Here is a 144,179-nt window from a genome sequence, read left to right as displayed (position 1 = left end):
ACTATGTATTTGTTAATGAAGTGGGACTTAATACTTGGAAAGACATGGCCATACTTCCCCGAGAAGAAAGTGATAATTTTCCGGTTTGTGTATTATTGAATACATGTGAGAAAGACAACCATATTGAATTGAATGGTCTAATCCTCTTCAATACCGGTGCAAATTGAATATGTTGGAACCCTGTAAACTTAAAGAAAGTAAGAGTGCCAGCCGAAAAAGGTATCCCTCGCTTTGCAAATAGATAGAATAATAAAAGTGTAACTAATGGTGAAGCAATGTTAATAGATTGCAGTAAAGTGATTAACTCAATCAAAGCAGTCACACCGAAAAATGGTAGCTTTAAGACCACTAGATAGCGTTGGAAAAGAAACCAAAATAGCAGCCGACAGTATGACCACACAGTACAACAACTGTGACAGGACATCTTACAGGTTTTGAATAATGGTGTTGGAGAAATGCAGAGTATGGACATCCTGAAATATATTAAAGCCCTTAAAACAAAGGATTGTGGATGACTGAGTAGGCAAAAAGCAAAGAACAAGTGTAAGTTATGGACGCGCCTATCACATCATGCCAGGATGAACAGTAACATAGGGTTCTGGTCCAACATCAAAGGGGCTCCAAAGATGAATCTACCCATCAATAGTGTCCCAGAAGTGAGCTGGGGAATCCATACTAAGAACTTGTTGGGGGCTATGACACCCAGCAATGAGAACCACCTGCATACCAATAAGAGCTGGGTCTCTAAATCTACGATCACCAACATCACCCAGAGGATAGTTAAATTACCCACATCCCGAGCTATTGGCCCTGATGGTACGTGTAACAGCCTATTGAAGTTATCTCGAAGTATCTGGCCCAATGCACTTTACCCCCTATTTGTAGCTATTGGGTCCCATGTTGAGTTAACTACTTCCTGGAAAAAGAGCACTATTCTCCATGTCTACAAAAAAGACTGTTGGAAAACCCCTTTCAATTACCGCATGTTGGCAATGTACGATATATACCTACGAAACTATTCACAGGAGTACTGTTAAATTAACTGAATCAGTGGATAACTGATAATGAGATCCTACCCCCTAATCATACTGGCTTTCGAGCCCAATCGAGCATAACTCAGAATATTCTATGCCTGATCACCGCCATCAAATATGCTTGGCATAGGCGACAACTGCCAGTTTATGGTGCATTTATTGACTTTAATGCAGCATTTGACACGGTCATGAGGAATAGACTATGGAACAAACTGGTCTCATGGAACATTTCTCATGGCCTGTTAAACATGATTAGGCTGCTATACACAGATACTAAGGTCAGAGTGAGATTGAATGGCGAGGACCCGGTGTCTGACTCTTTCCCAACAACGCGTGGAGTTAAATAGGGTTGTATTCTCACTGCCAACCTGCTTAATCTCTATCTTGCCAAGCTAGCATAGGCTTTAAAGCTCTTGGAAGCATGGCCAGTAAAAATTGGGTCACTCAACATGTTCTGGCTAGGGTATGTGGATGATCTTTTGCTCCTTGATTATATGCCAAAAGGGCTGCAACTTATGTTGACCGCCAAAGGAAAGTATGCCAGAGCAAATGGCCTCCGCATTAACATGGAAAAAACAATGATTCTGGCATTTAGAGGTAAAAACAAGAGCAAAAAGACAAAGTCACTATGGAAGCTTGATGGGAAATTAGTTGAATGTGTAGAGTGCTACAAATACTTGGGCGTATATATTGATAACAAGTTGAGTCGGTCATTTCAATGGACAGCGAATAAGGCTAACTGCATGAGAATCGCACATGCCCTCAGTCACTTCCATCAAAACCGTACTATTGTTCTACTCATCCAAAATAGTCGTATGTATGATCTATGGTGTGGAAGTGTGGGGTACAGGGACGTCATTTAGGGGTCGCCAGAGGTCGCAACTGCGACCTCTGAGGTCTCCCTTGTGACCTCTGTGTTCTCCCTTGCGACCTCTGTCTTAAAAAAAAAACGAAAATAATAAAACAATGTTTTTTTGTTTTTTTGTTTTTTTGGGGGTAATGCAAGCTACTGGCCTGTGGCCAGCACCATGTGGCTTTTTACTTCTGGAGTGAATGAGTACCAACACAGGTTGGGTGATATCCTGTGATGTCATCGGGGTCAAGGGTTGTGTGATGTCACTTCCGCTACCCCTGGCATTTTGGCGAAATGACGTCCCTGGTGGGGTACCAAATTGAGATCCAAGTTAAATACATTTGAGGCCAAAATCCTGCGTGTTTTATTCAGAATGCCTAAATATCTGTCTTTTGAATATATCCTGCTAGAGCTTTATCTCATGAAAATAACTGGAGTAATTCACCACAAACTTGTCATGGGCTTTGAGAAACTGCGACAGCTCAATAACAGAACATGGTATCATACAAAAATGTCACCCTCATTTGTGCGCCCCCACAGTCACTGCGACTTTGGAGGCGCACAAAATGAGGGTTACATTTACTGCGCCCAAGCAGAACAGGGGTTGCGGGGGTGTCCCCCGCTCTTCCTGGGTGCAGTAATGGGGGTCAGGGGTTGTGGGGTTGTCCCTCGCTTACCATTTCGGAAAGCGAGGGACACGTAAAAAAAAAGCACCATGCAGCGTCAGCTCCAACCCACGTTAGTGGGAAGAGCTGACACCGGAGGGATCACAGAGTGCCGGCGGCACATGCAGGAGTGTGCTGCCCTAAAGGTAAGTGGGGTGGGGGATTGGGAGGGGTAATGGAGGCCCGCGGAAGCGGGCACAGTGATCCATATGATCACTGCGCCGCGCCGTACCTGCCATTGGCATTTTCAGCATCGCAGTTGCGGGCGGTGCAGTGATCACATAGATCCACGGAACATTACTGATTGATGTAATGTCGGCATATTGAATGAGTATGAGAATTTTGGTACGCTTGTTCGCTTACACACAAAACATGACACCTGGTCCAAAACACTTGCTCACAATAGCATTGTTCACACACAGACTAAGCTAGAAAGATTGATTAAGAAAAAAATATATAACTTGAACCAAGAAAATGACCACATTAGCCTAGTAGCTAATGGTAATAGTGGTCCCTTTATCAAATACTTGATAGATCGAATAAGTATTGCGAAATACATTGAAGCATATCCCAACAGTGCCACTGAAAGAAACGACCTCTTGCTGAAATTCAATCACTCATAGGTATTTGAAATAGAGGGAGCAAAAGTGGACGTACCGCAAGCTGAACAATTATGTCACATATGTGGCAAGACCACAATAGAAATAGCAGAACACATCATGTGCGTCTGCAGCAACTTGAATGCCATAAGAGTAAAACACATACAAGCATATTCCAATGTGCTAGATTGTGAGAATATGTTCTCCTTATAGGCCCTGCTACCAGAAGCCAATGATGTTAATCTCATCTTTCACATGACATTTTATGAAATATGTATGTTGATTCTGTATGTTGATTCTGGAAGACATGGTGACCTATGCTTGAAACGTTGTAAAACGGTAAACATGGAACAATTCTGATTTGATATGTTTTAAGAGATTGTTTTTTTAACTGATGTCTTAATTGTGTAATATACAAAGTCAATGATGGCTGTATGTGTATTAAAATAAACAAAAATAAAAAAAAGAAACCATGCAAGACATGACTGTGCTCACAGAGTAGCATTCATTAAATGCCTTCTTTTAAAGGGAAAGGCCTTTTGAAGGTTTTCCTCAGAAGGGTCGTGCTGACATGTCCCCATCAATCTTGTCATTTTCTTCGCTGAGTTAGCCTTTGGTTCTCTCTCTAATACTTTTGCAATATTGTTGAATTTGTGTTTGGATGATAGATACATCCTTTATGTTTTGATTTATTTCTATTACAAATAGATGTATTCTCAATTTCAAAGTCTTTATTTAGAATATATAGTATTCTCTGTACATTCATCCTAATAGAAGTCAATTTAGCTCCGTTTTTTTCCATCTTGTAAGGTCAGGGCCTATGTGAGAAAGCATGAGGGTTAAAGGGCATTGATGAAGTCATTAGATTATCAATTCCCAGGTATTTCATAATTTCTCTTTTCCACCTACAGTACCTTTGAGTGAGTTCTGAATGTATCGCTTTTTGATCTCACCCGGGATAGCCCCCTCCCCTTTCATGATGTTTTCCAAAAAATTATCTGTTTCATGAGATCTCAGTTAGATCCAGTTTGATGAACCATTCTTGACGTTAGATCTGCTACAGAACAGGAGTAATAAGCTGTTTTTTGGTGCAGAGGCTAACGCGTAACTAGCCACCCCTCAATCAAAAAATTGACCGAAATGTATGTAATTTGTTATCTATTTGTTAGATCTGGTAAGATCAACCATTTTCAACATTAGATCTACTATAGAATAGGAGTTATAAGCAATTAATTAGTGAGAGGGCTAACCCGTAATAAGCTGGTCAACCCACCAATCTAAAATAGTACAAAAATGTATGTCATTTGTTAGATCTTCGTTAGATCTGGTATGATCAACCATTTTCAATGTTAGATCTGCTACAGAGCATGAATTATAAGCAAATATTTAGAGGGGGGGCTAACCAGTAGTGAGCTAGTTAGCACCCCCCAAAAAATTCTCAAAAATCGTTGTCATTGGTTACATATACATTAGATCTGGTATGATCAGGCATTTTTAATGTTAGATCCTCTACAGAACAGGAGTTATAAGCAATTATTTAGAGAGTGGGAACTAACCCGTAGCCAGCCTCCCCTCAATCAAACAATTGACCAAGATGTATGTCATTCAATAGATATTTGTTGGATCAAGTATGATCAACCATTTGTAATGTTAGATCTGCTACAGAACAGGAGTTTGAGGCAATTATTTAGAGAGTGGGGGCCTAACCCGCAGTAAGCTAGTCACGCCCCCTCAATCAAAAATAGTACAAAAATCTATGTCATTTGTTAGATCTTCGTTAGATATGGTATCATCAGCCATTTTCAACATCAGATCTGCTACAGAACAGGAGTTAATAGCAATTATTTAGAGGGAGGCTAACCTGTAGTGAGATAGTTATCACCCCCTCAACCAAAACATTCACAAAAATGGATGTCATTGGTTAGACATACGTTAGAACCAGTGATACCATTTTTTGTTAGATCACACACATGTGCTGAAATATTTGGCTGCCCCCTCATCACCATTTGGGGAAAAAAGTCATTAATTTCAATACATATTCTTTAGATCTGGTAAGATCAACAATTATCAACATTAGATCTGCTACAGAACAGGAGTTATAAGCAATTATAGAGAGGGGCGCAAACCTATAGTCAGCTACTCCCCCCCTCAATCAAAAATAGTACAAAAATGTATGTCATTTTTTAGATCTTTGTTAGATCCGGTATGATTAACCATTTTCAACGTCAGATCTGCTAAAAAGCAGGAGTTATAAACAATTATTTAGAGGCAGGGCTAACCCATAGTGAGCTAGTTAGCCCCCTCAACCAAAAAATACACACAAATCGATGTCTCTGGTTAGATCGACATTAGATCTTGGCTGCAAAGGGGGGCTCAACAAAATTTTGGGAAAAAAGTAATTCATTTCAATACATATTCATTAGATCTGCTAAGATCAACCATTTCTAACGTTAGATGCGCTACAGAACAGGAGTTATAAGCAATTATTTAGAGAGGGTGTGATGGGGCGGCCCACCACAAATAACCACACTGTTTCCTATGAAAAGTCCAAGGGTGATTTGAGCTAAGGCCGTCCTTTTCCTCTCTCGACTTCCCCGGTCGTGGAACCCACCACCCTGTCTCAGGCGTCGCTATTGGCCTGTTAGAAACAAACAGATCGGTAACCCCTCTCTGTCTTCTACTTGTCTACTCTTCAGCGGTTTGCCCTAATACGATGGCTACTTGACTCCCTAGGGAACTACTAACTTACCCTCTCCTATCATTGGTTAGTCTCTCTGGGAATATGGAATGGTGCCTTCTTTCTTCCTGCGTCACATACACTCCTTTCACAACCTCTCACTTCTGACCCTTCATTAACCTGACCTTATAAGCTACTATCATCGCATCACATCACTGTCCGTTCCAATCTCTCACTCCGCCTTTCCACCTCCATCCTCCGATCCTATTTCCTTTCTCACTTCTATTCTTTAACGCTTCTACTTCCAACTATCCTTCTACTTCTATTATTCCTTTTACCTCCTTCCTCTGACCCTACTTCCCCACCTCTTTCTATTCCCCTCATTATAATTACAAACAGATTACAGCGAGGTAGCTGCTCTGCCACTCACAAACACCCGACCCAGAATCAGGTTGTCTACAAATCATCATGCACCACATTTCCCACAAACATGGGTTGCACGACAGGGGAGAGAGGTTGACCACTTGTGTCCCCAACTGAGTTCTGATTCAAGCAGCTCTATGCACCGGAGCACAGGCCAGCTATCTCAGGCCAACGGAGGCATCACAGTGATGGGTTACCATCATAGTTTTGGGGGGACTGACTCTGAGGCGTACAGTCATAATCACACAGACGGCAGCTTTGCCCCATTGCCTCCTCAGCCATATTGGGTATGATAATGGGTTGAGGTTTTTTGGCCTACAATACCTCTAATTATTTGCCTCAGCAGATTAAACTGGGGTATCCGAGTGCTAGGTATCCTAAGTGAAACATCAGATGGAACCAAACACTAGATTTCTGATTGCTCATCTGACCCTATAACTATGTTTAACAAACAATGTGCATGTCAGGATTGCTATGTACCTCCACCACCTACCATCACCCTGCTTAGGCATGCTGCACCATGTCTCAAGTACTATCACGCATGCTCATGCAACACTTCCACAACAGAGATGACGAGAGTTGCTGGTGGCATGCACAGTGCAATGGGATCACACTTCAGCTAGAGTATGCTGGCCCTCACCTCCATAGTTCAACAGGCTTTGGTTTGGCACTCCAACCTTTACACATTGGTCTGTGTCAAAAGATTAGTTGGTTGGGTAACCAACATTACTGCAGAATGTTTCCACCCTTTGCTGCCACCCTTTGGGACACTCTTCACCAGAGTAGATAGTGTGATGAATCCCAGGGTATTGTCACTGCTTCCATGGAGAAGCCTGTCTCTATGAAGCCAGGGAGGTGTGGTCGCTACCCGTTAGTCCCCCTAGGGGTGGTACTCAGTGGGTGGATCTCATGGGGAGGGAAGCTCTCCATGGAAGCAATGGCGATCACCTTGAGGGAACGCAGTATTCCCTCCTTCATTTCTGTCCCCTCCTTCCTTTCAAACCACTCAGTACCCTATGATACCCCAGACCTCTATCTAGCTATGTAGAGGTGAGGAAAACAAGTCCCAAGAGACTACTGGGATGTAGAAGAGTGACTGAACTCTATAATGATCATCAGTTCAGTACTATGACGAGGTGGAACGTTGGAGCAATGAGGAATATTTATAGGAACCAGATTACGCAGTCTAGTTGCAGGAGGCTGCCTATTGGTTACCTGGTTTACAGATTAGAAGAAGGACTAAGCCATTCGTCGAGCCTGCCCAGAGGAACCAAGAGCGAAGTTTAAATGCGTCAGACAGATAGACACAGAAATATGCTTCAGACCTGGATGATGGTGGAGTGGAGCCACCATCTCTTAAGGTGCTGCCAAGAACGGGCAGACCACAAGAAAGTAGAAAATAACCAAGTAAAACTTGGGACACCTCCTGCAGGGAAGCTGCGCTGCATGTCTCGCTGGAAGCGAAGCAGAGATGCGGAAGACAGCGGCAGCAGAAACAGGAAGATCTGAAGGTTGTACAGAGGGTCGAAGGAGCCCGAGCAGGACGCCATGCGGCTGGAACCCGAAAACAAGGTATGGGTGCTGCCTGGGCCCATGAGAGGGGCTGGGAACCAAACGAGGGGAACCTAAGGACGGTTGGGGACCTGATATGAACTGAAGCTGATGATACATGGGTCGAGGACCCCAAGAGAAAAATAAGGACACAGTCATGTGCCGCATCAGTGGACACTTGGCGGGAAAGTAAACCAAATGTCCTTGAGGGTCACTACAAAAGGGTCTGGGACCCAAGTGAACCACAGAGGCAAACCCAAAACAAACGGGTCAGAGACCCAAAAGAAATACAAGGGCAATGAATAGCAGAAAGGAACTTTATAGAAAATCCTATGTGAAACAGTACCTGGCAGAAGGATACACCAGGTCTGTTCAGTTGGACATCGAATGAGAGTAAAGTAAGGGTAGAGAACCTACAAGAGGAACACACCATGGTCTGGGACTCATATGAGGTTGGGCAAGGCCCACAGGAGTAAGGCACATGGTTCAGTGAACCATACAAGAGGAAGAGACATTTTCAAGGGGCTGATGTCCAGAGCAAGTCAGGGAGAGCCTAAGAGAATGTAAAATGGCCTCGGACCCACACAGAAGAGAAAGGAAGAGTCAGGGAGAACCAGAGACAACCCAGAGGGATCTGGGGTGCATGTAAAGGAGTAAAAGAACTTGAAACAAGGGGTGAGGAGCCAATTCTAAAGGAAGAGACATTTGCTGGAATTCTGAATTTGATAGTTAAGTCTGGTAGGATAGTGTACCAGACTTGGCTCTATAGTTTTGAATTGAAGATAAGAACAAGGGGAAGAGACTCCTCCAGCAAGATGGCCACTGGGTAAACAAGGTCTGAATGTGATGAGCGATAATCTTTGAATAATGTAGCGGTATTGTTTTTCGGCAGGAATGGCCTCAGGGTGTGTATAAGAGTGTGGGGCACCACTGGTAACAAATTGGGGGCTCCTTCCGACTGCCTGCCCCAGATCGCCGAGCTGATGCTACTGGAACTGTTACTATGAGCGCGGATGCCGGGTGGCTTTCCGTGCTCTGGTGCTGAAGGTGCCAGAGGTTAGAACATCTACATGTGGCATGCAGCTTGCTGCTGGGAACCGCTTGGCACGGCAGCAGGACTGTGGAGGTGCTGACCCACTATGCCTGGGCAGGATGGGGACTGGAGCTGAACTGCAGCACTATGGGGGATGACTGGAGCCGCCTCTTGACTCTGCTCAGTGAGCCACGCCAGACACCTGGAGGTGGATAGGAGTGACCATGACTCCAAGGAGCGGACTTGAAAATAAAGCGATTGAACGAACTGTAAAACAAACTGCCAGTGAGTCGGGGAGGTCTCCTTAATTCTACCCCACTGACCGACTGACAATTTGATGTTGTACTGCAGCGGGCAGGCTGCCCGGGACATGAGAAGGGGGCCCACCTGACCCAGCCATCACCTGCATGCCTGCCAAGGATCAGCAAATGCAGCAGCACATTTTGCTGCTGGGAGGCCAAACGCTGGGTTGAGACCTGCATGTCGCAGCCAGTGGCTGGGGGATTTTAACTGGGTGCGCACAGAACTTAGTGGGGGAACCGAGCATTGCATCAAATTGTATCCCATCCAATGAGGCCAGCACTGGATGACCTGTGACCGCGGGAGAACGCACAACAACAGTGGAGAAGAGTGCGACTTGGGACTGATTGCTGGCCCTGGCAGAGGCTCCAAGGTGCCATGGAGGAGCAGTACTATGTCACATGTGGAGCAGAGTAAGAGTTTGCTGCAGCTAACCATATTATACAATTACTCTTCCTGCTCCCACCACTTTCCGAGTGCATCCCACAAAACAACCAGTGAGATTGGTGGAGTGGTGCTGCAGCGACGGCTGTGGAGCGTGAGCCACTGTATGTGCCCACCAGCCCCCAACATGCTCTGCACATGCTTCCTAGCAGGCAATCAAGAAGCTTGTGAAAACCTACTGCCTTCTGTGCCCAGATTTGCCCTGTGCCTAATTGTGACCATACTATGCACACCTGATATGCAGCCCCATGACTTCCACGGCAACAAATAGAGGCGCAGTAGATGGCATTTAAGGGCGGGGCACCAGCCACGGCAGCTACCGCCTACACCTCTGAGAATATAATTAGTGTGCTTAACTGGTCTGGACCCAGTGGATGCACCCATGGGGCCCATGCACTATGTACTTTCGGCAAATTACTCCGGCATAATCCTTGGAATCCGGTTGGTATATCGCAATATCTGATGCCAGGTATATTTACAGGCCAATTACCAATGTTCCTTTCTTGTTAAAAATTCTAGATAAAGCTGGATATCTGCAGATCCAGTCTTATCTTGAATCAAACAACAACCATGGGAAAAGGCAATCTGGATTCCGTCCACGCCATGGCACTGATTCTGCATTACTTGACCTAAAAAATCAGCTATTAGAAACATTGGACAAAGGTAAGCCTGCGCTGCTCCTTCTCCTAGATCTATCGGCCGCCTTCGATCTGGTCGACCACAAGATCCTCTGCAGACACCTCAGAGAGGCTGCCCACTTCTCCCATGAAGCCACATCATGGGTTACGTCCTTTCTGGATGGTAGAGTCATGAGAGTCTTCTCTGATGAGGCCTCAGCGACCCCATCTCTCATCCACTGCGGAGTCCCTCAAGGGTCATGCACCACCCCACCCTCTATAATACCTTCACCCTACCCCTCTTTACTGACCTAGACGAGCTAGGCATAGCATTCACGAACTATGCCGACGACACACAAATTCTCATCCCCCTCTCTGGTTCTTACAAGCAAGACCTAAACACCCTCAAGGAGACCTATGCCTTCATCCAGGCCTGGATGGCGGCTAATGGCCTATGTCTCAATGGGGAAAAAACAGAAATCCTACTGGTAGGCCCAAAGGAAATTCTGGACAAACTAGACAGACAATGCAGCAACTTTAGCATTGAGAACACCGCAATCACGGTCTCAGTTTCAGTGAAAACACTGGGTGTGTACCTTGACTCCACCCTCTCAATGAAGCGTCAAGTCAGTGCCATCTCATCGTCAGCGGCAATGGCCTGCTCCTAGGCACTTCATCCAAAAACCTCTATAAACTGCAAATCACACAATACAATGCTCTCAGTGCTGCTCTAAGCATTACAAGGACAGACCATATCTCGCAGGCCAGACGAGACACCCACTTGCTCCCAGTGAAAGATTGCATACTGTTTAAGACCCTTGCCATCACCCACAGATGCCTATCCCACTCAGCACCCCCCTACTTGTCAGAAAGAATTCACCGAACACCTGCAATCAGACTCAAACGGGCCCAATACTCACGCCAGCTTACAATCCTGTCCTTCAAAAGAGCTAAAGCTGGTGGGGCTAGCTTCTCGGTGTTAGCACCTAAAAACTGGAACGCACTACCATTCAAGCTCAGAAATGTAACCTCCTTCACCGCGTTCAGAAAAACCTTGAAAACAAAGCTCTTTAATTAGACTGTATGTGATGTAGTTCCCCTGTAACCATGGAACATAACTACTGTGTTATTGCAAGCAACCATGTAAATGTTTTGTATCATATTCCATCCTATGAATCTGTTTCCAAGTGAGCCCTCTGTAACAGCGCCATGATGCCTCAGGGCCGCTGCGTGCTTTATAAATTCAAATAAATAAATAATTTAAAAAAATATGGCATTTCAATCACATCCTTGGAGACATCATTACCTGCACACCAACACCCCAACTACACTATGCTGACAGCACACTATTAACAGGGTGCAGTGAAGGCAAGACGACACATATGCTGAGCGCACTGTCTCGGGGTGGACCGGCACATTGCACCACAGATCCTGTGTGTCACGAACCAGAGCTCTTCTCATCTACTGGCACTGTGGACGCAGGGGCATGCAACACACACTGATTCTGATAGCGCAGAAGACAGCAACCCGATCAACACTCCGCTTCGTAGACCAGCCATCCAAAATGGATATTCAGATGCAATTGCAAGCATTCCTGGGGGAAATTAATCTTATTGGCCAGCGGACACAGGCGACCAATGCTACAGTCCAGGATATCAAGAGGGAGATTCAGGACGTTAACACATGGATGAATGCCCAGGACGACAGAATTTGAGACACTGAACAACAGATTAGCACGCTTGAAGATAACTATGAAATGCAAATATGGATCTGGGCGGGCTTATCAGGGAGGTGCAACGTCTAGGGGCGAAGATGGAGGATCAGGACAACAGATCCAGGCGCAACAACCTTTGTCTGGTCGGCCTGCCAGAAAATGCTGAAGAGAGTGACCTGGAGAGATTTATCTATGGTCTTCTACAGGACAAATCATTTCTGGACAACCCAAAACTTGCATCATCGAGAGAGTTAACAGGGCCCCCATCCCCAAGTCTCCACCCGGTGAGCACCCATGTACCATCACGATGCACTTGTTGAACTTCCAGAATAAGCTGGTCATACGCAAGGCCTACCAGGAGGCTGGGACCATTCAAGTGGATAATAACACAATATGCATATTCAATGACTATTCCCTTGAAGTGTCCAAACGCAGGAAGGCCTTCGACCCGCTATTTGAGGCATTGAAAGGATAAAAACATAAACATTATCTCAAATTCATGTCAGTATGGTCCTTCCAATTGAACCGCCAATGGCACTCATTCGAAGACCCTGAGGAAGCATGGCACTACTGAAAATTGAGAGATGTGATCAACACAGAATATACCCCTGTGGTGGAGCAGCCGCCACACCCAGACAGGGCACATGCACATCCCTGCGCACAACGGTAAATACGATCTTGGGAAGGATGGAAGAGGCAGGCAGTGCGCTCCTAGGATTGGGTTGATGGCAAGAGGATCTAGTGGGATAATGCTAGTGGGCTGCTCGATAAAAGTATGTGCTCCTTCACTGTAATGCCAAGTGTCTCTTCGCTTGAACATGTTTTCCTTCTGTTGTCCTCCTGCTGAACACTTTGGCGTGGCAAATACAGTTGAAGCAATATCGCCCCTTGGCTGCTAGTGATGGACAATATCATACTAATCTGCATGCTGACATTTCTAAAACTGGTCCGCTGGGAAGGGCCGCTATGATGGGGCCCATCACCCAGGGGTAAATTCAGGTCCCTACTTGTCTATTGCAAGCATGCAGGGATACATGTGGCAGCAATGCAGGTCTCCCCTGACTGCTACCTTGCATTGGCTCTATTTTGCTTTCAGAGTTGTATTGGAATCATGTTCTTAGATTCAAATGTTTTACTGTTTGATTGGTTTTGGGGGGGATGTTCGGGTAATGGGAGGGAAGCTCTTGCCAAGATATGCCTACGCTATATGATATACGAGCTTGCACATTTCCCTTGGGTGGGGATTACACATGTTGGAATGGTGTGTCCACTACTGGGGCCTGAAATATGGTAAATTATCTAGGGGTTTTGGATGACCACACTCACATGTATTACCCTCAATGTACAGGGTCTAGGAGCCCCATCAAGCGGTGATGACTGCTAAACCTGCTGCACGATCTGCATGGGGACATCATATTCCTGCAAGAAACCTACTTGATATGATATGATAAGTTATGATATGATATGATATTACATTCATAACGCGCCGATACACAAGTTTTTCAAGGCGCAATGAAGCATGGGAGGGGAAACAGAGGGAGACAAAGACAACAATCCTACTAGGCCAGGTGACATTGAGATTGCGCAAGTGCAGGAGAGGGGCAAAGGGGAAAAGTGCGGAGGGAAAGGGGAGGGGATAGTGCAGTTCATAGGAGAACAGTAAGATAAATAAATAATAATAAATAAATAAATAAATAAAATAAATATTTCTAAATAGTGCGGCCAGCAGGTGGCAAGTGCAAGGATAAGTGCAGCCATCAGGTGTCAAGTGCTAGTCAGGGCTGTAGGGATACAGAACAGTCCCTGAGTGCAAGGGTTACCAGGGGGGCAGTGCAGGTCAGCAAATGGTGGGGAGGGCCCTGGTCCCGGGATCAGAGGGTAGCCAGGTAACTAGTCAGGAGATCAGCAGGGTAGATGAGGAGAGAAAGCAGAAGCAATGAGGAAGGTCTTGAGGTGCTTCCGGAACCGAAGGTGGTTCTCAAGTTTCAGGGGGGCCGGTAGGCTGTTCCAGAGGGAGGCCCCAGCAGAAGAAAGAGATCTATCACCAACTCGCTGCTTGGAGAAGCGACTGACCCTGAGGGAGTTCAAGGTGGATGAGAGAAGAGCTCGACAGGGAAGAGCGAGTTAAAGGTATTGAGGTCCCAGACCCCAGAAGGCCTTGTGAAAAATGCAGATGGTTTTGAACTTAATCCTCGCCGCCACTGGGAGCCAGTGCAGTGATTTCAGTCCTCGAGAGATACGATCCCTAGGCTTGAGGCGTCTTGTAGTCCTGTTTTGGATGAGATGCAGAGGGCAGAGAGTAGAGGCAGGCAGATTTAGAAAGAGGCTGTTGCAGTAGTCCAGCCAAGCGAGAACCAGAGCTCTGGAGACAGTGAGCTTCTGGGGGAAGGAGAGGAAAGGAAGAATACCTCTGAGCAAGGTGCAGCGGGTAGTGTGACTTCTTAGAGACGTCAGAGATGTGAGGAGAGAAGGAAAATGTGGAGTCGAAGATGACCCCATGGTTTTTAGCCTCACAAGTGAGAGCCGGAATAGGGCCAAGGGAGGCCGGCCAGAGAGTGACAGGAACGGAGGGAGCAGGTGTGCTGATTAGGAGAATCGCAGTCTTACTGGCATTAGGGCAGAGATAATTGGTAGCACACCACTTCTGGATAGTAGAAAGACAGTCAGTGATTAGAGAGAAGGAGAGAAAGTGGTGGAAGGCAGCCTGAAAGTGAGTTGGGTATCATCCGCATAGCACTGAAAGTTGGGACAGAGAGTGGCAATCAGGTGGGCAAGAAGTGCCAGGTATTGGTTGAACAGCCAGGGAGAGAGGTTAGACCCCTGGGGAACACCACAGGTAGAGATAGAGGTAGAGGAAAGGAAAGACCCAAGTTGGACCTGGGTGGGTCAGTCGGAGAGGAAGCAGATCCGCCAAGCCAGGGCCTGATCGGTGATACCCAGGTTATCACGAAGGCGGTTGAGCAGGATGGCATCCTTAACAAATATCCATATCTATATCAAGTAATCCTGGGAAGATGTGTTCAGTTGTTTAAATTGTCCACATCCTGGTTTCACCATTTAACCAAAGGGTGTGATCCTGGACAAATCATTTGATCACACTGTGTCTTAAATGTGGCTCTGTATGTGATTCACTTCATGTCTTATTTTAATATATCATACTATCATAACAAATAGCCTAATGACTATAGAGTTGCTCCATATTTAATAAATATGCAATTTAGGTACTTTACAGCACAAAGTTATTTGTCTCTTGACTTACTTATGGCAACTTATTCTAAAGTCACTGCCATGGTGTCTCCAAGTATCAAAGACTGATGATGCTCCTTGCAATGTCCTTTTCTGTGAAGTCGCTTCTGTTGGTGCAATCCATATGCAAATTAGGACGACTGCAAATACTTTGCCCCTTAGAGCTCTAATAGATGATATTCCTGCATCTGTAATGGTCCGGCAGTTTTTTTCTTTTTTGTTATGTTTATGTGTTAAAATGCCATCTGCCACTAATGTTACCAAAAAAGTTGATTGGGCGGTGCCGATAGCTATACTACATCCTCTTTCGCCTAGGGCTACGGGTAAGGCAGCTGCAGCTCACAGTAAGCACTGTTTGATCCAGACTCCAGGGCTCCCAATAGAGCACATTTGATGCGCGCTTAAGGCCACACCCTAAAGTCCTTCAGGAGCTTAAATGCGATTCGGTATGCAGTGTGTGCTGAAATCTCACTCACTACTAGCAGGTCAAGCGTTAGATCATACAATGTCTGCAAGACATGGGGGCTCTGGGACAGGTGATGGCAACTCAGGTGCTGGGATTTTTTGATGCTCATGAATCAGCAAAACTGTGCAAAGGTTGGGTGGGGGAGGTGGTCCAATCTCCCTCGAAGGGGAAGAGGGGTGTATCAATCCTGGTGCACAAAAGGGACCCTATTAAAATACTCACTACAGAAAATGACAAGGAGGGGTGATTTCTTAGTTTACACAATCTACTCCATAGTCAGCTTATCACCCTTATAAACATTTACGCCCCCCACGACGGACACACTAGTGTTTTTCGTCCATGTGCTGGGTACATGAGCACCATTAATGTCCCAGACTGACACTGGTGGGGGTGACTTGAACATCGCAATACAGCCCGAGATAGACCAACATAACCCCTCGCACTCAGGTAACGGACCTGCCCTGAAAAAAGAGCAGACACTTCGGACTCTGATGTCTGAACTTCAACTGGTGGACATGTGGAGACACCTACATACACACACTAAGGACTACACATTCTACTCTAACCACCACTGGAGTTACTCTAGGCTGGATTATTGGCTACTCCCTAACATTATGCTATACATGGTAGAATCTTGCTCAATCCTCCACATGACACTCTCTTATCATGTCCCGGTTCTTATGCGTTTTACCATCCCTGACACCCCGCCTGGAGTCTGAACATAATGGCGCTGCATTACCCTGATGTGGTAGAGTCACTGGTGCAAGACCTGGGCAGGTTTTGGCAGAATACCCTAGTAGAAGGATTCAATAGTTTCATGTGGTGGGACTCTTTAAGGCTTTTATTAGAGTGTAATTCATCTTGCGTTCGGCTTTTAAAGAGAAAACTTGAGCCGCGAGGGAATCTCAACTGATGGCACAGCTCACAATGGCCAAACACACGTACATAGCCAATAGGGTCACCCAGACACACAGCCCGAGCCATTAATGAATGATTCTATAGAGATCTCTATGCTGGCCCGCTGTATGGAGACACAGGACTAATCATAGTGTTCCTAAGCGACATTCATCTCCTAACACTCGCTCCTACTGACCTTGATCTCTTAAATGCTCCGTTGGAGGGTGAGGAGGTCATAAAGGCCATATGTGGACTAACCTCAAGTAAAGTCGCTGGACTGTATGGTGGAGTTTTTGATGGAGTGTTCTACAGGTGGTTCAGACAGAGAGTTGATGCCGTGCTTATTGGATTTGAAGAGGGCTCTGCTTTCATTGTTCACCTTGGCTATCGTGTTTTGGTAGTAGTTGGCCTTGGCAGTGTTGTTCATTCACCTCCGTGTAACACACAGTACCTTGAGCAGGGCAAGGTCAGATGCACTGCAAGTTTTTGCCAATTCTTTTCTTGTTTTTTGATGATTCGTTTGTTGTGGTCGAGTTATTTAGTGTACCAGGGTGTTGAATGTTTAGGCTTAAGGGTGAGCTATTTCACTCAGGCATGGAGGTTGATGTTGTTTGTGAGGGTGCTGTTGAGTTCTTGGAGAACCAAGTTGCAGTTCTGGTTTGTCAGAGGTACACCAGTTCCTGTGGGGTGGAGTTTGGTGAGGCCTTCTGTGGGAGCATACACTGGGAAGTTCTTGAAGGATTGGAAGGCTTGATTGCTTGGTTTCCAATGGATTTGCTTGAGAGGTGTGGTGTGACTAATCTCAAAATGGATTGCCTGGTGGTCCGACCAGTCGAGTGGAATAGGAGAACTGTGATGCAGGGTGGGCAGTACGGTGACGATGAGGTCAAGTCGCGTATTGAAATACTTGTGCATAGGCGCGTTATAAATGCCATATCCGATCATATCATCTTACCTTTCCTGTGAGTTGGTTCTTTCATGTGCTGTGTGAGGTTCAGTGTTTTGAGTAGACGTGGAGATCTTTGTTCATTGATTTGGTTGCTGAGTGGCCAGGGATGTTGAAGTCAATGAAGAAGATGTTGGCACATGTGAGAGACAAGGTGGTGACCAAGTCCATGAAGTCTTCGATGAAGGAGATGTTGGCCTTGGGTGGTCTATAGATGAGATGAAGAAGGAGAAGGAGAGTGGGAAGTGGCAGGATAGGTTTTCAAAAGAGCCAATGGTGGCATTGAATGATGGCGAGGCCTCCGCCGATCTTGTTTTGATGGTGTCGTAGAATTATGTAGCCACTGAAGGTGAGGACATAGAGCGTGTGGATGGAGATGGATGTCATCAGGTCTAAGTAATGAAGATGGCATCCAAGTCATGTGTGGTGATGAGGTTGGCGATGCCAGCAGCATGGTTGATTGCCGAGTGAACATTGGTGAACATCAATTTCCGTGTAATGGTGGTTGATGGAGTAGTGATGAGGTGTATGGTGACATGGGTAAGGTTGCTGCAATGCAGCGTCCATGATGTTGTTGGTGCGGGGTGTGGTTGCTGCTGAGTGGTGATGGTAGGAATGGGCAGTTGGGCGAGAGTACTAAAACATTTGTTTTAAATATAACACCAGCAACTTAATCCAGGACCTTCCAGCAGGAAGGTTAAAGTTCCTTCATGCCAATTACTTGCCAGTGGTTGTGGTGGTAATTTCTGGTACAGTGGCTGTTTGAGAATATTGTCTGGGTTGGGATTACTCAGACGTCTGTTTGGACCTGGTGTGAGAGTCTTGCCTGTTTCTATTTAATTTTGTGGATGTATTATTCGTTCATACCATTCATGCAACAAATTATATAATTGTACAAAAGATTTCTTTCAAGTTATCTTAAAAACTGAAGCATGTATTTGTTAGACATAGGCATACTTGTGTTGTCCAATGCATTTCGGTCGTGTAGACCATCTTCTTGGCACTGATGGGCTACTCTTAGATCTAAGCCTTAGACCTCTGTGATTCATTTGTGACCTGACATTTAAGGCATACATTTTGTCTGGTGATCTAGGTTTCCTAACATCCTAAATAAATAGCATGGTACATTAGTTGTACATACCTTGTGTACATGGGCATAATTTTAGGGGGGGCAGTGACCCCCCCAACTTTCATGGCACACCATTTTGTCCCCATTCGTTTGGCTGGGGAACCTTTTCTTCAGATGCCATGTCCCCCCAATATTTTCAGCAAAGTTACTCCACTGCTTGTGTAGAAAAGGAGTACTGCTGTTTCAGTTACCGCTTCCTGCTGTCCTATGGATTTATCTGGCAACAGAAAGGTGAGAAGTAAGTATTGGGGTTCAAATGGCCATTCTGCTTGGTTCGTCTGTGCTGAGTGAAACCCTATCTAGGTCTGCAGGTTTCTCTAACACTTACCTAGTTTCTGGGTACTTCCGCCGTCTCTTGAGAACAGGGTCCTTTTGGAGGAGTGGATCTCTGTCGCTGTCTGTCTTATTCTTGCTGATAGATTTTATCCATCAGCAGTGATTTTTGGAAACCAAGGCTGGAGCCTCATTACTCCATCTTTCCGGGTTGAGTGTGTAGTCGTGGGTACGAATTCCTCTTGGTCTGTGTGGACTAGTCACAGTAGGGTTGGGGGATCTCTGTATCCAAATAAGGGCACATTTTAAAAAATGGAGCTGGCGGTTGTGGGCACAATGATGTCATCACGTTGATGACGTAATTGTGTGCCGGCCTCTATTTTGTTTGTTTTCAAGCACGGATGCAATCCAAGCATGTTTTGTGTCTACTTTGCTTTTTAATGTTAAGCATTGTGTTTATTTTGTCCTGATTTTTCAAACACCATTCAGAATACATGGTGTTGAGGAATTTAATAAACCATTATATCATGGTTGCTCCACTTGTATTTCATTTTATATGTGGTGTCCTGATATGTTGCGGTATGGGCGGAAAAAAGTATTGCCTACAGTTGGATGGCGGGTATCTTTGATAACATTGGATATCCACTTACATACATTTTACATACATTTCTCATAGTGTATTCGAACAACATTGCATCACAGATACAGGTACTCCACTTGCATTTCTTTCTATATCTACTGTCCTGATATGGTTTGATATCAGGGGGTAAAACAATTCTTGTCTACAGTTGGAAGGCAGGCATCCTTGATAACAGTGGGAGACCAATTAGAAAAATGTTACATACATTTTGCAGTGTATTGGAACAACATTGCATGTACAGGCGACATATTATTTACAATGTAATCATTTTACTTTTTATATATTCTTGTGCAATTCTTGTATTAATGCACAATAGGGGTGGTTTTCCAGATAATAATGGGTGCTATGGATGAGGTCCACAGATGGTTAAATATTGGAATAAAGTATTAGATGGTTTTAGGCTTATTCTAGTACATGTAATGGTACCTGTCAACCAATTCATACTCTAGTGCATATGCTGGTAATTTAGGGGCACCACACCATGCTATCTGTCAACAGTTGCTCTTATTGGTGTGTTAATTACATTTAAAGAACACAAAATTGCATTCCTCCTTCATTCCTCCTCAATCTTTTTATCCAAAAGGTTTCCCTTTGGTCAAGTACAGTGGATACTGTACCCCCCATCTCTTTTCTCAATCGTTTCTAATATTTGGGATTTCATGTCGGATATCTGGTGCCTGGCTTCCAGGAAGTGTCTTGTCACTGGGGATCTCATGTTACCTGTCCTGATATTAGACCGGTGATGGTTCCATTGCACTTTGGCTTTCTTTGCTGTTTGTCCAATGTAATATTTCCCACATGGGCATTTAATACTGTAAACAATATTACTACTCTTGCATGTAGCATACAATTTCAAGAATATCTTCTTTCCTGTATTCGGGTGAAGAATAGTGTCACCTTTTTGTAACAAACTGCACAGCCAGGTGAATACAGCTGATATATAAGCAAACCTAAATGTGATACCATTACGAAATTGTCAAACACTTACAAATTGTGTTTGGTTATGTTTTGTAGTAATTGGTCCCTGAAGATGGTCTATATAATCAAAATGCTTAGGACAACACAAGAATGCCTATGTCTAAAAAATAAATGCTTCAAGTGCGCACTCGTGTGAGTCCTTTCATGTAGTGCTTTCGCCTAACTGCCTGCTCCTGTTTGTTATCCTTCATGCTGATCAGTTGTTGTCACCGTCGACCAGGATCATTACGTGTGCATTTCACACGAAGCTCTTTAACAAGAAGTACTTGCAAGTGAGTCTTTTTGGATTGGCCCTGGCAGGAATTAACTGAGTATGGCATCACAACGAAAAGTGCTGTTCAGTCCTAAGTGTGTAGCATACGAAGTTGCTTCACATAAAGTGGTACGTATAGGCCATTTCAAGGCCATGATGAAGTTTGTCTCCTATTGAATAGGATGGTCGATTTGTTTTGCCTATACGTGGGTACTACCATGCACAATAAGCAGTACGCTTTTTATGTGAACTAGAACACCCAAGATACAAGTATCAAAAACTTGATGAAAGATTTAAAGAGGACAGCCCCTGATGAATGTCCAACCTATGTGGTTTTAGGGACAGAAGCATGTCGGGCCAATGAGTGTGGGATACACAAATCGGATCAAGTGCAGTTTATTGTGCGGTCCCCAGTCACCAGTCTACGCGGCTAGGAGACACTGCCCATCACATACATGTGGAAGTGTTGTCTAAATATACACAGGCCAATACAAAAATAAAAGAAATGGAGCGACTATCTCAAAGATATCCATTCGGCAATTTAACCCGAAGAAAGGATCAAATGGAGGCCAATTGAAGTTAAGCCTCCAACGAATCCGCATGAAGACAAACACATATGTACTTTGCTAATGAATGTAGTGTATAACCCCTGAAGAATTTCCTATCTATAAGTGTGACAGTGTATAGGAATGAAACATGTCGGGTATGGTATGAATGTTGTATGAAAGAAGGAATGAGTGATATGTGCACAGGTAGTTAAAAACTGTATGGACTGGGGTGTGCTTCTCTAGTAAGAGAGGGTAGCAAACATCAGATCCTAATTGAAAAATCATCCTTTTGAATTGCTAAAGAATTTGAGGACTACAAATCATTGAAGATGTACAGTAGAATTGAGTACGATTGTGAAATGTCTATTTTTAGAATTGTGTGAAAAGATTTCTTAATATTGTAGATAAAAAACTTTTTTATGAAATACTTTATATAAAGAACAAATAAATTACTATTTTTGATACAAATCTGATTTGTATGTGAGAATTTAATGAGTGTGAATCACATACAAAAGGGCTAAACCTGAATGGTACTGGGGAAGCAACTGACCCGGTGAACAATTTATATTGTAACATATTCTGAAGAGGGCTGTTCATAAGAGGTCCAAAAATTATTTCCTCTAAGTCTCCTTTGAGTTTGTTATCAATTTTTAAGATAACTTGACAGAAATCTTTTGTATAAATTATATAACTTGTATGAATGGTATGAACGGATATACAAGAAATGAAATAGAAACAGGTTAGACTCTAACACCATGTCTTTCCAGACGTCTGAGTAATCCCAACCCAGACAATATCCTCAAACATATTATCCGCCCTGCAGTGCAAGTGGGGTCAATCTGGCCCACAGGACCAGAAAAATACATTTATTGCAGAAAGAGAACTTTAATTACAGTAAATAACAGAAATAATTATGCATGCCCACTCAGCAGCATCTCTTGTGCCTTTTTATGACATCACTGGGCAGGAAGCATGCCAATATCATACATCTGTAACGGGGATACTTGAGACAAAAACAGAAGTAATTCCACTGCTCTCTATAGTGGAGGAGTTGGGCACATTGCTCCAATTGCAAGCAGCTACAATTCTATACCATGCGTGTTCAAAGACACATGTATTACATCCTCATCACTAGAAAGATAATGCTAAGGCTACCCAATTCCTGTGGCTTATTTTGTCCTGTTTTGTAGTGGATCTAACATTGAAAATGGTTGATCATACCGGATCTAATGAACATCTAACAAGTGACATACATTTTGGTGAATTGTTTGGTTGAGTGGAGTCTGGCTAATGGTTAGCACCCACTCTAAATAACTGCTAATAATTCCTGTTCTGTAGTGGATCTAACGTTAAAAATGGTTGATCTAATGAATATGTATTGCAATTAATGACTTTTTTTTCCAAAGTTCTGTTGAGGTGGGGCCAGCCCCTTCTCCTTTGCAGCGAAATCTTTCAGCACATGTGTGTCATCTAACAAAAGAAATGCCTGGTCATACCGGTTCTAAAATATATCTAACCAATGACATCAATGTGTGTGTAGTTTTTGGTTGAGGGGGGCTAGCTAGATCACTACAGGTTAGCACCCCTCTAAATAATTCCTTATAACTCCCGTTCTGTAGCAGATCTAACATTAAAAATGGTTGATCATACCGGATCTAATTAAGATCTAACAAATTACATACATTTTTTTAACCATTTTCGATTGAGGTGGGAGTGACTAACTTACTACGGGTTAGCCCCCTTTATAAATATTTGTCTATAACTAGTGTTCTGTATCAGATCTGACATTGAAAATGGTTGATCATACCAGATCTAACGAATATCTAACAAATGATATACATGTTTAACCATTTTTGATTGAGGGGGGAGTGACTAACTTACTACGTGTTAGCCCCCTTTATAAATATTTGTCTATAACTAGTGTTCTGTATCAGATCTGACATTAAAAATGGTTGATCATACCAGATCTAACGAATATCTAACAAATGACTTACATGTTGGTCCATTTTTTGATTGAGGGGGGCTAACTACAGGTTAGCCGCTCACTAAAGCTTTGCTCATAACTCCCATTCTGTAGCAGATCTAATGTTAAAAATGGTTGATCAAATGGATCTAACAGAGATCTAATGAAACAAATCACTTTTTGTAAAAGTTCATGAAAAGGGGGTATTGGCTGAATTTCCAACTTCAGCCACAGAGAAGAACTGGTTGGCATTAGTTTATCCTTAATATTGATCATACACAGCCTTTCAAGAGGCTGTTTACCATTTCATTATTAGACAGCGATGTAGTAAATGGGTGCATCTGCTCCTTTGTGCCTTAGCCCTGGATACACAGAACTGGAGAACAAGACACTGTTTACTTCCAACCCATATTTAAACAAGGTATATTTGGATTCACAATATTATAAGCATACCTGTGCCTGCTTGACGCCTTACCCCACCAAGGTGATTTTGAGGTTCCAGCTAGGGACCAGATACAGCATTTTTACGAATCCATATGATGTATATATTTTTCATTGAAATAATAACAATATTTAGCTTATCCGTATGTTATGTCATTATAGGAACCTTCCGGTGCTGCTATTTTAATTGGAACAGCTAGACTAATTGAATCAGCATGTCAAAATGAGAGAAAACGTTTTCCCTCTCCAACTTAACTAAGGTATGTTAAAATGCTGTGGCACTCATTCAGATTGAGCTTTAGGATACACCAAATGATACTAGCTAATATATGGTCTTACTATCATTACCCTTTAGGTTATAGAATCAATCATAGGATAACATAATGGAGTTTACCATTTTCTTGACCTTTGAACATAGAGCCTATGGGGAGCCACCTTAGGAAGGCCCATGTGAGACAGCAGTCTGCGTTAATCAAATAGAGGGAGGTGACTCACAGTCTCTTTGGGCCCTGAGGAAGACAGTTTATGTTGTAAAATAAAGTTCCTATACTGTCAAAACTAACAATAGGGAAGATATTATTTATCTACTGTGAAAAGAAATCTAATAGTGTTGTGTTTCACTGTTATCACCTGCTAGTTGACCCCTGACCACTACTAATGGCCATACAGATCGCACATGTGCATGAGAAGGGGGAGGGGAAAGTGCAGTACATGGGAAAAGAATAAATAGGAATAAGTAAACCCTTTGGGAGCAATACAGAAGATTAAGACTACAGGTATGAGCAATAAATCCCCTTTGGTATCAGTCTGTACCACAAAGATTTAGTTGGTAGCTGTGGCTAAGCAGTTAGACTTATCTCAAGAGGGAGATGAGCAGTATTCAGGGTTTACACCATAGGACTGCAATACAGTGGTACAAGGAAACACTGACCAAAGCTTTGTATTAAAAAGAATATATATTTATTTTACAAACTTCTAGTTCAACACATAAATCTCAGTTATTAAAGCAAGTTAAAATCAGTCAAGAAAAGTATACACAACTCCCTAGTTAAATTGTAGACAAGTTTGAGCAAGAGTGAAAACTGAGCAAAACGGCACAGTGAAAACCAAACACAAATGGCACTCTAGACATTTCTCACAAGGGAGGGAAAGAACAAGTTATACAGGAATATACTCTTAGGCACCCTAGCAACACTTCCCAATACGTTTGTGAACAAGTTTAGACAAGGCAGTACCTTAGCATGTATAATACTTAGGTGAAAACCGAGCAAAAAGGCACTTCACGAGTTTAAAAAGTGGGAAGGAAAAGGTGGTTATAAGAGTTAGGTGCACCAACACATTTCTAGGAGAGAAGCAATCTAGAGAAGGCAGTTGTAACAAATTCAACCAGAGCCAATAGGCCTGTGCCAGAGTCAGTGGTACAGGGCAAAGAGCCCAGGAGCAAAATGTTCTTGTAGCTGCAGTCAAGTCTTTGTTAAACGATTCGAAAAGGTGGTTGGAGAAGGTGAAAGACAAGGTAGAGGATAGGGGTGGCCAACCCAACAGGTAGGTAAGGGATTTAAAGCACCTTTAGCGCTACCAAACGAAAAGGGAGGCCTGGCGGAACAAAGTACCTTAATATGAAGAAGATGCTCCTGCGGTGGCGGTTGTTCTGGCAGTGCCTGCAGTTCGGGGGATCCAGCAGAGGAAGAGGGACTCTCGTCATGGAGGAAGGTTTGAATTATTGCATTGCCCAGGGATGAAACCAGCCGCGGTGCTGCCAAACGAAATAAAAGGTATGCTCCTTTAAATCGCGTCCGGGTGGGCGGGTGCCTGGCTAACCGGTCTCTGAGTGCAGAGCACTGGCGATTCGACCAAGGCAGGTTCTGGAAGGCAATTGGCAAACTGGTTGGCCCCACCAGCTCAAGGGAAGAAGGCTCTTGCAGATGAAGATCTTCTCTCGTCGTGTGGAGAAAAGTGGTGAGACGCTGCAGCAGGGCTTCACCGGTGGTTCAGTTGGTGCAGATGTCTTTGGCTTCTCTCCTCTTCAGCTTCTTAGTTCCAGTGGCAACGTCTTGCTCTTCCAGTCCTCAGGACCCTGCTTTTATGCAAAAAGATCCCCATTCATACAGCCTAGCTGTCACTCACACAGAGGAGTGGTCATCCTGGCAGGATACCCTCCAGCCTATCAGGGCAGAGTGTGACATGGGTTGCTGAGGCAACCCTGTCCAGGGGTCCTACTCCCCCTCCCACACAATGGATCCACCCCAGACTCAGTGGCGCAGAAAGGAGGGCTTCTGGGCAGAAGCCCGCCAAAAGGACGAACAAAGGATTCCCGACCTGGGTTAGAATTTTAGAGAAAGACACGAGAAAGAATTTATATAAAAGTTCTGGCAAATAAAACCTACCTTAGTAAAGTTAATATAAAAATAAACCGGTAAATGTTAGAGGCTGTCAGTAAATGTGGTAGCCTCGAACAATGGGAAAATCCCATAGGGACATTTTTGCAGTCTAATATTTTTGGTAGTAACCACTGCCACCAGCCAGAAACCTTTGAGAGAGGAGCTGTACGGTACCCTCTTGAAAATGAACATAAGGGAAAACTATTAACCCTTACCAGCACCTCCATAGTAAGATGGGGTGTACTGGTTTTGTTCATGCAGATTGACTAGTAAAGTCATTTGGGACTTCACATGCCCTGGGAGACAGTAGTCAGTCCCAGGGTATGGAGTCTATGTTTGGGGGTCACTACGACACCCCTATGTTACTGCACGAGGGTGCTGTGTAACACATGTGTATAAAGATGGTTCCTATGCGGGTGAGATAAACCCCATAAACATTAAACACAAAAAAATAGCCTAGAACACAAATAGCAAACATGCCTAAGAGTGGGAAAAAGAGTCTAACGCTTAGCAGGAGAAAAAACAAACCCTTCAAATCTAGCAAAGCTGCTGCGGGGCTCTATAGGTAAGAGAAATTAGCCATAGAATGAGAATTCTCCCTAATAAAGTGCAAGGATAAGTGCAGACATCAGGTGGTAGTGGGACTGTTAGGGATACATAAAACAGTCCCCAAGTGCGGGGGTTGCCAGGAATGCAGTGCAGGGGTGCGACTGGTGGGGGAAGGGGACCTGGGCCCAATATCAGAGGGTGGCCAGATAACCAGTGCAGAATCAGTTACAGCCAGGAAGTCAGCAGGGGAGAGGAGGAGAAAAAGCAGAAGCAAAGAGAAAGGTTTTGAAGTGCTTCCGGAACCAGAGATGATTCTCCTCAAGTTTCAGGGAGTCAGGGAGGCTGTTCTAGAGGTAAGCCCCAGCCGAAGAAAGAGATCTACCACCAACTCGTTGCTTGGAGAAGCAACTGACCCTGAGGGAGGCGGATGAGGGAACAGCTCGAGAAGGAAGATATTTAGGATGTGGGAGTTGAAGGCATTGAAGCCCCAGGCTCCAGAAGGCCTTTTGGACAATGCAGAGGTTTTTAATATAATCCTCGCAGCCACTGGGAGCCAGTGCAGAGATTTCAGTCCTGAGAGATGCGATCCCTGGGCTTGAGGCAAGGACAAGTCTTGCAGTCCTGTTCTGGATGAGTGGCTGAGAGTGGATAATAGAAGCAGGCAGATTTAGAAAGAGGCTGTTGCAATAGTCCTGCCTAGAGAGAACCAGAGCTCTAAAGACAGTGAGCTTCTGGGGGAAGGAGAGGAAAGGAAGAATACCTCGGAGGAGGTGCAGCTGGTAGTTTGACTTCTTAGAGATGTCAGAGATGTGAGGAGTGAAGGAGAGTGTGGAGTCAAAGACGATGCCGATGTTTTTAGCCTCACAGGTGGGAGTAGGAAGAGGGCCTAGAGAGGCCAACCAATGAGTGACAGGAAAAGAGGGAGCGGCTGTGCCGATGAGGAGAATCTCAATCTTACTGGCATTAAGGCAGAGATCATTGGCGGCACACCACTCCTGGATGACAAACAGAGATGAGAGCGGGAGAAGAGGTGGCTGAAGGGAGCTTGAAAATGAGCTGAGTGTCATCCGCATAGCACTGGAAGTTGGGACAGAGCACAGCAATGCAGTGGGCAAGAAGTACCAGGTATTGGTTGAAAAGCCAGGGAGAGAGGTTAGACCCCTGGGGAACACCACAGGTAGAGGTAGAGATAGAGATAGAGGAGAGGAAGGACCCAAGTTGAAACTGAGAGTGTTGATCAGAGAGGAAAGAAGCCAGCCATGTCAGGGCCTCACCGGTGATACCCAGGTTATCACAAATACGGTTGAGCAGGATGGCATGGTTGACCATGTCAAAGGCAGAGGAGTGATAGTAAAATGAGGACACAGGGGGTGTTGGAATCAAGGTTGGAGAGCAGATATTCATGGATGTTCAGGAGAGCAGTTTCCATGCTTCTGGCAGCTCTGAAACCAGACTGATGATCATGGAGACAACCAACAGATTCACTGTGAAGATTGAGCTGGGAGATGGCCAGATTTTCCAGGAGTTTGCCCAGGAAGGGAGTGATGGACATTCGGCGGTAGTTACCCGGGCAGGATGTGTCGGCACAGAGTGCGGAACGGGGTTCTTCAGGGGGGAAGGGAAGACTTCAGTGGCAAAGGAGTGGTTGCAGAATTTGGCCAGAGGAGGAGCCTAGGAGTCTATGTGGTCCTTGATGGTTTTGGGGGAACAGGGATGGACCTGTTTTGATGAGACTTTCATAGATCAGACTTGTCTAGAAACCTCATCTGGCGAGAGAAGGGGAAACTCAGAGAAGGAGGGAGGAGAGGTGGCCGAAGAAGGGCCAGAGGAAGAGCAGGGAGTAGAGGGAGGAAGGGGAGAGGAGGAGAGAGAGGACAGGATGTCCTGTGTTTTAGAGATGAAGTGAGAAGCCAGTGCTGTGCAGAGGGCCTGGGAAGGGACAGAAGAGGTAGAGACTGCAGCAGGATTGGCCAACTCCTTGCAAATTTTAAAGAGTTCAGCTGAGTTGTCAGATGCTGCAGAGACACGGGCTTGGATGTGAGCTCTCTTCTTGGTGAGCACAGAGAGCTGGTATTGCCTTTGGAACAGGCGGCAGGCCAGTTTGTCAGAGGATGTACCGAAAGCACACAATTTCCGCTCAGCCACCCTGCAGTTCCGTTTGAGGGTGACGAGCTCTGAGTCGTACCAGGAGCTGCGCTTAGCTTCGGGCTTCAGGTGGATCTTCATGACAGGGGCAAGAACATCGAGAGTATCAAATATAGCAGAGTGGAGCACGGAAAGGGCTGTGTCAGGGTGTGAGTCAGCCAAAGGGGGGAGGTGAGAAAGTGGCGGTGAAAGCCTCAACTGACATACGCTTAATGGGACGGATGACCAAGAAGGTAGGTGGCAGTGATGGAGTTGGCTTGGCCTGAGGGGTAGAGAGAGTGAGATGGGAGGAAAGGAGAAAATGATCACTCCAGGAGAGAGGAGTGGTAAGAGGGATCGAAAGGGGGAGGTCTGCGGAGATCAGAACGTCCAGAGTGTGCCCTGCAGAGTGAGTCGGGTCAGAGGGGAGAATAGAGAGTGAGAGAGAGTCAAAAAGGTTGTAAAAGAGTACAGAGGAAGGATAGGAAGCATCCAGATGGATGTTGAAGTCTCCAAGAAAGAGGAGTTGAGTGGTTGAGACCAGGAGGGAAGAGGAGAGGTCCACCAACTCAGACAGGAAGGAGGAGATTTCACCTGGTGTCCAATAGATAGTAGCCACAGTAAGGGAATGACTAGGAGAGAGAGCCTGCAGACGAGGCATTTGAAAGAGGAGTTAGGCCTGCGTAGGAATGACAGAGGAAGGAATCCACTCGGGGAAGATCAGGGCTACACCCCCTCCAGAACGGTTGGACCTGGGCGCGGAGATGATCTTGTAGCCGTCAGGGAGGAGAGTGTCAAAGCTCGTGACAGAGCTGGCCGTGAAACATGTCTCAATGAGACTGAGGACATCGAGGTTGAGTTCCTCCAGTAGGTGGCAGATGTCGGAGGAGTGTTTGACAGCTGAGCAAGAGTTTAGACTGGCAATATGGAGATGGTTGCCATCCTTGAAAGACTTCCCGGGAGGGGAACAAATCAGAGGTTTGCCCTGCGGAGATGTAGAAGAAGCCTGAGGGTGGGCAGAAAGGGAATGAGGAGAGAGCAAGGTAGCCAAGGAGGAGACAGCAGGGTGAGATGAGGGAGCCATGGAGGGGGAGAGGGGACAGCAGGAGAAGAAAGGAAATTGATGAGGCACTGGAAGCATCTATCACATAGGAGAAGGTTGGCCTGAGGGCCTTGGACCAAGACGGTACCATTCAAGTAAACATTAATGTGCCCATATGTAGGGTCCATAGTTCAGGTGAGGGAACGACAAAGAGGATGTCGGTGAAAGTTTGCCTGGAGGAGGTGCTGGTATAGGTGTCAGGGATAGGGAAGCCTGGGTTGGAAACCAAGATGTCCTTTTTAAACTTCTTCCCACAAGATTTAGTGAGGAGAGCAGGATAGTCAATAGAGAAGCAGTTACAGAAGATAGTAGAGACAGAGAGCACCATAGAGTAGGTAGGGAGAGGATAGCAGAGGAAGGGAGAGAGAGGGGTATAACACTAAGGTAGGACACAGGGCAAGGTGCAAGCAAAGCAGAAAGAGAGCGGCGAAACAAGTTGACATTTGGATAGGACGACAGACACTCAGATTTGAAAGACTATCAAAATTCTATTTTAAAGACAGGAGAACACACCTAATTTGAGAATCCTATATAGAGGGGAAAAGGCCTAGGTTTCACAATGCAATTTTAAATATGTGCACAATGCAATTTTAAATACTTCTACAATGCAATTTTAAATACTTTCACAATGCAATTTTAAAGTAGGAGGTAGAACACAAATAACTTTGAGAGCCTGCTTGGTGGCCTGGGTTATGCAGGGAAGCATGCAGGTATAACCTGGTTGATGGCTGGAGACTGGCTTCCCCTGCGGACACCTGCAGACACAACCAGGAGCCACCTCTATCGGAGCCGCCATTTGCTGCCCTAGTAACGTCAGTAATGAAGAAGGGGGCTGACCAATCAGGGTGGTTGGCGGGCGGGCGGTTCGGGAGGGGAACAACAAAGGAAACACGGAAGGGGAGAAGAGAAGAAAGGGGGCAGGGGACACATGGAAAATGGCCAAGAAAAATCAAAGAGCCATTGAGGGTCTCACTGGCACAGCGAAGTAGCCTGCAGTCACCCGCTCAGCCAAACTAGAATGATGGATGTTGGATGTTATGCTTAATTACATCATGGCTGACTAAGCGGAATACACTTTTTGGCTTGTGTCTCTTTATATCCTGCCCCATTTCCTTGACCCATACCTTTACCTTTACCTCTGTCTGCTAGAATAGCAGAGCAGTGCTTTCACACATGACTTTAAGCCATTCCCCTACCATCACCTTGATAATGAGTCTTTTATGCGACTTTAAAGTAGTTAGTGGTTGATTGTGTGCCAAATATTATAGACCCATCGCCCAAGGATCTTGAAGTTGCTCCTATTGACAATCAACATCCTGATGCACATTTGGAGGTAGCACCTAGGCAGTTCCTGTGGCCATGGAAGGATGTTGTGGGATTATGGGCCAGTAAGACATGTCTATGTACATATAATGCAACATTAAAAATTGAACAATACTATACAACAGTGCTTCTTTTATTAATAGGTCTTTATTACTATCAAAAATGTAACACTAAACATTGGTAACCAGAGTCTGTGATTATGGCAAGCTGAGGTCCTGGATTTACTGCATCATTTTTGTCAAAGGACAAGATTAACATGGTCATGCCCAATGTCAGAATTATAATATGTGCTTGCACCCCTAGCCTATTTCTTGGGGATTCCTTTTGGGATTCCATAACTGTGCTCTACAAATTACAAACATGTATACAAAGAATGTCTATGTGGATCAGGGGAATGGGCGTAGTAGTTCTCTGTATTGTCTATACTGCGCACAGCTGAAAAAAATCACTGCCAATATCTGTCTCTCACTGCCACAGTACTCTTTTCTTTCTTTCTTTCTTTCTTTCTTTCTTTCTTTCTTTCTTTCTTTCTTTCTTTCTTTCTTTCTTTCTTTCTTTCTTTCGTTCTTTCTTTCTTTCTTTCTTTCTTTCTCTCTCACCGTTTCTTTTGTAAGTCCTGTTATATGTACTGCTACAGAATTTAATGTATGTGGTGATATTTCCAAATATTTCACAAACATTTTCCTTAATAGCTGTCCCCCAAAAAGTCAGTAATTTTCCATCTGCAGAAATTCAGAAACAGGACCTTGTCTCCACGATCCTGCTCTGAGGCATTGAAAATGGTACAGTACTTTCCAACTTTATCATGTTCTATTACTAACCACGCATGTATATCTCATTCCTCCTCTCCCTCTCTCTCTCTCTCTCTCTCTCTCTCTCTCTCTCTACATATATATATATATATATATGCAAATTACATGGCCGCGGTAGTTATGGTCAAGTTGCTAAACCCATAGGAAGAACACTTTTTGGGCGGCTTATAACTTCGCTGCGCGTGGACCAATCTTCACCAAACTTTGCAAAAAAAAAGTATATGGCCCACAATTATTTGCAAAGTTTGGTGAGTTTTGGTCCAGGGCGGGCAAAGTTATAGGAAGGCCCCAAAAATTCTATTTTTCCCATAGACTGAATGGAGAAAGAATTTCTGTTTCGCCTACAACCCTAACCGCTGGACTGATTTCCACCAAATGTGTGGCAGGAGCGGCGGCTTGGTCCCAAAAGCATGCTTTTGTAAATTTGGTGAAAATCCATCCAGTATTTTTTTTATGCGGCCAAAAAGTAGGTCTCAAAAAATGTGTGATATCTATGTCCGCTCCGCGGGCACACTTCCCTGTTCGGTCCGCTAACAGGTCACCGATTGGATAATCGGCTTGTGTCATGTCCGCGGACACAACGTTTTCTCTGATTGGCTTGGATGAGGTGTAAGGTGCATCACATTGTTTTAATGCACCCGCCATATTGGATCCGCGGACAGCACGGCATGGAAGTGAGCATAAATGCAATTTTTGGGAGTGTGTTGGTGTGTATGAGTGCTTGGAGAGGGTGGGTGAGTAAGAAATGGTTCAAATGTTGTGTTTGTTTAGGTGGGAGAAGGCTGTTATGTGTTTGCGGTGTCGGCGGTCACCACGGTTGTCCGTGGACATACTAAACACTGGGCGCACTACTGGCTATTTTAGTTTAGGTATGATGTTGGTTTTGGGTCATTGTAAGAGCATTAGGTGAAGAGGGTATGTATTGAAGAGTTTGTACATTGGTTGTAATTATTTTTTAGAATGTTAATTGAAGTGAATAGTTTGAGGTGGATGTATTATGTTTTAGGGTTGTGGTCATTTGGTAGGTGTTTGTTTCTATGGGTGTGTTATGCTGCCTTGGTTGTGGCCAGGGCCTAGAGTCTTGGGTGCATATCCGAATGTGGCCACAACCACCGCAGCATAACTCTACAATGCTACCAAACATTTTGATTGTGGTATGTGGGCTGCTTAGGGGATATGTTTTCAAAAATGTGAGTACTGATTGGCAGTAGTGTAATAGTGTTTATAGGATAGTGAGATGATGTGTGTTACTTTGTTTGTTGGATTGTGTTCAGATAGTTGGTATTGAAGACTCTAGGCATTTTGGGTTGTATTTATTGGTGAGGTGTTCGTTTGATTGGCTGTTATGTTGCAGTGTTTGTGGATTGAAATTATTATATACTTACTGTTTCCTTTGTTGAGGCTGTATGAAGAGTTTTGGTTAGGCCATGCAGTCATGATTGTAGTGTTTGGCAACAAGCACTGCAGCATAAGATACCCATGGAAGCAAAGATTTTGGATTGTGGTTTATGGTCAGGTGTTTGCTTGAATGGGTGTGTTATGCTGTGGTGTTTGTGAGTCCAATCATTATATACTTACTGTTTGACTTTTGTGGTTGTATGCAGTTTTTTCATGACATGGGTAGTTGGAGCAGACATTTTTTTCAATCATAATGAGTATTGCATTACATAGTATGTATTTTGTCGACCCTCATAGAAGTACTATAGTTCAAACCAGTGTACTGTGCAATTTGCTCAGTTCTTGTGTTTGTTGATTAAAACATTGGGTCTGTGGGAAAAAAAATCCATGCTGGATTAAAAAAAAAACTTTCTAAATTATGGTACAATATATTTCTTTCATTTATTTCAATAGGAGGAATTGAATAGGTGTATGGTTTTTGATTTGAAAGTGTTGGTTGTATTGTTGCAATTGGATAGCAGTTGGTGCATTCTATTTGTTTATTTCTTTTTCTATTTTAGTTGTATTAATCTATCAGTTGGCTTGTTGCAGATTTTTGGGGCAGTTAGATTACAACTGTTTATTTCTTGTTTCATTTTAGGGGTATTCAATTATCGGTTTGCTTGTTGCAGAATCTTGGGGCAGTTAGATACCTGTTGGCGTATTGTAACTGGTCATAGTTTTGAAGTTCAAGTTTTGTTTATGTTCATACACAGATTAGTTATAAAATTTGGTTTTAAGAATATTAAGTAAGCGTTTACAGGATTTGCTGGTAATCTCTGTTTTAGAGTAAAGGTAGTATCATTACATTCGAACCATCCACAATTCTTTTTTATATATGTAGTGTAGTGACCTGCATCGGTTGTGGCTCCTGCGTAGTAGATTATACCTATTGTTGTGAAGGTTTTCTTACCAAGTGATACCTGACCATGTGTGAATCCAGTCAGCTTGCAGTTGTTTTTGGTACCATCTGCATTATAACGTAAAAGCATTACTATTACGTATTTACTATGTGTCTGTGTCTGTATTTGTAAGGTGAAATGATTATCGGAATTGCAGGTAGTACATAATCTGCCATGGTTTGCATTTTGTACAAGTTGCTGAAATGGAATGGATTCACAGTTAGGTATGGATACATACATGAAGCGTTCATTAGGAACTTCTTCTTGTACTACATGCCTGCAAAGAGTGCATGTATGTTTCCACAAGTATGAAATCTGGAAGATTTTATTTATAGGTATGTTTTTGTTTTCTAGTACTTGTAGTAAGTACATTAGAAATTATTGTGGATCTTCTTGTGAGTTTATAGTCCAGCACAGTAGTCAAATTCCTGCCTTATTCCAGAAACACTGTAAGTGTTGTAAGGATTGTTGGTTGCATTTCTATAAAGGACTAACATTTGCAAACACAATTGGTCTGTACCGTGTAAGTAAATGTTGTCAATAACTGGTGGCAATTGGAATAAAATATTTATTGCTACATTTGCCTAGCAATTTACACCAGTTGTATTTGAGAATTTGAATGGACCTGACAGTTCTGTGTACAAGTCATTTGTTCGGAGTGTGCGTTGCTTCTTTGAAGAGGTAGTTGAGTTACTTTGAGCAGTAGATTCTTCTTTGGTTGTGGTCCTTGATGAAGTATTAGCTTTGTTTACTTTCTTTGGAGGAATTGCTTTGAGATCCTGCATCGTTTCAGTCTGAAGTGGTTTTCTTTAACAACGTTTTGCTTTTTGTGGAACAGGATAGGTTTTTAGATGGGGTTGTAGAGTGAACGCAGTCTATTGTATTTTAGAATGCAAGGAATATCAGCTTTTACCTTACTTGCATCAAAGTTGATTAGAAATAGTCTGTCAAGTGTATGTAAGCATGATAGTTCTACATAGCTCATGCCTTCTTTAAAGACTGTGCTACCAATATCTATCATTGCTTTATCTAGGGTAAGACCTTGTGATTTGTGAATGGTGACTGCGTATGCTACAGTAGGAGAAAATTGTTCTCTGCGCACATACATATCTCCGAAAAGAAGGAAGCGGGCTGTTACGCAACCTATCCTTTTAACTTCTGATAGTTTGTGAACGAGAATATTGACAAACTGAGTGTTGTTGTCATGTGGTTGAAGTGGGGAAATGGAAAAACAGGCTCCCATCTTCCCCCTCTCGCGCCTGGCCTAAAGGTTCACGGCCCAAGCACCCGCCACGAGAGGAGTTTGCCCATCTACCAGACGACCAGATACCCTGGTACAGGAACATACGGATGTGTCCATCTGCCTGCCCAGCAGCTCGCCCTGCCCATGCCGATGCCTGCGGCATGGATCAACTAGACTAAAACCTATATGTCGTTAGAGATGCCATGACGACCTAGCCAACGGATAGCACACCTGTGCCAATATACACACTGGACACTCCCGCACCAATCTACACGAAGAATATACTCAGTGCTATGACGTAGGCGACAGACATACTCACGGACGTGCATCTTTATTATTTTCCACTTAGGCTCTCAAAATGCAGAAACGCAAGACGCACCATGAACTCATCTAAAGAGCTTGCTTACGCTTCTTCTAAACCTAGGTGCCATAATGAGAATTATAACGAAGACACGATACTGGTCATAAGACAATATGAGACTATAACCTAAAGCGCCTGTGCACCAAACGGTTCCGCCTATACACCAGGCCTAAGTAGGCCGCAAGCAAGAGCTCCCGTGGACGTTAACAGAACAAGAGTCAGGTTGCTGATCCTGCAGAATGAGCCTGGCGAAAGCAGACAGCCAAGGTCGTAATGTTGCAAACCCACATTCCAAAAGCAGACCATCAAGGGCACGATGTTGCAACCTCGCACGCCGTGCACCAACATCAAAGTCGCACCTGCAAATTAAACCTGGAACACAGTGGAAAAACAATATTAATTGTGCAGAATTCTGCCTCAAACACGGTCCCACCTCACGTGACCAAGCCGAACCTGACAAGATGCCAAGCCCAGGAGGAAGGAGGCGTCTGGATCCCTCGTTACAAGACACAGGCAGATACACTTGAAAAGATCAATGGACATCTGCGACAGTGGGAGTAGTCGGCCGTCCAGCTCATGAATAAGTCTTCACATTGTCTGCATGTACCCATAGTGAAACATTGTTGCAAATTGCAGGTACACCGAGAGCTGGGAACAGCGATGGTCCCAGGCTGGGAAGCTCACGGGCGCACCAATCAGAACATGGGGCTCTTATCACTGACGCCATTAACATCAACCAATCATTAGGAGTCTTCATGTAACAATTCTCATGTATCTAATTGTAGGGACAACCCAGATATATCACCTGACTAATCCTTGTCCACTCATATTATTCTCTATACGTATGCTATACTAACCCTACCACTCGAGCAACCAATTAAGAGCGGCGATAGGTTTTTTTGTTAACTTTCTAAAGTGACGCAAGTAGCGCGTCATACTACAGTAAAAAGGGCCTGCGAGCCCCACGATTGTGTGTGTGTCAGGTCAGACGCGTATGATCCTTGACCCATCCCTGCCATTTGTGTTTAATAAACAGCAGAGTCACCTTGCTTCTTGTGTGTGTCTCATACTCTATCTCTTTTGGGATATATGGGAGGAGTTGGGGCCTACCTGCCCGGAGGTCTGCGGACGGCCCGGCCGACCCCGGCAGAATTTCCCCCCGACAAGTTGGAGGCACTGCTGAGATCGGCATTTTTATTTTTTACTTTTTCCAGGCACTCCGGTTGCGAGGAGGCCCGGCGGCGCGGCCCCCTCTGCCGTTGCCCCCTTCTGAGGACTACAGGACCATCGCGGAACTGCGAGAAGACCGGACAGCGCAATCCGGATATTGGCCCTCGGGAGCCGGTTGAGAAGTATCCCGCCCGCGGCTGGCGAGTGTCCAGACGTGGTCCAGACGAGGGGAGGTGACGAGCCGCTCGGAGGGGTGCGCGCAGTCGAGCGGCCCCGCATCAAGAGAACTTGGTGAGCATGCCACGCACAACAAACAATGTGAAATTGTGAGGGAGGGGGGAGGAATTAAATACGGGAGGCGGGAGGTGTTGCACAGGTGAACGGCGAAGGTTTGAGAATTTAGTGTTAGAAATAGAATGAATGGTAGTTGAACAAGCGCGAGAGCAGTTGGCTACGTAACGCGAGAGAAGGGAGCGGAGCACGAAAACATCACGTGCGGCCGCTCGTAGAAACTGATTGGCCTAGGTCGCGACTACGTGTAAGGGTGTGTGTGTGTGTGGTTTCCTACGATTTGGCATTTATTGATCAATGAGTAGATGAGGATCCCTATTGTTCGAGCAAGACACTCGATAGGTAGATGACGTTTCCCTGTAGGTGGTAGCTAGTTAGTTGCCCAATACGGAAGATAATTGGCTGGTTAAGCCCTCCTGTCGAGGGGCGTATCACACGCGAGGCGACGCAGTGTGCGCAGTCCGATTATATTGTTGATTTGATTACCTTGTTCCAGGAGTGACAGGAAGACAGCTGTGGGGTTAACGGGGGTAGATTGGAGGTGTATTTTGGATTTAAAGAATATATGAAGAACTTACCAGTAGCTCTAAGAGATCGGTGACGTCACCAGTAGGGTTTTCATAGGATATCGCAAGCACGAGGCATCTTCGTTTTGAGAGTGGTGGGGAAGAGAACTGTGGTAAGGGAGTGGAAACGGAGATAAACGGTAAGCGAGTTGATCGAGGAAAGGCGAAACGGGGAACGTGGCTGCGCACGGAGAACGCCGGCCACGGCAAGTGTAGAAGGGGGAGGAGCACGTGAAAACAGGACGACTGTATAAGAACGTAATAAGGGGTACGCAGCCGCAGGGGGCTACGTATGCCTCGGCTGAAGGGGGCCGTAAGGGTGTTGTATAAAGGAAGAAAGGCAGAGGAAAATCTACAAATGTAACATACTATATTTTTATAATTTTCCTTAGCGGACTATCGCAAGTCCCCAACCTTACGGGGCAAGGTAACGATATAAGGCTGTATATTGTAAACTACTAGTGGGATAAACTGATACCAGATTAGGGAAGGGTAGCAAGTGGAGTGCTACTATGTCATAGGGAACAGGATCGGGAGGGTGGGGGAACACCCTCACCACGCCACTACAATACATATGCACAACACTGCCACCCCATAGGGAGAAACTGATTAAGTATAGCATAGAATGGACCCAGGGGACGGATAACAAAATGTTAACACCGTGGCCGCCTAACGGTAGCTTCGATCCATATGCCCAACATTCACTATTAAATCATCTGCACAATACATATAAAGGGAAGAAGTTGGCAAACCACGTGGAGGTGTTTAACTTATGGAGGATGTTCCAGGGGTCCCGACCAGGACCAAATGGAATATTCAATATGGGGGGAAATACCAGAAGAAACACAGATTAAGGAGGAAGGAGAGGATGGGAAACAGGGGAATGAGGACCCAAAGAACACGGGAAACAGAGGTGAGGGAGGAGAAAAGAATAATAAAGCAGATGAAATAAAAAAGGAACCGAGCAATGATATACCCATAGCAACGGGAGTAAAAACAGAGGGAGGGGGGTTGTACCCTTTAAGAGAATTGGGAGAAATAGAAAGAGGACAGTTAAGGGCGGCTGAGGGATACTCGAACCCGGTATACAGCCCTCCACCATATGTGGCTCATAGGAAAATGCCAGCAGGGAGGGGAGGACTGGAGAAGACCAGACTGTGGAAATAGGAAATGATGAATGGGTAGCTGCACAGATATTATTAAAATTACGAGGTTCATTAACAGGAGAAGAGAAGGAGGTAGTAAAGAAAACAGACGAGGATAATGCCAGGGAGAGATAATTGAGGGGGGAAGAGCTGTTAAGACAAAAAGAAGAGATTTTGGAGGAACGATTAGCAAAATTAAGGGATGAACAGAATGAATTGATCAAGCAGCTTGAGAGAGAGGAGAGAGAGAGAGCGAGGAAACGGAAAGAAGGTAAGAACAAATTGGAAAAAATAAGGGAACGAACTGAGGAGCAAAGGAGAGAAGCTGACAGGGTAAAAGCAGCAGCAGAAAGGGTATCAAGAGTAGTACTGCGGGAAAAGAAAAGGGAAGAAGAAGAAAAAGAAAAAGAAATGGCAATATGGAGGAGGAGGTTACTATCAGAATCAACTAAGAAATACGAAGAAGGGAGGGTGATGGAGAGTATAGTAGAAAAAGAAAGGGCGAAATGGGAAAGGAAGAAAGAGGATGAAAGAATATTAGAACAGATGAGAAGTGAAGTGATGGAGGAATTGAAAAGGAAAAGGGAGGAAAATAGTAAGTAGATGGAGGAAAGGTATGAAGGAGAAAGAGGAGATAGGGGAAGGGAGAGTGGAGCATGGGGGGATGTATATGATGACACAGAAGTAGCAACAACATCAGCACAAAGGGGAGCGGTTGATAAAGGAGAAAGAGGAGAACTGGACCTAATAGATTTACAAACAGTAACGATCAAGGGGAAAAAGACCGAGTGGGGGATGCCGTTTATGACTAGCTCTTGTAGTGAGGAAGAGGGAGTGGAAAATGAAGGAAGAAACAGTGAAAGGGAAAGCTTAGATAAACTATACATCACCCGGACCAACATAGGCTCAGCATGGATCAGTAGGAGAAAGGATGAGATGGAGAGAAGTGAGGAGGGAAAGAAAGGAATAGAGGAAAGACAGGCACATGAGGCCGCAACATCCCCATCCCCATCACGCCCTCCCCTATCGCACCCTACATGCTCAACCACCTCACGTTCGTTACGCAAAATAAAACTAGCGCCCTTCACCGACAAACTGACACCCTATACATGGCGGCTTAGAGACCTCCCTAGTCGCAGGCAGGAAAGAGGTATACACATGCCCACATTAAATACAGAGAAAGATGGAAGAAGGGGAAAAGATGGAGAAGAAAGAGGTATGAGCAGGGGAAATACAAACGAAAGTGAAAATGTGGAAGAAAGGGAAGAGGAGGAAGGGTGTGAGGACTCAATATTATGGAACACAAAGGGTGAAACGAAACATAATTTAATGCCACTTTTGGAAAGAGGTGGGGTTAGACCACAGTATGTTCCTTGGAAGCATACTGATAAAGAAAATATAAAATGCAGGCTCCCATCATTAAGTGGAGGTGCGGGTAAATGGATATATGAAATGGAAAAACACACCACAGGACAGAAGCTGGCAGTAGGAGATGTAAAGGGCCTTTTAATATCAATATTAGGGGATAGAGCGGATGACATCTGGAAGAGAGCGGGATTTCATTGGGTAACAATAACAAATACATCGCACGATGGGGCACCGTTCGCAAACTGCAGACATGCACTATGGCAGGCACTGAGGGTACAGTACCCAGACACATCAGATATAGGAGCAATTACATCCCACAAGATGCATGAGAACAAAGATCCTGTTGATTATATCCAGGAAATCCAAGAGAAGTGGCGCATGGAAACTAGAGAACAATGGGATAAAACACCAGCAATATTTTACCATATACTGGTACAAGGGCTCCCAGAAGGAGTTCAGAAACAACTAAAGAAAGTAGTGGGAATGGAAGCAAAACCATGGCCCGAAATACAACTGACTATAGTGCATCATTGTAGGACATGGCAAGGAAAAATGAAACAAAAGGAAGATGACAGGAAAACGGAAGAGGCTAAATTAGTACAGAAAAAGCTTACTAAATACACAATGGAAGGGGCACTAATAACTACACCTACAACAATGACCCAAAGCCACACACAAGTAGTGGCTGCACAAGATTCCTCCCAAATACCACCTTCACAGACTACAACACAACAGGTGCCGCAACTCCAACCATACACGCCCAACATGGGAGGAGGATACACAATGCAAGGAGCTGGGTATTATAATTATAACAGGGGGAGAGGAGGAATTATGAGAGGGAGAGGGTACGGATATGGCACCCAACCGCAGGTGGGAGGACTTAGAAATTCCTACCCCATAGGGCAACCAGTATACCAGGACAACACAGGGAGCTTTCCATGGCAGAATAGGGAACCACCGGTGTGTTGGAGCTGTGGACTATTGGGGCACATGTCACGCACGTGTAGAGTTAGACCAGGAACACCATCATGGAGTGATCAGGGACAACCAAGGCCCGCACAGGTACAGCAGGGCATACCACAACAGCAAATGTTGCAACAAGGAATTGAACAACAACAACAATTAACACAACAACAGCCCCAAACACTGCCACAACAACAGGTAGCGATGACACAACAACCACAAATACCACAAACACAACTGGGTAGGGTGACGGTTTTGGGACACAACCCTTATACCGGAAATGGCCAGTCATTGTACCCCCAATAGGACAGCCCACAGACGGCCTTGGTGTGTCCCATCCTGTCAGTAACACCTAATAGTGCGGAGGAACCACGCATTGAGGTAACGATAGGTGACAAAAAATTATCATTCCTTGTTGACACCGGGGCGACCCGGTCTTGCATAAGGGAAAGTAAATTTAAGATGTCAGGCGAGACCATGAACACCCAAGGATTCTCTGGGGCTAGAGGGTTGGTTCCCTTTACTGATAACATTCCCTTATCTATTGGAGATTACGATCTGTCAGTTCCACTTTTATATTATAGTGCCTCACCAGTAAATATACTGGGGAGAGATATAATGAACAGGTTGAATATGACGATCTCCTTTACTGAGGACGGCATAATTTGCTCTACTCCGGGGATTAACATGCTCACGGCACGACAGGTCATGCAAGCATACTGTGGACAGACAGCGATTAGGGCGGAGCCCGTAGATGGTGAACTCTTCCAGTATGGAACGGACATGGCAATTGCATGGATGCCAGGGATAGAAGGGAAAATATGGAGAAGACCAGCAGCATATCTGTTCAGACCAGAAACACCTGTTAATGAACCAGAAGGGAAGGTGGTTTCAATGGATATTGAGAGCATTATTGCAACAGCTGATTATATTGCTGTACATGCCCAAGACAGAGAAGGAAGAGCATGGAGGGCAGTGATAGCATTAGCAGAAGGATGTAGGCTCACCCAGGTGTCAGATGAGGAGCTGTTTTCAGATGAAAAGGAGGAAGGTGAAATGGTGTTTATGATGAGTGTGGAAATATGGCTAAGAGTGGCCTACAAACAAGTAGCACAGAAAATTGCAATGGCACTTGAGGCACCCGCATGCACCCCTGTCCCTTTCTTTAAGGACGATATGTCAAAAGTACCCAAATCATTGTGGACTACTGGCCCCTATGACGTGGGCTGCATAAAAAGTATAGGGGGAGTAAAAATTAAATTGAAAAAAGGTGCAATACTCCCCAGAGTAAAACAGTACCCACTATCAAAAGAGGCAGATGAGGGCATATATGAAACCATAACGGCCCTTATAAATAATGGTATATTGGTCCCCTCAGAATCACCATGTAATACGGCTGTGTACCCAGTGCGCAAGGCTAAAGGAGGGTCTTGGCGCTTTATACAGGATCTCAGGCCCTTGAACAACATAGTAGAAGCGGAATATCCCGTAGCTGCAAACCCGGCCACAATCTTGTGTGGCATTCCAGCAGAAGCATCACGATTTACAGTGATCGACCTTAAAAATGCTTTTTTTCTCAATACCATTACACCCAGACTCACAAGATCTGACGAGCTTCACTTACAAAAACACTAAGTGGAAGCACACCAGATTGCCACAAGGGTATTGTGAATCACCTTCAAATTTCAATAGAGTGATACAGATGGATTTGGGTAACATTGAAGTAGAAAGCACGGTGTTGCAGTATGTGGATGACATAATAATTTGCAGTAAAAACGAAAAAACATGCAGAGAGGACTCCTTAAAGATGTTGACAATATTGGCTGACAAAGGTTACAAGGTAGACATGGAAAAGATACAGAACTGTCAAGAACAGGTACTTTACATTGGTCAGCTTATATCGCAACATGGAAGAAAGATCGCACCACAAAGAGCACAAGCTATTTCGACCACTCCAATGCCACAAACTGTAAGGGAACTGCAGCAGTTCCTGGGGCTCTGCAACTACTGTAGAGCTTGGGTATTTGATTACAGTTCATACATAGGACCTCTGCTTGAGGCGTTACGGGAAGCTAATAAAGGGGAGAAAAAACTGGGGTGGATGATGGAAATGAAAGAAGCTTTTGATGAATTAAAAGATGCAATATCAACTGCTCCGGTACTGGCATCCCCAGACTATGAGCGGCAATTTTTTATATTTTCACATTGCGACTCAGCAGTAATGAAAGCAGTGTTGGCTCAAAAAACAAGCATGGGCTACAAACCAGTAGCATTCTACAGTGGCCACTTAGATCCTGTAATGTTAGGCCACTTCCCCTGCGAACAAGGTCTCGCCGCAGCTGCTTTTGCGGTGGAAAAGGCATCAGCAATCACCATGGGGTGCCCGACTACGCTATTTGTGGAACATGCACTTTTTGCGATATTAAATAAACCTAAATCCACCCTAACCACGCAAAGAGCATCAGGTTATGAGATCATTCTATCCAGAGCCAAACTATCAATTGTTAGATGTAGCACGGTCAACCCTGCAAGGTTCCTAGCAGAAGTAATTGAGGAGGGAGATTATGCCCATGACTGTACACAAATAACTGAAATGTACTCATGTACTAAAAAAGTTGAGGAAAACGCACTAGAGGGGGGTGAGCTCTTATTTATTGATGGGTCATCAACTATCGATCAGAGGGATGGTGTGAGGAGAACTGGGGCTGCGGTGGTAAAAATGATGGAGGTACCGGTGTGTGTGGCAATGAAATGTGTACAATTACCACAGCATTACTCCGCTCAAGCAGCTGAACTGGTCGCACTGATCTTGGCGTTGAAGGAAAGCTTTGACAAACGGGTGACCATATATTCCGACAGCGCATATGTTACATCCACTGTCCACTCAGGGCTGTCGAAATGGAGAAGAAGAGGGTTTAGGAGAGCTGATGGCACTCCAGTGCAACATGCCCTCTTATTGGCTGAACTAATTGAAGTAATTAATGACCCCCAAGAATTAGCTTTAGTGAAATGCACCGCACACACCAATGGTGAGGACCACGTCTCGAAGGGAAACGCAGCAGCGGACGCACATGCGAAGTATGCTGCATACTTTGGTGAGATATGGAACCCCCCAGAGTCACAGAGAGGGAGGGGAATGGCTAAGGAGATGTTGATAAGAGAAGGGTACACCCATCTCCCAGCCACACAGATTATGGAGTTACAAGCGGCTGCACCAATGGCCGAAAAAGAAATATGGGTAAAAAGAGGATGTACAATGTCACCAACCGACACACTATGGCGCCAGGGTGGCACTGGAAAGGTTGTAATACCATTGGCACTTTTGAACACCGCCCTGAACCAACTACATCATCCAGCCCACACAGGCAAGGAAGTAATTGCAGCACGAATTAGGGAGGACTGGTTCTGCCCCGAGTTAAATTCGCATGTGTCAAATTTTATCAGTAATTGTCTCACATCTCAACAGTTTACGGCCGGCCACACTCTAAAGGTGATAAGAGGTACTATACCCCGGCCAGAGGGACCTTTCCGGCATCTCCATATTGACTATGTTGATATGATCAATATATGTCAAGGAAATAGGTATATGATTGTAGTAGTATGCCCATTTTCTAGGTGGATTGAGGCAGGGCCTTGTTCACACCCAGATGCATTTAGAGCAGCTAAATTCCTAGTGAGGGAGGTCTTCCCGAGGTGGGGAGTGTGCGAGGTGTTAAGGTCAGACAATGGCCCACATTTCGCAAACGAGATGTTTCAGCACATTACATCACTGCTGAACATTCAACATAAATTTGCATGTGCATACCACCCACAGGCCAACGGTGTATGTGAACGCCTGAATGGCCTATTAAAGGAGGCAATTGCAAAGATACAGCAAACAACAAAGAGGAGTTGGTTATATTGTCTTCCATTAGCCTTATTTGAGCTAAGGAATAGGCCAGGGTCCGACCACCACCTCACTCCCCATGAGGTGGTTACCGGACGTCAAATGCGCCTTCCCCTAAAGCCAACGTCAAGAGCATTTACCGACCACGAAAGCACTGCAAGTGTTCTTGGTGATGAAATGTACCAATATGTGTCTTCTTTGATTACTAGTGTAGTGTTTGTATCTCAACAGCTCGAGCGCACACGGGGCGGGTCTAAAAGAAGCCAACAAGAAGACGCGGATAAAGAACTGGAAAAGGAAGGACTGTGTAAAATTACTAAAGGTGACCACGTACTACTTCGCAACTTCAATAGGAAGTGGAACAGCCCACGCTTTACTGGTCCCCATCTGGTAGAGGAGGTATCAACAAGAGCAGTAAAGCTACAGGACAAGCGTGCTTGGAACCACCTACACGACGTAAAGATCTACAAACAACAGACCCGCCCCAGCGTCACCGACAGGTCCATTGAGAGAACAGCAACAACATCGACAACGGAGGTAGAAAGTTCTACAACAGCCAGCTGCCCAAGTATTCCCATACCTTGTCACTCCCCAGACTCCCCAGAGACAATAACTGAAGAAGAAAGGGGTGATCCCCATACAGCACACCCCATGATCACACGCTCAAAGAGTAAAAGCCACGCCCATCAGTTGAGCCCAAAAACCCCCTGCCCACCATCCACTGACCCCTGTCCCCATTACAGTAGTAACTGAACTGAAGGACTTTGCCTTACACAAATACACATGTAAACACGTGAATGCTCCCTTTTCTTTTCTCTCGCACATGCAGGAACCGCGTATTATTGTACTGCTAAGAAAGTAGATAACTAACAAATTCACTGCCCAGGAGTAGATGGTACCCTCAGACGATAATTACCCAGAAGAATTGTCACACCAATTTGTATATGAAATAAAAAGGCCAACGTACCTGAAAAGGAAAAGGGTACGTGTCTACTACACAGCGTTCCTTTTGGCCATAGAATACTCGATACCCCACCTCCACCCATACTTGCCTGCCCTAAGAGATAGATCGCTTAGATTAGCGTGGGAACAGCTCTTCGCCTGGGCACTGAATGATTATTTGATAGGGAGAGCTTAAAAAACAACAACTAACATTTAATAACCAGCATATTGAGAATTTTCAGGCGGGCAACTCTAACGTCGCAAGAATACGCTGCCGGACTGCAGCAAGGTAAGAGCAAAATGCCAGTGAAATTAGCATATGTAATAAAAGTGATAGGGATTTTGATAATCACCGGGTTCGTAGCTGCCTCTGTATGGCAGTACAGCTGTGCTATCAATATTATTGCTGTACCCAAACCTAACACACCCCCATCCTCAGCTGCAACAGGTGTTACGTCAGGTGATATTAGTAAAATTACGCACAAGTAAAATAGAGTTCAACGCAGCACATACTCAGATAATAAAGGTATTGACAATTATATACAAGATTCAGCACACGTCTCAAACAACATATGGTATCAACACGTGACCCGCATTGGTAAGCAGACAACAGAAGACAGCTGCTACGTTTGCTCATTAATACCATACGCCATGAGCGCTTCTCGAACATTTGTTGCCACAGAAATAGACGAAAAAACAGCACGATGCATAATATACTTGGCACTGTTCCAAACGAAAGGAAGATTTCAAGGGACAGTGGTGCATATGACGTGGAAAACACGAGACTCATACCCATACGAAAACAACTTCCTCAAAACTTATTTGAGTTACCACAAGAGCAGTTTACATGCTGAAGCATTCAGATACATAACAAGTGGTCCTGCAAAAGGTGAAACAAAGAAAGTAACACTGCAGTATTTATCATGTGATTGGTACGCCACTGAAGTTCCTGGTAAACTAGGATGCTGGGAGAGGCCACTGATGACGATAACGGGGAAAGTGTATTTGGACAACAAATGGGAGATAGGAGTGGTTGGCAGCAACATGGTAAAAAAAGAAACTATTTCAACTATCGATGCACACAACCACAGATGTTGGACGACTTGGATCAAATACGTGCCTATGCTCACATGGATAGAAACGGATGAAGACCCGATAACAATACTGCCGCTGACTGCGCCTACAGTATGCTACCAACATAAAGGAGAGGTGGACGTAGGATACAACACCAATTGTGGAAGCGTGATGGAGTTACCTGAGGGGGGAGCAGGAACAGCAGTGATAATGGACCATTACTGGGCCTGTGGAGAAAAGGCATATCACACACTGCCCCCTCTGTGGAATGGTGTATGCACGATGGTGCACGTCAATGTACCATCACTAGTGGCACCCGAGAAGCATGTGAATGTGGCGAACTTTCCCAAAATGGATGAAGGGGACAAGAGAAATAAGAGATCTGCACCACCTCAGGAGGAGCCAGGGAACAGAACCAACGGCAATGATACTGTCCTAAATAGACGGAAAAGACAAGGAGAACCTCTGACAGGAAATTACCTATGGGGAAGGTCAGAAACGGCACTCACTTCAATCCCGCCAGAACACAGACTATTCAGCAGAGCAGCAATGTTCTTCTCCTCAATAATCCATCCGGGACTACAGGCTTACGCAAACGCAAAATGGCTCCAGATAACTAGATGGGAACTTATGATGACCATCAATTCATCAGTAAACGGATTCAACGCGATAAAAGAGGAGCTGCGAGCAATAAGGATGGTAGCACTGCAGAACAGATATGTATTGGACCTCCTCACTGCCATGGAAGGAGGAGTTTGCGCAAAGATAGGACAATCATGCTGCACATTCATTCCTGCCAACGATGCTGACAACGGTACACTGACAGAAGCAGTTTCACAATTGGCCCAGTTGCACTCCAAAATGGTGGATGAAAGTAAAGGTGTGAAAAAGGATGAGAGCTGGTTTTCGCTATTATGGTCATGGATGCCATCTTGGCTGTCAGATGGACTGAAAATTATAGTTGGTTGTATTATTTTGGCTGGAGCTACACTGATAATAATATGATTTTGGAAAGCCCGGAAGGCACGCACCACTGACGAGTTGCTTGAAATGGTCGGTATGCACCCACTGATGCCAGCAGATGACGGCCAACACACAGGCATAATCATACAAGAGAGAGAGAAATTGCGCAACCAGATCATCACCAACCACCTGGACCCACCATCGGTGAAGGTCGAGAACCCAAGAAACCCCAGGAGTTACATAGGGAAATGGGTATACTGTACTCCTGGAGGAACCTGTGAATATATGTATTGGTCATTTGAAGATCATGTTAACCATTATGGACATTTAGGAGGAATAACTAAAATATGGAGAGTAAGAGGAGATAACGAAAAGGATATGTTTGTGGTCGACAAGTCGACCAGAGGGGGGACTGGAAAAACAGGCTCCCATCTTCCCCCTCTCGTGCCTGGCCTAAAGGTTCACGGCCCAAGCACCCGCCACGAGAGGAGTTTGCCCATCTACCAGACGACCAGATACCCTGGTACAGGAACATACGGATGTGTCCATCTGCCTGCCCAGCAGCTCGCCCTGCCCATGCCGATGCCTGCGGCATGGATCAACTAGACTAAAACCTATACGTCGTTAGAGATGCCATGACGACCTAGCCAACGGATAGCACACCTGTGCCAATATACACACTGGACACTCCCGCACCAATCTACACGAAGAATATACTCAGTGCTATGACGTAGGCGACAGACATACTCACGGACGTGCATCTTTATTATTTTCCACTTAGGCTCTCAAAATGCAGAAACGCAAGACGCACCATGAACTCATCTAAAGAGCTTGCTTACGCTTCTTCTAAACCTAGGTGCCATAATGAGAATTATAACGAAGACACGATACTGGTCATAAGACAATATGAGACTATAACCTAAAGCGCCTGTGCACCAAACGGTTCCGCCTATACACCAGGCCTAAGTAGGCCGCAAGCAAGAGCTCCCGTGGACGTTAACAGAACAAGAGTCATGTTGCTGATCCTGCAGAATGAGCCTGGCGAAAGCAGACAGCCAAGGTCGTAATGTTGCAAACCCACATTCCAAAAGCAGACCATCAAGGGCACGATGTTGCAACCTCGCACGCCGTGCACCAACATCAAAGTCGCACCTGCAAATTAAACCAGGAACACAGTGGAAAAACAATATTAATTGTGCAGAATTCTGCCTCAAACACGGTCCCACCTCACGTGACCAAGCCGAACCTGACAAGATGCCAAGCCCAGGAGGAAGGAGGCGTCTAGATCCCTCGTTACAAGACACAGGCAGATACACTTGAAAAGATCAATGGACATCTGCGACAGTGGGAGTAGTCGGCCGTCCAGCTCATGAATAAGTCTTCACATTGTCTGCATGTACCCATAGTGAAACATGGTTGCAAATTGCAGGTACACCGAGAGCTGGAACAGCGATGGTCCCAGGCTGGGAAGCTCACAGGCGCACCAATCAGAACATGGGGCTCTTATCACTGACGCCATTAACATCAACCAATCATTAGGAGTCTTCATGTAACAATTCTCATGTATCTAATTGTAGGGACAACCCAGATATATCACCTGACTAACCCTTGTCCACTCATATTATTCTCTATACGTATGCTATACTAACCCTACAACTCGAGCAACCAATTAAGAGCGGCGATAGGTTTTTTTGTTAACTTTCTAAAGTGACGCAAGTAGCGCGTCATACTACAGTAAAAAGGGCCTGCGAGCCCCACGATTGTGTGTGTGTCAGGTCAGACGCGTATGATCCTTGACCCATCCCTGCCGTTTGTGTTTAATAAACAGCAGAGTCACCTTGCTTCTTGTGTGTGCTCATACTCTATCTCTTTTGGGATATACGGGAGGAGTTGGGGCCTCCCTGCCCGGAGGTCTGCGGACAGTCCGGCCGACCCCGACAGAATTTCCCCCCGACATGGTTATGTTTGCAAGCCAACAACTGTACCAAGTGCTCCATTAACTAGTCCTTGCTCCACATCAAGGTTATGTTTAAGCATTACTCTACAGTTTAAAGATACATTTAATATTTTCTCCAAACCAACTTTCTTAGAGATAGAGTTTTCCAAGGTATTTAGTCTTGTTGTGGCTTGTTGACACATGGGTAGCGTCATACCATGTACGTCCAGTTTGTCTGTGGAGCAAATTTCAATAATTGGTTGCATTTCTTTTTTCAGCATTGTTTCATTGAATTGCGCACAGCTTGTATGAGTTGTCATCAAGGACATACAGTTTACATTTTTGTGCGCTAATTGTTCCATGACATCAGTAGCACATGAGTTATGGCCATAGAGTGTATGGATGTGGTTTTTAATATACATTGTGCTTCTTGAGATAGTACACCAACTCTAATACTTTTTAAAATGTTGGCCTATGTGAAGTCTGCAGATTGACACATATTTTCAGTTAATTCTCTGTATTGGAAATGTTGACAAAGGTTGACATTTCCTATGCTGCCAAGAGTTGTACGGCACAGTTTGTGCCCTAAGGTTTTAAAAATAGGTTCACCTTTCACTGATGTTAATTGAAGAAGATCTCTGAAAACAATAATGTGTTTTCCTCCAAAGAGCTCTTCGTAGTCTTTTTTGAGGACCACTTGTAGTCTGAGGTGAATCAAAGCCAACATTAGGTTGGAGACCATGCTCACCTCATCTATTAGCAACATTTTCATTTGTTTGAAAACTATGCGTAGTTCCATTGCAGCTTCTGTAGAAAGTTTGTAATAGTCTAATTTGTTTTGGTGTTCTACTGGAAGGAGTAGTAATCGGAGTAAAGGGACACCACCTATGTTGTAGGCAGCTAAACCTGTGGGGGCAGTTACAACAGCTGACAGTTTGTTGTTTGTCAATTGTTGGAGGAACTTGCTAATGATTTTGATTAAGAATGTTTTGCCTGAACCAGCTTGACCACTCACGTATAGCAGTATAGGTTTGTAGTCTTGGCAGTTTTTATTTTCATGTTGCACACCAAGTTCAATTTGTTTTGTTACTTCTTGGAAAATGATACGCTGCTCATTATTTAGTTGTGATTACAGTAAAGCAAAGTCTTCTGTAGTTTGCTCATACCGACACATGGTATTTTCTACTTCTTTCATGGCTAATTCTGCCTCATTTGCTAATAGTGGCTGTCCAAGTGGTTCTTGGCTTCCTGTTACAGAAGGTTAACTACTGTCAGGAGTGTCCACATCTAGTGGGCCTGGAGTTCTTCTTCGTGTTGCTGTTCATTGTGCAACATTGTTTGGTACTGTGTAAAGTTTGCATCTGTTATAGTGCTTTCATTTATTTTGAAAGCGTCTTCATAGGAGTCATAGGTATCTAGTAACTCTTCTTCTTTTTTCCATGGTTTAAAAAGTTGTAGAAGGGACATGTAATACAGTTCTTTATGTTGAGGCGTTTTTAATGTTAATTTGATATGATTAATTGAGCTGCGTTTGGTAATTTTCACTAAGCTGGCTTCACAATTTGCTACTCTGTATCTACCTTTCTAATAATCTGGTTTAATAATATTTTTGTATGTGAAGTTTTGGGCTACATGGTATAGACACATGGTTTCCAAAGTGGTACTCCTGTTTGGGTAGTATGTGTCCAGTAAATTGTTTTTCAAAATGTCTTGGCTGTTGGGATCATTTTTGGCTATTGTTTCTATGTCCTCATATGATTTGAGAACTCTTTGATTTAGCAGGACCAAGGCATAGCCATACTATATTTTCAGATTTTCCATACAAGGCATTACCGGTTAAACGGTCTGCAGCTTCATAGCAGCCACATTCTCTGTGAGATAGCATTTTTATGCCTGAGCTATACCATTTCTGTGATAGTGTTTTGTCAGATGATATGTCATCCAAGAAGTCCTGAAGCTCTGTTTTCTCTGCTTTGTTTAAGTAGGCTGTGACATATTGTGCAATTGCAGTGGAATTGTCTGCAATGTACTGCACATCTATGTTTGCATTCCATAAGAGGGCAATGATTGCATTGTAATCATTGATGTATTTTGATTCTTCTGTTCTTTTTTATGTGATATGTGTTCTTAGATGATTTACCTTTGACACTTTCAGGCCGATTCATGGAATAAATAGCGCGGCGCAAGTGGGCAAAAACGTGCGAATCGCAGTGGAATTGCGAAAATCGCAGTGCAATTGCGAAAATCACACGAAAAGCAGCGCACATCGATTCATGGAAGGGCGTTCGCGAAAAAACCATCTGATGTGCGCTAAAAAAGTGCGCGGCGCACGTTGGCGCACAGGCCATCTAAAGGCGTGCGCCAGGTCACAGCGAAAATCGCACAGGCCACAGCGAAAATCGCACATAGCGCGGCACACGCTACAAAAGTAGGCGGAACACGGGGTGTAACACTCGGAATGGGGAACACCTTGCCAAAATGTGGGCGTCACGGGGGAAGTACAGGGTGCAAGTGCGCGGAACGCCCACACGCTCGCCTACAACACGTATTCATGGAATAAAATAGGGCAAACCAGCGCACAGGCACAAACACGACCGCCACAAGAAAGCAGGCGGTAGCGTCCCTGCGCCTGTAAAAAATGTGCGCCAAAAGGTGCGCCAACAAATAGCACCTATATACAGCTATGATGAATGTCCAATACTGTGGCCCTCCAGGACAAATGACGTGCAAAGAGGTACCCACAAACACGGACACCCGCTGACTGAAAAATAACATGTGCATGTATTTCGGGGTGCGCGGGAAGTTTCACACGCGAATTGGCCGGGTACGTGGATTCCATGGGTGCACGGGAAGATCCACGCGATTTGACTGGGTACGTGGATTACAGGGGTGCGCGGGAAGTTCCACATGCGATTTGGCCGGGTACGTGGATTTCAGGGGTGCGCGTGAAGTCCAACATGCGATTTGGCTGTGTACGTGGATTTCAGGGGTGCGCGGGAAGTTCCACATGCGATTTGGCCGGGTACGTGTATTTCAGGGGTGCGCGGGAAGTTAAACACGCGCTTTGGCTGGGTACGTGGATTTCAGGGGTGCGCGCGAAGTTCACACGCGATTTGGCTGGGTACGTGGATTTCAGGGGTGCGCGTGAAGTTCACACGCGATTTGGCCGGGTACGTGGATTTCAGGGGTGCGCGGGAAGTTCCACACGCGATTTGGCTGGTTATGTGGATTACAGGGGTGCGCGGGAAGTTCCACATTCGATTTGGCCGGGTACGTGGATTTCAGGGGTGCGCATGAAGTCCAACATGCGATCTGGCTGTGTACGTGGATTTCAGGGGTGCGCGGGAAGTTCCACACGCGATTTGGCTGGCTACGTGTATTTCGGTGTTGCAGGGGAATGCTACACGTGATATGGCCATGTGGGTCCCCCCAGTGTTCCCTCTACACCCTCCACGGCCCCTGCAGGCAGCCCACACCACAGGGTACTACCCTGCACCCCTGCTCATGTCCCACAGGCAACCCATCCACCATGGCCATGCCCACCAGCCAACCCACATGTCACCTTGCACCACTGATCACCAACAGATGTCTCCCACCACCTCCACACCCCAGCCACCAGGGGCAACCTCCACCAGGCCCCCACTCATGTCCCCTATTACCCCCACCCCCCCGCAGTGCAGGGGTACCCTCCACCAGGCACCCACTCATGTCTCCCACCACCCCCACCCCCCAGCAGTGCAGGGGCAGCCTCCACCAGGCCCCCACTCATTTCCCCCTGCACCCCCACCCCCCAGCCACCAGGGGCAGCCTCCACCAGGCCCCCACTCATGTCTCCCACCACCCCCGCCCCCAGTAGTGCAGGGGCAGCCTCCACCAGGCCCCCACTCATGTCTCCCACCACCCCCCCCAGCAGTGTAGGGGCAGCCTCCAACAGGCCCCCACTCATGTCTCCCACCACCCCCACCCCCAGCAGTGCAGGGGCAGCCTCCACCAGGCCCCCACCCATGTCTACCACCACCCCCACCCCCCAGCCACCAGGTGCAGCCTCCACCAGGCCCCCACTCACGTCTCCCACCACCCCCACCCCCCAGCAATGCAGGGGCAGCCTCCACCAGGCCCCCACCCATGTCTACCATCACCCCCACCCCCCAGCCACCAGGGGCAGCCTCCACCAGGCCCCCACTCATGTCTCCCACCCCCCACACCCCAGCAGTGCAGGGGCAGCCTCCACCAGGCCCCCACTCATGTCCCCCTGCACCCCCAGCCACCAGGGGCAGCCTCCACCAGGCCCCCACTCATGTCCCCCTGCACCCCCACCCCCCACCCACCAGGGGCAGCCTCCACCAGGCCCCCACCCATGTCTACCACCACCCCACCCCCCAGCAGTGCAGGGGCAGCCTCCACCAGGCCCCCACCCATGTCTACCACCACCCCCACCCCCAGCCACCAGGGGCAGCCTCCACCAGGCCCCCACTCATGTCTCCCACCACCCCCACCCCCTAGCAGTGCAGGGGCAGCCTCCACCAGGCCCCCACCCATGTCTACTACCACCCCCACCCCCCAGCCACCAGGGGCAGCCTCCACCAGGCCCCCACTCATGTCTCCCACCACCCCCCAGCAGTGCAGGGGCAGCCTCCAACAGGCCCCCACCCATGTCTACCACCACCCCCACCCGCCAGCAGTGCAGGGGCAGCCTCCAACAGGCCCCCACTCATGTCCCCTATTACCCCCACCCCCAGCAGTGCAGGGGCAGCCTCCACCAGGCCCCCACTCATGTCTCCCACCACCCCACCCCCCAGCAGTGCAGGGGCAGCCTCCACCAGGCCCCCACTCATGTCCCCCTGCACCCCCACCCCCCAGCCACCAGGGGCAGCCTCCACCAGGCCCCCACTCATGTCCCCCTGCACCCCCACCCCCCAGCCACCAGGGGCAGCCTCCACCAGGCCCCCACCCATGTCTACCACCACCCCCACCCCCCAGCAGTGCAGGGGCAGCCTCCACCAGGCCCCCACCCATGTCTACCACCACCCCCACCCCCCAGCCACCAGGGGCAGCCTCCACTAGGCCCCCACCCATGTCTACCACCACCCCCACCCCCCAGCAGTGCAGGGGCAGCCTCCACCAGGTCCCCACTCATGTCTCCCACCACCCACACCCCCCAGCAGTGCAGGGGCAGCCTCCAACAGGCCCCCACTCATGTCTCCCACCACCCCCACCCCCCAGCAGTGCAGGGGCAGCCTCCACCAGGCCCCCACCCATGTCTACCACCACCCCCACCCCCAGCCACCAGGGGCAGCCTCCACCAGGCCCCCACTCATGTCTCCCACCACCCCCACCCCCCAGCAGTGCAGGGGCAGCCTCCACCAGGCCCCACCCATGTCTACCACCACCCCCACCCCCCAGCCACCAGGGGCAGCTTCCACCAGGCCCCCACTCATGTCTCCCACCACCCCCATCCCCCAGCAGTGCAGGGGCAGCCTCCACCAGGCCCCCAGTCATGTCCCCCTGCACCCCCACCCCCCAGCCACCAGGGGCAGCCTCCACCAGGCCCCCACTCATGTCTCCCACCACCCCCACCCCCCAGCAGTGCAGGGGCAGCCTCCACCAGGCCCCCACCCATGTCTACCATCACCCCCACCCCTCAGCCACCAGGGGCAGCCTCCACCAGGCCCCCACTCATGCCTCCCACCCCCCACCCCCCAGCAGTGCAGGGGCAGCCTCCACCAGGCCCCCACTCATGTCCCCCTGCACCCCCAGCCACCAGGGGCAGCCTCCACCAGGCCCCCATTCATGTCCACCTGCACCCCCACCCCCACCCACCAGGGGCAGCCTCCACCAGGCCCCCACTCATGTCTCCCACCACCCCCACCCCCCAGCAGTGCAGGGGCAGCCTCCACCAGGCCCCCACCCATGTCTACCACCACCCCCACCCCCAGCCACCAGGGGCAGCCTCCACCAGGCCCCCACTCATGTCTCCCACCACCCCCACCCCCCAGCAGTGCAGGGGCAGCCTCCACCAGGCCCCCACCCATGTCTACTACCACCCCCACCCCCCAGCCACCAGGGGCAGCCTCCACCAGGCCCCCACTCATGTCTCCCACCACCCCCACCCCCCAGCAGTGCTGGGGCAGCCTCCAACAGGCCCCCACCCATGTCTACCACCACCCCCACCCGCCAGCAGTGCAGGGGCAGCCTCCAACAGGCCCCCACTCATGTCCCCTATTACCCCCACCCCCCAGCAGTGCAGGGGCAGCCTCCACCAGGCCCCCACTCATGTCCCCCTGCACCCCCACCCCCCAGCCACCAGGAGCAGCCTCCACCAGGCCCCCACTCATGTCCCCCTGCACCCCCACCCCCCAGCCACCAGGGGCAGCCTCCACCAGCCCCCCACCCATGTCTACCACCACCCCCACCCCCCAGCAGTGCAGGGGCAGCCTCCACCAGGCCCCCACCCATGTCTACCACCACCCCCACCCCCCAGCAGTGCAGGGGCAGCCTCCACCAGGTCCCCACTCATGTCTCCCACCACCCCCACCACCCAGCAGTGCAGGGGCAGCCTCCAACAGGCCCCCACTCATGTCTCCCACCAACCCCACCCCCCAGCAGTGCAGGGGCAGCCTCCACCAGGCCCCCACCCATGTCTACCACCACCTTACCCCCAGCCACCAGGGGCAGCCTCCACCAGGCCCCCACTCATGTCTCCCACCACCCCCACCCCCCAGCAGTGCAGGGGCAGCCTCCACCAGGCCCCACCCATGTCTACCACCACCCCCACCCCCCAGCCACCAGGGGCAGCCTCCACCAGGCCCCCACTCATGTCTCCCACCACCCCCATCCCCCAGCAGTGCAGGGGCAGCCTCCACCAGGCCCCCACTCATGTCCCCCTGCACCCCCACCCCCCAGCCACCAGGGGCAGCCTCCACCAGGCCCCCACTCATGTCTCCCACCACCCCCACCCCCCAGCAGTGCAGGGGCAGACTCCACCAGGCCCCCACCCATGTCTACCACCACCCCCACCCCCCCAGCCACCAGGGGCAGCCTCCACCAGGCCCCCACTCATGTCTCCCACCACCCCCACCCCCCAGCAGTGCAGGGGCAGCCTCCAACAAGCCCCCACCCATGTCTACCACCACCCCCACCCCCCAGCAGTCCAGGGGCAGCCTCCAACAGGCCCCCACACATGTCCCCTATTACCCCCACCCCCCAGCAGTGCAGGGGCAGCCTCCACCAGGCCCCCACTCATGTCTCCCACCACCCCCACCCCCCAATAGTGCAGGGGCAGCCTCCACCAGGCCCCCACTCATGTCCCCCTGCACCCCCACCCCCCAGCCACCAGGGGCAGCCTCCACCAGGCCCCCACCCATGTCTACCACCACCCCCACACCCCAGCAGTGAAGGCGCAGCCTCCACCAGGCCCCCACCCATGTCTACCACCACCCCCACCCCCCAGCAGTCCAGGGGCAGCCTCCAACAGGCCCCCACACATGTCCCCTATTACCCCCACCCCCCAGCATTGCAGGGGCAGCCTCCACCAGGCCCCCACTCATGTCTCCCACCACCCCCACCCCCCAATAGTGCAGGGGCAGCCTCCACCAGGCCCCCACTCATGTCCCCCTGCACCCCCACCCCCCAGCCACCAGGGGCAGCCTCCACCAGGCCCCCACCCATGTCTACCACCACCCCCACACCCCAGCAGTGAAGGGGCAGCCTCCACCAGGCCCCCACCCATGTCTACCACCACCCCCATCCCCCAGCCACCAGGGGCAGCTTCCACCAGGCCCGCACTCATGTCTCCCACCACCCCCACCCCCCAGCAGTGCAGGGGCAGCCTCCACCAGGCCCCCACTCATATCTCCCACCACCCCCACCCCCCAGCAGTGCAGGGGCAGCCTCCAACAGGCCCCCACTCATGTATCCCACCACCCCCACCCCCCAGCAGTGCAGGGGCAGCCTCCACCAGGCCTCCACCCATGTCTACCACCACCCCCACCCCCCAGCCACCAGGGTCAGCCTCCACCAGGCCCCCACTCATGTCTCCCACCACCCCCACCCCCCAGCAGTGCAGGGGCAGCCTCCACCAGGCCCCACCCATGTCTACCACGACCCCACCCCCCAGCCACCAAGGGCAGCCTCCACCAGGCCCCCAAACATGTCTACCACCACCCCACCCCCAGCCACCAGGGGCAGCCTCCACCAGGCCCCCACTCATGTCTCCCACCACCCCCACCCCCCATCAGTGCAGGGGCAGCCTCCAACAGGCCCCCACGCATGTCTCCCACCACCCCCACCCCCCAGCAGTGCAGGGGCAGCCTCCACCAGGCCCCCACTCATGTCCCCCTGCACCCCCGCCCCCCAGCCACCAGGGGCAGCGTCCACCAGGCCCCCACTCATGTCCCCCTGCACCCCCACCCCCCAGCCACCAGGGGCAGCCTCCACCCATGTCTACCACCACCCCCACCCCCCAGCCACCAGGGGCAGCCTCCACCAGGCCCCCACTCATGCCTCCCACCCCCCCCACCCCCCAGCAGTGCAGGGGCAGCCTCCAACAGGCCCCCACTCATGTCTCCCACCACCCCCATCCCCCAGCAGTGCAGGGGCAGCCTCCACCAGGCCCCCACTTATGTCCCCCTGCACCCCCACCCCCAGCCACCAGGGGCAGCCTCCACCAGGCCCCCACTCATGTCCCCCTGCACCCCCACACCCCAGCAGTTCAGGGGCAGCCTCCACCAGGCCCCCACTCATGTCTCCCACCACCCCCACACCCCAGCAGTGCAGGGGCAGCCTCCACCAGGCCCCCACCCATGTCTACCACCACCCCCACACCCCAGCCACCAGGGGCAGCCTCCACCAGGCCCCCACTCATGTCCCCCTGCACCCCCATCCCCCAGCCACCAGGGGCAGCCTCCACCAGGCCCCCACCCATGTCTACCACCACCCCCACCCCCCAGCCACCAGGGGCAGCCTCCACCAGGCCCCCACTCATGTCTCCCACCACCCCCACCCCCCAGCAGTGCAGGGGCAGCCTCCAACAGGCCCCCACTCATGTCTCCCACCACCCCCACCCCCCAGCAGTGCAGGGGCAGCCTCCACCAGGCCCCCACCCATGTCCCCCTGCGCCCCCACCCCCCAGCCACCAGGGGCAGCCTCCACCAGGCCCCCACTCATTTTCCCCTGCACCCCCACCCCCAGCAGTGCAGGGGCAGCCTCCACCAGGCCCCCACCCATGTCTACCACCACCCCCACCCCCCAGCAGTGCAGGGGCAGCCTCCACCAGGCCTCCACTCATGTCCCCTATTACCCCCACCCCCCAGCAGTGCAGGGGCAGCCTCCAACAGGCCCCCACTCATGTCCCCTATTACCCCCACCCCCCAGCAGTGCAGGGGCAGCCTCCACCAGGCCCCCGCTCATGTCTGCCACCACCCCCACCCCCCAGCAGTGCAGGGACAGCCTCCACCAGGCCCCCACCCATGTCTACCACCACCCCACCCCCCAGCCACCAGGGGCAGCCTCCACCAGGCCCCCACCCATGTCTCCCACCACCCCCACCCCCCAGCAGTGCAGGGGCAGCCTCCACCAGGCCCCCACCCATGTCTAACACCACCCCCACCCCCCAGCAACCAGGGGCAGCCTCCACCAGGCCCCCACTCATGTCTCCCACCACCCCCACCCCCCAGCAGTGCAGGGGCAGCCTCCACCAGGCCCCCACCCATGTCTACCACCACCCCCACCCCTCAGCCACCAGGGGCAGCCTCCACCAGGCCCCCACTCATGTTTCCCACCACCCCCACCCCCAGCAGTGCAGGGGCAGCCTCCAACAGGCCCCCACTCATGTCTCCCACCACCCCCACCCCCCAGCAGTGCAGGGGCAGCCTCCACCAGGCCCCCACTCATGTCCCCCTGCACCCCCACCCCCCAGCCACCAGGGGCAGCCTCCACCAGGCCCCCACTCATGTCCCCCTGCACCCCCACCTCCCAGCCACCAGGGGCAGCCTCCACCAGGCCTCCACCCATGTCTACCACCACCTCCACCCCCCAGCCAACAGGGGCAGCCTCCACCAGGCCCCCACTCATGTCTCCCACCACCCCTACCCCCCAGCAGTGCAACGGCAGCCTCCAACAGGCCCCCACTCATGTCTCCCACCACCCCCACCCCCCAGCAGTGCACGGGCAGCCTCCACCAGGCCCCCACTCATGTCCCCCTGCACCCCCACCCCCCAGCCACCAGGGGCAGCCTCCACCAGGCCCCCACTCATGTCCCCCTTCACCCCCACCCCCCAGCAGTCCAGGGGCAGCCTCCACCAGGCCCCCACTCATGTCCCCCTGCACCCCCACCCCCCAGCCACCAGGGGCAGCCTCCACCAGGCCCCCACTCATGTCCCCCTTCACCCCCACCCCCCAGCAGTCCAAGGGCAGCCTCCACCAGGCCCCCACCCATGTCTACCACCACCCCCACCCCCCAGCAGTGCAGGGGCAGCCTCCACCAGGCCCCCACTCATGTCCCCTATTACCCCCACCCCCCAGCAGTGCAGGGGCAGCCTCCACCAGGCCCCCACTCATGTCCCCCTGCACCCCCACCCCCCAGCCACCAGGGGCAGCCTCCACCAGGCCCCCACTCATGTCCCCCTGCACCCCCACCTCCCAGACACCCGGGGCAGCCTCCACCAGGCCCCTACTCATGTCCCCTATTACCCCCCCCAGCAGTGCAGGGGCAGCCTCCAACAGGCCCCCACTCATGTCTCCCACCACCCCCACCCCCCAGCAGTGCAGGGGCAGCCTCCAGCAGGCCCCCACTCATGTCTCCCACCACCCCCACCCCCCAGCCGTGCAATTTGCCTGGGTATGTGTACTTCGTGGAGCGCGTGAAGTTCCACACGCGATTGTACGTGTACTTCGGGGTGCGCGTGAACTTCCACACGCGATTTGCCTGGGTACGTGTATTACTGTGGGTGCGCGTGAACTTCCACACGCGATTTGCCTGGGTACGTGTATTACTGTGGGTGCGCGTGAACTTCCACACGCGATTTGCCTGGGTACGTGTATTACTGTGGGTGCGCGTGAACTTCCACACGCGATTGGGCCTGTGAGAGTGGGTCACTTGTATTCCAGGGATGGGCGGGAATATTTACCCGCGACTGTGCCTGTGAGAGCATGCTACGTGTATTCCTGGTGTGGGCGGGAAGATTCACACGTTCGCCTATGACGTGCCGAAAAAGTGTCCAATCCTGACACACGTACGCCAGCATGAAGCAGGCGTACGTCGACCCGCGCAGCATAAAAGTGCGCGAAATCCACAAACAAGCTCATACGCCAGGATGAATATACCATTCCTAGCAGCAGTGGCCGTGGGTTACCAAAGGAGGAGGAGGAGGATAGTGAGGGCCCGAATTTTCACTCCCAGAAACAGCCTTTTTGGGATACCTGATGACCAGGTGTATGGAAGGTACAGCTTTCCCCCACACATGATACTTGACCTGGTCAGTGAGTGGGAGGATGACCTCACATCACCCACCCTGTGCTCCCAAGCACTCAGCCCCCTGGAGAAGGTCCTCAATGTACTGCACTTCTTGGCCACAGGATCATTTCAGCGGACAAGTGCCATAGTGGGTGGGGTGTCACAGGCCACGCAGTCACGCTGCCTACACCAGATCTTGAACATCATCACTGCACGCCCATCAGTCCGTAGGCACATATACCTGCCCAGGACACCTGCAGAAAGGCAGGCTGCCACCCTCGATTTCTACGGTGTGGCACAATTTCCAAAAGTGCTAGGTGCCATTGACTGCACCCATGTGGCACTACATCCCCCCAGGGCATTTGAGCACATCTATAGGAACCGCAAGCACTGGCATTCCATCAACGTGCAGGTAGTATGTAATGCTAAGGGAATCATCACCTCAGTATATGCAAACTATCCAGGGTCCACCCACGACAGCTTAATTTACCGAATGTCTACCCTAAGCCGGGACCTCGAAGCTGGGCGTCATGGTGATACATGGCTGCTTGGTGAGTATGAATGCCACTGCACATGCATGCATGTCAGATGCAGAGTAATGTCACTACCCCACTAATGATACCCATCACCTCCTCACCAGGGGACAGTGCCTACCCTCTGAGCACCCACATGATGACGCCAATTCGGAACCCCATCACGCCTCCAGAGGTAAGATACAACACACCCCTTATAGTAACCCGGGGCATAGTGGAGCGCATATTCGGAGTGCTCAAGTCACGCTTTTGCTCCCTTGACCGGTCTGGCGGGCAGCTGTTATATGCGCCCCCAGTAGTGTGCAGGATCATAGTGGCAGCATGTGTCCTGCACAATGTTGCAACATGCCGGGGCCTGGCCGTGGACATGGTGGGGCCCCCACATCCCCAACCACATGCACGCCCGCTGCGCATGGGAGGGGAGAGGGCACGGGGTGAGGCAGCCCGTACGCAGCTGGTGGCTAATTACTTCACATAGAAATCACACCCCAGTGGAGTGCACACAGGCCTGGCACATACCATCTGATTAGCAATGATGACTCGGCCTGACAATTAAGACGAACAAAGGGACTGTCAACTGTCAGAACCATAGCAGCCTGAGATTGTTCATGTGGAAGTGTCACAATGTGTGCATCCCTACCTACACAAACACCACCAATGCAGTGTTATGAAAATACACTTCCATGTTGCATGAATTAATACCCACTTGCAAAATACTACATGAAAACAGTGCCATGTCACCCACCCCCTCCACGGCACGGCCACACAACACACCATGGCATGTCATGCAATGTGAGAGGAAAGAAATGAATCCCCACAACATGCCCCAAGTGTCAGCAGCTACAGTGTCCCTAATGGAAACCTGTCCACACATGAAATGCTCACAGTAATGCAGGACCTACAGCCCACATTACCAAATACTTACCAATAAAACCAATCACCTACACAACTTCCAACCCACCTTAAACATGACATTACAGACTTAAAAATTAGCTAGCCTCACCACCTGATGATGACAGCCCTCCGAACACTTGCAAGTATACAGTGTTGGCGCCACGCAAGAGTGTAGGTGCACTGCTTACAACATGGACTCCAGTTCCAAGGTGGACCACATTGTGAAGAAATGAGGAATGGACCTGCAAATATGGAGGATGAGATGGATCCATGTACGTCAATGTCACTTGGTCACACCGTTTGCAAGCCCATGGAAACGGGAAGCAGGAGGGGTGTGTGTGACAAAAACCCAAGCATCTGAACCAAATCCATGACAAGCCTGCATGTGCCCAGCCACAATGCAGCGTATGCCCACGGGAGCCACACAAGGCAACACACTGTCCCCAAAAAAAAGAAAAATGGCCATTAATGGGCCCGGGGGGGTTGGGGAGGCCACCCAGGAGGTCCGAGGACAGGGTGCACACCTAAACCCACATGTGTGTATCTTGCGAAAAAAAACACCTCCATGGGCTCATGGCCCACACGGCTACCCTATTGTGGGAGTATCACTGCTGTCGCTATTCTCACCCTGTGCAGCTGCATCCGGAGGTGGTGGCACTATGGGAGGCAGCCCAAGCAAGGCCCTAGTCTGTTCCATCATGGCTGCAAGCATGCAGGTGTGGTAGGTCTCGTTGTGGAGAATGAGTGTGCAGAGGTTCCCATGCAACAACTCACGGGATGCCCGGACCTCCGCCCTAGTTGCCTGCATCTCAGCTGAGAGCGTACGGGTGAGACGCTCCAGCTGCTGTTCTGTCCTTCGGTCTGTTGAAGCCTCAAGCTCAACAAGAGTCGTCCTGAGGTGAAGGAGTTCCAGCCTCAGGGCTTCCCTGTGGCCCTGGGACTCTATGGAGATGGCTTCCTGCAGAGTCGCCAGTGCCGCCCGCCTGTCCCTGTTGGATGCCAAAATGTCCTCCCTGTGTGATGGATGGATGGAGTCGGTTGCCTGCTGTAGTCGCTCCATCAGCCTCTCAGGGGGGACAATGGAAGTGGCCACCCTATCCATGGCCTGAGCCATCATCTCTGATGATGCTGCCTGTTGGGTTGCCATACCGTAAATGGATTGCTCCCATGCGGTATTGCCAGGTGGCACACGTGCACCACGTCGGCGGGCACCACACCTGTCTGGGGCAAGGCGAACTGCGCCTTGCTGTGCCGGCACTGCCTGAGGCTGCAGGACTGCATTCCCCCTCTGATCTGCTGGCCCAGGAACAGGATCAGATGTCGCAGAGTGTGACCCTGCATCCGTAACCACCAAAAGTGTACCTGCCAACACTGACATCCCCATTGAGGGTTCTAACCCTGGTGCAGGTGGGTCGGACAGAACAGAATCCCTCCCAGGAACACTCACCTGCGACGGCACGTAGGTCTCATCATCAGAATCAACACCTGAGTACAGTTGGGGGAGGTGCAGCCAGAGACACCGATTGAGAGCACGACCTGCAGCAGTTGTGGGTTCTCACCCACCACTACACCACGTCCCTCACTGGTGGTCGGTCGGCCCTCAGACCCCCCCTGGGTCTGCACCATCTCCACAACCCCAGCAGTATCAGGTGCGTCTTCCCCTGCAAAGACATAAAAGAAAACACATGGAAACAGGCATTAGCACCATGGCACACAATGAGGGCTCAGAGGCTACAGAAACAGTACTTGATTGACACATGTCCCACATGACTAAAACACTCCCATGCATGCACCGTCACTGCGTGTGATGGGGAGGCAGATGCAACACATTGATGACACCAAGATGGAAGATGAACACATTTGCTGCATGCTGCCTAGCAGTGCCATCACACATTGGCCAGTGATTGGCAGGTCAAATACACATGCCATCACACAGATGGCATGTACCATAGCCATGAAGTGAAGAGGGAGAGGAGGCCACCAATTGTTCATTCAGTCCAGTTTGTTCATATGATTGATCATTTCCATTGTAATGGTTCTAATGTTTAACATGCAACTGCCAGTCAAAAATGGTCCTATAGCACAGGGACATGTCCAAACTAATCATGTCCACGAAACTGAGCCAGTCCACTGTACCATAGCCATGTCAGACATGTGACAATAGGACTGAGAAATCCCGAGTAAAAGTGGTGGTATGCAAACAATCTGCCTGAATAAGCAGAGGTAAATAAACAACAGTGTAGTGGCAAGATGACACTCCAAGGGCAACTGGCGTGCTGGATGTCTAATGTTGGCCGAAGGGATGCTGCTATACTCAAATGCTGGTGCAAAGAATGTTTTGGAAGAGGCACATGGTTGAGCCGAACCACTCAGGCACACACACCCTCCCCTGGCACCCAAACAGAAGCCCTCCCACACACAACATGCACATGGATGACACACACATGCATGTGCACTCACCGGACAATGCCTCTTATTCTGCCACTACTCCCACGCCTTGGATCTGTTCCTCCGTGACGTAGGTCCCAGCAACCTGCTCATGTGGAGTGAGTTCTATGTCATCTGCTGGAGACCCACCTCCAGTCACTAGAGTTGCGGCATGACTTGAGGCCAGCTTATTCTTTGCCCTGTGGTTCAGGTCATTCCAGCGCTTGTAGCAATCATTAGCTGTGCGCCTCACGATTCCAAGGGCACTTATGATGTCCGCAATGGTCTGCCAGTGTGCCTGACGTTGTGCAGGTGTGGTCTTGGATCCTGCAACAATCACCATTTCGCGGTCATGTGCGGACACATACTCTACAAGTGCATTCTGTTCGGCCTCATTGAAGCTGGGCTTCCTTGACGGGCCGGACTGTGTAGCCGTGTCTGGGGCATCAGCCTCTACTGGGTGAGCACTCTTCCTCTTCCGCCTGGAAGGTGGTGGGGATCCGGAGTGTCCTGCACCGCTCTGGAAACTAGGGGCAGGAGCGTGGGATTGCACACTCAGCATGGGAGTTGGTGCAGGCATTATCTCAAGTGTGATGGTGTCAGGGGGAATGTCAGCTTGATGGACTTGGACCGACACTGTCCTGGCTGGGTGTGTGAGAGGTGGGGTGGATGGAGCCGCAGCTGCCCCTGCAGCCTCCCCAGCCTGCCTACGCGGGGCAGCAGATGACCTACCTGCCCCTGATCCACGTGGCCTGATGACACCAACGTTCACCGGCGCACGTGGCCTAGACCTGCTGACCTGGAAGTCAGCCATGGAGTCACCCTGTGCCAGGTCTGGTTCCACAGTGGGCTGGTCCAACAAGGGCTGAGCATGGATGGTGTCAGCCACGGTAACCTCAATCTAGGGGGAGGGGGGAGCATGGGTGTCCCTGACTTCTCCTCCATGCAATGGGGGGCTAGGGGCACCCTGCAAGTCACGGCCACGTCCCCTACCGGATCCACCACGGCCACCACTTGGGGCTCGGCCGACTTTGCCACCCTTACGGCTTGTTCGCCTCCCAGCCATGGCACTGATGTTATTGTGCGTATGGGAGTTGATGTGAACTATTGTCCTGGGCAATTGGGGGTCAAAGGGCTTGAGTACCAGATGGTAATCGTACCCTAGTGCTCTAGCAAGGCTGTATGTCACCCCTGGGGAAAGATGACGGGTCACGCAATGCACAGGCAGCCCAAAAAAGGGAAGTAAGGTGCACGCAACCCCTCCTAGACCACGTGCGTGGAAAAAAAAACCTGCACTACGATGTGGCACCCAGGAACACAAGAATGAACGTATGCGTGCCACACGCAGCCTAGAATGATCTCTGAAGGGGTACGCGACACACGGGGCAAGCACAGATGTTAGATACGTGCGCGACTCACCGTCTGCCAGGAACAAAAGCGTGAAAAATATGCGTGTGTGCGTGTTGGCAAAACCCCCGCCAAAAGAAGAATTGTACGCTGTCTGAGGAGACAGGACAACAGTAGTAGGGGAGCTGTTTGAGGAAACAGGCGCAGGGAAAAGAGGAAAAGAGAAAAAACTGTCAGAGGTAACAGGGAGTACGAACTGGAAACGCTGTGAAGTAAATCGCGTGTGAACCGACAAGAAGTACAGATTTCACCCACTCGCTCTCCACGAAAAGCACGTACAAGGAAATGGCGTCCTACACGTACCTTTTATACACACGTCACAGACGCGCATACGCGATGAGGCCATTTCCACCAATTACGCGCTTTGACACTCGGACGTGTATCTCTTCATTTTTACACGCGCCATTCTCTACGGCCATGCGCGTGACGTCACAGCTGTGCATGGTGGCCTTTGGGCCAATGAAATGAAACTGCACGTCCGAGTGTCATCGCGTGTAATCGGAGGGAAGTGAGCGTACACGCGATTGGCCTGGGTACGTGTATTTCTGGGGTGCGCAGGAAGTTCCACACGCGATTGGTGGAAATCCACGTGTGCTCTGTCATCACGTGTAATGAGGGAAACACCCGCGCGCCTCACGTCACAGACGCGCTCACGCGCTAAGGGCCTTTGGTCCAATGAAATCGCATATGCGTGCTGACGTGCATACGCGCTAAGGGCCTTTCCTCGATTTACACGCAGATGTGCAGGATTTTCACGTGCCAAATCACTCCGTATCAAGCTGGCCACGCATAAGCTAAGCAAACGGAAGACCACGCTCCTGCCCAAAAGGCTGAATTACTGCCCCCCAGAGCCCTGAGCAGCCTCCCACGAGCCATCTGCTGCTGCCTGCCTATGTGCCTGCCTGCTGCCACCGTGCCCTGCCATTTGGTGCCTGCACATCAGCCATCTGCAGGGGTCCATTTGCTGTGTCCACCCCTGCTGGAACAGAGTACTCCCGACTGGGATACCATCGCTTTACAGCCCAGCCCCAGGACCCAGTTGCCCACCCACTCCTGGCTCTGGGGTTGCCATGTCGGGCACTGCTAAATCTGGCACCACTGGCAACCCCCGGCCAGAGAGGCAGAAGGGCACCAGCTTCAGTGCCACCGAAGTTGGTGTCCTGGTGGAGCAAGTCCTGGGGCAGTATGATGCCCTCTTCGGAAGTAAGCGCGCCAACAAGGAAGGACGGACTCGGATCTGGACCGACATCTTGACTGCCATCAACGCGGAGGGGGTGGCAGTCCGTGACTACCAACATGTCAAGAAGCGCTGGGATGACTGCAGGTCCAGGACACTCTTGAAGGCCCGGCGCCTCGTGGAGGGGGGCCGGGGCCGCATGAGTACCATCCAGATGAGGGTCCTGGAACGCGTAGGCCCAGCGCTCCACGGCCAGATCCTTGAGAGGCAGACCCATCTGGAGTTGAGCGGTAAGTGGCCAAGCATTGCTGTGTGAGACAGGGCATTTCACAGTGTGCTGGTTGTCTGATACCTGCCTGTATGTGTGACATAGCCCATGTATGCATGTGTGTGTGCAGGGACGTCATGCATGTGAGACCAGTAATGTGTGAACCACACGGTTGGTGCATGTGTTCAAATGGAACATGGGTTGCCCTATGCGGAATGGCCATATGAAAGCATGCCAGTCTCGGTTCCTGGACATGGGTGAGGGATGGGTGCTGATGCCATGTACATATATGCTGTCCATGTCTGTGTGTCTGACCAGCGTGTCTGTGACTTGTGAATGCCTGGGATGCATGACACATGTCTGTGGCAATGTTCCGGTTCACTGATGCAGCCTAGTCATCCTTGTATCCACTGTGTCTGTGGTGTACGAGGCCAGATGGATGAAACTAGGGTGAAGTGTGTGCATGTGATAGGCATGGCACATGATGCATGTGAGTTCAAAAACAACAGTGTATGTTTAAAGAATAACTTGGACATGTATGCTAATGTCCATAGCATGCGCCATGCCTGTTACCGCATGTGTTTTACCTGCACTGAGCCATGTGTTGTGGAGGGACATGATGGAAGTGATCTTTGACAGTGCCACTCATCTGCTATTGCTTCCTGTCTAGGGGACCATTGTACAGTACCCTGATGCTTGTGTTCTATGTCTCCCTCTACACAGCGCCACCTGAAGAAGAGGGTGGAGACGGCTCTGTGGAGCAAAGCGGCGGGGATCCCCCCACGGCTGCAGCGGAAGAGGTGGGTGAGCCCCCACAGGGGCTTGCAATGGCGGAAGACGGGGTGGAGCCATACAGGTTGGTAGTTTCCACAGAGGAGAAGGAGGCCGCTACTGAGGCGCACATGGGGCCTGGTGGGGGCATCCCTGCTGGTGCAAGTGTTGCAGTCCAGGGGCAGGAGGCAGCACAGGTCGCCGTGGAGGGGCCTGTGCATGTCACTGTCCCTGACACTGTGACTGCACCACCATGCACCAGCAGGGATGCCCCATCCCAGGCCCGTCCGCAGGTAGGGGGGATGTCCATGTCATCTGACTCCCCTCCACCTGCGTACGAGGGGACCCCTGGCCGTATGGAGAAGGTCCTGATTGGTGTCGCGTTGCGCACAGGTGCAATTCGTGATGAGGTGCGTGCTTCCCGGGAGGAGCATGCACGTCATCACGGAGAGCACCGTGCCGACGTGGCCCAGTTGAGATCGGCCATGGTCGGGGGTTTCCTACATGTGTCGGCCAATCGGGCGACCCTCTCCTCCTCTGTGGAGACTATGCACCAGTCGTTCTCCATGCCGTCTTCCGGCCCAGATGCCACCGGGGCCCCCTGTGGACCTGCCCCGACCAATGCAGCCGGCTCGGTGGGGATCCCATCCCTGCCACAGTCGGGAGTCGGAGGTCCAGCAGGGGTGGACACACCAGCAACTGGACCCCAGCAGATGGAGGATGTGACGGCATCATCGGGCAGGGATCGTGCACGATGGGGTCGGTGGATACCATCAGCCTGGATGCTGTCATGCTGGCACAGGCAGTTGCGTCGGAGGCAGCGGCAGGCTTGACGTGGGAGGCATCATGGCTCGGGGCCATCAACATCAGGGGTGCAGGCATCGGCCGGAGGGCAGGAGAACCCTGGAATGGGAGTGGCTTCGGTGTGGGAGCGGTTGGGCCAGCGGATAGGTGCGGAGCGGCAGCGGGCATAGGAGGAACGGCTCACAATGGTCAGGGTGGAGAACTCCATGCGGAGGGCGCTGAGGCGGGCTGAGTGCCTCGAGGGTCTTCGCAGGGAGTTGGAGCTGGACACTGCTTTATCCCTGCGAGACCTAGGGGCCAGGGAACATGCCCGCCTCCAAGCCATTGAACAGGAGTTTGATGATGCACTGGCCCATGACAACATCCAGTGAGCCGTTGGACTAGTCCGCTGCCCATGTAAATAGTTATGTAGTTAGTGTTAGGTTTCCTTTGTTTTTGCTTTTTCTTTGGACCTTTTGGACAATGGGCCACATTTTTGTATATAGTTATTTTTTATTAGGTAGTGTTGTTAGATAGGTTTCATTTCTTTTGTTGGGATCATGGACCCTGGCTTGTTCACCTGTACATAGTTATCTGTATCTTTCGTTTCTTTTTACCATTTACCCATGGAGCAATGGCTTTCTATTATAATTTCACATTGGATTTTCTTTTCTGGACTGTGACTTTGGACACCATTCCTTTGGATTCTGATTTTTTTTTTTTATTTTAATAATTTTTTATTATTCAAGATACAGATATTGTTACATGTGTTAGCACATTACAGACTTTGAGTAGATCTGGTAAACATCAAGAATGAACAGAGATAACAATTTTAAACCAAAGAGGATATAACCATATTGAAGATATAGAAAATTTGATGCATTAAATTGTACAAGTAAGGATTAGAAATTGTTGATAGTGCTGATTAAACCTGGATTAATATAATACATCTCTGCAATGAGTAACTGATATGGAAATATGAGTGGAGAGATGGGGAGACAAAACAGGGAAACAGACAGCCAACATACCAGATAGAGAAGGGAGCGAGGTTGAAGGGGGGGAAGATGGGTATAACAGATTATTGCATATAACTGATTCTTCTATTACACTGATAATTAAAAACAAGCATTTTTATATAAATACAATCATTCAATTAGTAAAGTAAGCATGGGAGTGTTTCTTCAGGAGCCATGAGCGGTTGCATTGAAACAGTTGAGATAACATGTGAAATAGTGCCATTTAGCGTTGTATTTAGTGATTGTATTAAGATTTTTAGCCATGCACATTTCCAATTTGTGAGTTTGACATAAAGCATTCCACCATGCTCTGGTAGAGAGTGATTGAAAGTCTTTCCAGTTTGCTGTAATACATTTTAAAGCAATGCATATGAGTAGGTCATATAATCTAGTAGAGTCCGGTGGAATATGTGTTGTAATGGCTACGCTTCCTAAGAATATGCTTAAAGGGGAAAACGGAACATTTATAGAGAAGATGCGCTGAATACATTTCCAAATGTCGAACCAAAATTTGACAATATATGAACATTCAAAGAACATATGCATATAAGTGGCAGGAGACAGGCCACACGACCAACATTTAGCGTCATGGTTCGGGTTAGTCTTCGCTAATTTAGCCGGAGTAATGAAAGCTCTATGTATAAAGAAATAGTAGTGTTGTGTAATGTTAGCTGAGACCGATACATGTTTGATTTTAGAAAACAGGCGGAGCCATATATGGTCCTCAAACTTATATCCCATTTGTGACGAATAGGACAAATATTAAATGTTGAGGTTAGCATATTATATATTTTTGAGGCTTTGACCTCACCTGTCATGGTTAGCAGTAGTAGTCTTAAGGCGTCTGGAGAAAGAATCTCATAGGAGAAATGATCTAGTGCATCAAGGCAGGATGGCAGGCAGGAGTTGATTAACTTATTGTAAAACTGAAAGTCAGTGTTGGGTATGGTGAATAAGGTAGAGAGGTGTTGGAAGGAGAGAATTGAAGGACCGTCTATAATGTGTTGGATGAATCTAATTCCCTTTCCAATCCATGCTTTGCGATTGAGGATCTTTTTATTGATGACAATATTCTTATTATGCCATAGTAAAGGGGATAGATATTTATTGGAGTTTTTGGTATGGGGGAAGAGAAAGGATTGTAGAGCTGAAACGGATGCTTTAATAGGTTCCGAAGTGTTCTTAGAAGAGTACTTAAAAATGTATATATGGTCAGTAATATCCAGTGGGTGAACTATATGTTTCTCTACAAAAATTCCTACCAGCTATTCTACATCTGCCCGTGGACACAAAACTCAACATACAACGTGCTCACAGAATAGGTCAACCCTCAGTTTCCTCCACATCTCGTCAGCTGCCTAGAACACTGATACTCTACCTATTGGAATATTCGCAATTACAACTCATTGTTTCAACAGCAAGGGAACGTAAATCTCTTATCTGGCATGGTAGCAAGATATATATTTCGCAGGATGTGGCCAGAAGCACAGCTCAGAGAAGAAAGGTTTTTCTATCCTTCCGCCCAGCTCTAAAACAACTAAATATCCGATATGGCCTATACCATCCATGCTCCTTTAAGATAACACATGAAGGTCGCACAGCTATATTTGATGATCCAGCTGATTTGAGATCTTTCATACAATCCCTAAATTGTGATGGCATGGACACCTCCAATCCGCCGAGTACCTCAACATCAACTACTACCTGAGGTCTTGTTTTCAATTCTTTATAAATGTGTTTGATTATACTGTATGTTTATACTAGCAATTACCTAATGCAGTTATAACCCAATTATTCTAACAATATGGGGTGGGTACCGTTCAGGTGTCCCTCTACTACTGTTGGTCGCTCTTTTCCTTTTTGGCGACCCAGTTGGCGTTACCTATCCCCGATATCTCTTTTCTCCTGAATCCTCATCCTATGTCCTGTTTGATCTCTATATCCATTTGTATTTCATTGTCTGAATTATCCCAAAATATGATCAGACCCCTTTCTCCCCTTCCTGACCCTCAATGTTCCATCCCTTTGTATCACTGCCTGGGTATATATGTTTTTAACAACATTACTAAAGATCTGGTTCTACTATCGTATCACAGCCATAGGTTGCTTGTTTATCATTATATATCTGATTAAATGACCTTCAAGTGTATAACCTGGAATATCAAAGGATGTAAAAATCCTATTAAAAGATGCAAAGTAATATCTCATTTAAACAAATTTAAACCAACGGTAGCATGCTTACAAGAAACTCACCTATCTAACAAAGAATCTATGAAACTCAAATCTGTTTGGGTTAAAGAGGTTATTTCCAGTCCGGCAATTTCCAAGAAAAATGGAGTGGCTATACTAATTAGTAAAAAACAACCCTACAAAATCCTTGATCAAGATGCAGATACAAATGGTAGATGGGTCTGGGTAAAACTTTTAATTGACTCTACACAAGTATCTATTCTTAACATCTATGGTCCCACTCTACCAGATCCCCCCTTCTGGACTGCAATCAAACAAATGATACTCAAAAATAACTTCATCAATCTAATAATGTGCGGAGATGTCAATCAGGTCCTTGATCCTTTTTTAGACCGTAAATCCAGCTGCATGTTCATTCCAAATAAATCTCATAAATCTTTCACTAAATGCCTAGCGGAAACAGGATTAATTGACACCTGGAGACTATCCCACCCCACACAACTAGACTATACCTTCCATTCACCCCCACATAACACACTATCACGATTGGATTATATTTTTGCAACCAAAACCCTATCAGGATCCATTATTGACTCTAAAATCGCTAATATTATCATTTCAGATCACGCACCGGTTATCACTTCCTTCAGCCTTGCTGAGACGAACAAAACCGCTACTAGATGGAAACTCAATAACTTCCTTCTAAATGATCCACAGTTTAATCAATCAGTTCAAGCCTTCATTCAACAATACTTTGCCAACAATCTTGATGATGATACCTCGGTTGTCAATAATTGGGATGCATTCAAAGCCGCCATGAGAGGTCACATAATGGCCCTCTCCGGTAGGAACAAAAAACTTAGGAAAAAACATCTAGATGACCTTTACTCGAAACGCACCCTTGCAGAACAAATCTATTATGCAGACACTAACTCAACAAACTTACGACAAGTAATAAAACTACGTTTTGAAATTAACAAAGAAATAACAGATCTTGCAGCAGGAACCATACTCAAATATAAAACAAAGATATACCAAACCTCAAACAAAGCGGGCAAAATGCTGGCTTCTTATTTAAAAACTAAAAAAGAAAGAGTTCAAATATCACATATCAAAGACACTCAAGGTATATCTCATCACCGTCCTGACACAATACTTGAATGCTTCAGAAAATTTTATGCTGATTTATACACTCCAGAAAGTTCCATTCCAAAAAATGAAATTGATTCCTTTCTTAAAAACATCAGTCGTACTTCGTACCCTAGATCAGACCTTTCTTACCTTGATAGGGATATTTCCTCCTCAGAGATCACTAAAGCCATCCACAGCCTGGGCAAAGGCAAGGCACCCGGCCCAGAGGGATTATCAACTGAATTCTACATCCATTTATCCCAAATATTAACACCTAAACTCAAAACACTTTTTTCATACTTTATATCGCAAAAATCCACCTCGGGATCATTTTTAGAAGCTCTACTTATCATTTTCCCTAAACCTGACAAAGACCCTTCCCTCCCCAGTAACTATCGACCCATTTCTCTTATCAACATAGAAAGCAAAATATTTGCTAAAATACTTGCTAATAGAATTGAATCTTCCCTCCCAAACTTGATTAAAGCAGATCAAACAGGTTATGTAAAAGGGCGAAATATTTCCTCAAATGCTAGACTCCTACTGAATGCCATTAGCCTAGTAGCCAAGGACAAAGAAAACGGACAAGGATATGCTGCCATCGCTTTGGACGCAGAAAAAGCTTTCGACCGTGTAGATTGGAATTTCATGTTCCAATCCCTACGCTGGCACGGATTTGGTGAAAAATTTATCTCACTGGTAAAACTTCTATATTCAGCCCCCAAATCCGCTATATATTTAAATGGACAAACCTCTTCATTCTTCACCTTACTCAGAGGCACAAGGCAAGGTTGCCCCTTCTCACCATTATTATATATTCTCTCACTCGAACCGTTGCTGGAATCAATAAGATTAAACAAAAATATCCCAGGGATTCAAGTAGGCACCTCAACAACCAAAATTGCTGCTTATGCCGACGATATTCTTATCCTAATCAAAAACACTAAATTCCATATACCTAACCTCTTAGACACTCTATCTCAATTTGGTCATGTATCAGGATATAAATTTAACAGACAAAAATCAGAAATTATGCCATTAAATCCCTATTGCCTTAAACATGACATTGAATCTTTTGGCCTCAAATGGTGTAGTGGATCCATCAAATATTTAGGACTTCGTTTTGCCCCTACAATTCAAGAAACCATCAAACTCAATACTAAAACACTATTGGACACCCTGAAAGACCTTACATCCAAATGGTCCCCTCTTTACCTCTCCTGGTGGGGGCGGTTGGATACTATCAAAATGATGCTGTCCCCTATTGTACTTTAATATCTTCAGCTTCTTTCCGTTCCATTACCCCTTTCCTTTTTCAAATCTATATATTCCATACTACTAAATTTTCTTTGGGGAATAGGAAAAAGCAGAAGAATAGCGCTAACTAAACTCAAAGCACCTTATGAAAAGGGTGGTGTTAAATTCCCTGACTTTAAGCTATACCACTCTGCATTTCTCATAAAACAATCTCGCCAATGGTTCACAGACCCCGAATCTGCAGATATCCCTATATGGTGTACAATAGAGAAACATATAGTTCACCCACTGGATTCTGATTTTTGGTTTAGCATTTTTTCATGGACATGCTTCTTTTTACTTTTTTTAAATTCCCATTTCTGTTAGTTTATTTTTGATTCAATTCTTGTTTTCTTTAATACATATTTTTAGATCAAACTTCATTGTGTAGTATCATCTCATTGGTTTCATGCATATCATGATACGGGTTTGGAGATTCACTGACATCCATTGGGTGTATGTGGGGGACATCTGTTCGTTTCCAAACTTGCAATTGCAGTTCTATCATGTTATTTCCATTTCTGAGTGGGTGGATGCAATACTCGGGTGGGTGTTTTGCATTTGGAGGCTGACCATGGGGACCGGGGATCTAGATTGTGATGACATGTGGGCTGGGGTACATGAGTTGGACATGAGTGGGGGCCTGCTGGCAGGTGCCCCACGGTGCTGGGGGGTGGGGGTGCAGGGGAACATGAGTTGGACATGAGTGGGGGCCTGCTGGCAGGTGCCCCACGGTGCTGGGGGGTGGGGGTGCAGGGGAACATGAGTTGGACATGAGAGGGGGCCTGGTGGCAGGTGCCCCACGGTGCTGGGGGGTGGGGGTGGAGGGGAACATGAGTTGGACATGACTGGGGGCCTGCTGGCAGGTGCCCCACGGTGCTGGGGGGTGGGGGTGCAGGGGAACATTAGTTGGACATGAGTGGGGTCCTGCTGGCAGGTGCCCGACGGTGCTGGGGGGTGGGGGTGCATGGGAACATGAGTTGGACATGAGTGGGGGCCTGCTGGCAGGTGCCCCACGGTGCTGGGGGGTGGGAGTCCAAGGGAACATGAGTTGGACATGAGTGGGGGCCTGCTGGCAGGTGCCCCACGGTGCTGGGGGGTGGGGGTGCAGGGGAACATGAGTTGGACATGGGTGCGGGCCTGGTCGAGGCTGCCCCTGCACTGCTGGGGGGTGGGGGTGGTGGTAGACATGGGTGGGGGCCTGGTGGAGGCTGCCCCTGCACTGCTGGGGGGTGGGGGTGGTGGTAGACATGAGTGGGGGCCTGGTGGAATCTGCCCCTGGTGGCTGGGGGGTGGGGGTGGTGGTAGACATGGGTGGGGGCCTGGTGGAGGCTGCCCCTGCACTGCTGGGGGGTGGGGGTGGTGGGAGACATGAGTGGGGGCCTGATGGTATCTGCCCCTGGTGGCTGGGGGGTGGGGGTGGTGGGAGACATGAGTGGGGGCCTGGTGGAGGCTGCCCCTGGTGGCTGGGGGGTGGTGGTAGACATGAGTGGGGGCCTGGTGGAATCTGCCCCTGGTGGCTGGGGGGTGGGGGTGGTGGTAGACATGGGTGGGGGCCTGGTGGAGGCTGCCCCTGCACTGCTGGGGGGTGGGGGTAATAGGAGACATGAGTGGGGGCCTGGTGGAGGCTGCCCCTGCACTGCTGGGGGGTGGGGGCGGTGGGAGACATGAGTTGGGACCTGGTGGAGGCTGCCCCTGGTGGCTGGGGGGTGGGGGTGGTGGTAGACATGAGTGGGGGCCTGGTGGAATCTGCCCATGGTGGCTGGGGGGTGGGGGTGGTGGTAGACATGGGTGCGGGCCTGGTCGAGGCTGCCCCTGCACTGCTGGGGGGTGGGGGTGGTGGTAGACATGGGTGCGGGCCTGGTCGAGGCTGCCCCTGCACTGCTGGGGGGTGGGGGTGGTGGTAGACATGGGTGGGGGCCTGGTGGAGGCTGCCCCTGCACTGCTGGGGGGTGGGGGTGGTGGTAGACATGAGTGGGGGCCTGGTGGAATCTGCCCCTGGTGGCTGGGGGTGGGGGTGGTGGTAGACATGGGTGGGGGCCTGGTGGAGGCTGCCCCTGCACTGCTGGGGGGTGGGGGTGGTGGGAGACATGAGTGGGGGCCTGATGGTATCTGCCCCTGGTGGCTGGGGGGTGGGGGTGGTGGGAGACATGAGTGGGGGCCTGGTGGAGGCTGCCCCTGGTGGCTGGGGGGTGGGGGTGGTGGTAGACATGAGTGGGGGCCTGGTGGAATCTGCCCCTGGTGGCTGGGGGGTGGGGGTGGTGGTAGACATGGGTGGGGGCCTGGTGGAGGCTGCCCCTGCACTGCTGGGGGTTGGGGGTAATAGGAGACATGTGTGGGGGCCTGGTGGAGGCTGCCCCTGCACTGCTGGGGGGTGGGGGTGGTGGGAGACATGAGTTGGGACCTGGTGGAGGCTGCCCCTGGTGGCTGGGGGGTGGGGGTGGTGGTAGACATGGGTGGGGGCCTGGTGGAGGCTGCCCCTGCACTGCTGAGGGGTGGGGGTAATAGGGGACATGAGTGGGGGCCTTTTGGAGGCTGCCCCTGCACTGCTGGTGGGTGGGGGTAATAGGGGACATGAGTGGGTGCCTGTTGGAGGCTGCCCCTGCACTGCTGGGGGGTGGGGGTAAGGGGACATGAGTGGGGGCCTGTTGGAGGCTGCCCCTGCACTGCTGGTGGGTGGGGGTAATAGGGGACATGAGTGGGGGCCTGTTGGAGGCTGCTCTGCACTGCTGGGGGGTGGGAGACATGAGTGGGGGCCTGATGGAGGCTTCCCCTGGTGGCTGGGGGGTGGGGGTGGTGGTAGACATGGGTGGGGGCCTGGTGGAGGCTGCCCCTGCACTGCTGGGCGGCGGGGGTGGTGGAAGACATGAGTGGGGGCCTGGTGGAGGCTGCCCCTGGTGGCTGGGGGGTTGGGGTGGTGATAGACATGGGTGGGGGCCTGGTGGAGGCTGCCCCTGCACTGCTGGGGGGTGGGGGTGGTGGGAGACATGAGTGGGGGCCTGATGGTATCTGCCCCTGGTGGCTGGGGGGTGGGGGTGGTGGGAGACATGAGTGGGGGCCTGGTGGAGGCTGCCCCTGGTGGCTGGGGGTGGTGGTAGACATGAGTGGGGGCCTGGTGGAATCTGCCCCTGGTGGCTGGGGGGTGGGGGCGGTGGTAGACATGGGTGGGGGCCTGGTGGAGGCTGCCCCTGCACTGCTGGGGGGTGGGGGTAATAGGGGACATGAGTGGGGGCCTGTTGGAGGCTGCCCCTGCACTGCTGGGGGATGGGGGTAATGGGGGACATGAGTGGGGGCCTGTTGGAGGCTGCCCCTGCACTGCTGGTGGGTGGGGGTAATAGGGGACATGAGTGGGGGCCTGTTGGAGGCTGCCCCTGCACTGCTGGGGGTTGGGGGTGGTGGGAGACATGTGTGGGGGTCTGGTGGAGGCTGCCCCTGGTGGCTGGGGGTGGGGGTGGTGGTAGACATGAGTGGGGGCCTGGTGGAGGCTGCCCCTGGTGGCTGGGGGGTGGGGGTGGTGGGAGACATGAGTGGGGGCCTGTTGGAGGCTGCCCCTGCACTGCTGGGGGGTGGGGGTGGTGGGAGACATGAGTGGGGGCCTGGTGGAGGCTGCCCCTGCACTGCTGGGTGGTGGGGGGGTGGGGGTGGTGGGAGACATGAGTGGGGGCCTGGTGGAGGCTGCCCCTGGTGGCTGGGGGGTGGGGCGATGGTAGACATGAGTGGGGGCCTGGTGGAGGCTGCCCCTGGTGGCTGAGGGGTGGGGGTGGTGGGAGACATGAGTGGGGGCCTGTTTGAGGCAGCCCCTGCACTGCTGGGGGGTGCGGTGGTGGGAGACATGAGTGGGGGCCTGGTGGAGGCTGCCCCTGCACTGCTGGGGGGTGGGGGTGGTGGGAGACATGAGTGGGGGTCTGTTGGAGGCTGCCCCTGCACTGCTGGGGGGTGGGGGTAATAGGGGACATGAGTGGGGGCCTGGTGGAGGCTGCCCCTGCACTGCTGGGGGCTGGGGGTAATAGGGGACATGAGTGGGGGCCTTTTGGAGGCTGCCCCTGCACTGCTGGTGGGTGGGGGTAGTAGGGGACATGAGTGGGGGCCTGTTGGAGGCTGCCCCTGCACTGCTGGGGGGTGGGGGTAATAGGGGACATGAGTGGGGGCCTGTTGGAGGCTGCCCCTGCACTGCTGGTGGGTGGGGGTAATAGGGGACATGAGTGGGGGCCTGGTGGAGGCTGCCCCTGGTGGCTGGGGGTTGGGGGTGGTGGTAGACATGAGTGGGGGCCTGGTGGAGGTTGCCCCTGGTGGCTGGGGGGTGGGGGTGGTGGTAGACATGGGTGGGGGCCTGGTGGAGGCTGCCCCTGCACTGCTGGGGGGTGGGGGTGGTGGGAGACATTAGTGGGGGCCTGGTGGAGGTTGCCCCTGATGGCTGGGGGGTGGGGGTGGTGGTAGACAAGGGTGGGGGCCTGGTGGAGGCTGCTCCTGCACTGCTGGGGGGTGGGGGTGGTGGGAGACATGAGTGGGGGCCTGATGGTATCTGCTCCTGGTGGCTGGGGGGTGGGGGTGGTGGGAGACATGAGTGGGGGCCTGGTGGAGGCTGCCCCTGGTGGCTGGGGGGTGGGGGTGGTGGTAGAAATGAGTGGGGGCCTGGTGGAATCTGCCCCTGGTGGCTGGGGGGTGGGGGTGGTGGTAGACATGGGTGGGGGCCTGGTGGAGGCTGCCCCTGCACTGCTGGGGGGTGGGGGTAATAGGGGACATGAGTGGGGGCCTGTTGGAGGCTCCCCCTGCACTGCTGGGGGTGGGAGTAATAGGGGACATGAGTGGGGGCCTGTTGGAGGCTGCCCCTGCACTGCTGGTGGGTGGGGGTAATAGGGGTCATGAGTGGGGGCCTGTTGGAGGCTGCCCCTGCACTGCTGGGGGGTGGGGGTGGTGGGAGACATAAGTGGGGGCCTGGTGGAGGCTGCCCCTGGTGGCTGGGGTGTGGGGGTGGTCGTAGACATGAGTGGGGGCCTGGTGGAGGCTGCCCCTGGTGGCTGGGGGGTGGGGGTGGTGGGAGACATGAGTGGGGGCCTGTTGGAGGCTGCCCCTGCACTGCTGGGTGGTGGGCGTGGTGGGAGACATGAGTGGGGGCCTGGTGGAGGCTGCCCCTGGTGGCTGGGGGGTGGGGGTGGTGGTGGACATAGGTGGGGGCCTGGTGGAGGCTGCCCCTGCACTGCTGGGGGGTGGGGGTGGTGGGAGACATGAGTGGGGGCCTGATGGTATCTGCCCCTGGTGGCTGGGGGGTGGGGGTGGTGGGAGACATGAGTAGGGGCCTGGTGGAGGCTGCCCCTGGTGGCTGGGGGGTGGGGGTGGTGGTAGACATGAGTGGGGCCTGGTGGAATCTGCCCCTGGTGGCTGGGGGGTGGGGGTGGTGGTAGACATGGGTGGGGGCCTGGTGGAGGCTGCCCCTGCACTGCTGGGGGGTGGGGGTAATAGGGGACATGAGTGGGGGCCTGGTGGAGGCTGCCCCTGCACTGCTGGGGGTGGGGGTGGTGGGAGACATGAGTGGGGGCCTGGTGGAGGCTGCCCCTGGTGGCTGGGGCGTGGGGGTGGTGGTAGACATGGGTGGGGGCCTGGCGGAGGCTGCCCCTGACTGCTGGGGGGTGGCGGTAATAGGGGACATGAGTGGGGGCCTGTTGGAGGCTGCCCCTGCACTGCTGGTGGGTGGGGGTAATAGGGGACATGAGTGGGGGCCTGTTGGAGGCTGCCCCTGCACTGCTGGTGGGTGGGGGTAGTAGGGGACATGAGTGGGGGCCTGTTGGAGGCTGCCCCTGCACTGCTGGTGGGTGGGGGTAGTAGGGGACATGAGTGGGGGCCTGTTGGAGGCTGCCCCTGCACTGCTGGGGGGTGGGGGTAATAGGGGACATGAGTGGGGGCCTGTTGGAGGCTGCCCCTGCACTGCTGGTGGGTGAGGGTAATAGGGGACATGAGTGGGGGCCTGGTGGAGGCTGCCCCTGGTGGCTGGGGGTTGGGGGTGGTGGTAGACATGAGTGGGGGCCAGGTGGAGGTTGCCCCTGGAGGCTGGGGGGTGGGGGTGGTGGTTGACATGGGTGGGGGCCTGGTGGAGGCTGCCCCTGCACTGCTGGGGGGTGGGGGTGGTGGGAGACATTAGTGGGGGCCTGGTGGAGGCTGCCCCTGGTGGCTGGGGGGTGGGGGTGGTGGTAGACAAGGGTGGGGGCCTGGTGGAGGCTGCTCCTGCACTGCTGGGGGGTGGTGGGAGACATGAGTGGGGGCCTGATGGTATCTGCTCCTGGTGGCTGGGGGGTGGGGGTGGTGGGAGACATGAGTGGGGGCCTGGTGGAGGCTGCCCCTGGTGGCTGGGGGGTGGGGGTGGTGGTAGACATGAGTGGGGGCCTGGTGGAATCTGCCCCTGGTGGCTGGGGGGTGGGGGTGGTGGTAGACATGGGTGGGGGCCTGGTGGAGGCTGCCCCTGCACTGCTGGGGGGTGGGGGTAATAGGGGACATGAGTGGGGGCCTGTTGGAGGCTCCCCCTGCACTGCTGGGGGTGGGAGTAATAGGGGACATGAGTGGGGGCCTGTTGGAGGCTGCCCCTGCACTGCTGGTGGGTGGGGGTAATAGGGGACATGAGTGGGGGCCTGTTGGAGGCTGCCCCTGCACTGCTGGGGGATGGGGGTGGTGGGAGACATAAGTGGGGGCCTGGTGGAGGCTGCCCCTGGTGGCTGGGGTGTGGGGGTGGTGGTAGACATGAGTGGGGGCCTGGTGGAGGCTGCCCCTGGTGGCTGGGGGGTGGGGTTGGTGGGAGACATGAGTGGGGGCCTGTTGGAGGCTGCCCCTGCACTGCTGGGTGGTGGGCGTGGTGGGAGACATGAGTGGGGGCCTGGTGGAGGCTGCCCCTGGTGGCTGGGGGTGGTGGTGGACATAGGTGGGGGCCTGGTGGAGGCTGCCCCTGCACTGCTGGGGGGTGGGGGTGGTGGGAGACATGAGTGGGGGCCCGATGGTATCTGCCCCTGGTGGCTGGGGGGTGGGGGTGGTGGGAGACATGAGTAGGGGCCTGGTGGAGGCTGCCCCTGGTGGCTGGGGGGTGGGGGTGGTGGTAGACATGAGTGGGGGCCTGGTGGAATCTGCCCCTGGTGGCTGGGGGGTGGGGGTGGTGGTAGACATGGGTGGGGGCCTGGTGGAGGCTGCCCCTGCACTGCTGGGGGGTGGGGGTAATAAGGGACATGAGTGGGGGCCTGGTGGAGGCTGCCCCTGCACTGCTGGGGGTGGGGGTGGTGGGAGACATGGATGGGGGCCTGGTGGAGGCTGCCCCTGGTTGCTGGGGCGTGGGGGTGGTGGTAGACATGGGTGGGGGCCTGGCGGAGGCTGCCCCTGCACTGCTGGGGGGTGGCGGTAATAGGGGACATGAGTGGGGGCCTTTTGGAGGCTGCCCCTGCACTGCTGGTGGGTGGGAGTAATAGGGGACATGAGTGGGGGCCTGTTGGAGGCTGCCCCTGCACTGCTGGGGGGTGGGGGTAATAGGGGACAGGAGTGGGGGCCTGTTGGAGGCTGCCCCTGCACTGCTGGTGGGTGGGGGTAATAGGGGACATGAGTGGGGGCCTGTTGGAGGCTGCTCTGCACTGCTGGGGGGTGGGGGTGGTGGGAGACATGAGTGGGGGCCTGGTGGAGGCTTCCCCTGGTGGCTGGGGGGTGGGGTGGTGGTAGACATGAGTGGGGGCCTGGTGGAGGCTGCCCCTGGTGGCTGGGGGGTGGGGTGGTGGGAGACATGGGTGGGGGCCTGGTGGAGGCTGCCCCTGCACTGCTGGGGGGCGGGGGTGTTGGAAGACATGAGTGGGGGCCTGGTGGAGGCTGCCCCTGGTGGCTGGGGGGTGGGGGTGGTGGTAGACATGGGTGGGGGCCTGGTGGAGGCTGCCCCTGCACTGCTGGGTGGTGGGGGTGGTGGGAGACATGAGTGGGGGCCTGGTGGAATCTGCCCCTGGTGGCTGGGGGGTCGGGGTGGTTTTAGACATGGGTGGGGGCCTGGTGGAGGCTGCCCCTGCACTGCTGGGGGCTGGGGGTGGTGGGAGACATGAGTGGGGGCCTGGTGGAGGCTGCCCCTGCACTGCTGGGGGGTGGGGGTGGTGGGAGACATGAGTGGGGGCCTGGTGGAGGCTGCCCCTGGTGGCTGGGGGGTGGGGGCGATGGTAGACATGAGTGGGGGCCTGGTGGAGGCTGCCCCTGGTGGCTGGGGGGTGGGGGTGGTGGGAGACATGAGTGGGGGCCTGTTGGAGGCTGTCCCTGCACTGCTGGGGGGTGGGGGTGGTGGGAGACATGAGTGGGGGCCTGGTGGAGGCTGCCCCTGCACTGCTGGGGGGTGGGGGTGGTGGGAGACATGAGTGGGGGTCTGTTGGAGGCTGCCCCTGCACTGCTGGGGGGTGGGGGTAATAGGGGACATGAGTGGGGGCCTGGTGGAGGCTGCCCCTGCACTGCTGGTGGGTGGGGGTAATAGGGGACATGAGTGGGGGCCTGTTGGAGGCTGCCCCTGCACTGCTGGGGGGTGGGGGTAATAGGGGACACGAGTGTGGGCCTGTTGGAGGCTGCCCCTGCACTGCTGGGGGGTGGGGGTGGTGGGAGACATGAGTGGGGGCCTGTTGGAGGCTGCCCCTGGTGGCTGGGGGGTGGGGGTGGTGGTAGACATGAGTGGGGGCCTGGTGGAGGCTGCCCCTGGTGGCTGGGGGTGGGGGTGGTGGTAGACAAGGGTGGGGGCCTGGTGGAGGCTGCCCCTGCACTGCTGGGGGGTGGGGGTGGTGGGAGACATGAGCGGGGGCCTGGTGGAGGCTGCCCCTGGTGGCTGGGGGGTGGGGGTGGTGGTAGACAAGGGTGGGGGCCTGGTGGAGGCTGCCCCTGCACTGCTGGGGGGTGGGAGTGGTGGGAGACATGAGTGGGGGCCTGATGGTATCTGCCCCTGGTGTCTGGGGGGTGGGGGTGGTGGGAGACATGAGTGGGATCCTGGTGGAGGCTGCCCCTGGTGGCTGGAGGGTGGGGGTCGTGGTAAACATGAGTGGGGGCCTGGTGGAATCTGCCCCTGGTGGCTGGGGGGTGGGGGTGGTGGTAGACATGGGTGGGGGCCTGGTGGAGGTTGCCCCTGCACTGCTGGGGGGTGGGGGTAATAGGGGACACGAGTGTGGGCCTGTTGGAGGCTGCCCCTGCACTGCTGGTGGGTGGGGGTAATAGGGGACATGAGTGGGGGCCTGTTGGAGGCTGCCCCTGCACTGCTGGGTGGTGGGGGTGGTGGGAGACATGAGTGGGGGCCTGGTGGAATCTGCCCCTGGTGGCTGGGGGGTCGGGGTGGTTTTAGACATGGGTGGGGGCCTGGTGGAGGCTGCCCCTGCACTGCTGGGGGGTGGGGGTAATAGGGGACATGAGTGGAGGCCTGTTGGAGGCTGCCCCTGCACTGCTGGGGGGTGGGGGTAATAGGGGACATGAGTGGGGGCCTGTTGGAGGCTGCCCCTGCACTGCTGGTGGGTGGGGGTAATAGGGGACATGAGTGGGGGCCTGTTGGAGGCTGCCCCTGCACTGCTGGGGGGTGGGGGTGGTGGGAGACATGAGTGGGGGCCTGGTGGAGGCTGCCCCTGGTGGCTGGGGGGGGGTGGTGGTAGACATGAGTGGGGGCCTGGTGGAGGCTGCCCCTGGTGGCTGGGGGGTGGGGGTGGTGGGAGACATGAGTGGGAGCCTGTTGGAGGCTGCCCCTGCACTGCTGGGGGGTGGGGGTGGTGGGAGACCTGAGTGGGGGCCTGGTGGAGGCTGCCCCTGCACTGCTGGGGGGTGGGGGTGGTGGGAGACATGAGTGGGGGCCTGGTGGAGGCTGCCCCTGGTGGCTGGGGGGTGGGGGCGATGGTAGACATGAGTGGGGGCCTGGTGGAGGCTGCCCCTGGTGGCTGGGGGGTGGGGGTGGTGGGAGACATGAGTGGGGGCCTGTTGGAGGCTGCCCCTGCACTGCTGGGGGGTGGGGGTGGTGGGAGACATGAGTGGGGGCCTGGTGGAGGCTGCCCCTGCACTGCTGGGGGGTGGGGGTGGTGGGAGACATGAGTGGGGGTCTGTTGGAGGCTGCCCCTGCACTGCTGGGGGGTGGGGGTAATAGGGGACATGAGTGGGGGCCTGGTGGAGGCTGCCCCTGCACTGCTGGTGGGTGGGGGTAATAGGGGACATGAGTGGGGGCCTGTTGGAGGCTGCCCCTGCACTGCTGGGGGGTGGGGGTAATAGGGGACACGAGTGTGGGCCTGTTGGAGGCTGCCCCTGCACTGCTGGGGGGTGGGGGTGGTGGGAGACATGAGTGGGGGCCTGTTGGAGGCTGCCCCTGGTGGCTGGGGGGTGGGGGTGGTGGTAGACATGAGTGGGGGCCTGGTGGAGGCTGCCCCTGGTGGCTGGGGGTGGGGGTGGTGGTAGACAAGGGTGGGGGCCTGGTGGAGGCTGCCCCTGCACTGCTGGGGGGTGGGGGTGGTGGGAGACATGAGCGGGGGCCTGGTGGAGGCTGCCCCTGGTGGCTGGGGGGTGGGGGTGGTGGTAGACAAGGGTGGGGGCCTGGTGGAGGCTGCCCCTGCACTGCTGGGGGGTGGGAGTGGTGGGAGACATGAGTGGGGGCCTGATGGTATCTGCCCCTGGTGTCTGGGGGGTGGGGGTGGTGGGAGACATGAGTGGGATCCTGGTGGAGGCTGCCCCTGGTGGCTGGAGGGTGGGGGTGGTGGTAAACATGAGTGGGGGCCTGGTGGAATCTGCCCCTGGTGGCTGGGGGGTGGGGGTGGTGGTAGACATGGGTGGGGGCCTGGTGGAGGCTGCCCCTGCACTGCTGGGGGGTGGGGGTAATAGGGGACACGAGTGTGGGTCTGTTGGAGGCTGCCCCTGCACTGCTGGTGGGTGGGGGTAATAGGGGACATGAGTGGGGGCCTGTTGGAGGCTGCCCCTGCACTGCTGGGTGGTGGGGGTGGTGGGAGACATGAGTGGGGGCCTGGTGGAATCTGCCCCTGGTGGCTGGGGGGTCGGGGTGGTTTTAGACATGGGTGGGGGCCTGGTGGAGGCTGCCCCTGCACTGCTGGGGGGTGGGGGTAATAGGGGACATGAGTGGAGGCCTGTTGGAGGCTGCCCCTGCACTGCTGGGGGGTGGGGGTAATAGGTGACATGAGTGGGGGCCTGTTGGAGGCTGCCCCTGCACTGCTGGTGGGTGGGGGTAATAGGGGACATGAGTGGGGGCCTGTTGGAGGCTGCCCCTGCACTGCTGGGGGGTGGGGGTGGTGGGAGACATGAGTGGGGGCCTGGTGGAGGCTGCCCCTGGTGGCTGGGGGGGGGTGGTGGTAGACATGAGTGGGGGCCTGGTGGAGGCTGCCCCTGGTGGCTGGGGGGTGGGGGTGGTGGGAGACATGAGTGGGAGCCTGTTGGAGGCTGCCCCTGCACTGCTGGGGGGTGGGGGTGGTGGGAGACCTGAGTGGGGGCCTGGTGGAGGCTGCCCCTGCACTGCTGGGGGGTGGGGGTGGTGGGAGACATGAGTGGGGGCCTGGTGGAGGCTGCCCCTGGTGGCTGGGGGGTGGGGGCGATGGTAGACATGAGTGGGGGCCTGGTGGAGGCTGCCCCTGGTGGCTGGGGGGTGGGGGTGGTGGGAGACATGAGTGGGGGCCTGTTGGAGGCTGCCCCTGCACTGCTGGGGGGTGGGGGTGGTGGGAGACATGAGTGGGGGCCTGGTGGAGGCTGCCCCTGCACTGCTGGGGGGTGGGGGTGGTGGGAGACATGAGTGGGGGTCTGTTGGAGGCTGCCCCTGCACTGCTGGGGGGTGGGGGTAATAGGGGACATGAGTGGGGGCCTGGTGGAGGCTTCCCCTGCACTGCTGGGGGGTGGGGGTAACAGGGGACATGAGTGGGGGCCTGTTGGAGGCTGCCCCTGCACTGCTGGTGGGTGGGGGTAATAGGGGACATGAGTGGGGGCCTGTTGGAGGCTGCCCCTGCACTGCTGGGGGGTGGGGGTAATAGGGGACACGAGTGTGGGCCTGTTGGAGGCTGCCCCTGCACTGCTGGGGGGTGGGGGTGGTGGGAGACATGAGTGGGGGCCTGTTGGAGGCTGCCCCTGGTGGCTGGGGGGTGGGGGTGGTGGTAGACATGAGTGGGGGCCTGGTGGAGGCTGCCCCTGGTGGCTGGGGGTGGGGGTGGTGGTAGACAAGTGTGGGGGCCTGGTGGAGGCTGCCCCTGCACTGCTGGGGGGTGGGGGTGGTGGGAGACATGAGCGGGGGCCTGGTGGAGGCTGCCCCTGGTGGCTGGGGGGTGGGGGTGGTGGTAGACAAGGGTGGGGGCCTGGTGGAGGCTGCCCCTGCACTGCTTGGGGGTGGGAGTGGTGGGAGACATGAGTGGGGGCCTGATGGTATCTGCCCCTGGTGTCTGGGGGGTGGGGGTGGTGGGAGACATGAGTGGGATCCTGGTGGAGGCTGCCCCTGGTGGCTGGAGGGTGGGGGTGGTGGTAAACATGAGTGGGGGCCTGGTGGATTCTGCCCCTGGTGGCTGGGGGGTGGGGGTGGTGGTAGACATGGGTGGGGGCCTGGTGGAGGCTGCCCCTGCACTGCTGGGGGGTGGGGGTAATAGGGGACACGAGTGTGGGCCTGTTGGAGGCTGCCCCTGCACTGCTGGTGGGTGGGGGTAATAGGGGACATGAGTGGGGGCCTGTTGGAGGCTGCCCCTGCACTGCTGGGGGGTGGGGGTTGTGGGAGACATAAGTGGGGGCCTGGTGGAGGCTGCCCCTGGTGGATGGGGTGTGGGGGTGGTGGTAGACATGAGTGGGGGCCTGGTGGAGGCTGCCCCTGGTGGCTGGGGGGTGGGGGTGGTGGGAGACATGAGTGGGGGGCCTGTTGGAGGCTGCCCCTGCACTGCTGGGGGGTGGGGGTGGTGGGAGACATGAGTGGGGGCCTGGTGGAGGCTGCCCCTGCACTGCTGGGGGGTGGGGGTGGTGGGAGACATGAGTGGGGGCCTGTTGGAGGCTGCCCCTGCACTGCTGGGGGGGTGGGGGTAATAGGGGACATGAGTGGGGGCCTGGTGGAGGCTGCCCCTGCACTGCTGGGGGGTGGGGGTAATAGGGGACATGAGTGGGGGCCTGTTGGAGCCTGCCCCTGCACTGCTGGTGGGTGGGGGTAATATGGACATGAGTGGGGGCCTGTTGGAGGCTGCCCCTGCACTGCTGGGGGGTGGGGGTGGCGGGAGACATGAGTGGGGGCCTGGTGGAGGCTGCCCCTGCACTGCTGGGGGGTGGGGGTAATAGGGGACATGAGTGGGGGCCTGTTGGAGGCTGCCCCTGCACTGCTGGTGGGTGGGGGTAATAGGGGACATGAGTGGGGGCCTGTTGGAGGCTGCCCCTGCACTGCTGGGGGGTGGGGGTAATAGGGGACACGAGTGTGGGCCTGTTGGAGGCCGCCCCTGCACTGCTGGGGGGTGAGGGTGGTGGGAGACATGAGTGGGGGCCTGTTGGAGGCTGCCCCTGGTGGCTGGGGGGTGGGGGTGGTGGTAGACATGAGTGGGGGCCTGGTGGAGGCTGCCCCTGGTGGCTGGGGGGTGGGGGTGGTGGTAGACAAGGGTGGGGGCCTGGTGGAGGCTGCCCCTGCACTGCTGGGGGGGTGGGGGTGGTGGGAGACATGAGCGGGGGCCTGTTGGAGGCTGCCCCTGGTGGCTGGGGGGTGGGGGTGGTGGTAGACAAGGGTGGGGGCCTGGTGGAGGCTGCGCCTGCACTGCTGGGGGGTGGGGGTGGTGGGAGACATGAGTGGGGGCCTGATGGTATCTGCCCCTGGTGTCTGGGGGGTGGGGGTGGTGGGAGACATGAGTGGGATCCTGGTGGAGGCTGCCCCTGGTGGCTGGGGGGTGGGGGTGGTGGTAAACATGAGTGGGGGCTTGGTGGAATCTGCCCCTGGTGGCTGGGGGGTGGGGGTGGTGGTAGACATGGGTGGGGGCCTGGTGGAGGCTGCCCCTGCACTGCTGGTGGGTGGGGGTAATAGGGGACATGAGTGGGGGCCTGTTGGAGGCTGCCCCTGCACTGCTGGGGGGTGGGGGTTGTGGGAGACATAAGTGGGGGCCTGGTGGAGGCTGCCCCTGGTGGATGGGGTGTGGGGGTGGTGGTAGACATGAGTGGGGGCCTGGTGGAGGCTGCCCCTGGTGGCTGGGGGGTGGGGGTGGTAGGAGACATGAGTGGGGGCCTGTTGGAGGCTGCCCCTGCACTGCTGGGGGGTGGGGGTGGTGGGAGACATGAGTGGGGGCCTGGTGGAGGCTGCCCCTGCACTGCTGGGGGGTGGGGGTGGTGGGAGACATGAGTGGGGGCCTGTTGGAGCCTGCCCCTGCACTGCTGGGGGGTGGGGGTAATAGGGGACATGAGTGGGGGCCTGGTGGAGGCTGCCCCTGCACTGCTGGGGGGTGGGGGTAATAGGGGACATGAGTGGGGGCCTGTTGGAGCCTGCCCCTGCACTGCTGGTGGGTGGGGGTAATAGGGGACATGAGTGGGGGCCTGTTGGAGGCTGCCCCTGCACTGCTGGGGGGTGGGGGTGGCGGGAGACATGAGTGGGGCCCTGGTGGAGGCTGCCCCTCGTGGCTGTTGGGTGTGGGTGGTGGTAGACATGAGTGGGGGCCTGTTGGAGGCTGCCCCTGGTGGCTGGGGGGTGCGGGTGGTGGGAGACATGAGTGGGGGCCTGGTGGAATCTGCCCCTGGTGGCTGGGGGGTGGGGGTGGTGGTAGACATGAGTGGGGGCCTGGTGGAATCTGCCCCTGGTGGCTGGGGGGTGGGGGTGGTGGTAGACATGGGTGGGGGCCTGGTGGAGGCTGACCCTGCACTGCTGGGGTGTGGGGGTAATAGGGGACATGAGTGGGGGCCTGGTGGAGGCTGCCTCTGCACTGCTGGGGGGTGGGGGTGGTGGGAGACATGAGTGGGGGCCTGTTGGAGGCTGCCCCTGCACACTGCTGGGGGGTGGGGGTGGTGGGAGACATGAGTGGGGGCCTGGTGGAGGCTGCCCCTGGTGGCTGGGGGGTGGGGGTGGTGGTGGACATGGGTGGGGGCCTGGTGGTGGCTGCCCCTGCACTGCTGGGGGGTGGGGTGGTGGGAGACATGCATTGTTGATCAGTAGTGCAAGGTGACATTTGGGTTGGCTGGGGGGCATGCCCATCGTGGATGGGCTGCGTGCGGGATATGAGCAGGGGTGCAGGGTAGTCCCCCGTGGTGTGGGCTGCCTGCAGGGGGAGTGGAGGTTGTAGAGCGAACACCTGGGAGGACCCACACGGCCAGTTCACGTGTAGTACTCCCCAGAACCCCTGAAATACACGTACCCTGCTGAAATCGCGTGTGGAACTTCCCGCGCACCCCTGAAATACACGTACCCTGCTCGCACGGGGACAATCGCGTGTGGAACTTCCCACGCACCCCTGAAATACACGTACCCTGCTCGCACGGGGCCAATCGCGTGTGGAACTTCCCTCGCTCCCCTGAAATACACGTACCCTGCTGTAATCGCGTTTGGAACTTACCGCGCACCCCTGGAATACACGTACCCGGCTCGCTTGGGGCCAATCGCGTGTGGAACTTCCCGCGCACCCATGAAATACACATGCCCTGCTGAAATCGCGTGTGGAACTTCCCGCACACCCCTGGAATACACGTACCCTGCTCGCACGGGGCCAATCGCGTGTGGAACTTCCCGCGCACCCCTGAAATACACATACCCTGCTGGAATCGCGTGTGATACTTCCCACGAACCCCTGTTATACACGTTCCCCGCTTGGCGTTTGCTGTTTGCCAGCCCTGTGAACTGGTCCAGGGTTAGCGCAGCCCTTTGCGATTATTTGGGGATTTTGAAGGCTTTTCCTTGCGCGAGGGCGTTCTTGGGGGCGTAACTGGCGCTGCTGCAGGGTCGCTGCGCCACGCTGCGCCACGACTGGTTTTGGATGCGAAAATCCATGAATTCGCTGTGCGTGGAAATCGATTTTTGCGCACGCGGCTGACGCAGACATTCGCACGGGCATGCTGTGCGCCAGTCTCGTGCGCCACTTTTATGCGATTTTCTATGAATTACCCTGTATGTCTAACTGAAGACATGTTTGTTTACTTGACCTGTTGTTGAAACTGGTCTAGGGAAACCAAAGCAACATTTGTTGTAGTATTTCTCTTAGTTTTTATATTTGCAACAACAATATTTCCCACATGTGTGCATGAAGGTCATTCTGTGTTGTTTGTGAAGGTATTTCACAAGAGACATATTTTTGGATTAACTGCAAAACAGTGGCATCACTGCCCTGACCAAATTTAGGAGCATCTTTAATCTGCAAAAGCATTTGGATGTGTGATGCTCCTCTGGCTTGGTATTCTTTTCTGCAAAATTAGTGTTGCCCTTCTCTGAGGGGAGGAAGAGTTTTATTACAAATGAAGTGTAGCATAGCAATGAAGCGATGATGGAAATATCTTGATACATTTACAGGATATAGAGAGCAGAGTTCTCCTGGTGTTTTTATATATCTATGTTTGATTTGTTTTTGTTTGCTATGGGTAGGAAATCATGTAAATCTTCATATGCATATTCTGCACAACTTTATGTCACAAACCAAGTGGGTGTGCCAAGGTGCCTTATCATGCAGCGTACAACTCTGTGATGTCAGAACCAGTATTCTTTTGTACCACGCATGTTTGCTAAAAGATTTGTTATGCTTGACTGTAAAATCTCATCTTTTTTTGTACTTTTTGTAGTAATTCCATAGCTGACATATTTTGAAAATGGGTACCTGATTTCAATTTGTGTGCAACTCCATAGCATAGAGTTGCTAGTTTGCTTTCAAAGAGAAGGTGGAATATGTATTCCACATTTTGTCTGAATCTGGGGTCTTCAGAATACATGCGTAAAGAGCGGTATTCTGATGCTGTTATTTGTGTGGGTCTATCCTCGTACCTTCCTCCTTTTCCAGTAGGAAAGAGTAGAGGAAAGGCACGTGCTTCTATACATTTTTCCTATATGCTAATTGGAGATCCTTTGGCTTGTCACATTTGGTACGTTTCCAGTTCATCATCTATGGTGTCTTTAGAGTGTAATGGATGAATTATATAATGGTCTAAAATATTGTTTTCTGTAGCAGGATTTCGAAGTTGAAATTGACCACTTTATGATGACTCTTGAATTATTTCACGTGGTTTCCCTAAGGTTTTCTTCAATATTAATTTCTCTGTAGTATTCATTGTTGTCTTTTAGATATTGTAGGGCTTGTCTAACTTTATGTAAGTCCACCAGTTGTTGCCAAATTTTTTTGTCATTTTTAGGTGTGACATTTACTAAGATAATTAAAGATTGATCTATTGGACGTTGCACTTCCAGAGTGTGCACATTTTCTTTGAGATCTAATGGCAAATAAACTAAATATCTTTCACTTATTCAGAAGGAGGTAGTTTTGCTGTTTTTGGTTGAAAGCGTATTATTGCTGGAAATGGGTGCACTGTTTGAATTATGATGCTCTCATATAAGTTGAGTTGCTGTAGGGGTTTTGGTAATGGGAATAATTCCAAATTATTTGTGATAGCACGTGAAGGTGTTTGGTTGTTGTCAAGTTTTGCAGTGCAGTAACTGCAAAGTATTAAGGGGTCAGTAATTTCGTATTTCTTTTCTGCTATAAGATAGAGAGCTAATTGGAACCATTTGGAATCTTCATTGTCTTCTATTTTGTGTGTTATGTCTACAGTTTTTGTGCTATTTTTATAAAAAGTCCTGCAGCAAAACACAAACACAAATGGTTTGGTACTTCAGCAGATGTACTTTTAAACTTTAGTATTTCTTTTTTGTATGTGTTTAATAGAAGGCTGCCATCTGCAGAGCTGTTGCTAGTCTGTTGTAAACCTATTGCATTTTGTAAGTGGCTTTCAGTTCCAAGATATTTTCTCTGGATATGCTCTATTTCTTCGAGTGGTTGTTTGGCTGTATCATGTAGAAGATTGTTATTTAAATTGGCTAGTGCTAAAGCAGGACTTTTGGCATAGTACAGTTTATGAACCAGATTTCTTATAGTTGAATGATGTGTTGATATCATTTTGACATGATGGAAGGTGCTTTTGCAAATAGGTCCGGAAAGCAGGCTCAGACATGTCCTTGTAGTCCTGTGTATTTGCACACTGGACAGGCATCCATATTTTGTAGCAGTTTCATTTTGAATGTGTCTTTGCTTTTTACATACTGATTGAGGAACTGGTGTAAAGATTTGAAAGATTTTTTGGCAATGTTACACATTGATTTGCACAGCCATTTGTAGACTGGACGTATTGGTTCAGTGGAATGGACAGTTGATACTGAGTTATCTGGGGATATTTTTTTGAGCAGCGTTTCTTGTTCCATAATGGTGTTATTAAGTTTTTCATACCCTCGTCCACTGCTATGTACGGCAATTGGGTTTATTTGCTTTTGTTTTTATGCGTCTTCTTTGAAATATGGTTCTGTGCTCATGGTGTGACTCCATTCACCTCCACAGATGTTTGTGAAATATCTTTGTTGATATTCTGTTCATTGAAAAGGCTTTTATTAGTTTAGTACTTATTTTTGTTAGTGGTTTCATTCTGTTTAAAACTAAAACAAATAATTTTCTTTTGAGATGGATTGCACTTTCTATGAGAGCTTGTAGGATTACTTATCTATGATATGTTTTAAGAGTTGTGCATGATTTCTGTCCTGTTTTTATAAGGTTCTGAAGGACTCTGTTGCAGAACATTTTTTGTAAAACATTTTTTTTCGGTATGCTTACTTACCGCTACATCAAAATGTATAGGTGCAGTGCTAGCATTAGTGGTAGCTGCAGTCTTGTTAATCGCTTTCTGTTTCGTTTTACATTTTGAAAGAGGAGGCAAAGTTTCTGTAGTGGAAGTTTGTTTTGTTTCTCTTAATGACTGTATTAGCTGTTTTGTTTGAACTTTTTGTACAAATTCTGCTAGAGGTGGATGCTTATTTTGGAGAGTTTTAGTTTTATTTCATTTACTTTTGCGTTGCTTTCTAGGGAGTCGGTTTTTTGGTAGGCATTCTTTGGTGTCTGTTGGAGAAAAAAGAAAGTGTGAGTTGGGATCTTGCGCAGTGTATGTGTGCTTTGTGCATGCGTGTCTGAGTATGATGGTAAGGATGTATGTAGAGGTGTGTGATTGTGCAATGGGCTGCTATATCAGGTTGGGAAGGGTATTCTTGTATTTGTGTGTAACTATACTAGTGCTCAGATTACAATACAAAGTGTGCAGCTGGTGAGGGCAAGCACTTATACTGAATCTAATGTTGCAGGGTTAATACAATTGTTTGTTCTAGAATACTAGAATTCTACAGTGTTTGAGTAACAGTTTGAACATTATGGCAGTATTGCACTTACTTTTTTGGATGGAAAGAGTAGGTTTCTTCTGAGTTCTCATTCGTACTTCAGACGCTGCTGCTTTTCAGGAGAGTGGCTTTCACTGCAATTGTGAAAGAAAGAAGTTAGTAAATATATGTGTTAATAGCACTGTTCTTAATATAGATATGGATTTCTTTGTTTTTGCAGTAGTAGTGCTCTCTGATAACTGTGCATAGCATGTACATGCACTTTCCTTTGCCTATGTGCATTCTGTATATTTTATTTAGAATCTGTTAGTTGAATGTGCTCTAGAAATGAGTACAATAGTAAGCGCACAGAGCACACTTGGCTTCTTAAGGCAGTGTTATTGGATGTTAGGAGATAGAAGAAATAATATTATGCTTTGTTTGCTATTTTTACAGGGTAAATGGCAGGAACTGTACGGCAAAGTATGCAATGTCTGTATTTGTGAAGGTGTGGGAAATAAAGCAGAAGCATTTGATGGGGCCAGCAGCGTATTGCTCAGTAGGTGATTACCAAAGTACCGGGTGATTCTGTGGTGCTTGGAGATGGGAGAGTCTGAAATAAAGTAAGGGATGCAAGGAAGGATCTGGTGCTTGTGTTGCAGACTGAAGGGAAGGGGGAGGTGTTGTAGGTATTGCTTTACAACACTGTACATAGTTGTAGTTGATGTGATAGACATTACTGCACCTGTGCATAGTTGAATGCTGTTGTAAATTCTAGAACGGTATGGGCAACCATCTCGAATGAGAGAGTTGTCTAGATTGGAAGAACAGTTGTAGAGGCAGTGGTGTTGTTTCAGCTGGAAGCCTTTCAAATGATATTGGCTATCTGTGTGCATAAATAAATATGTATATACTCATCCTGGGTGTGTGTCATTTTATAACACACTCGAACACCGTTTTCCATAATTATACTGTTATTTCTCCCATCTTTTAACAGGAAAGGACACTTTGTTAGATATCTGTGTGTGTTGTGTCTGATTACTATTATAGTCATTTGTAAAGGAAGTTGAAATGATAGAATGTATGTTAAATATGCAGAATGTATAGAAAGGAAATTGTATGTACATCTTATGCACTATAATGCATTAAAAGCTATTATGGTTGAAATGTGGATAAATAGGTGGCAGTGCTTACACAAATGATAGAATGAATGAAGAAAATAACAGTGTGCACATTGCAGTTAATTATATGGGTAAATAAAAATTTGGAGAGCAGACAATTTTTCAAGTGACACTCGATCATAGCAGAAATGACAGTAAGCTTGTTTTACAAGTTACACGGGGTTAGTGGCAGTTACTCTGTTTATATGCATTTATACAAGAGATGTACATGTACCATACATGCCAACCCTCCTGATTTCAGCGGGAGACTCCTGATTTTTGCGTGAAAAATATTGTTATTTTTCACATTCTTCCGCCGAAAATACATCTTTGCCCAATGCATTCTTATGGCACAAATGTTGTCTCCCGATTTTTCGGAGGAAATTTCACTCTCAGGTGGGTCAGAATGTTGGCATGTATGATGTACTGTGCAGAAAATATTGATACCTGTAGTTTGTGTTCATGCATGTGGATGTGCATGAATCTGCAAGTAGAAATGTTGGAGAGTTTACTAGTAGTTGCTGTAGGTGCTTTGCAGTTACAGCCCAATTGTACTCAGAGTGATGAACAGTGCATCTAAAGTACTGCATTGTGATGCTGGATTTAGATGTAGAGTTCTTGGATGTGATTGGTGGATGGTTGTGTGACTGCTTAAAACTCGCCAATGAGGGAATGGTGCAGAGAGTGAAGTGGAAAGGGTAGAAGGGCTGCTCCAGTGTTACTTATGCGCTCCGCGGACAGCGCGGCTGTTCACAGACAGGGCATGCCACATCCGGGGCTTCCAAGCATGAAAAGGGAGTGTATTTTGAGGATTAGCCAATCAGGTGTTGAGGTTCTTCTTCATATTGAGAGAGGCTGTGTATAGTGAAGATGGCGGAGGTGGAGAAAGTCAGGGTGTTGGTCCTCGAGATATTTTTGTGAATAGTTTGGAGCAGTATGCAAAATGTAGGAATGTGGGAAACAATTTGTATGTAAAAGGAGTGGAGGTGGTTTGAAGCACTGTGCCTGGTTTCAATTTGCAAGCATTGGTAGATGTGTGTCAAGATAGGGCTAGGGTTAACATCCACATGTGGTTGTCTTGCACTGTGGTGCTTTGCATTTGGGTTATGTCAGTGTCCCTACTTTATTGGAAGATCTGCAAAACTTGGTTCAGGCAGTAATGAAACTACTTCCAAATGCCAAGATATGGGACAATAATTCTGTTTTTTGTCCTGAGCAAAATGTTGGTAGGTGCTTAATCAACAGAGGCAGGTTTGCTTTTATGACTAGAGCTGGCATGTTATTTTGCAACAATGAGAACATTGACCCTGGTAATGTTGATTACTTTAAAGAAGATGGCATTTCTTTATCTTTAATGGGAAATGCCATGCTGTTTTGGAACATAAGGGTTGCTTTAGAGAAGCTAATGTGAAGATTTTTGGAGGAGCATAAGGAAAAAAAAACCCAAAAAATACAAAATAAAAGGCGTTTCTGAAGAATCTGCAAAAAAAATACAAAATAGGCTCTTTTCAGAGCCAACCTCAAAGGGGAAATGGGGCAAACTATTTAAATTTTAATTCCCCATGTTCATATTTTACAATTTGTCCGCGGACACCACGGTTGATTGCAGGCAGCGTGTATTACATACATGATTTTTGAGGTTGAGAGGGAAGCAAATGAGACTTAGCAGAGCAAGGGATTGGTCAATAGGCTTTACTGGGTGTGATGAGTGAGCAGAGAGTTTGTCAGAAAGTATTTTTCCTGAGAGGAGAGCAGATAGCTATGGTTGTGTGTTTCAGAAAGCAAACTGTCTCAATTTTGGGAGATTTGTGGATAAATTGCTTGGAGGTGCATGCAGATCGCTGCAGAGTTGCTGTAAATCTTGGATTCCTTCATGTGGAAGTGCACAGGCATGGAGTGCATGGAATGAAGTGGCTGGAGTTCGTACCTCTTTGTGCTACTTTGGTGACACAGTGTCATCCAGACATTATTATTATTCATTGTCGAGGGAACATTTTCGAACATGTGTCTGGAATCTCTTTGCAATTTGCAATGAAAGAAGGACTTGGGAAAGTCATGGACATGTATCCAAACTCCAGAGTAATTTTTTCCCGTATTGCGCAGAGACAAATGTGGCTGCGTTCTTCTTCATTTGGTCCACAAATGAAGAACGCAAGGCGCAATGTTAACAGGGCTCTCTGTGCCTTTATGAGAGATGTTGGTATGTCCTCTTTTCACAATGAAAACATTATGTTTCGTAGTACGTACATTTTACGCAGAGATGGAGTACATCTTACTTATGCTGACAATCGGATTTTTCTGCAAAATATACAAAATGCATTGCAACCTTTTTGGAATTACAGCAATCGATTTTGCAGTAGGTGTTGTCCATTTGAAGTTTTTGAAACACAAAAAAATACCACAAAAAGGCTCTTTTCAGAGCCACCACTTCCTCCCAGAGAAAAGTGCAATGGTTCTGACAGGGCAGCACCCCAAAAATTGTAGAGGTCAGCGGACTGTCCGCAGACTTCTAAAAATGCATAGGGCCCTGCAGCATTTAATTGACAATTCTATTTTTGAACTATGAAAGGTGGCTCTGAGGAGAGCCTTTTCTTTTTTTTGGTTTTTGTTGTTTTATATATTTGTTTGTTTTTTTAAACACGACACACAAGGAAAGGAAGGGAAAGGAGGGTAAGGAAGGGACACCAACCACAGGGATAAAAAAGGACAGGTGGAGAGAGGAATATGTAGGGTAGTCCTTATTCAGGTAGGTAGCAGTGCTTCTCATGCTCCTTGACCACAGTCTCGAAAGCACTTCGAAGGTTCTCCCCCCGCAGAGTACTGCATTGCAGTACATGCACAATACAGTGACCATCGAAAGGTAAGGATCAACAGCATCATGAATGGTCTGTGTGGCAGTTGGATGGATGCGCTACCCCACAGGAGTGTCTCTTGTGGTGACAGGAGCGGAAACAGAGGATGCTGCAGGGGACCTCAACCTGCTACCTTTATCACAAGGTACAACCTTACGAATAGCCCCATCATGGAATGATTTTAGGTGTCACTTCATTAAGGTAGTACCATAGCTATACAAACCCGATTTCCCATGACTCAGCACCATCTTGCACTGATTACGGGTCACCTTGCTTGCACATGCTTTTGGTACTCCATCATAACCTCCACACCCAAGATTCACGGTGAGAACTAGTACTAGGGACTTCCACTACCTCATCCTCTTCATCACTCTCCTCTGTATCCTCATGCCTCTTCCCCTCTGCAGGCCCTTGTGGAGGTGTTGGTGGTAGAGGGTTTGGGGGTTTTGCTGAGACAGCAGTAGCACCAGCAGCAGCCATGGATGCCATCAGGACAGCTGTTTCAAAGAGCAAGAGCAATCCAAATCAACAAGGAGCAGTCTCTGTCCTGGAAGCCCAAAAACAGAATAAGGAGCAGCTCTGGGATGTGGCCTTTTAGAGGGGTGCTGGGGCACACTTCACAGACATCTGCGCTGTCCTCAAACACTTCCAACACCAAGAAAGGGCTCTAAAAGTTCCAAGAAGTATGCTGATCGCCAGGGACATGGTCTGGGACATTTGCAAGGGTGAACTTTCCCAGGAAAATACCTTGGGTTGCTAAAAAAAAACAGTTTTTGGTGTCCAGGGTCCCGGACAGTGTTGTGGACACATTGGCGAATGGGACGGTTGTCCGTAGGACACCAAATGTGTGGGGTCAGGTCTACGCAGTTGTGCGGGTGCTCTTCGGACAGTGTTCCAGTCCACGAAGTAATTAAAAGTGCGACACACGTGCGGCAGACAGTTGCGGACAGGCACAATGTTCGTAGGGGCCAAGGTTGTGATACAGATGCACGCGGGTGTTCTACGGACAGTATTCAGGTCCTCGAACAAAATAAATGTGCATCACAACTTTGCGGACGGGCTATGTGTACTACGGACATATTCATTCTGGTTGCGGACAATGCAAACAGGGGAATGTTCTTAGGACACTTTCATTTGCATAGTTACAAACATGCGGATGTCTTTAGTGTTCCCATTTTGACTGCGGACAGTTCAAACAGGTATAGTGTCCTTAGGACACCCCCATTTTGGTTAATTAAAGACAGGCGGACATCTTGTGTGTCCTAAGGACACCTCCATTTTAATTGCGAACAGTCCGAAAAGGTAAAGTGTCCTTAGGAAACCCGTATTGTTGTTAATTATGGACATCCCAGACACCCGCGATGTCCGCGGACACCCAAACTGCCTTTTTTTAAAAAAATAAGACACAGAAGAACATAGTAACAATACACCTAATATTTTATTATTGTATAAAAGTATAAAAATTATGAAAGAGAGGGGGAAGCAGAAACTGATACAAATACAGGGGAGTTAGGGGTTTGGACATTATTGGGGTCATTGCGACCTTGGAGGTAACCATGCCGCAATTTGTGGCATGGCTACCTCCATTCTGGGTACCGCGTCCGGGTTCGCTGAATGGGTAAGTACTGGGCCATTCCAACCTTGGTGGGCCCGGTATTTCCCCATTCAGGGAACCCAGACCCGGTCCATCCCCATTCCCATTTGAGCCCCCATAGGGCTCAATGGGAATGGAGAGCATGCTAACAACGTGCCCGTTAATAACGTGCCCGTTGTTAGCATGCTGGCTGCTCGCGGGTCCTACGAGCAAACCTCGCAATGCGGTGGTAGGGGGTTAACTGGGCCGGCTCCTATAATGGCCCCATTAACCACCTACCACCAGGGTTGGAATTACCCCCAATAGATGATAGGGATTGAAACTCATCATAACGTTTATCTTGCTGGGGAGTTTTTGGGGATGGTTGGCTGGGACATAAAGAAGGGCTACAGGTACATGTGGGACAGTGATATTTAATTTCTTCTTGCATGTGGTCCTCCACAAAGTTTTTTAAAAGAATGATATTTGACATGAATAGATCAATTTTCCACACTGCAGATGATTCACTCATTTCATCCAGAGGTAAATTTTCTTCTAGCCATTCCAAAGTACTAGACATTTCTGTGTAAAAAAAAAATTACTACAGAATAGAGTAATAAAGAAAGTTTATAAATATATAAAATAAATGTGGTGTACTCACTAGTTTCTTGCTAAGTTTTGCTGTTACTGCTGCGTAGGTGTGCTGTTGATTTTTGCTGTACAGTTTCTGTGAGGTAATTCTGTTGGAGGCATATTTATTTTATTTTCGTATATTCCATTATGTTGCATATGCTATGTAATTGGATGGTTGATGCCTTACATATACAGTTTCCACTTCTTATTTATTATTGAATTTAATGTGTTTATGTGCTGCTTTATGAACATATTCAGTGTTTTTATTGCATGATAGAACAATGTAAGATACCCTCTGAGTTTTTGGATAGTGTTGATGTTGACTGAGCCCGTCCGCGAATATGCACATGGTCCGCGGACATCAGAACCACTCGCGCAGGTAGGGAGTTCAGTATGTTCTATGTTATATGTATATAAACTAAGGGAATCCTAGTAAACATTTATCCAATTTATATTACCTATATCTATATTCATATTCTATACTAAAAACCTATAAAATTCAATAAAACACTTTGTTAAAGGGACGTTATGGTTAAGTTGCGCTAATAAAAACCAATGAAATTCAGTGAAAAAAATGTTGTTAAAGGGAGGTTATGATTCCAAGTAAAACCAAAAAACCTGTGGAATTCGCCAGTTATGGTAAGCTAAGCAACCATAACTCGCGCCACCACCGTGCTCTGCTAAGACTAACACCCAGGACATCAAAGATGACCTCACAAATGTCATTGATGACATCACTGATGACATCACATTTGCATTTACTTTTCATGAAAAGCCTGTACAAGGGATTCTTATTATAATGTTGACAAAAATGTTTCAAGGATCATTGGAATAAATATCAAGAGCTACGTAGTGCATTAAGAAATGCATTGATATAAATAGAATTCTATTATGAAGTTATTTCCAGTAAACTAAGTTACCCATGTAGAACCATAGGTATTGTGTGCAGCATAGATGATGGAGGTGAAATATTCATAATCTTGCCATGTTGAATAGTGAAATGAAAACTGCTTTCTTATTAGAGTTTTGCGTACTGTGAAACATGTAATAAGTAGCTAATAAAACCCACTTACTACATAATTGCATTATTACAGACAAAACACAAAGAGACAAGAACACATACAAATATGGGTATATACAGGGAAAGTGAAGTAAGCAAAAAAGCAGCAGTATTACCAGAAAGTGTTCATAACCTAACTCATTATCTTCATGCACAGAAATGATTGCTCTGTTTCAAAGCTGATACTTCACCTATGTATATGTATCACATGATGTTACTGGACCCTAAGGAAAGTAGTGTGAGTACAATGTATACAAATATGAACATATACAGGGAAAGTACAGAAATAAAAAAACAGCAGAACTATCAGAAAGTGTTGATAACCTTACTGATTATCTTCATGCAAAGAAAGTCTTTCAAGCCTGTGTCTTCCCCTATGTATATTTTTCATATGATGTGACTGGACTCTAAGGGAATTACTGTAAGAATTTATTTGAAGTATAAGTCTACATATATAGTACCTTTTGAATTTTTAGTTCCTGAAGAAAACCATGTGGCCTAGATATGTCAGTAAAGGAAAATAGAGGGTGCCAGACATGTGATGAAATCAGTGATGTCATCAATGACATTTGTGATGCCATCTTTGATGTCCTGTATGTTAGTCTTAGCAGTGCACGGTGGTGATACGGTGGTGGTAAGGTAAGCAACCATAACTCACGCCACCGCCGTGCACTGCTAATACTAACACCCAGGACAATAAAGATGACATCACAAATGTCATTGATGACATCACTGATGACATCACATATTAAATACATTTTAATAAACAGTCCCTACAAGGAGTTATTTTTATAAGGTTGATAACAAGATGTTAGGGGTGATTGAGAGAATGTTTTTTCCCATTTAAACCTAGAGCTTTGGCCATGCCGCATGCCCCAATAGGTAAATGAGTGTATGCATTGCCAAGGGCTAGGCCCATTGTCCATGCACCAAACTTATGTCAGCATTTTTTGTGCTTACATTTGGACACTTTGGAAAAATAAAACACAAAACAGTTTTGCAAAAGCATGATTTCAGGTCCTTTCTGATGCTCCTCGCATGGGTTGTAATTCTGTACAGCACTTCAGGCTGTAGCCGCAACCAAAATAGTTTTCGCCATTCAAACCTAGGGCTTCGACCATGCTGCATGCCCCAATAATCAAATCGGAGTACATGATTATCACATAATTGCAGGTTGGTCTAGTGCTTTAAACGGATTACCCTGCTGCTAGTGATGGGGTTCTTTTGTGAAGGTGCCCTTGCTTCTTCAAGTGTTAAATTTTGAATAGGAGAGTGAGCCCTGTTCAATTTAGCACTGGGTTATTCAATAAGTAACTATTGTCATAATAAAGCAGTCTTGAAAACCATTGTTGGTGCTATATTTATTCTTAGAAGTAAGCTGATGCGTGTTTCAACTCTCTACAGTCTTTCTCAATGCATGTGGATTGTGGGCCATATGGTCTCAAATAAATGCAGTTCATGATTTGAAGGGGTGGCCTGGTCACCATGTGGGCACCTGTTTCTGCGTCCTCACTAATTATCTGCTGATTAGCATTGTCTCAGAGTGTATGCAGCAGTAGTCACAGCGATCTGTTGATGCAATCCTGTGCAGCACTTCGAGCTGTAGCCAGAGGCAGAATTTTAGCCACAGGCAAAAATATGTTTTCCATTCAAACCGATCCCGATTTTGAAAAACGTTACCACATAGCCAGTCCCTGGTGGCCATACCCACTTTAATCACATTGCCAGTCCCTTGTGGTCAAGCCACTAGCCAGACTGTCCGAGTCATTTCTGTTGGCCATGACTCGGACAATCTGACCACTGCTGATGTCCACAGTCCACGACTTGTAAATTCCAGCTACACCTCTGTCACCAAAATTATATCACTATTTTTTTAACCTACTTTATGACTTTCAAAAAATAAAACACTGAAACATTTGCAAAACCATGCTTTTAGGTCCTTGCCAATGGTCCTCGCATGACTTTGCTGCAAATCTGTCCATGTTTTTGTTTTTTTGAAAAGTGTCAAAATGTATGTACTTACAATAGTCATATAACTTAGCTCCCACTTGACAAAAACCATTCAGACTTTGCACAAACATTCAAGGTCGGGTCTATAATCATTCTTAATCTTTTGTACACATTCATCAAATGGCAACAAAGTTATAATCCATCTAAAATTGTTAACCCGCCTCTAATTTTGACACCTATTCACAATATCCCACCAAACTTTACAAAAACATTCAATTCTGGGTCTTAAAGCGTTTTGCAAACAGTTGTGCAGATTTGTGAAACAGCACCACATTGATAAGCCTTTCAACTATTTCAGGACCCCGACTCTAATTGTATTTCCTCTTGGCAAAACAGCACCAAACGTTGTAGAACCATTTAATGTCAGATCTCGAATGATATCACAACATTTCATGCAGTTTCATTCAGTGCCGCCAAAGTTATAAACCATCCAAAAACTGCTTTTCACCAACCCTGTCATGCAATAATATGCATGGATGTCCCCCAAACATCAGAGATGTTCACAAACATTACAGGACTGTCCCGAACTGTTGGAAAACCACCAGTTTTTTGGCTTTATTCGGGCATATCCCATCCCATCCTCATCACCCCTCACCTCCCCAGAGATTTTTTCGTTAGTTTGACATGTGCAATTTGTGATTTTCAATATGTTTTTACTGCCTTGTCTGCAAATCCGACATGGCGACCATTTCAAAATATCTGACGCAGCTCACGTTTTACACCATCCAATCAGCGGGCCCGTCTGATGTCCACAGACATCACGTCGCCACCTGATTGGTCCAGAGGGTTGTTCGCAGAGTGAATAGGGAAGTGGGTCCACGGACAGAACCCAATTATCACTATTTTTTTACCTCCTTTTTGTCCTGCCACAAATTTGGTGAGAACCCACCCAGCGGTTTGGGCTGTAGGTGTGAGCAACTTTTTTTTTACATTGCCCCCCTTGGAAAACCTCACCAAATTTCACAGAATCAAACCGCCCATATAGTATTTTTGCAAAGTTTAGTAAAGATTTGTCCGGGGGGGGGAATTATAAGCCGTCCATAAAATGCTCTTCCTATGGGTTAAGCAACTTAACCATAAGTACATGGCTGCTACTGCAGGCTGTGTAATATATTATTCAAGGAAACTTTAGTTGCTGGGGCAGTAAGGTGAGAACTTAATGCAAAAAAAACCCTGAAAATGTAGCTTAAGCCACCTTAACTTTGCGCCCCCTATTGCGCAGCCTATCACCACAATGATGACATCACAGATTACATCACTGAGGACATCACTGGTGACACTAATTACATTGTATATAACTAATCACATCAATAATGGCATTAGACATAACATAATTCATAAATTATCTCATAAAAACTATGATCTCCTTAATAACAATTTAAGCCATTGACTTGGCCATTTCGAAGGCTGTAGTCACTGGCCATTATCAAAGACCATAGCTAGTGGTCAGTTAGTGTTGCAAAATACCTATGTGCATGGTTAAAAGCCATGCGTAGTAGCCCATCACTGTTTTAAAATATGCAGTGGACAATGTTAAAAGCTGCAGACAGAAGCCATGGCTAAAGACCATAGCTAGTGCCCATTAGTATGTTAGAATATACAGTCAGAAAAGCCAAAGGCCATATCCATTGGCTACTATTGTGTTGAAGACCAGGCCTAGTGGCTGGTTAGTGTATATAATATACAATGGGCATGGCCGAAAGACATAGCCAGTGGATGTTAGTGTTTTATAATACACATAGGGTACGTCCAAAGGGCATCGCTTCTGGCATGTTCGTTTTTTTAAATATTAAGTGTGCTGTTGATTTTTGCTGTACAGTTTCTGTGAGGTAATTCTGTTGGAGGCATATTTATTTTATTTTCGTATATTCCATTATGTTGCATATGCTATGTAATTGGATGGTTGATGCCTTACATATACAGTTTCCACTTCTTATTTATTATTGAATTTAATGTGTTTATGTGCTGCTTTATGAACATATTCAGTGTTTTTATTGCATGATAGAACAATGTAAGATACCCTCTGAGTTTTTGGATAGTGTTGATGTTGACTGAGCCCGTCCGCGAATATGCACATGGTCCGCGGACATCAGAACCACTCGCGCAGGTAGGGAGTTCAGTATGTTCTATGTTATATGTATATAAACTAAGGGAATCCTAGTAAACATTTATCCAATTTATATTACCTATATCTATATTAATATTCTATACTAAAAACCTATAAAATTCAATAAAACACTTTGTTAAAGGGACGTTATGGTTAAGTTGCGCTAATAAAAACCAATGAAATTCAGTGAAAAAAATGTTGTTAAAGGGAGGTTATGATTCCAAGTAAAACCAAAAAACCTGTGGAATTCGCCAGTTATGGTAAGCTAAGCAACCATAACTCGCGCCACCACCGTGCTCTGCTAAGACTAACACCCAGGACATCAAAGATGACCTCACAAATGTCATTGATGACATCACTGATGACATCACATTTGCATTTACTTTTCATGAAAAGCCTGTACAAGGGATTCTTATTATAATGTTGACAAAAATGTTTCAAGGATCATTGGAATAAATATCAAGAGCTACGTAGTGCATTAAGAAATGCATTGATATAAATAGAATTCTATTATGAAGTTATTTCCAGTAAACTAAGTTACCCATGTAGAACCATAGGTATTGTGTGCAGCATAGATGATGGAGGTGAAATATTCATAATCTTGCCATGTTGAATAGTGAAATGAAAACTGCTTTCTTATTAGAGTTTTGCGTACTGTGAAACATGTAATAAGTAGCTAATAAAACCCACTTACTACATAATTGCATTATTACAGACAAAACACAAAGAGACAAGAACACATACAAATATGGGTATATACAGGGAAAGTGAAGTAAGCAAAAAAGCAGCAGTATTACCAGAAAGTGTTCATAACCTAACTCATTATCTTCATGCACAGAAATGATTGCTCTGTTTCAAAGCTGATACTTCACCTATGTATATGTATCACATGATGTTACTGGACCCTAAGGAAAGTAGTGTGAGTACAATGTATACAAATATGAACATATACAGGGAAAGTACAGAAATAAAAAAACAGCAGAACTATCAGAAAGTGTTGATAACCTTACTGATTATCTTCATGCAAAGAAAGTCTTTCAAGCCTGTGTCTTCCCCTATGTATATTTTTCATATGATGTGACTGGACTCTAAGGGAATTACTGTAAGAATTTATTTGAAGTATAAGTCTACATATATAGTACCTTTTGAATTTTTAGTTCCTGAAGAAAACCATGTGGCCTAGATATGTCAGTAAAGGAAAATAGAGGGTGCCAGACATGTGATGAAATCAGTGATGTCATCAATGACATTTGTGATGCCATCTTTGATGTCCTGTATGTTAGTCTTAGCAGTGCACGGTGGTGATACGGTGGTGGTAAGGTAAGCAACCATAACTCACGCCACCGCCGTGCACTGCTAATACTAACACCCAGGACAATAAAGATGACATCACAAATGTCATTGATGACATCACTGATGACATCACATATTAAATACATTTTAATAAACAGTCCCTACAAGGAGTTATTTTTATAAGGTTGATAACAAGATGTTAGGGGTGATTGAGAGAATGTTTTTTCCCATTTAAACCTAGAGCTTTGGCCATGCCGCATGCCCCAATAGGTAAATGAGTGTATGCATTGCCAAGGGCTAGGCCCATTGTCCATGCACCAAACTTATGTCAGCATTTTTTGTGCTTACATTTGGACACTTTGGAAAAATAAAACACAAAACAGTTTTGCAAAAGCATGATTTCAGGTCCTTTCTGATGCTCCTCGCATGGGTTGTAATTCTGTACAGCACTTCAGGCTGTAGCCGCAACCAAAATAGTTTTCGCCATTCAAACCTAGGGCTTCGACCATGCTGCATGCCCCAATAATCAAATCGGAGTACATGATTATCACATAATTGCAGGTTGGTCTAGTGCTTTAAACGGATTACCCTGCTGCTAGTGATGGGGTTCTTTTGTGAAGGTGCCCTTGCTTCTTCAAGTGTTAAATTTTGAATAGGAGAGTGAGCCCTGTTCAATTTAGCACTGGGTTATTCAATAAGTAACTAATGTCATAATAAAGCAGTCTTGAAAACCATTGTTGGTGCTATATTTATTCTTAGAAGTAAGCTGATGCGTGTTTCAACTCTCTACAGTCTTTCTCAATGCATGTGGATTGTGGGCCATATGGTCTCAAATAAATGCAGTTCATGATTTGAAGGGGTGGCCTGGTCACCATGTGGGCACCTGTTTCTGCGTCCTCACTAATTATCTGCTGATTAGCATTGTCTCAGAGTGTATGCAGCAGTAGTCACAGCGATCTGTTGATGCAATCCTGTGCAGCACTTCGAGCTGTAGCCAGAGGCAGAATTTTAGCCACAGGCAAAAATATGTTTTCCATTCAAACCGATCCCGATTTTGAAAAACGTTACCACATAGCCAGTCCCTGGTGGCCATACCCACTTTAATCACATTGCCAGTCCCTTGTGGTCAAGCCACTAGCCAGACTGTCCGAGTCATTTCTGTTGGCCATGACTCGGACAATCTGACCACTGCTGATGTCCACAGTCCATGACTTGTAAATTCCAGCTACACCTCTGTCACCAAAATTATATCACTATTTTTTTAACCTACTTTATGACTTTCAAAAAATAAAACACTGAAACATTTGCAAAACCATGCTTTTAGGTCCTTGCCAATGGTCCTCGCATGACTTTGCTGCAAATCTGTCCATGTTTTTGTTTTTTTGAAAAGTGTCAAAATGTATGTACTTACAATAGTCATATAACTTAGCTCCCACTTGACAAAAACCATTCAGACTTTGCACAAACATTCAAGGTCGGGTCTATAATCATTCTTAATCTTTTGTACACATTCATCAAATGGCAACAAAGTTATAATCCATCTAAAATTGTTAACCCGCCTCTAATTTTGACACCTATTCACAATATCCCACCAAACTTTACAAAAACATTCAATTCTGGGTCTTAAAGCGTTTTGCAAACAGTTGTGCAGATTTGTGAAACAGCACCACATTGATAAGCCTTTCAACTATTTCAGGACCCCGACTCTAATTGTATTTCCTCTTGGCAAAACAGCACCAAACGTTGTAGAACCATTTAATGTCAGATCTCGAATGATATCACAACATTTCATGCAGTTTCATTCAGTGCCGCCAAAGTTATAAACCATCCAAAAACTGCTTTTCACCAACCCTGTCATGCAATAATATGCATGGATGTCCCCCAAACATCAGAGATGTTCACAAACATTACAGGACTGTCCCGAACTGTTGGAAAACCACCAGTTTTTTGGCTTTATTCGGGCATATCCCATCCCATCCTCATCACCCCTCACCTCCCCAGAGATTTTTTCGTTAGTTTGACATGTGCAATTTGTGATTTTCAATATGTTTTTACTGCCTTGTCTGCAAATCCGACATGGCGACCATTTCAAAATATCTGACGCAGCTCACGTTTTACACCATCCAATCAGCGGGCCCGTCTGATGTCCACAGACATCACGTCGCCACCTGATTGGTCCAGAGGGTTGTTCGCAGAGTGAATAGGGAAGTGGGTCCACGGACAGAACCCAATTATCACTATTTTTTTACCTCCTTTTTGTCCTGCCACAAATTTGGTGAGAACCCACCCAGCGGTTTGGGCTGTAGGTGTGAGCAACTTTTTTTTTACATTGCCCCCCTTGGAAAACCTCACCAAATTTCACAGAATCAAACCGCGCATATAGTATTTTTGCAAAGTTTAGTAAAGATTTGTCCGGGGGGGGAAATTATAAGCCGTCCATAAAATGCTCTTCCTATGGGTTAAGCAACTTAACCATAAGTACATGGCTGCTACTGCAGGCTGTGTAATATATTATTCAAGGAAACTTTAGTTGCTGGGGCAGTAAGGTGAGAACTTAATGCAAAAAAAACCCTGAAAATGTAGCTTAAGCCACCTTAACTTTGTGCCCCCTATTGCGCAGCCTATCACCACAATGATGACATCACAGATTACATCACTGAGGACATCACTGGTGACACTAATTACATTGTATATAACTAATCACATCAATAATGGCATTAGACATAACATAATTCATAAATTATCTCATAAAAACTATGATCTCCTTAATAACAATTTAAGCCATTGACTTGGCCATTTCGAAGGCTGTAGTCACTGGCCATTATCAAAGACCATAGCTAGTGGTCAGTTAGTGTTGCAAAATACCTATGTGCATGGTTAAAAGCCATGCGTAGTAGCCCATCACTGTTTTAAAATATGCAGTGGACAATGTTAAAAGCTGCAGACAGAAGCCATGGCTAAAGACCATAGCTAGTGCCCATTAGTATGTTAGAATATACAGTCAGAAAAGCCAAAGGCCATATCCATTGGCTACTATTGTGTTGAAGACCAGGCCTAGTGGCTGGTTAGTGTATATAATATACAATGGGCATGGCCGAAAGACATAGCCAGTGGATGTTAGTGTTTTATAATACACATAGGGTACGTCCAAAGGGCATCGCTTCTGGCATGTTCGTTTTTTTAAATATTAAGTGAACAACAACAAAAGATGTACAAACTGTTCATGGTCAAAGGCCATTTCTAGTAGCCCATTTATAAGTTAGAATATATAGTGGGCACAGCAAAGGCTGTGGCCACTGGCCAGTATTGGGCTAAAGGCCATGGCTTGTAGCTGGTTAGTGTATATAATAAACAGTGGACAAAACCTGAGGCTGTGGCCACTGGTGAAGGCCAAAGTCTATGGTTAGTGGCCTGTTAGTATTTCAAAATATACACTGCACATGGTTAAAGGCCATGGCCAGTTTCCAGGATTAAATGCCATGATTAGTGTCCATTGATGTGTTCAAATATATTTGGCCATGCAAACTGACTATGGCTGAAGCACATGCTAAATGCTGGTTACTGTTGTGATGTAATTATCAATGTCATCAGTGATATCATCTGTGATGTCATCATTGTCATTATAGGCTGCACAATAGAGGACACAAAGTTAAGGTAGCTTTAGATGAATTTTCAGTTTTTTTGTGCGTTAAGTTACATATTAAGTTTTGCGTTAAGTTTTTTGCGTTAAGTGTTTTTGTTCACTGGCGATATGCTAGTGAAAAAAAACAAGTGGCCCAGATATGTGATTTCATCAGTGATGTCATGAATGACATTTGTGATGTCATCTTTGATGTCCTTGGTGTTAGTCCTAGCAGTGCACGGTGGTGGCGCGAGTGATTAGCTTACCATAACTGCAGAATTTCTGAGGTTTTTCGGTTTTACTTGTAACCATAACGTCCCTTTAACAAAGTTTGTCCACTGAATTTGATAGGTTTTAATTAGTGCAACTTAACCATAACGTCCCTTAAACAAAGTTCTTTCACTGAATTTCATAGGTTTTTACTAGAGCAACTTAACCATAACGTCCCTTTAACAAAGTTTTTTCACTGAATTTCATTAATTTTTATTAGGATACCCTTAATTCTTTTACATGTCCCATACATCATACTGACCCGCCTGCCTCCACCATGGCAGCCACCCAGTCCACGGACTGTGGGACTGTCCGCTGACCCCGGACAACATTCACACTGCCCAAAAGCACAGGGGTTACCTTACATTCTTATATCCTGCATCGAACAACCACATGTACTTTAAACTACAACAGATATATGTAGCACATTCACAAAAGAAGCAACTCCAAGCTACGCAGAAGAAAACCTTACAGAATGTACTAAGTACGCTATATTTCTTTCTGTAACTTTACAATTTATTATGTGTATGTGACTTGTAAAAAATAGCAGTATTGTTATATTTGAACAGAAATGGCAAGCACCCTGGAGTGTTTAGAAGAACATTTCCCCCGTGATGACATGAGGAAGGAAACAACTGTAATGATACAGAATACACATTTTAAACCAGAAAAATTGATGTAAATTGTTTGGCATGTCACTAAAATATGGATTTCGTTTTAACAGTACATAGTGTAAATTAAGAAAGTGGACCAGAATTACAATTCAATGAAGCAGAAGATGGCCATCCACAACCCCTGTCTGCAAAAATTGATGAATTGAACAACAATTGTGTACCTTTAATGACATTTGTAAAAAATCATGTTAAAGAAAATATTCGATGCCACTGCACCACTTGTACCTGTGCCCATTCACCCTGTCCCAACCAATCATCCTCAACAATTTCCCTCCATCAAATATACTACAATGGAACGTCATTCCCCCCCATGAACAGTCTGCAGAAAACCCCAATCCCCCATATATGTTACCCATTCTGCTACCCCATCCCTTTCCGAATTGATTGCATTTGTTTGTCTTAATAAGGTTGTGACACACTTTTAAATATGTGCACCTAATCCCATTGTGCCCCTCAACACAGCGCCTGTCCGCTCACATGTGACACACTTTTTAACTAGTGTGTGGGCTCCACCCCTATCCTGCAGACACCTGGACTTATGCAACCCCAATCCCATTGTGCTCCCGAACGCGTGCCTGTCCGAAGATGTCCACAATGTCGTGACTCACTTTTTAATAGTTCGGGGGGCCCACCCCTTTCCTGCGGATACCTGGACTCATGCGCACCTGATCTCGCTGTGCCCATGAAAATCGAGCCTGTCCGCAGGTGTCTGCAAGGTTGTGATGCACTTTTAAATAGTTTCGGGGCCCCACCACTGGCCTGCAGACACCTGTATGCATGCGTGCCTGATCTCTTCGTGCCCCTGAATACCGTGCCTGTCCTGTCCACCCACCCGTGTTGCACTTTTAATTAGTTCGGGGGCTCCACCCCTGTCCTACAGACACCAACATGCATGTGCACACCGTATCCCGCGCAATAGGTGTCCGAAGGATGGGCGTCCTCTCCACAGTCATCCGGGGACGTCATCATGTGACCGCACCCGCACTGAGCATGGGAAGTATCCGCGGACACTGTCCATACCCCCGGACAGTTAAAAAGTACATTTTTGGCCAATCCAGGGTGTTTTGTAACTTTTTTAGCCCCGCCTGTGGATCTAACTGTCCGCGGACAGCACCCCAAAAGGGGCACACCCACTGCTGCTCCTCATTGTGTTTCTGGCTGTCCAGTAATGAGCACCTGCTGCTGATTTGTGAGACTTGGCATATGTACTTTGTACTTGGACAATGGCATCTATGGCTGCTGAAGCTGCCCCACCACCTCCACTACCACCTGGAGGGCCTGGAGAGGGGAACAGGCATGGAGTTGCAGAGGTGTCTCAAGAGGACGAAGAGGATGAGGTAGTGGAAATCCCTGTGACCATCTCCCAGCGTGAATCTTGGTTTTTTACCACCGTTGGGGCGGTACCTAAGGCGCGTGTGGACAAGGTTCGGACACTGAGTGCAAAGTTGTACTCAGTCACGGAAAACCCAGTCTGTATAGCTATGGGACCACCACCATGTCGGCAACACCTAAGGTCCAATCACAAGGGAGCAGTTCGAAGGGTCTTACATTTTGAAGGGGTGAGCAGGTTGAAGTCCACTGTCACATCCTCATCATCCGCTCCTGCCAATACAAGAGACATTCCTGTGGGGCAGAGGATCCCTGCGGGAGCCTCGCAGGCCAAACATGATGCAGTCGACCCTTACCTTTCGAGGGTGACAGTGCTCTGTATGCACTGTGACACACTGGTCTGTGGGGGGAACAGTTTCAAAGTGTTTTCAAGGCTGTGGTCTGGGAGCACCAGAAAAACGATCCCAATCTGATTAATACTCTCCAATGGCCCCTTTGTCCATGTGGTTGGCGCCACATCCCTTTCCCTTCCCTCCCTTGTGTCTCCTTTGTAAAAAAGTCCAAAAAATTATAAAACACAAAAAATCAAAAAACAAATGTCTCTTTTCAGAGCCACCTTTCACAGTTCAGAAATAGAAGTACCAAAAAAGGTGCAGGCCCCTACGCAGCCTGCGAAGTTCGTGTACAGCACGGTAGTCCGTGGACATCTACAAATGTACATGGTGGCAACATCTAAACCATTGCACTCTTTTGTGTGAGAAAGTGGTGGCTCTGAAAAGAGCCTTTATATTTGTATTTTTAGTTTTTTGATAGTTTTCTTCAAGTTTTAAAGATAACGAAACAACATTGTACTGAACTCAACTTGTCTGTGCAACTTGCACAGCAATAGGCATTTGGTTTTCACTATCCTTTCATGCATTTTTTGTTCCACCTACTGGAACATGCTTCATATACTTAAACAATGTGCTTTAAAGCATTTTGAATATTGTGCAGAAAAATATGATTGCCAGCACCAGTAAGATGTATTCCATCTCTGCAAAAAATATCGGTGCTATGAAATTTAATATTTTCATTATCGAAAGACAACATGGCAACATTTCTCAAAAATCCAAAAATAGCCTTGGTGACTTTGCGTTTCGCTTTCTCCATTTGCGGCCCAAATGCACAGGTGCGCAGCCACATCTGTCTGGACAATGCGAGAAAACATTTGTTGTGAGTTCAGGCACATGTCCATCATTTTCCCAGATGTCTCCTTCATTGCAAACTGCAGTGAAATTCCAGTTACATGCCCTAATCTGTTCCCTCCACAATGAACAATGATAATGTCTAGATGTTGGAGCGTGACCAAATTGACACAAAATGGGAGCAAGTCTACTCACTTCATGCCGCGCACTCCATACCACTTCACATCAACATGATGAAATCCAAGATGTTCAGACATTCTACAATGCTCTGCATACACCTGCAACCAATGGATCCACAAGTCCCTCAACATCCACACACTCTGCCTCCTGAACGACATAGCCATAGCCATAGCCATCTGCACAACTCTCAGCAAACAGACCTTCTGCCACACTCTCTCCTTGCACACCACACCCAGGAAGCCTTATTGGACAATCCCCTGGGCTCCACAGTCCCATTTCCATGCCTGGCATCCTGGTTGCTCCGGATGTGGCACACGGTGTCTGTGGATAGATCACCCAGTTCAAGAGGGTGGGGAGACAAATTAAACCCGAGGTAAGGTATTTACTCTTTAGTGGTGGCTCTGCAAAAAAGCTTTTTTTAATGGCCTTGTAAACAAACACCTTTTTTATCATGTTTTTTTTTGCTTTTATCTTGTTTTATTCCTTACAGGCTTACAAGAACCTCTTCAAGGCATTTCTTGCATTATAAAGAAAAATTGCATTTCCAATATTTAACAAGGAAACGGCAACGGCAGCAAAAAAATTCACCCCCTGCAAGTTGATGTTGTCATTCTCAAAAGATAACTTCCCAAAACTGCTCACAAAAGAAGATATGCCTTTGTTGAAAAGACAACTACTGCCTCTTGTTGAGGACAGAAGACATTGGGTCAATTCCATACTGCTCTATGTGGTATGTGAGGGAATATCACCTTCGAACATGGAAAGAGCTGCATTAGTGCCTTTAGCAATTGCTTCATTTCACTCATCAAAGTTACTGCACTAATGTACCCCAAATGCAGTCCTCCACAGTACACCACAAGGACATCAGTGCAAGCACACCATTCAAATTTCAACCAGGCACACCACACCACAAAACCTACACTCCCTCCAATTCAAGTTTGGCAGAAATGCCACTTATCTCTGCATACCTCTGCAGATTAGTCATGAAGCAATCTCCCACCATCCACACACTGAGTCTCTCCATCTCTCCAACCACAGCCATCTTCACTACACACAGCAATACAAAAAAAATAGTATGCCCTCTTCCTACAAAGCACAACGAGAACACCTGATTGGCTAAGCCCACAGTCCCCTTTCCTTACCAGGCATCCTGAAAAGACCTGGATGTGGCATGCCCTGTCAACGGACTACCGCAGTGTCCACAGACCCCGTAACACACGACATCCCTTCTTCCCTTCCTACTTCACACTTTGCAGTACTTTCTCATTGGCTACTGTTAAGCAGTCACACACCCATCCATCAATCACATCAAAGAACTCTATATCTAACTCGGTCATCTCATTTCAACACTTCAGATGTACTGTTGAACACTCAGAGTACAGGTATCCAGTCATTGCCAAGCACCTGCATCAACAACTACTGTAAAACTCTCCAAGATTTCTACTTCCAGATTCATCCACATCTGCATCTATCAACACAAAGTACAGGTATGCATATATTTTTTAAATTACATTTCCAACTCTTACAAATGCATTTCAACAGGGTTCCTACCACTTACCCTGCATGAACCTATTCAATAATCATACTGTTGTTTGTCCCACCTCCTGACATCACATGGCACTCACTTACAATGCTGTGTAGTTGCAAACTTTTCCTTTAATGAAGATTTTAGAGACGTCAGAGATGTGAGGAGAGAAGAAGTGGCAGAAGGGAGCCTGAAAATGCATTGAGTGTCATCCGCATAACACTGAAAGTTGGGGCAAGGCGGTGGGCAAGAAGTTCCTAGTATTGGTTGAACAGCCAGGGAGAGAGGTTAGACTCCTGGGCAACACCACAGGTAGAGATAGAGATAGAGGAGGGGAAGGTCCCAAGTTGGACCTGGGAGGGTCAGTGGGAGAGGAAAGAGGTCAGTCAAGCCAGGGTCTGATCAGTGATACCCATGTTATCACAGAAATGGTTGAGCAGGATGGCATGGTTGACCGTGTCAAAGGCAGAAGATATATCAAGTAAAATGAGGAATTAGTGGGTGTTGGAGTCAAGGTTGGAGAGCAGGTCTTCACAGATGTTCAGGAGAGCAGTTTCTGTGCTTCTGGCAGCTCCGAAGCCAGACTGATGGTCATGGAGACAACCAACAGACAGGGACGTCATTTGGGGGTCGCCAGAGGTCGCAAGTGCGACCCCTGAGGTCTCCCCTGCGACCTCCGAGGTCTCCCTTGAGACCTGTGTGGTCTCCCATGCAACCACTAAAAAACAAAAAACAAAAAAACATTTTTTTTGTTTCCAATGCAAGTTCCTGGGCTGTGGCCAGCACCATGTCGCTCTTTAATTCTGGAGTGGCTAGCTTTCTTGTTCAGGCCCCTTAAAAAGAAGAAAAATAAGAAAATGAGGGCCACAAGTCTAACACTTTCAGCACTGAACCTAAATAAGAAAGGATAGGAATGGCAAAAAATGTGTCTTTCTGGAATTCTATACAATAATTGCTAGACTCAATAAAGGTTCATTTCAGGCACACTTCAGTCACTGATTTAGTCTGTTCTCAAACGCCTCAACTCAGCCTTTCATCCTTCTGAGGTCGATAAATGGGTACCAACATAGGTTGGGTGATAGTGGGTGTATATGTCTTCTATGTAAAGCGCTTAAGCGTAAGTGCTATACAATAACACATCATTATCATTTGGTCATGGACGTCTGCTTGCAATCACAGTAATTTGGTAATATGGGCCTATATACACTGATCTTAACGATACATATGGCGATCCATTCAGGTATGAAATGTACATCACAGTGATATAGTGATATCTTAACCATATTTTTCCTAGTGTACAATGCTATGTGATGCCACTTCCTGTTTTGTCAACGGGTGAAAGGTTGTGTTCCATCACTTGCCGCGATATCACTTTGGGGTGGGGTCAAATGACATCACTTCCTGTGATGTCATCAGGGGGTCAAGGGTCGTGTGATGTCACTTCCGCTGCCCCTGCCATTTTGTTGAAATGACGTCCATGCCAACAGATTCAGTGTGAAGATTAAGCTGGGATATGACCAGCTTTTCCAGGAGTTTGCCCAGGAAAGGAGTGATGGAGATTGGGCGTAAGTTAGTCGGGTAGGATGGGTTGGCAGAGGTTTTTTTAAGAAGAGAGTGCACAAGGGAGTGCTTCAGGGTGGGAGGGAAGACCCCAGTGGCAAAGGAGTGGTTGCAGAAGTCAGCCAGAGGAGGTGCCAAGGTATCAATTTGGTTTTGATAGTTTTGGAGGAACAGGGGTGAACCTGTTTTGACAAGACTTTCATAGATCGGACTTGTCTAGAAACCTCGTCTGGGGAGAACAGGGGAAAGGAAGAGAAGGAGGGAGGAGAGGTGGCCGAGGATGGGCTAGAGTAAGAGCAGGGAGTAGAGGGGGCAGGGGGAGAGGAAGAGAGACAGGATATCCTGAGTTTTAGAGATGAAATGAGAAGCTAGGGCCGTGCAGAGGGATGTTAAAGTCTCCAAGAAGCAAGAGTTGAGTGGTCGAGACCCGGAGGCAAGAGGAGAGTTCTGCCCACTCAGAGAGGAAGGAGGAGATCAGACCAGATGGCCGATAGATGGTAGCCACAGAAAGGGAATGGCTAGGAGAGAGAGAGCCTGCAGACGAGGCATTCAAAAGAAGAGTAGGCCTGTGTGGGAATAACAGAGGCAGTAAACACCCCATGCGGAACGATTGGACATGGGCGCAGAGAGGATAATGTAGTTTTCTGGGAGGAGAGTGTCAAAGTTTGTGACAGAGCTGGCCATGAACCATGTCTCGGTTAGTCTGAGGACATTGAGGTCAAATTCTTCAAGGAGGTGGCATATATCCGAGAAGTGTTTGACAGCTGAGCAAGCATTTCCAGTGGCAATATGGAGAAGGTTGCCGTCCTTGAAAGACTTCTGGGGAGGGGTACAAATCAGAGGTATGCCCTGCACAGGTATAGAAGAAGCCCGAGGGGGGGCAGAAGGTGAAGGAGGAGAGGGCAAGGTAGCAAAGGAGAAGACAACAGGGGGAGGCACGGAAGCCATCGAGGGAAGAGAGGGGACAGCAGGAGAAGGAAGGAAATTGATGAGGACCAGGAAGTGTCTATCAAAGAGGAGAAGATTGTCCTTAGGACCTTGGACCAAGATGGTACCATTCAGGTAAACATTACTGATGACCTTAGAGGAGTCGAAGGAGGCCAGGAGGACCTCCCACCAGGTGCCAGCATTAATGGGAGAAGAAGAGAAAGGAGAAAGCACAGAGACCATATGAAGAGTCCATAAGTCTGGCGAGGGAACGACAAAGAGGATTTCGGTGAGGGTTTGCCTAGAAGAAGCACTGGTATAGGTATCAGTGATAGGGAGGCCTGGGTTGCAGACCAGGATGTCCTTTCTAAACTTCTTCCTACCAGATTTAGTGTGGAGAGCAGGATAGTCCATAGAGAAGCAGTTAGAAAGATAGGAGAGACAGAAGCACCATAGAGTAGGTAGGGAGAGGAGAGAAGTGGAAGGGGCAGAGGTGGTAGGGGCAGGGAGAACACTAGGGAAGGACGCAGGGAGGGGTGTAAGCAGACAGAACAAGGAGAGAGGAGACAATAGTAGACAATTGAACAAAACGACAAGGGCTCAGACAGCAGTAGAACAGTTTGCTAGGTGAACACTTTGCTATGAAGGCAAGAACCAAAGACAGCACTACTTTTACAATGTAGTTTAACAATGAGACTGCACACCTAGGTCTGAGAGTCCAGTAAAGTGGGCGAAAGGCCTAGGTTTCACAAAGCAATTTAAATACTTTCACAATGCAATTAAATTAAAACACACCTAGATCTTAGAGTCCTGTAAAGTGGGAGAAAGGCCTGGGTTTCACAAAGCAATTTAAATACTTTCACAATGGAATATAATTAAAACACACCTATGTGTGAGAGTCCTGTAAGTGGTAGAAAGGCCTAGGTTTCACAAAGCAATTTAAATACTTTCACAATGCAATTGAATTAAAACATACCTAGGTCTGAGAGTCCTGTAAAGTGGGAGAAAAGCCTTGGTTTCACAAAGCAATTTAAATACTTTCACAATGCAATTAAACTAAAACACACCTAGGTCTGAGAGTCCTGTAAACTGGGAGAAAAGCCTAGGTTTCACAAAGCAATTTAAATACCTTCATAATGGAATTAAATTAAAACACACCTATGTCTGAGAGTCCTGTAAGTGGGAGAAAGGCCTAGGCTTCACAACGCAATTTAAATACTTTCACAATGCAATAAAATTAAAACACATCTAGGTGTGAGAGTCCTGTAAAGTGGCCTAGGTTTCACAAAGCAATTTAAATACTTTCATAATGCAATTAAATGAAACCACACGTAGGTCTGAGATTCCTGTAAGTGGGAGAAAGGCCTCTTTTTCACAAAGCAAGTTAAATACTTTCACAAGTGTCACAGCACAATTTCAGCATGGCACAGGCTAACAAAACACAGTATTATTCAAGTTTAGGTGAGGTTGCTGTGTGGCAAGGTTTCAGGGTGGAGTGAAGGCTCTATTCCTCACCCGGGACCATTCCTACCTTACTAATCGCTGCTGTTGACGGCTGGCCACTGGCTTCCCCGGCTGATACCTGCAGACACGATGTGGAGCTGCCTCTGTGGGAGCCGCCCTTAGCCGCAGGGGCTGCCGGGCAGAGGGCTGCCCTGGAAGGCTTCTCAACAGGGCAAGAGGGCCAATGGGGAGCTGCTGGTCAGGATGGGAGGCGGGAGGAGAAGGAGCTGGGACAAGGGGATTAGAAGCAAAGTACACTGACAAAGGGGGAAGAGGAAGACAATTCACGGAAACGGGTCGGGTGGGGAGGGCTATCACAAGGCCACTGGGTGCCAGTAATGGCGGGAGGGTGTACCTCTGAGCTAGGACCACGCTGGAGAGAGAAATTCCAGCAATGAGCACACATCACCTAAATATATTTTGAGCACACATCAGCTAACTCAACATCACAATTAACCCCATTCTCAAAATTCTCAAATTCTCTACATTACTCTAAACAATCAGAATCCTCTCCTTCTAAAATTGGCTGCATATTCACAATATCCAATTAAACAATACATATACCCCAAGAATACCACAATCTCCTAAAACCACACCACACTCTCAAGCAATAAAATTGTTCTATGTGAAAAACTCCTTATATAATGGTACAATATAATATACAGTTTTATTGACATATATAAACATCACTCAAAAATACATTCTCTCATAGGTTCTACAATTCAACAGCATCTGAGTTACTTGAAATCCTGTTTGCAGCCCCCCACCACAAAAAAATTCCACCTTATCTCCTTATTAATCTTCCTCCATTCCTAATTCTAACGCTGAACTCACAAGCAGTCTTTCTGTTTACCACTACTAAAATGGAAAACTACATGCAATGGCTGGAGGACAATTATCCTACAGGGGAATACATTAAAAAAGAAGACACTAATGACAATGCACCTGTAGAAAATACAGCACAATCTGTCACGCTCACCTGGGTCCCTTCCTCTCGTTACCCCTGGGCTGGAAAGCTGACCTTTTGATTTAGTGTAGTGCGCTCTCCATCCTGCATCTATAGGGGCGCAGTAGTCTGGGGGTCTGGTGCTAGTGGCTTCACTAGGTTCAGGTTGAGAGTGTCCTTCCGGTGAAACATGCTCTTTGTAGTCTTTGCCAAGTAACTGCACTGGGAATTGTTCACAAGTTCAGCTGCAGGTAAGTTCAACTGCAAGTGAAAGGTAAGTTCTATGATGGCCAGTTACTTCACTGGCTATGCATGCATAGCTTTAATGAAAGTTCTTTTTCTTTGCAGGTTTCAGACACGGAGCAGCTACTGGATGCGGACACAGTGAGTACTCCGCTCAGCTTGCACAAGGATGTAAGTTAGAATGGATGCATCGTTGGTCGCGCGGGGGTCAGAGGCATTGGTTGTATGCACGCGCTTACTGATTCTAACTTGTTCCTTTTTTTTTGCAGGTCGGGTTCAGAGCGCTGGTGTGAAGCGCATATGAGGAGCTTGCTTCGATCACGTGGAACAAACAGGTGAGGAATCCACTGGAAGTCCGGGCTGCGGTGAAGCGGAAAAAAGGTAAGGAGCCAATGGAAGTCCGGACTGCGGTGAAGCGGAAAGCAGGTAAGGAGCCAATGGAATTCCGGACTGCAGTGAAGCAGGAAACAGTTAAGGACCAATGGAAGTCCGGGCTGCGGTGAATGTGTGCTCAAGGCTGTAGAGTGCACACGAAGCACGGGCTAGTTTTTGGGCATGGCTTATATAGGCAGCCACGCCCAGACACTAGAAGGTGTTCCACAGTTCCACACAGTTCCTGGATGTTACACCGGCATCCATGTTGGAGGTACAGGAAGTAGCTGGATAATAAAGGCTATTTTAAAACAAGGCTATGTGAGTGAGGGGCGCTCTATGACTTGCCTCAATCAGTGTTTAGCTTGCCAGGCCTTTACCCATTTAGCCCCTGTTTGTGCTTTCCACCTTTCCCCAAGTGGTTGTGTTAGCGAGGAGTGAACCCCTATGCTGGTTCCCATGACAGTCCTCCCCCTCAAGGCCCCACCCAACGGTGTTCTTCCTGGTCCAGGTTTGGTGGGATTATCCCAATGAAATTTACGTAATATCCGGGGGGCGTGGCTGTTCTCACTCGCTTCCCATGACCTATCCTGCGACCTGTATCCTTTCCAGTCCACCAGATAGTATAGGGTATTTCTTGTTACTTTAGAGTCTAGAATATTCTTGACTTTGTATTCTGGCTTGTCACCCTCTACCACTATTGGAGCCAGGGGTTTTGATACTTGTGTTCCAGGATGCACAGGCTTTAACAGTGAAACATGGAACACCGGATGTATGTGCATGCGAGGTGGTAAGGCTAGTTTCATGACTACTGGGGAGATTACAGCTTCTATTGTAAAAGGGCCTAAGAATTTAGGTTGAAATTTCCTTGGTCCCTTAAGCGCTATATATTTTTATGCCAGCCACATAGAGTCTCCTGCCTGATAGCTGGGGGCCTTCTTTCGGTGTTGATCAGTGTATCTTTTCTGTGTATCCTTAGCGGTTTGTAAGTGTGTTACTGCCTCCTTAGCTGCCCGGGTGATACGTTCATGTAAGGTCTTGACTGCTGGCATTTCAATTGTTTTGGGTGGATTGTATATGGAAGTCTGTGGGTTCTGCCCATATATGGTATAGAACGGAGTCAGTTGAGTAGAAGCATGTGTTGAGTTGTTGTAAACGTATTCTGGCATCCACAAGATTTCCACCCAAGCATTGTTTGTTTGGTGGAGCAGACAGCTGAGATATTGCTTCAGAGTTTGGTTTGTGCATTCTGTCTGTCCGTTGGTTTGCGGATGGTGGCTGGTGGACAACCAGACTTCTACTCCTGCTAGAACACAACATTTCTTCCAGAACTGCGATACAAACTGACTCCCTCTCTTACTACAGATGGGAACCCGTGGAATTTCACTATGCGGTCTAGGAAGATATGGGCTAAAACCTGAGCAGAAGGTATTCCTTTCAATGATATGAAGTGGGCCATTTTGGAAAAAAGGTCAACCACCACCAAGATGGTGGTGTACCCCGAACAGAAGGGCAGATCTGTGACAAAATCCATCGACACAGTGTGCCAAGGAGCAGGGGGTATAGTCAGGGGTTGCGACAGACCGGCTGGTCTTTGCCTTGATGACTTGTTCTGAGCGCAGATCCCACACGAGGTTACTAAGTTGATGGTATCATTTCACCAAGTTGCCCAGCAGTAGTATCTCTTTACCTTGGGAAGAGTTTTAGCCCTTCCAGGGTGACCTTCCAGGGGTGAACTATGGTAACTGGTGAGAACCGCCTCCCTAAGAGCATGCGTGGCTAGGTACAGACGTCCTTGGAAATAGTGGAGGTCATCTCGTACGGAAAAGTGCTCTCCTTTCTGGTTCCAAGTCCTCAACTCTGCTGCAGGAACGCTGATTTTTACCTCTTCTTTGAGCGTATCCAGTGTTGAGAGAGAGCTTCCGTATACACCTAGGATTTTACCACTAGGGATTATGTATACTAGATCTGGATTTCTGTAGGCCTCTTCTCCTTTGCCGATGCGAGATAACGCGTCTGCTTTACCATTTTTCACTCCTGGTCGATAAGTGATTACAAAATCATAATCGGTCAAAAACAATGTCCCACGAAGCTGTCACGATGATTGGACTTTGGCTGAGTGTAAGTATTGTAAATTTCGATTATCTGTTATGATCGTGATGGTATGCTTGGCTCCGAGTAAATAGTGTCTCCACTTCTTAAGGGCATTTTTGATTGCCAGCAGTTCCTTATCCGTAATTGCGTAGTTTAATTCGGCTGGGGAAAATGTCCTTGACCAGAACGCCACAGGATGTAAGTGGCCAGTTTCAGGATTCCGCTGGGATAGGACTGCCCTCATGGCTACACTGGAAGCATCAGTCTCCATGGTGTAAGGGAGATAGGGTGGTGGATGCTGCAATAGAGAAGCTGAAGTGAATCTGTCTTTCAGTGCTCAGAAGGCTTCTTCTGCAGCAGGCATCCATTTGAACTTTCGATGTTTGCGGAGGAGTGAGGTAATTGGGTGTACCAACTGTGAAAAACTGGGTATGAAGCCTCAGTAGAAATTTGAAAAGCCTAAAAAGCTTTGTCCCCCTTTTAATGATGTGGGTGAAGGCCAAGTGAGTATAGCTTCTATCATTCTGTTGTCCATTTTGATGCTTTGCGGAGACAGCACAAACCCCAAAAACTCCACCTCAGTGACATGGAATGAGCATTTTTCAAGCTTGGTGTATAGGTGGTTTTCGCATAGCTTGCGGAGTGCTGCTCGCACATGTGTAACATGTTCTTGTAGGTTAGACAAGTGATGAGGATATCGTCGATGTACACTACTGCACACACGTTGAGTAACTCCCGTAGAACATCATTCATGAAGTGTTGAAATGCAGCTGGGGCATTACAGAGCCCGAACAGCATCACTTGATACTCTTACAAGCCGGACCTGGTGCGAAACGCAGTCTTCCATTCGTCAGCCTCCTTTACGTGCACCAGGTGATAGGCTCCTCGAAGATCCAGTTTTGTGAAGACTTGTGCTTGTCGTACTTGGTCTAGCAGCACTGGGATTAACGGCAGTGGGTACTTATTTTTTACGGTAACTTGATTCAGTGCCCGGTAGTCAATACACGTTCGGAGATCACACTCCTTCTTGGGAACAAAGAATAGGGGGGAAGCTGCAGGTGATTTTGAGGGACGGATGAAGCCATTTGCTAGGTACTGGTCCAGATACTTCCTTAAGTGGGTATTTTCTCCTTCTGTCAAAGTGTAGATCCGGCTGCATGGTACTTAGGACCCGGGTAGTAAATCGATTTGGCAGTCGTAAGAACGATGAGGGGGAAGTGTATTAGCACGTTCCTTAGCAAAGATGTCTTGATGTTCCTGATATTCGGCAGGTAGGGCTCCTATTATTCCTAGCACAGGCATCGACTTGGGTGACGTGAGTAACGGGTGTACAAAGGGACGATGCTTCTCATAACAGTGGTTGCATTCCTTCGAGAAAACTAGTGTTTTAGCTCACCAGTTTATTTGAGGATTATGAGCCCCCAGCCAGGGCATGCCGAGAATCACCTGGAATTGTGGGGCCACAATGAGATCAAACAAGATTTCTTCTTTATGACCGTCTTGACAGAGCAGTGTGACATTAGCAGTACAGTGAATAACAGGGCTAGGACAGTAGTTGGGAACCATCTACCGCTGTTATGTTGTCGGCTCTTGTGTTTGGGCACACCGGTAACCCTATCCGGCCAGCAGTTTCCAGGTCCATGTAGTTGCCAATGGCCCCACTCTCCACAAAAGCCTTGTTTGCATACATCTTGGACGAGTGTTGTGGGTTGATGATGATCACCGGAATAGCAAAGTGGGAGGTCTGTGGGGTTGTCACAACACTCGACAAACCGACCTCTATGTCTGCCGGGCGTTGAGGTTTTCCATCTCCTCACCTTTGTTCCCATCCATTGCCCCTACTGTCTTCCAAGGGGGTTTTGCTGGACGATTACGAAGAAAATGACCTGATTGGCCACAATACAGGCATAGTTGTTCTTGCTGCCTCCTGTCTCGCTCTGACTTAGTGAGGGGACCTCATACTACACCTAACTGCATACATTCGGGATGCGCTTCTGCTGAGGGGCGGGCTGATGTCTCCTTCGGCCATACATAGAACGTTCTGCCTTCAGAACGGGCACGATCTGTCTTCCGGTTTTGTAACCAGTGATCAAGCTGGAGTGCTAGGTCGATGTACTCTACACAGCCATCTGGAGGATTCACTACTTGCGCCAGTACATCTTTTAGTTCTCTGCGCAAGCCTCTGTAAAACAAGGTGATTCGTTTTTCTTCCGGCCAATTTGCCTCGGCCACAAGCCGATTAAATGTGGCCACATATGCCAGGAGGTCCTGACTACCCTGTCGGAGAGATAACTCATCGTTTAAGGCTTGACCTTGTGTGCGACGAGCGAAGAGCTTTTCTAACTCATGATGGAAACCGGTATACTAGCGTAGCAAGGGGTCATCCCTGTTAACTAACAGGACAGACCAATCCACTGCATGGCCCCCTAGATATGATAGCACAAAGGCCACCTTAGACTGGTCTGTGGGAACAACCCTGGTTTACACAAAAAATGTGAATGACACCGGTTCATAAAGGTTCCAAATCTCTTTGGGTCTCCCACGAATCTCTCTGGTGGTGCTAGTGAAATATTATGTGGGATTACCACCTATATGGGGGTTACGGATCGAGACTGCGGTATTCGTGCTGATGTAGCTCCCCCTGGTAGTGGTGACAGACCTGCCTGGGTTTGGAGTAGCTGCCAGGCTATCTCGTCAGTTTTGTCTCTATTGACAACCATCTCACGCCTCAATGCGTTGGTCTCGGCGCAGGCTACATGTACCTCCGCCCGCAACTCCCCCAGAAGCTGGGACAACTGATCTACTTCAAAAGTTTCCATTGCTCAGACAGAGTGGTTTACGGTAGGCTTCATGTTCTGTCACGCTCACCTGGGTCTCTGCGGGACCAATGGATTCCTCCGGTCCCTTCCTCTCATTACCCCTGGGATGGAAAGCTGACCTTTTGATTTAGTGTAGCGTGCTCTCCAGCCTGCATCTACAGGGGCTCAGTAGTCTGGGGGTCTGGTGCTAGTTGCTCTTTGCAGTCTTTGCCCAGTTACTGCACTGGGAATTGCTTGCAAGTTCAGATGCAGGTAAGTTCAACTGCGAGTGAAAGTTAAGTTCTATGATGGCCAGTTACTTCACTGGCGATGCATACGTAGCGTTAATGAAAGTTCTTTGTCTTTGCAGGTTTCAGACACGGAGCAGCTACTGGATGCGGCTGCCGTGTGGAGTACTCCACTCAGCTTGCACAAGGAGGTAAGTTGGAATGGGTGCATCTTTGGTCGTGCGGGGGTCAGAGGCATTAGTTGCATGCACACACTGATTCTAACTTGTTCCTTTTCTTTGACAGGTCGGGTTCGGAGCGCTGGTGTGAAGCGCAGATGGGTAGCTTGCTTCGATTACACGGAACAAACAGGTGAGGAACCCACTGGAAGTCCGGGCTGCGGTGAAGCGGAAAACAGGTAAGGAGCGAATGGAAGTCCGGGCTGCGGTGAAGCGGAAAACAGGTAAGGAGCCAATGGAAGTCCGGACTGCAGTGAAGCGGGAAAAAGGTAAGGACCAATGGAAGTCCAGGCTGTGGTGACTGTGTGCTCAAGGCTACAGAGTGCACACGAAGCACGGGCTAGTTCTGGGCGTGGCTTATATAGACTACAGCGTGTTCCACAGTTCCACACAGTTCATGGATGTTACACTGGCATCCATGTTGAAGGTACAGGCTGTGCTAAAACAAGGCTATGTGAGCGAAGTGTGCTTTATAACTTGCCTCAATGAGTGTTTTGCTTGCCAGGTCTTTATCCATTTAGCCCCCGTTGGTGCTTTTTGCCTTTCCCCAAGTGTTTGCGTTAGTGAGGAGTGAACCCCTATGCTGGATCCCATGACACAATCAGGATTTTGTAAGTACATTCTATATGTTCATTTAAAATGAGATTAACAATTATATTTAAAGGAATAAATATCAGTCACCAAACACATATAATTGATCTACCTACTATCAAACTATCAAATGTTTATACAACCAACACAAATATTTTAAAGTGTATTATATCTTCAATTGTTTAAAAATATTTCAAATTTTTTCAAACAGATGAAGATGTGATTCAAGTCTCAGGAAGATTCAAACAGGTAGCACCACAACAAGTACCTACAAATGTAATTATGGATTCCTTAAGAGAAGTAAAAGAAAGATTACTAAATATTCAACAAGAAGTCAATCAATGAAAAAGGACATTAAAAATGTAAGACAAATCATGGACAGTAAATATTCTGATAATTGGGAAACAGAAGATGTATCATGTGTTCCACCTAAAATTTAACAAAAACCCATAACCACATGTCCACCAAAATAAACCTGTTTGGACAAATTTTGTTAGCATATTTATTTACCTTTTACAAATACATACACTTACATGTATGACTCTATAAAAATTATTTAAAATGTTGCAATAACTGTTTACAAAAACTATACTCAACACTCAATACATCTTAAACAAAATTCTGCATTTACATTTTTTCTCCCAAAATGATATATAACCGCGGTTACAAAACAAAATCCTATCACACCCCAAGTCTTGTAGCCGCGACTATAAGACTGCGTGTGTATCTTTTGATAAACCTGGTGTAAAATATTAATAACAAAAGAGACAGTAAAAAGAGCACATAAATAGTGTACCTTTTGTGCATAACAGCTATAGCTGTGGGTATAGTTTATCGAACCCACTGCTAGGACCCCTGAGTCGTTTCTGTGGTTACCTGCACCTCCAAAATCCAACAGCCCATTGGACTATATCTTAGCCGCGGTTATTCGTCTATATTTAAAAATATAAATATATACTTCTAACTGAAAAAAAAGAAATCTAAATCAGTTCAATACTGATTGAACTGATTTAGATTTCTTTCAAGAAGACACACACTTAAATAAACACAACTCAATGCACACATTTGTATGACCCTCATATTTTGTATGCAGTGCATCACATGCACTATATAAAATGCAAAATGTGTGCATAAAACACTGTTGTTCTCTTTGCACATACTAATCATTGGGTCATTGGGAAAATAAATTCAACTTGGATTATAAAAAACATACAACAATATATAAAAGTATAAGAAAATACCACTACAAGAAACCAACAGGGATATTTAAACTGGATGAACATAAACAACAGACATTGTACTGGGTTGTTGCGGGACAGATGATGGGGAGGGTTAAGTAAACTTGGTGAACAAGAGAGAATAGGGTGGAATTACAAAACTTGCAGAACAAGGGATAGAAAAAATCAAACAGGTAGAAATGTTAGTACTGTTTTTCTTTTTAAATGAAGACCACTGAAGATAGTTGGCAATATTTCAAGAAAAAAGAACACTGTTTAAAAAAAAATAATAATAAAGCAAATCCTATCCGCCTTGTGCAAAAAAGCACTAAGACGTGGACCTTCAAATGTTCCATTTCAAAGCCTGGAACCATCTAGATTGATTGGAAGGGCACCAACAGTGAATGAAACCAAAAGTTCAACAGCATTATCAATTCCATCTGTTCCCATTTTACTGCTCCCAATGTTTCAGTTATGGGAGTAATGTGTTGCCTATGCCACAACTGCTTCTCCCAAAACATTTCATCTTCCCTCTTTACTGCAGCTGTGAACGGTGGCTGTGCAAAATTAACCACCACACATTAAAGGTGCTGCCACCAACAGCCAGTCTTAAAACATCTGCAGATGTGCACCACTTCATGTAAAGGATCATCAGAAATACTATAACAGTGACAAAAAAGCTTTCCATACATGTGTTTCTTCCATCCCCATTCCATCGGTGCCCGGTGCCGAACCAGACAGATCAACAGGGGAGAGGAAGAGCGAAAGCAGAAGCCAAGAGGAAGGTCTTGAGGTGCTTCCGGAACCGCAGGTGGTTTTCCTCGAGTTCCAGCACAAAGGGAGGCCCCAGCCGAAAAAAGAGGTCTACCACAAACTCGTTGCTTGGAAAAGCAACGGAACCTGAGGGAGTTGGAGGTGGATGAGTGAAGAGCTAGAGAAGGAAGATATTTAGGAAGAGAAAGTTGAAGGTATTGAGGCCCTAGTCCCCAGAAGGCATTGTGGACAATGCAAAGGGTTTTGAGCTTAATCCTCGCAGCCACTGGGAGCCAGTGCAGAGATCCCAGTCCTGGAGAGATACAATCCCTGAGCTTCAGGAGAAGGCCGGGTCTCACAGTCCTGCTCTGGATGAGTTGCAGAGGACGGAGAGTAGAAGCAGGCAGATTTAGAAAGAGGCAGAAGTCCAGCCTAGAGAGAACCAGAGCTCTGGAGACAGTGAGCTTCTGGGGGAAGGAGAGGAAAGGAAGAATACCTTTGAGGAGGTGCAGCTGGTAGTGTGGCTTCTTAGAGACATCGGAGATGTGAGGAGAGAGGGAGAGTGTGGAGTTGAAGATTACCTCAAAGATTTTAGCCTCACAGGTGGGAGCAGGAAGAGGGCCAAGAGAGGCTGGCCAGAGAGTGACAGGGAAGGGTAGAGCAGGTGTGCCAATGAAGAGAATCTCGGTCTTACTGGCATTGAGGCAGAGATCTATGGTGACACACCCCTCCTGGATAGCAGACAGACAGTCAGAGATGAGAGAAGGAGAAGAGGTGGTGAAAGGGAGCCTAAAAACGAGTTGAGTGTCATCCACATAGCACTGAAAGTTGGGTCAGAGAATGACAATGCAATGGGCAAGAAGTACCAGGTACTGGATGAAAATCCAGGGAGAGAGATTAGACCCCTGGAGAACACCAGAGGTAGAGATAGAGATAGAGGAGAGGAAGGACCCAAGTTGGACCTGGGAGGGTCAATCATAGAGGATAGACGTCAGCCAAGCCAAGGCCTGATCGGTGATACCCAGGTTATCACAGAGACGGTTGAGCAGAATGACATGGTTGAATGTGTCAAAGGCAGAAGAAAGATCAAGTAAGTTGAGGACAGAGGGGATGTTGGGATCGAGGTTGGAGAGCAGGTCTTCACGGATGTTCAAGAGAGCAGTTTCTATGCTTCTGGCAACTCTGAAGCCAGAGTGATGGTCATGGAGACAACCATCAGATTTAGTGTGAAGATTAAGCTGGGAGATGGCCAGCTTTTCCATGAGTTTGCCCAGGAAAGGAGAGATGGAGATTGGGCGATAGTTAGCCAGGCAGGACGGTTCGGCAGAGGGTTTTTTAAGAAGAGGGTGCACAAGGGAGTGATGCAGAGGGGAAGGGAAGCTTCCAGTGGCAAAGGAGTGATTGAAGAAGTCAGCCAAGGTGTCAATGTGGTCCTTGATGGTTTTTGGAGGAACAGGGGTGAACCTGTTTTGATGAGACTTTCATAGATCAGACTTGTCTAAAAACCTTGTCTGGTGACAACAGGGGCCAGGCAGAGAAGGGGGGAGGAGAGGTGGCCGAAGAAGGGCCAGAGGAAGAATAGGGAGTAAGGGGAAGATATGATGTCCTGAGTTCTTGAGATGAAATGAGAAGCCAGGGCCGTGCAGAAGGCCTGGGAGGGGACAGGAGAGATAGAGACTTCAGCAGGATTGGCCAGCTCCTTGCAGATTTTAAAGAGTTTGGGTGAGTTGTTGGATGCCGCAGAGACGCAGGATTGGATCTGGGCTCTCTACTTGTTGTGGGCAGAGACCCGGTATTGCCTCTGGAGCAGGCGGCAGGCCAGTTTGTCAGAGGATGTACCGAAAGCACGCCATTTCCTCTCAGCCACCCTGCACTTGTGTTTAAGGGTAGCAAGGTCTGAGTTCTATCAGGAGTTGAACTTGGCTTTGGGCTTCAAGCAGATCCTCATGACAAGGCAAGAACATCGCGAGTATCAGACATAGCAGAGTTGAGCATCGAGAGTGCTGTGTCAGGGTGTGAATCAGCCAAAGGGAGAGGAGGGGGTGAGAAAGTGGCGGCAAAAGCCTCAACTGACAAATGTTTCATGGGTTGGATAACTGAGAAGGTAGGTGGCAGTGCTGGAGTTGGCTTGGCCTGAGGGGTGGAGAAAGTGATCACTCCAGGAGAGAGGAGTGGTGAGAGGGATAGAAAGGGGAAGGTCTTTGCACTTGGCTCTGGGCCGTTCTTCCGTGATCGACTTTATCTTCGTTTTTTGACAGTTTCGGCCATTGGTGATGTCATTTAAAGTGACCAGAACTAAGGGCCTCATCACGAGTTGGGCGGTAACGCCGGCGCTAATAGCACTACCACCAAACCCCCTGGCACTATTAGCGCTGGTTCACAGGTTTGGTGGAACGGTTAGTGCCCATTCCCCATTGGGCCCATTTGGGAATTCCTCATTCCCCATTGGGCCCAATGTGGAAAATTCATGCTCTTACCGTTGGCGGATTTCCCGCTGGCAGTAATAGCACCGAAAATCGGCACATTTGGCACAGAATTCCCCCCAGCTCTGAGCTGGGGGGAAATCCACCAAGGCCATGATCTGGCAGACGCTTAAATGCGGTGGTAATAGCGCTACCGCCGCATTTAAGGGTTACCACCAGACTCGTGATGAGGCCCTAAGAATAGTGATCATCATATGTTAAGTATGGAGAGGATAGGATCTGCACCTAACATTTGTCAAAGATGCCCCTGGAAGTACCTGTGTGTAACGGAGGACTTACACTAAAACTCACAAAGAACAACATCAAGATCCTTACAGCAGATTTTGGATTAGTGGGCCCCACGGTGGAGTACACCCTGCTGTTGGAACCCTATTCTTCCAAACCTAATAAAAGGCCCAAATCACCGAGAAATCATCTTCATGCTTTCAATCCGGAACTGGTGACTCTTAGAAAGGCGGTGAGAAGACTCACCAGAATCCCTTAAGGGCCGAAACAGGCATCTAACACAAGGAGCACATCTCAGGGGTCAGGAGGCAGGTACACTGGCTACCTATCCAGGAAAGGGTTGTCTTCAAAACACTGGCCCTAACACACAAATGTCTTCATTGACTGGCACCGAGATACCTGGTGCAAAGGATCTCCAAACATACAGCATCCAGACCTTCCAGGTCAGCCTGTGCCAACTGTATCATGGTTCCTCACACTCATAGAGTGCGTGCTGGAGGATCCAGCTTCCCAACTATGGCGGCTACCCTTTGGAACAACCTCCCAGACCAGATCCGATCAACTGACTCTCATGCTGCCTTCCACAAGGCTTTAAAAACTAGGCTCTTTGTCTGAAAGGGCTTATACCTAATGAACCCTATTGTGCATATGTTAATTCCTTCTGTAATGCTGTACTCTGTACTATGTAATATGACCATGTAAGCAACTGTATTGAAGCTTTATTCCTGGGCCACTTATTGTAACCCTCAAGCAAGCCTTCTTAAGTATCCTTTATAGCGCCTTAATGCCTGTGGGCTGCAGTGCGCTCTACAAATACAAAATAAATAAATAAATAAAGAATAGCGTAGAAATTACGCTTACTTAAAGATCAAGTAAGCACCCAACTGGAGAAGAGAAAGTTTAAGAATTGGCTCTATTCCATCAAACTGATGACCTACCAGTTCGACTCTGAAACAATGCTCAGAGCATTGGCAGGGAAAAAGACAAGAGAATTCTGGACTCTAATTAAATTGGTGGGAACCCAGCAAAATCAACAGACAAATTCCAATCCGCGAATTCTGTTGGAATCAGCACTTTAAGAAATTATGCAGGAAGGACCATGATACCATCACTACTGTTCCTCACGCCAATGGAACTAAGACCTGCGAGTTCTCATCTAACATAAGCGACCTCCGCATGCGCATCTCCCAGTCGAGCAACTCACGGGTGCCGTGACCGGATGGTCTATCAAATCTTATGTTGAAGGAACACCCGGATGACTGGGCCACCTTTATACATGCCTTGTTGACCCAGATCTCCATTGCACACGCAATCCCAAATTCCTGAAGGGGGTGATCGTGGTCCCTATTTTCAAAAAGGGGGAATGTGACATTCCTAGGAACTATTGCCCGATTGCCCTCCGGAATGTAATCGGGAAACTCTATGGTGCAATACTCTTGGAGCACTCCCGTAACTGTTGTGTGTACTCAGGCAACATCGACCCCTTGCAAATGGTTTTTGTAAAGGGCATTGGGACCTCTGTAAACATCTTCATATTCAACATGTTAAAGGGTCGTGTTCAAGACAGAAAGCCGAAGATCTTTTTGGCTTTCATTTATCTGGTCCAGGTATTTGACCAGATCAACGGCCAGAAAATATGGGGAAAACATGAGGGTAAGAAATGTCTCCTTGAGAGTGTGATTGGATAAATCCGGCCTGCTGTCGAAAAAAATCCTACTTCTAAGGCAGTCAAGCAGGGCTGTCCAATGGCGCCAGCACTGTTTAATTTCTTCTTGGTGAACATGAAGGAACCAAATCCTTTAATAAGAGCTTTACCGCCAATGGTGCGGGGTGTCCAGCTACCCTGCATACCCTATGCAGATGACGTGGTCTTAATAGATCATACTACAATGGGACTGCAACGGCAACTAGACACTCTGCACATTTTTATCAAGGCCAATGGTTTGGAAATTAACAATACAAAAACCAAGATCTTAAGTTTTGGGAATTCTAACAGGAAAGCACTGTTATTCATGGTTTCTGGATAGTCAGGCTTTCGAGCAAGTGAAGTTGCTCAAGTACCTGGGTGTTTGGCTTAGTGATACACAGTCTAAAGCCCCAATGTTTTCACATCTGAGAGACACAACTAAGGCCTTCACTAGATAAGCATGTGCATTGATTCAGAGGTATGGCCGGTTTTCAATCTTGCCTTTGCTAACCTTCTACAAATCTAAAGTGGTGCCAATAATAACTTATGGACGGAAGCAATGCCCAATATTCCTGAAAAAGTATGGCCTCAGTTGGAGGGGCTATTCTGGAAAAAAGTTGTGGGAATCCCGCAACCTACTCCAATCCAAATCATTCAACGAGAGTTGGGTTTATCATCTTTGAAATTAACGGTTGATTGGAATAGCATCGCCCTTTACAGGAAGTGTTTTGCATTGTCACGCCCTGAAATTTTGGAAATGCTACATAAAGAAATGATGGCATCCCAAATCTCCATGCTGAAGATTTGGAGAAGCAACATGTGTAGAAAATTAGGGGCTGGCTTAGGTTGATACTTGACAACCCTATGTGGATCAAAATTAAATTGAAGGATAAGGACTGGATATCAACTTTGGAAGCAGCGGGACAATACCAATCGTTTGCACACATGCCGCCGGAACCATGTAAATTGGACTTTGTATGTGGATATCTAAAACATTTTCCAAATAAGAAATGTAGGGAACAATTTCTTCGAATCCGTCTCAATCTCTATCCCACAAACGAGATACAAGCAAGGCGGATTTGTCCAAAAGCAACAAGTGTTGTTTCTGTAAGAACGACTCTGCAGTGAAGAACGGTATAAAAGTGGTGGGTAACAAAAACAACTATATCATATTTGAAGTGGTGAGAATTCTGAGAGTGCTTAGAATATGTATTTCCAACAAACAAAGATGAAGACAAACAAGCATTAAATGAATGGGTAGAATTACTAGTTAATAACTCAACGGAAATGATGAAAACATTAATAATAGAATCAGGAAATAATGCAAACAATACTAAAGGCAATCTCGGAACTGAAAACTGAGATTGAGAAACTGAATACACCAGATGCTACATTTAATGAAATCAATTTGCCTAAGAATTGAAAGTAAAGATACAAAGAAAATGTAAGAGGGCAAAAATATTATCATAGAAGAGTGTTTACATTCCAGAAAAAGCATGACCACATAGATTTTAACATCCCTCACCAAACACCCACACGTACTCATTAAACAACTAATAAGAAGATGCGAATTAGAACTTACCCCAGAAGTAGAATCAGCAAGTGAATCAGCTATAGAAACCACATAAATATTACAACAATATTAGAACAAGCCACAACTAGAGAAAGTGCAAGAAGTAACTGTGCTTTGAAAAATGATCTAATGCTATATCGCAACAGTTCAAAACAAACCTATATATAAATGAAAACGATTGAATTCAAAACAAACACAATTACTACATCACTCATCTCAAAAACAGAGGAAAGAGTGGAGTAAAAATCAAGAGCAAGAGAAGACAGAACGGGAGTGACAAAACAATCACAAGACAGTGTGAAGCAAAATGCCAGAAAATGGTAATATGCATTTTAACCAAACAATGCATGCCTGAAAGTCTTAACTTAGATCTGAGCAAAGGTCTATCAAGTATTCCCAGTAATACAAAGAACTACATGGAAATTCAAATTGATTACTACAAATGATGTCATAATTTAAAGCAAAAATAAAATCTTTGAAAATGTACTTAAAAAGAATGTGCAACAAAAATAGGTTCAAGTAATTAATGCAAACTTGTTGGGCACAATTATAGTGGCAATGATGAACCTAGAAGAAACTGAAGACATCCACAATATTGAAACTTTTGTTAGTGAAATGGACATTCCAATAGATGCAAGTATTAGTTAAAAATAAAGCTGCATTAAAAATGTATTCCATTCGTACAACAGGACAACCTCATTTATTTATTTATATCAATTTATATAATGTGCCACATGTGGGCCTCAGAGCGCACAAAAAGACAACAGACAGACAGCAAACAAAAGGGGAGGAGCAGGGGGAGTCAGCAAGGAGAAAGCGGCTAAATTCAGCCCAGGTACAGGTTGAAAAGAAACATTTTTATTTCTTTTTTTTTTTTAAATAGAGCTAGGGTTTCGGCCATGTGTATATGTCCTGGAAGAAGATTCCATTGCAGTGGTGCTTGGACATTGAAGGAGGTACCTCCAAAGTGTACCAGTTTGTACCTAGGTTGAATGAGTGTGGGGCAAGTGGAGGAGCAAAGCTTACTTCCGCCTATCTTGGGCTTTAGTCTGCCAATGAGATAGGTCAGGCAGGCATTTATTTGACATTTGAAGGACATGGTTAAGATGTTATGAGTAATCCTATGTCGAACAGGCAACCAATATAGTGTCCTCCTGATCTCCGAGATATGATCACATTTAGGCAGTCTGTGGATGGCTCAAAACACGTTGTTCTGTGCAACTTGCAGGGCATGAATGTTAGCCTGTGACGTGCCTGCTAGGAGACTATTACAATAGACAAGTCTGGAGATGATGAGTGCAGTGGCAAGCAAGGCACAGTTGTTGGTGGAAAGAAAGGGGTGAATATAATTAATTTGCTTTGTAATAAGGCTGCAAGATGAGCGGATAAAGGAGACATAGGGACCGCATTGAAAGCTCATCATCAAGAATGACTCCCAATGTTTTCACCTTCTTCAATACTGGAATGGTATTAGCAGCAATAGTGAAGTTGGCAAAGGCATGATCTAATTTGCTCAGGGGAGCTTTTGAGGCCACAATCAAGAGCTCAGTCTTTTTACAATTAAGGGTACGTGATTTATCAGCCATTCAGGCCTGAATGGCTTTATAGACGGTACTGATGGCAACCGAATCCTGCTCGTAATGCCTGCTAATCTGGAAGACAATCTGGGTATCACCAGCATAGTTTGTTTACCGGACCCCCAATGCACCCAGAATGTTAAGTGGTCAAATATAGATATTGAATGATGTTGGGAACAGACATGAACCCTGTGGGATCCCACATCTTTGAAAAATGGGGTTAGAACTTTCTTCACCAACAGCCACTCGGACAGTGTGGGGACCAAGAAACAATGAGATCCACTGGGAGGCAAGATTGGAACAGTGAGCAACCTCCCCCCAAGCATGTCACCAAGAGAGAGTGGTCCACCAAATCGAAGGCCGCAGAGAGGTCTAGAAGCATAAGCAGGGCGGGATGACCATTACCCACCATGCCAGCCAAGGTGGATTTCAGATCCAGCATGGCGGTTTCCATCCCATGGCGAGCTCTGAAACCTGATTGGCGTACGCCAAGTATCTTGTGGTCTTCGATGTGTTTTTGCAATTGGGGAAATGCCAATTTATCCATGATCTTAAGCATAAAGAGAACATTCGTAATGGGCCAGTAGTTGTCTGAAACCTGTGGTTCAAGATTGGTTTCCTTCAGCAACGGCATGATCCAAGCCTCCTTAAGAGAGGAGTGACCCACGCCCTTGTCAAAGGAAAGATATTTGAGCCTAGACAGCCAAGGCGCTAAGACCTCCCATGAGTCCACGGGACAGCAATCTGGTGGACAGGTTTGAGGTCCTGAATGATATTGGTAACTTGTTCTTTAGCATAATGTGAGAAATTGAAACATGGAATGTTGTTCATATCAGGGGGGGGCTTGTGGGCCAGTCGATTGACTATATGGTTCCTGCATGGTGAAAAGGTTATTAATAGTTTCCCTATGAGTGGAGATTTTGGCCAGGAAGCCATCATGGATTGTCTGACACCAGGCAGCGTCCTTGGTGACAGCATTATTAGTAGGGGGTGGGTCTTGAAAATCTGTCAGTATCTTAAAGAGCTCACTAACATTAGATCGAACATTATTAATATGATTGTTGTTGCAACATGACCTCAGGCTTGATAATTATTTGCTTCAGTTCAGCCAGGTCAGAGATGGCTTGTTTTAAGGAAACATTGAAGTATTTAACTGTAATTCGTGTTTTCATAGAATGATATTTAAAAATCAGCATTTTGCACAGAAAAGGCAGACTTTTAAATAAATAGCAGTGTCCAAAAACACATAGAACCGCATTTAACAAATTGGTAATGAAAATCTTAAAAGCCCAGAAAAATGAAAGCCATAAAGCAAGAATACCATTCATTCTAGCAAAGGAAGAATATCAAGCCCTACAGCATCTGAAGAAATTAAAAAAACTAATCATACATTCTGTTGACAAAGGATAAAACATAGAAATTATAAACTGAGACAATTATATACATGAAGCAAAAAGGCAATTATCAGATGACATTTGCTATACAAAAAATTACAAACATACAGTAACCGAAATACAACAATATGCTACTGTTTAAAGTGCTGACATAGCTCTCGATCAGGATATATATTTAACTTAGGGTCAGGTTAAAGTCTTGAGGATCATAGACTTGGATAATGTGGCTGGCCGAGTATGTCAGTTTGTCTGTTTGTTTTATGTGATTGTAAGGTTTAATATGTGGAGGAAAAGATAATAGAGAAATAAAAAGACAAGAAAAAAGGAAAACGTGAGGTTTAATAATTGATTATTTATTTGATGACATTGAAATTGATAGTGAATAATCTTTGGTGGCTGCCTTGTTTGCTATTTAGAAGGCTGCTAGCATAATAATGGAGTGTTCCATGACGTTATTTGTTGAATATGCTTTGTTTGCCATTTTGGAAAAACCTAAAGGCACGTTAACGTCTCAAAGGGCTTCTGCATACGAGGTGGTTGTATAAAATCCAGCGGTAAAAATAGTTTGTTGCGGAATAGTGAATCCTGCCATGTTTGTAGCAGAACCACTGGCAGAAGGTGAGCAATCGCACGATTGTTCGAACTATGAAGAATTTTATGACGAAATCCCAATGGTTAAAGAAAATGCATTGGCAGCTGGGGAAATTCTTTCTATTGGCGGTTCATCTAGAATCAATCAAAATGATGGGCAAAGGTATACAGGTGCCGCTGTGGTAAGGCACATGGCGAATGAGGAATTTGAAGTATTGACAAGTGCACGGCTACATCTCACTTTTCAGCACAGGCTGCAGAGCTAGTGGTGCTGATAGTCGTGCTCAAGAATCACACAGACCAGGAAATAACCATGTATAGTGATTCTGCCTATGTGATGTTTACAGTGCACGCGGGGCTAGCACGTTGGAAAAGGAGGGGCTACCTCAAAGCGGATGGCACTCCAGTGCAAAACGCAGTCTTATTGGATATGCTCATCAAGGCACTACAGCTCCCAATAGCCATCGCAGTCGTTAAATGTGCAGCTCACAATAAAAATGCAGATTTTATCTCTCGTGGAAATCAAGCAGCAGATGCGGAAGCAAAACGTGTTGCATATTCAGAAAATATGATGACTTTTGATGCACCTGATGTGAATGTGATGATGACTGTGTCCGATTATAATAGTAATTTGTCTAGGACACAGCTGGTAGAGATCCAAGGGGAAGCGTCTCCGGATGAGAAAGACCTGTGGACGCGGAGGGGATGTGCTTTAACACCTTCCGAAGCATTGTGGCTACAAGACAGCAATGGTAAACTGGTGATGCCTGTAGCTTTATTAAGGGTGGTGCTGGAACAGCTGCACTACCCTGCGCATGTCACTAGAGAGAGCCTCGCCACAACAATTGCAGAGGATTGGTTAATTCCAAATTTGGTAGAACACATTGCATTTTATGTAATAAATTATGTCGTATATCAAAAGTTTACTGCTGGGCACACACTGCGTTTTGTTAGAGGAGTTATCCTGAGACCTAATGGTCCTTTCCAGCATTTGCATATCGACTATGTCAACATGCTGCAAGTCTGTAATGGATACAGATACATGATTGTAGTGGTATGTTCCTTATCTAGGTGGATTGAAGCTGGTCCATGTACACATCCAGATTCCACATGTGCAGTGAAACCTTTAGTACAAGAAGTATTTCTCAGATGGGGAATATCTGAAGTATTAAGATCAGATAATGGCCCTCATTTTGTCAACACAGTCTTTGAGCAAATAAGCTTGTTGCTTAGCATAAAGCACAGGTTCTCATCAGTGTATCACTTGCAAGTGAACGGTGTCTGTGAGAGACTCAATGGCTTGACTTGCGTAAAGAAAGAATAGCTGAATTGAAACTTACCCCGAAGAAAGGATGGTTGCATTGTCTACCACTGGCATTGTATGCATTGAGAAATCCACCAGGTTCCGACCACCATCTTATGCCACAGGAAATAGTTGCAGGGGGGCAAATGAGGACGCCTCGCTCTCCTCCATCTAGAACTGAAAGTGATGGCCAGACAACTGCAGAACTGTTAGGAAAGGAGTTACGTGACTACATAACCTGCATGCCCTGAAGTATCTCTGTCATTTCAAAACAGCTCAAACGGAACGGGTGTGGGACACAGAACACAGAAGGAGGTGCTGCAACAACAGGGGCTGGAAAGCTACGTCTTCCCAAACTTTTCCCTGGTGACTCAATCTTGATGAGGAACTTTACCCGTCGATGGCACGAGCCACGCTTCAACGGTCCATTTATCATTGAGGACGTAACGCCATCAGCAGTAAAGCTAATTAGAAGACGAGCCTGAATATTTCTTGAAGATTTATGCTGGAGAACTCTCTTCACACGCACCCCTATCGGAAGCAAGCATTGGGGAATAACCACAGCACTTGCAGACTAGGTCTATGATGAGGAAGAAGGACGCAGATACTGAATAAAAAATAAAAAAATAAATAAGGAATCTATTGGACTGTGGCTTTTTCAGAACACTCTTTTCAGTCATTTAAAAGGAGTTAAGGGAAGTTATTTGTTCTTGAGCCACAAGAGTTTGTTGACGTTGGACTAAGACATGTTTAAGTCTTGATCGAGAAGGTACGCATGCCAAATTTGGGGTTCCTTTTCTACGACTGGAAGAGGAACAATATCCTGATTCCTTTCTCAGTGAGTTCCTTTTCGGAAGCGTCTATGGTGTTGCCTAATGACAACATTCATCGGATCATCTTTGCTGATTTTCTTTGTGCATACCCTGTGTTGGCCGGGGGAACTACTGACATTCATCATTTCCTGCAAGATCCTAAGAATGGTCCAGTCATAAGTAGATTGCTCACAGCTGTCCTTGAGCTAATCCTTCAACTTCCTGAGCACAGTGGGGAAAACAAAAATTCCCCTGTCAGCAGACAACACAGACAGATTGGTCGGCTTGGTGTTTTACTATTTAGTTGAGGAATGCCCGACAATTGTGGGGAACAAACTGATGTGCAATAATTCCTGAGGGATCAGAGGACTATATATACAGGTGCCGCTGTGGTAAGGCACATGGCGAATGGGGAATTTGAAGTATTGACAAGTGCACAGCTACATCTCACTTTTCACCACAGGCTGCAGAGTTAGTGGTGCTGTTAGTCGTGCTCAAGAATCACACAGAACAGGAAGTAACCATGTATAGTGATTCTGCCTATGTGATGTTTACAGTGCACGCGGGGCTAGCATGTTGGAAAAGGAGGGGCTACCTCAAAGCGGATGGCACTCCAGTGCAAAACGCAGTCTTATTGGATATGCTCATCAAGGGACTACAGCTCCCAGTAGCCATCGCAGTTGTTAAATGTGCAGCTCACAATAAAAGGGCAGATTGGGAAACAAACTGATGTGCAATAATTCCTGAGTGATCAGAGGACTAATGCAGCCCTTCATGACATTTTAAGAGACATAATTATGCAGGTGAACCTATATTCTGAAAGAACATTAAGAGCTGAATAAGAGTATTGAAGAAGATTTGAAAGTCAACTGATTAAAGTACTTTGTGCCATGCTGGAGGAAAATCATCATGTCTTCTGGTAAAAGGCCAATTTGTGGTCTTCACCGGGAGATTCTGTTCACCGTTGGATAAACAGCCAGTTGAATCTGGTCACGAAACTTCTGGAGAAGATCAGCAGCTTTCAGAGTATTGCATGATGTTGCTGATTAAAATTGTTTTTTTCTTCCTTAAAAAAGAGAATGGGCAGCGTCAATAGCAACAATGTATTAGCAGATAATGAGAGACGTCCACATTGCGCAAGAAGTCACTGCTGCAAGAAATGGGGTTACCTATATATCATCTGCACATGTATTTTGTTTATAATGCTACTTCTTTCACTTACAGTATGCACAGTTTACTATGTGAACCCAAACAAAGAAACGAGTCCTGTGCATCTTCCTATGCAAGAGGAAGGTACAGATGTGACAACTACAAGGCAGCCGAGACCTTATGTAATTGTTCCTACACTGAAGGTATATTCAAAGATTTCTAATCCTGAATTAGATAAAGTATGACCTCTGTTTGGAGAAAGGTCACGCATGGAGATTATAGCAGACTCTTTATGGCCGTCATTTTCTGCTGCTAAGAAAAGGCATCAGGATAGGATGAGGCTTTTAAACCATTCTCCTACACAGGTAGCACATGTAAAAGCATAAAGTCTACTGACAAATGTTTCTATGATTGGTCCAGCTAGAAACAGCTATGTTGACATACTTTATGACATGATCATAGAAGCTCAAGAAAAGAGGATGAGGCCTAAAAGAAGTGCTAGGGAGGATGATCAGGAGTTAAATGATTATCTGGTCAGTAGAGCACATTTGGAGATTTGTGGAGGGAAGTGTGAAGGAGGACCTCAAAGGAGGAATGTTGTGTATGTGCACTTCTACCCTGTAGCATGGGGAAGTCCAGAATCTTCATTTGAAATATGTGTCCAAACAGCACATTGTCTATCACACGTAGTGCTCTGCTTGACAAGATGCCAGTTCATGGGTCGAGATGCCTATCTCAAATGGGCAACTGAATGGACAGATCCAGGTGAAGATGATTATATTCAAGACACAAAGATAAGAAACAGGCTGCACACCAAGAATCGCGTGATCAGATATGAAAAGCCTGGAGTAAAAGGAGCTGGAATCAGATGTGAGGTAAACAGGAGACTTGAAAGTCCAGGAAAATCTGCAGAAGAAATTAGAAGATGGAAAAACAGAGTTCAGATGCAGATTTGGGGATCAGTATTATCTCCAGATGGATGGGAAGAATGAGTGGACATCTGCAGAGCCTGGGTGGTCATTGGTTGTTATAAACCATCCATTGACATAATGCACAATGGATGCAAGCCCCTATGGCCAAGACTTGCTAAACTACTGACTTGGATCGATGACACAGGAGGACCCTTGCAGATAGTGCCTTTGAAAAGTGCAAAGCTGTGCTTCAGAAACAATGGCACAAGAAAAGTCAGAGAGAACCAGAACTGCAGTCGAATCTTTGATGTACCAGGAATGAAACTTAGAACAGCAGAAATTATGGATAATTATTGGGCGTGTGGATTCAGAGCCCATATGAGATTACCCAAGGACTGGGGAGGAAAATGTTCATTGGCAAATGTTCATGTTCCTGCATTAGTGATTCTTAAAAGTGATTTGAACCTTGACAGCTTTCCAAAAGCAGATGCTCACCTGAGGAAGAAGAGATCTGTGGAGCTGATAAATTGAATGAAGAGGGAGAACTACTTCTCAGCCAAGTTAATAGAAGCTTTTGATGCCATCCCTTATGAACACAGACTGTTCAGTCAAACTTCATCAGTGTTCACGCTGATCTTTATGCCGAGTGTCCAAGTTGGAGCAAATACCAAGTGGCTGCACATTACCAGATG

Source organism: Ambystoma mexicanum, chromosome 5q (assembly GCF_040938575.1).
Source record: "Ambystoma mexicanum isolate Mex_15411 chromosome 5q, UKY_AmexF1_1, whole genome shotgun sequence".
NCBI classification, from domain to species: Eukaryota; Metazoa; Chordata; class Amphibia; order Caudata; family Ambystomatidae; genus Ambystoma; species Ambystoma mexicanum.
Note: the sequence above shows the minus strand (reverse complement) of the source record.